The sequence below is a fragment of the Tenrec ecaudatus genome, chromosome 14 (genome assembly GCF_050624435.1).
Source record: "Tenrec ecaudatus isolate mTenEca1 chromosome 14, mTenEca1.hap1, whole genome shotgun sequence".
NCBI classification, from domain to species: Eukaryota; Metazoa; Chordata; class Mammalia; order Afrosoricida; family Tenrecidae; genus Tenrec; species Tenrec ecaudatus.
This window is the reverse complement of record NC_134543.1, coordinates 86,153,191-86,295,591: the sequence shown is the minus strand read 5'-3', so window position 1 is coordinate 86,295,591 and position 142,401 is coordinate 86,153,191. Positions and strand designations below refer to the sequence as shown.

Here is a 142,401-nt window from a genome sequence, read left to right as displayed (position 1 = left end):
TCAGAAGCAAGAATAGGGATCTCACTACCATGAAGAAAGAAGATCCAGGAGTGGGACATATCCTTTGGACCCCAATATCCCTGCGTGCTGATCTCTTTGATCCAGGAGACCGAGAGCTATGACACCAACAAGATAGCAGAGGAACAGCAGCTGTAGAACCACAAGTTCAAGACAGAGCTCTTGCCACAAAGTGAGTAAAGCTGAGTGCCTTCAGAGAGGAGGCTTGCTTCTGGAGTGGGGTGCTTACAGGCACGTGGCTGGGGGGTCTAGGCTTGCCGACCCACGGGGCAAGAGCTGAGAACTTTCAGACTGAGACTTATGGTAGACTGGAGTGCGCTTTGGGCTTTATATGGGCAGCACTGAAAAACCTTTGTAACATTGTCCAGGCAAGGGAGAGGCCAGGGACAAAGTGGCTGAGAGGCCCAGGACCAGAGAAAGACATGCCTGTGGACACAGTTGGTTGAGAAGAGGCACTCCTGACTGAAGAACTGCATCCTGAACTTTTCTGATCCTAAACTGTAACCTGTTAACTGCCCTAATATACCCCATTATAGTGAATATTTTCTGAGTTCTGTGTGACCATTGCAATGAATTATTGAATCCAACAAAAAAGCAGAAATTGCCACAAGAGGAATGATTGGTGTCAGAACTGGTAGAGAAGGCTGGAGGGTGGAGACACGGCTCACCTCCCCCTCATAGGAACCTGCCTTGGGTTGATGTTGAGTTTGATTCTTCTTATCCCTGGTGAACTCAGAGACGGGCAGACTCCATCCCGTGCCATTGTTACAGCCCATCAATTATGCTCAGACATATTTAACAAATCATTTGAAAACTTTTGTCCAGTAAAAAAATGTCTCTACACAAAGATTTGTTGCTGCTTTATTCATAGTCACTAAAAGCTGGCAGCAACTAAGATATCCCTCCATAGTGGACCTGGTAAGCAAATGTGGCACACTCATGCAGTGGCATGTTATCCCACGATAAAAATGTATGCGCTGCTGAATCCTGTAACCACAGGGTTAATCTTGAAAGCATTCTAGAAAGTGAAAGAAGACACCAAAGACTACATATTGTATGATTCCCTCCATCTGACATAATGGGAAAAGCCAATCTATAGGAATGAACTTCCAGGAGATGGAGGGAAGGGGTGTAGTGGACTACAAAGGTAATGTGCAGGAGAATATTTAGGGTAAAAGAATTGTTCTGTGTGGTACCGGGGTAGCATACAGACATGGGAATCTACACATTTATCAAAACCTAGAGAACTGCTTATCACAAAAAATAAACCTCAAGGTATGCAAACGAAAATTTCACTTCAAAAAAGCAATAACCAGGATGTGAGGGAATCCCAAAATGGAATACAGACTGTGACCAATAAATGTATGTGTCTTATAACATGACAAAACTTCACTGAATGGCTAAGGAAGAAACGGCTCTTATCTAAGTAACCTAAGTAACATTGGAAAGTGAAATTCTGACTAGAAACTGGCCACCTAAATAAACTAGGTAAAAAAAATGCCAACACCCACATGAAAATCTATTAAGTACTGACCATGTGTCTGGATTCAAAGGAAAGACTGGATTTTTAAAAAGCAAGGTTAAAAGTAGCTCATTCGCAGTGTTTTGTTTGACTGAATGAATCCCAAGAAAGATGCATAAGGACTAGGAGAGCAACATCAATGCACGTTGAGGAAACTCTAAGTTCTTGATATAAGAAAGTTGTCTTTTCATGGATTTACATGAGAAAATGTAATTCTTTGGGCTTTCTAGCTTTAACAATCATAACCCCACAAAACAAGCAACAGGCTGGTATTGTGTCACAAAAACACCAGACTTGGTGTGAAAAGATCAAAACTTGGGTGCAGGTTTGCACCTTACAGACTGTGCACCCTGCTCCTCTGGCATCTCTCCCACTGACACAAGCGATCGCAGCATCAGAACTCAACCAGCTTTCCCAATTTAACAAGAGCTGGTCCTAGGGAGAACCCGTGCAGAGGGAAAAGAAGTTTGTCAACTTATGACCCACGGTAGCACCCAGTGCTATCTCCATACTCATTTCTCCCACCATTCCCTGGTCCCTCTGGGACACCTCGGCCAGATCCCTTCTCCTTCTCCACCCTTAGCTACCAGGGAAAAAAAGTACAGGTCAAGCGTGGTGCTTGGCAAAGTCAAGGAAAGCATGGCACCGTTCAAGCTGCCTCTGCCAAAGGAATGCCCAGAGGCTTCCAGTCCCCTAGGCCTACTCCAGTGGCCGAGTTGTTTTGAATGATTAACAAAGAATCTTGAAGAGCCAAAAGTCATAGCAGAAGAGCCTGGGGTCCCCAGGCGCCGGTGCGGGGCTCTCTGCAGGAACACTCTGCCTGAATTGATGAGCGGCAATCGGAAGCCCCTGAGAGCCAATTAGCGCACAAAGTCAGGGTGAGAAAGGGAGAACTGAGTCCAGCAACTGCCAATTAAAAGTGAGCGGCTCCCACAGCACCCACAGAGCCCAACTCAAGCGATTACATCAGCCCAGTTCCAGCGCCAACTCCCCAAACAGGAAAAGAGAGGCGTGAGGGAGAAGCAGAGGTGCCCCGCGCCCTGGCAAGTCGCCACGTCTTATCCCACAGGGGAGATCTTACACCTGGCAATTAAGAGCAAGCGGGAGCTGATTAACCAAGTGAAAACCCCCATGAGTTTGCCAGGAGAGGGAGCGCAGAATGAGGGCTAGAAAGCCTATTCAGTAGCTCAGCAGGGCGGCTCAGAGACCACCCTGCAACCCATGCAGAAGTGCTCCAGGCAAACCAGAGCGCGTGTGACTTGGTCCTCTCTGTGGGACAATGCTGCTGCCATCGCTATTCTGCCCTCCACTCCTAGCGATGAAATGCCTGCTGGGCTTCACGAACACCACCCTGATTGTCACAAATCCCTGTGGTGTTGACAAGCCTGGATTCGCAATCTCATTCTGAAAGTCGTGAAGCCAAGGTTGCGGTCCAAGCGTCTTGCCTATAATCGCAACGGCTGTACTGTGTCTTTTCCAACAGCACGCCCCTACGCTTCTACATACATAGACTCTCTGTAAAAATGAAAGAAACTCAAAATGGTGATCGCTCCAGGGAGGAGATGCCCTCAGTCTCCGGGTTACAAAAGGGTCCGTTCCTGAAGTGTGTCTTTAAGAATGTGTAGGTAACTCAGAGCGGTGCGCAGGGTTCGGATTTAGCTTTGCTTTAGTGAACAAGAAGAGGCCAGGTTGATGTAGTGGATTACGCATGAGGCTGCTAACCCACCAGGTCAGCGGTTTGACAGTCTTGGCCAGCCAGAGGCAATTCTACTCTGCTCTACATGGTCCCGATGAATTGGAATCGGCTCAAAGTCTGTGAGGGACTTTCATTTGCTTGTTTCAGTGTCAGAGAAAGGATCCCCGGGGGCTATGGGTTACATGTTGGGCACCTAACCACAAAGTCAGGGGTTCAAATCCCCAGCCCTTCCTCAGGAGAAAGAGGAAGCTGTCGTGGAGCTTCATAGTCTCGGACACCCTGTGCAAGCTCTCTCTGACTTGCTGGCTCTGGGATTGTTACTTTGGATTTCAGTGCAAGAAAAAGTTTGACGCTTTTCCGATGATGTAAATGCTGCATGTACAATGAGTGGGTGTGACTGGGGTAAGGGAAAGTTCGCATGACAGGGCAGGGCAAGTTGTAGGCGTCCAAATGTGGGATGTTCAGAACCCAGGAACTGCCTGGACTCTTTTTAAAATATTTTGTTGGCATGTGATTCAGATATTATACAATTTAATCATTCCATCATGTTAAGAAAATGTGTGCGATCACCACCACATCAATTTCAGAACATTTTCTCCTCGTACACATTGTAGTTAGCTCCCCATTTCTCCCAACCTCCCCTGCCACCGCCCTAGGTAATTATTAACCCATATACTGTCTCTATACATTTACCTATCCTGGATTTCATATAGAGAAAATCATACAAAATGTAAACAGGAAGGGAACCCAACACAACAACAATAACAATGGCTGTACAAAATATTAAAAACCTCAACAATAACAATGACTGTACAATATATTAAAAACCTCGAAAAGAAAGCAGAAAATTTAAAAACTGAAATGACTTTAAAATGGGTCAAAAAGAGATCAAATGATAAAGTATTACATTTTAACCTAGCTGTGTCTGCCACAATCAATTTTACAATGCTCTGTCTGATAGAAAGGTTGTTCGGATGCCCAGATTATGGTCAGGGGGGATTTGCCAGAGGTCAAATCCATGTGGGGACCCTGCCAATGAATTTGGGCTTCCCTCGTCATCAATAGCCTCTGAAAACCCCGTGCTCGTAATTTAAGCTCTGATATTGCTCACTTCTTCAGATTTGAATTTTATCGTTTACAATCCTTGGATCACATGAGCAGGTGGTCTTTTTCCACGTAGACTTAGTTGATGCCTCACTGAGATGGCTGCTTGTTTGAAGACAAGCCTCTAAGATGCCAGACACTATTCTTTGTGATAGCCTGGGACTATCTGGTGTCTTCTCCACAACTTAGCAATTGCACCCGTATCTTCAATGATCTCTTCATGAGGGTGAGTATCGAGTAAGGCTAGGTCATAAGTTGTTCAAGTGGCCAAGTCATGTTTATTCTTAGATTGAGGCTAAAATTAAGTACAAGCCCAAAATCAGTTAGGTGTCTCGAGTGGGTACCGACTCCGTTCTTGGCTTTGCATGCTGAAAGAATTCATGCCGAAGCACGTTTCATAATCCAAGTGAGTTTTTATGAAGGACAGGAAAAGTTCCAAGTTCTGAATCTCAAAAGGGTGCACACTATGTCTGAAAAGTGCGCCGGGCTGTATGGAAGCCACGCTGGGGTTCACAACTGGGTACCAAAGACCACATGGAAAAGAACACCCACACATGCAGAACCGGGGAGTCCCCGAGACCAGGAGCCAAGAGCTCCAAGAGCATGTAGGCCAAGAGCCGGCCTAGAGTGCATGTGCGCCCATGCACTCTGACCTGCCACAAGACAAGAGCGAAGAAGAGCTGGCCTCCTGCCAGCTGGAATAGCTAACACCTCGTAATGGGGAGGCATGATTGAAGGTATTGGTTGACCCCAGTGACTGAGTAAGGCCCAGCTATTTGATGCCATTTGCTGGTCTCTAAGGGGGGTGTGCCCAAGGTATTGGTTTTACTTGGGCCTAGGGTATCCTAGTCTGTGCATGCTCAGTTTGGGTTTCCCATAGGTGTCCAATTGCTGCCTGATTTATTTCCAACCCCTCTATGTGGGCCTTTGAAGGCATTGGGGAGACAACCCCACTTGTCCCTAAATCCATTCCTATATCCATGATTTATATATGTTTCTTTTCAGTTTATGATAAAGAACATTATAAATCATCCCTCAGGGAGAATTGTGCCCAGTCTGACCCCACCACACTGAGGCAAAACATGCAACAGAACAGCAAGAGGGATCAAAGCACTGAAGTCCCCAGGGAATACCAAAAATAGATTTGGGGGCCAGGGCATGGCACCCCATCAGATTCAACCAGAAAACACTCCTAAAGGTCAACAAACAGACCTGGAACTGTTTACAGGTTTTTCTTTGTTTTTGTCATAGGTTTTTTTGTTGTTGTTTTCTTTTCTTTTGTTGCTTTGTTTTGCTCTGTATTGTTTTTGTGCATATTATTATCTCTGCAGGTCTAGCTAGATAAGATAGGCATGATAAACAATCTGGAGGAGAAAACAATGGGACCAATGGTTCCAGGCGGGGAATGGGAGAGGGGGAAGCAGGGGAAAGGAAGTGGGTGTTAACAAACCCAGGGACAAGGGAACAACAAGTGATCCAAAATCGATGGCAAGGAAGATGTAGGAGACCTGGTCGGACTTGCTCAAGGGCAATGTAACCGAGAGGAATTACTGAAAATCAAATGAAGTCTGAACATGATCGTGGGATAAGAGGAAAGTAAAAGGAAATAGAGGGAAAAACCTAGGAGGCAAAGTGCATTTTTTTTTATTTTAACAATTTATTGGGGCTGATACAATTCTTTTCACAGTTCATACATATACATACATCAATTGTATAAAGCACATCTGTACAGTCTTTGCCCTAATCATTTTTTTCTCTTTTCTTCTTTTACATTTTATTAGGGACTCAAACAACTCTTACCACAATCCATACATATACATACATCAATTGTATAAAGCAGATCCATACATTCCCTGCCCCAATCATTCTCAAGGCATTTGCTCTCCACTTAAGCCCCTTGCATCAGGTCCTCTTTTCCCCCCCGGCAAAGTGCATTTATAGAGGTCTAAATACAGGCATGCAGATATTTATGTCTGACAATGTGTAAATATATCTATGTGCATATATTTATAGGTTTAGTATTAAGGTAACAGATGGACTTTGGGCCTCTACTCAAGTACTCCCTCAATGCAAGAACACTTTGTTCTATTAAACTGACATTCCATGATGCTCACCTTCCTGACACGATCGCTGAAGACAAAGCAGGTGCATAAGCAAATGTGGTGATGAAAACTGATGATGCCCAGCTATCAAAAGATATAGTGTCTGAGGTCTTAAAGGCTTGAAGATAAACAAGCGGCCTTCTAATTCAGAAGCAACAAAGCTCAAATGGAAGAAGCACACCGGCCTGTGTGATCACAAGGTGTTGATGGGATCAGGTGTCAGGCATCAAAGAACAAAAAATCATATCGTTGTGAATGAGGGGGAGTGCAAAATGGAGGCCCAAAGCCCATCTGTAGGCAACTGAGCATCCCCTTACAGAAGGGTCACAGGGAGGAGACAAACCATCCAGGGTGCAATATAGCAACAATGAAACATACAACTTTCCTCTAGCTCTTTAATGCTTCCTCTCCCCCCCACCCCCCACTATCATGATCCCAATTCTACCTTACAAATCTGGCTAGACCAGAGGATGTACACTGGTACAGACAGGAGCTGGAAACAGGGAATTCAGGACAGATGATCTCTTCAGGACCAGTGGTGAGAGTGGTGATACCAGGACTGTGGAGGGAAGGTAGGGTAGAAAGGGGGAACCAATCACAAGGATCTACATATAACCCTCTCCCAGGGGGACGGACAACAGAAAAGTGGGTGAAGAGAGACCTCGACAGTGTAAGACATGACAAAATAATAATAATTTATAAATTATCAAGGGTTCATGAGGGAGGTGGGGCAGGGAGGCAGAGGGAAAAATGAGCTGATACCAAGGACTCAAGTAGAAAGAAAATGTTTTGAGAATGATGATGGTAGCAAATGTGCTGGACACTGGATGGATGGATGGATGGATGGATGGATGGATGGATGGATGGGTTGTGATAAGAGTTGTACAAGCCCCCAATAAAATTATTTTTAAAAGAAAAAATAATCATCCCCCAAGGCATAGTGTTATTAGCTAGTTAATGGTTCAGAAAGAATTTAAAACACTGTTAAGAAAAGGAAATTATACATGTATAGGACAGCTTCAGACCACAGTACATGAATAACAGTTGACTTGTACAGGTTAAAGTCCTACATAAATAGTTTGCACTATTTATGCAAACAAGAGGGGTTGGTGATAGGGCAAACTTTCAGCAACACTCATTCACAAAGGCAGAATAATGCCTGGCAAACTAATATGTGCCATAATACATATCATAATAAAGCAAGAGGGGCATTAAAATAATAAATATGTGCTAGTCCCAGGCCCCTTTTCATTGAGCACCCACCAAAGCAAGAGATCCAAACCAACGTCCAATGACCTCTGATTCCATAAGCTTGGGACCGCGTCCTCTGCTTCTTCTCACATTAGGATGCTTCAGCCTTCAGTCCTAAGTGAGTGTGTCAGTTCCTTGAATCTGCTACATGTGACTTTGCGGTCAAGCCCAGTTGTTAAGGGGGACTTCCACACTGAACCTTGAAAAGATAGTCGAAAGTCCCAGATATCTAGCTTACATGACCTGGGTCGCCAAGGGCGGAATAAAAACTAGGTCAAAAGTATCCAACTAGGAATATCGCTGCCTGTACTCCTTTGTAGCTTTTCGGTGGCATATTATTTATATGAAGAAGAATGTGGCATCAGAGTTAGAGGAAGTCTTATCAACAGCCTTTGATATGCATGTCACACAACCTCGCTTGTTGAAAGTGAGGACGATTGAAGTATTTGCTGATAAAGATCAAGGACTGCAGCCTTCAGTATGGATTACAACCCAATCAAAAGAAGACCCAAATCCTCACAATTGGACCAATAGGTCACATTATGATAAATGGAGAAGAGGCTTAAATTGTCAAGGATTTCATCTTGCTTGGATCCACAGTCAATGCTCCTCAAAGCAGCTGTCAAGAGATCAAAAGATGAATTGTATTAGGTACACCTGCTGCACAAGAGTATTGAAAACAAGGATGTCCAGGAACCCACCGAGGATAATTCCACCATATCCTATAGGGTCACTATAAGTCAGAATTGACTCAGTGACGGTCTCGTCAGCCAGCTAGCAGAATTATCTATCACCGTTCCAACAATGAGCAGAACGCCAGCACTAACAGCATTTCCATCCACTCTAAAAATGTTGGCGGGCAATAAATGGTGGTGATTGGTGTAGGCACATGTAACTCATCATTTTTTCCACCATAATAAATATACTGTATAATAAAAAAAAATTTTAAGAAAAGCAAGGATGTTAATTGGAGGACTAAAGTGCACCTGACCCAGGCCATGGTATTTTTCAATTGCTTCATATGCATGTGAAAGTTAGACATTGAATAAAGCATAAATAATATGTTGCAAGAAATATGGCCAGGGTGCTCCTTAGAGGAAAGTATGGCAAGACTTTATCTTACACACTTTGGACATGTCATCAGAAGAGACCAGTCCATGGAGAAGGACATCATGTTTGATAAAAGGGAGGAGCAGAGAAAATGAAGGTGACCGTCGAGGAGCTGGATTGACACCGTGGCTGCAACAATGGGCTCAAGTATAGGGAAAATTGTGAGGATGGCCCAAGACGGGGTAGTGTTTAGTTCTGTCGTGCATAGAAGTCAGAACCGACTAAGGTACCTAAGGACAACAGCAACAGGAAGCAGAAAACCATAATCCAATTTTCTTCCCCCTGTACAAACCGAGAGACGTTTTCATTGTCTTGAATTTTCCCACGTAAGCCTCATTCTATCACCCCATCCATATAGCTATATGAGCGGCTTTCTGTGAGAATTTCCCCATAGTTGGATATTCCACGTACATCTGCCAGGACAGGAGTGTGCTGGAAACACACCGGGGATAGGGAAACGGAAAATGGGATTCTGGCTCATAGGCAGAAAAAAAACCCAACACTGTTTAGATCTGAAAACTTCAAAAAGCATGTTTGTTCAAATGGCTAAAAAGAAAAGAGATAACACTGAAATAAATGCTGCCATACCTGAAGTCCAGCACTGTGGTTTCTTCCCACTAAGCACTCACTGGGCCCCTTGATCACTGACAGAAGTAGAGGAAGTTTCTTTTCTGGATAGCATCAGGGGAAATTTCTTAACCTGAGCGAGAGGCAGACTCCCATAAGCAGAAAATGTGAAGGTATGGCAGTAGAGGAAATGCAGGTAGGCACATTAAGAGAGACATGTGTAAGAGTCATAGAAAAGAGAATTGGGAGAAACTGCCTCTCACGTCATGCTCCATGCTACAAGTCCAGACACATAGACGGTGAGTCAGTGAGAACAAAGGAAGACGCTAACAGAATCCAGACACTAAGAGGCAGTTATTACCATGGACAAAATCGTAGACTGCTCCTATGGAAATAACACAGATATTTTTGCAAGTTTCACTGATTAGTTTCATGTAAGTGTATTCAACTCTGTGTCAGGTACTGAATTAAGAGCTAGCCCTTCAAACGTGTGCCTTCTAAAAGCTCACAGCCTACAGGAAATGCAATGAATGATTTGAGGGCACAGACACATTAAAATTTACTTCAGGACCAGGGGGCGGGGTTTCATGAGGACCAGCAAACAGACCTGGACCTATGTAGTGTTTTGGAGGGTTTTGTTTTTTCGTTTTTCTTTTTCTTTCTCTCATCTTTTCCCTTTCCTTTTCTTTCTTCAACCATATGTTTTCTTATTGTTCAGACTAGGATATGGGTGGTTTGCCTAATTATATGGGTTGGACCGTGGGATGGAAGCCGGGGGAGAAGGCAATGGGGCCAATGGCCCTGGAAGGCAGAGTGGGGAAGGAGGTGGGGAGAAGGGTGTGGTAAGTGGACCGTGTCACGGACAAGGGAACAACTAGGGAAGCAGAACCAGGGTAGAGAGCCTGTGAGTATTAGAGTAACACCAAGCTAGTGGAGAGGAGGCACTAAGAGGTGGAAAATGGGGGAAAGTGAAGGTGGGGCAGGAGGAGGCAAAAGGAAACAGAGGCAAGCTCTGGGAAGCATAGGCACAGATAGGGAGTTTAACAGAGGTGTGCACCTAGCAAATACATTAATCCATAACAATAGTGGTATTGGCCTATGTATATATATTTATAAGGCAATACACTGAAGCTGCAGACAGACCTTGGGCCTCAGCTTATACCTTCCCTCAATACAAGAACACTTTGTTCTAACAAATTGGCATTCTGTGATGCTCACATACACACCCAACATGATCGCTGAAGACAAAATGGATACATAAGCAGATGTGGTGAAGACAGAGGATGGTGCCCGGCTATTAAAAATTGTAGTGTTTTGGGTCTTAAAAGCTTGAAGTTAAACAAGCGGCCATGCAACAGTGAAGCAACATGCCCACATCGAAGAAGCTCACCAGCCAGTGAGATCGTGAGGTGTTTTTGAGACTGGGCAACAGGCATCAGAAGATTCACAACAGACAGCAAACAAACAAAAATGCATTGGTGAGAATGGAGGGGGGTTGGAGCGGAGACCCAAAGCTCATCTATGGATAATAGAACATCTCCCCATGGAGGGGTCGCAAGGAGGGAGGGAGTCAATCAGGGTGCAATAGAGCACTAATGGGTCATGCAATTTACCTCTGTTCCCTGGAGGCCTCTTCACCCACCCACCCACCGCTATCACGGCCCTATTGCTGCCTCCCAATCTAGACTAGGCAGGAGCATGTATATAGGTATAGGCAAAAATTAAAACTCACAACACGTGGAACCCAGGAACAGGAATGGGAATAGAGATACCAAAAGGGTAGGGGGAATGGGAGGGAAGTTGGCGGGGGAAGGGGACACCAATTGCAATGAATGGCGCATAACCACACACCCTACCCAGCCGGAAGAACAACAGAAACCAGAGGGGGAGGGAGACAGCAGTCAGTGTGAGATTTGAAGACAATTAACAAGCTACAATCTGTCAGGAGGCCATGAGGGTTGGGGGGAGGGAAAAAAGAGGAGCTTATCCCAAGGGCTTAATGGAAAGCAAATGTCTAGAAAAGAATGAAGGAATATATGTATGAATATGCCAGAGACAAATAATGTATGTTTTGTAACAAAAGTTGTAAGAGCCCCCAATAAAATGATTTTTTTTTAAAGACCAACAGGTGCCAGGCCTCAACTACCTCCCCTCAGCAGGGAAAGTTGAGAAACTTGAGGGCAATGGCAACAATAAATAATTTAACAAGCTAAAAAAAATTTACTTCAGGTATGCTCAGGAAAGTCTTGCAAAAGAGTTCGTGGTAATGTTCAAATGGAATCTTGAAGGAAAACTCAAGAGTTCTCCGGGATTGGGAAAAACACATTTCAAGCAAGAGGAACCACATGTGCAAAAGATCTGGGAACTGGAATGGCATGGACATCTCCAAATGGTAAAGTGGGCTGGAAGTGCCTTGCAGTGGAATTACACAAGGAAGTGGGCAGAAAGTAAGTTGCACAGATGGGCATACCAAAACATTAAAGCTCTGGGCCATGTGAAGGATTACCTAATGGTACTGTGGAACTAGAATTACGTAGTAAGATTATATTTGCATTGGAGAAAGATGAAACTGTTTGGCAGCTTGCCCAACTTCTGGGACCGAAGAGCAAATTTGCAAACTGGTTAAGAGTGCACACTCTAGAGGCAGGATGTCGTAGTTCAAATTCTGGTTCTCATGCTAAATAATAACAATAGAGCTTGCTGTCTGCTCGTCCTGTGCCGTATGTTGACATGTTTGTTCCCTCAATCCTCCCAACAGTCCTACAGGTAGGTAGTATTATTACCCCACTTTACAGATGATGAAGCTGGATCTCAGGTAAGAAACTTGCTCAGAGCCTGTGAAATAGAATACCTGTACAAAAAGGACTACATTTCCCAGAAGTGCCCTTCCTGGTCAGTTGCTGAGATCTGAAAAGTAGCAGAGTCGGTTGCTGTTGCTCTGAGGGTCACGGTGGTGTTCGATGGTTAGACGCCACTAGTCAGATCTCATGTGGAGCAACATCTATGTATCAAAATGTGGCCCAATCCCGTGCCACACTCAGAACTGTTGCTGTGTTTGAGCCCATTGTTGCAGCCAGTGGGCTAACCCCCACTGTGTCATTGTAGGGAGAGGTGGGAGAGACAGACAAAGGGACCTGTGACACTTCTGCACCCTAACTTCCCTAGTACCTCGGACAATTCTTGTATAAGGTTTGATTTGTATAATAAAGTCCTTATCCCATCACTCACTGGTTCTGAACCAACCACAACTGATACATTTCATCACCCTACTGCCTAATTCTAACCTCTAGCCCCCATTTTCTGATGGAAAATAACCTATTTCTCATGGTCCCTCTGGAAAGCGAGACTTAGAGAGGAGGCAATGCCAAGAGGCCAGGAGCAGAAGCCCTGTTGTACAGGCTCTTCAAACCAATAAAGGTTCAAAGTCACTACAACTTTGCATGCAAGGTGTCAATATTCTCTGTATATCCCGTTTACCAAACCTACCATCTATCCAGTCTTTTTTTTAAATCATTAGATATCAAGGATTCACTTATTTTTAATTTACATTTTACAGTTTTTCTGACATATAATTCATATACCATACAATTCATTTGAATATACTTAAAAGAGTTATGCAATCACCAGCACAATCAATTTTAGAACATTTTCTTTATTTTTGTATTTATTATTAGCTCCCCACTTCCCCCCTGCCATAACTCTAAGGAATTATTATTCTAGTTACTATCTCAATAGAGTTACCTATTTGGACTTCATATAAAGAAAATCATAACAAAAATAAATAAATAAGACACAGAAAAGCTTCAGTCCAAAACAAAGCAGAAAAATCTAAATTAAAAGTGGATCAAAATGGAAAACAAATGATAACACGTCAAAAGTTCACTAACTATATCTACTTTAATTCACCTTCTGATGCACACTGTCTGAAGACAAGGATATACCTATATACTCGAGTACACGCCAACCTGAATATAAGCTGAAACACCTCATTTTACCACAAAAACTAGGAAAACTTATTGACTCAAATATAAACCTAGGGTGGGAAATGCAGCAGCTACTAGTAAATTTCAAAATAAAAATAGGTAATAAAATTACATTGATTGAGGCATCAGTAGGTTAAATGTTTTTGAATACTTATTTCAAAGAAAAAGAGTACACTAGCTCTGTAAGTGGAAAAGAGGGTCAGCAAAAACAATAAGGTATCAACAATAACTTTAAAAGCACAAAAACCTTAGCTCAATCAGCAACCAAGGGAGCTGACAGTAATTCAAGGTTTGGAGAGTTTGGTGTGATGATATTCCAGAATGTGATAACATGACTGTTTCTTTGCATACAGCAGCCTGTGTTGGGGCTCATAATATACATGCTGCATTGTGTGCACACTGTGTTATTGCATGTGCTGCATTACTGAACATGCAGCGTTACTGCATATGCATGGGAAGTGCTAACACAACACATGCAGTAACACGGAGCTTACACAAGGCAGTGTGTATATTATGAGCCCTAACACAGATTGCTCTGTGGAAGCATAGTCTACACCGGGCCTAGATAGGAGTTAATGAGAAAATTAAAATAAAATATAGCAGACTAAGTACTGTAAATAAACATACTGTATATCCAAGACCAGAGATATTCCGGTATTCATATACTTGTATTCAGCAATGCTTGGGCAGAGAAATGGGGTGTGACCAAGCACGAGTAAGTCTGTAAAGGCTACATCATTGGTCACAGCCCTGGGGAAGAGCTGGAGAAGAAGAGTGGCCACATCCAACATTCATCTGTCAAGGATGCGATGCACCCAGGTACCAGCACACAGAAGCGGGCAGGTTCCTGTTCAGTACAGCACTGACAACACAGAAGCTGCCAGTGTGCAGGAGAAAAGAAAAGCGGTGATATCAGCAGTCATCAGACCACCCACAGAGGCTGCAGGTGCCCGTAGATGAGCGGGAGAGACTGGAGAACACCTGCACTGAACCAGAAAAGAGGTAAGTGGGACCCACCCCCCACTCCAGTATAAGCTGGGGGGGGGGGGGCTTTTTCAGCATAAAAAATGTGTTGAAAAACTCAGCTTATACACAAGTATATATGGTAGGCTTCTACAAACTGGCTGCTCAGAATTTAATTATCTAATACAATTCCATCCTCTGATCTTGGATTTTATTATTTACAATCCTTGGATCACACAGGCTGGTGTGCTTCTTCTGTGTGGACTTGCCTGGAACCTTACTTATATTGCTACCTATTTTTGGTTTTCTTTTGTTTAAGTGATTTCCCCCCCTAACCATTTTATTAATATATTTGCATGTCATAGTTCTGTGTTTGATCATATCAATAAGAGTTGTATAATCACTCACTGTCTCACTCACTGTCTCACTCACTCACTGTCTCACTCACTCACTGTCTCACTCACTCACTGTCTCACTCGCTCACTCACTGTCTCATTCACTGTCACATTCACTCACTGTCTCACTCTCATTCACTGTCTCACTCGCTCACTCACTGTCTCACTCTCACTCACTGTCTCACTCGCTCACTCACTGTCTCACTCGCTCACTCACTGTCTCACTCTCACTCACTGTCTCACTTGCTCACTCACTGTCTCACTCACTGTCTCACTCGCTCACTCACTGTCTCACTCGCTCACTCACTGTCTCACTCACTGTCACACTCACTCACTCACTGTCTCACTCACTGTCACACTTGCTCACTCACTGTCTCACTCACTCACTGTCACACTCACTCACTGTCTCACTCGCTCACTCACTGTCACACTCACTCACTGTCACACTCACTCACCGTCTCACTCACTCACTAAAAAAAAAAAAAAAGAGTTATATAATCACCACAATCAGTTTTAGAACATTTTCTCCATTCTTGTGCTCACAGTTATTATCTCCTCCCTTCATGAGGAAAAGTATCAAGCAGGGTTGCAACACAAGATCTGATTGTTCCTAGATTAGGGCTTGTGGTTAAGTGTGAGCTCAAAATCCATTCATACATCTAAAAATATATATATATACCAATGATGTAGCCTTTACAGACTTACTTGTGCTTGGTCACACTCCATTTCTCTGCCCAAGCATTGCTGAATACAAGCGTGTGTATATATATATATATATATAAGCGTGTGTATATATATATATATATATATATATATACAAGCGTGTGTATATATATATATATATATATATATATATATATATCCCCGTTCCCCTTTAGTGGCAGCATTTTCAGCTTTTTGAGAGATAATATAAGTAACCTTCATAGGGCCTACGGTAATTCTAGCAATAATATCATTAAACTATCTAATGGTATCAGATTTAAAATACTATTGAGATAAGGGAGATATTCATATGTGGGGAAACCTCTTAGACTAAAATACATGGGATATTCCCTAATACACATTTAAAAACTTAAGTTGCTGGCTGATTCAAGAAATCAATGAGCATTAGACAAAGGGCACCGCATTCAACAATACTCATTTGCTGTGGCAGAACTCTGGCTGAAGAACTGACATGTCTTTAAAAGGTTTGAAAATATGAAGTTAGGGGCTTAAGTGGAGAGCAAATGCCTTGAGAATGATTGGGACAGGGAATGTATGGGTGTGCTTTATACAATTGATGTATGTATATGTATGGATTGTGGTAAGAGTTGTTGGAGTCCCTAATAAAATGTAAAAGAAGAAAAGAGAAAAAAATGATTAGGGCAAAGACTGTACAGATGTGCTTTATACAATTGATGTATGTATATGTATGAACTGTGAAAAGAATTGTATCAGCCCCAATAAATTGTTAAAAAAAAATATATGAAGTTGGCAAATATATGGTGGTCTTAATTTATCTATGATTGTGTAGCCTCAAAAGCAACAGGCTTAACCAGGGATGTGAATCCTTGTTACCATGCAGAATGCATTGGAAAGTGGATTATCGCAGAGATTAAAATTCACCACCCCGTTATTCGATCTCCCTTATGAGCCATTCTAATTTGTTCTAGTTTTTTTTAACAGTTTCTGCTTTCTCTTTTGGTTGAGGTTTATTATGTTTTAATCTGTTATTCTTGCTAGTTTTTGTTTGTATGTTCTTCTGTCTATGAAATCCAGGATAGGGAAATCTCTAGACCCTGGATGAATGGTTCCTTGGGAGTATGGCAGGAAAGGCTGGGGGAAATGGGGAGCTAATTATGATGAGTATAAGAATGAAGAAAATATTCTTATACTGATTGTGATGATGACTGTACAACTCTTCTGGATGTGACTGAACTCTTGATGTGCTTGAAGTGCATGGTATATGAATTAGGTTCCAATAAAACTAGTAGGAAAACAGATTTGAACCAAAATGCAATGACTACGAAATCCATGACCTTGGGATAGCAGTCATCTGCTTCTCTCACTAGGTATACAGCTGGGAGGAACCCTGTCCCTTTCATCTGCAACAGGTGTGTTTAAAGTAAAGCCTGTCTCGCTGAGGGAGTTTTCTGACTCAGATCCTTCCGATGCGACCAATGTAGTGTGCTGTATACACCAAGAAGACACAGTCTAAGGTCCAGGGAGCCGGTAGTATGTAAATGGGGTCTGTCTCTCCAAGAACAGAAAAAACACTTAAAAATAAGTGAGTAGCCATACAGTACAGAGTAGATTCTCCCTTTCCTGGGGGTTCATAAAAGTAACATCAAATATTTTCCCCAAGGAGCAAGCTGCTTTTACCCCCTCCGTTACCCACCAGCAGAAGTGAGGTCATCTTAGAGGTAGACACATTGCTCCTCGTCTTGCAGCCACTGTGTCAATCCATGTTGCCAGTCTTCCTCTTTTTCACCGAACCGTTACTGTACCAAGCATGATGTCCTTCTCCAGGGGCTGTTGTCTCCTGACATGTCCAAAGTACTCAAGATCACCCTCGCCTCTAAGCATTCTGGTTGTACTTCTTTCAAGACAGATGTGTGTTCTTTTCACAGTTCAAGGCACTTTGGCTGTTCTTCTCCGGCACCGCAATTGATATACACTGATTAGTCATCAGCCTTCCTCATTCAATGTCCAACTCCCACGTGCATGGGAGGCTATTGAAAATATGGCTTGACAAGCGGCCATCTAGCTCAGAAGCAACAAAGTCCACATGGAAGAACACACCAGCCTGTGTGATCGAGTGGTCCCAAAGGGATCAGTTACCAGGCATCAAAGAACAAAAAATCATATCATTGACTGCACACCTCCATGATAGGATCGCTGAAGACAAATGGGTGCACAAGCAAATGTGGTGAAGAAAGCTGATGGTGCCCGGCTATCAAAAGAGATAGTGTCTGGGGTCTTAAAGGCTTGAAGGTGAACAAGCGGCCATCTCGCTCAGAAGCAAATAAGCCCACATGGAAGAAGCACACCGGCCAGTGCGATCACGAGGTGCCCAAGGGACCAGATATAAGGCATCATGCAAAAAAAAAAAAAAAAAGATATGTGTGTGTATGTATGTGTATATATGTGTATATGTATATATGTATGTGTATATATATATTATATTAAATGAAGGGGGAAGTGCAGAGTGGAGACCCAAGGCCCAAGTGTCGGCCAATGGAGATCCCCTCATAGAGGGGCTTAGGAGAGGAGATGGGTTAATTAGGGTGTGAGGTAGTATCGATGAAGAACACAGCTTTCCCCCAGATCCTGGATGCTTCCTCCCCCCAACTACCATGATCCGAATTCTACCTTGCAGGGCTGGATAGGACAGAGGCTGTACACTGGTACATATGAGGGTTGGAGGTACAGGGAATCCAGGATGGATGATACCTTCAGGACCAAGGGCGTGAGGGACGATGCTGGGAGAGTGGAGGGTGAGTGGGTTGGAAAGGGGGAACTGATTACAAGGAGCCACATGTGACCTCTTCCCTGGGAGAGGGACAGCAGAGAAGGGGGGAAGGGAGACCCCGAATAGGGCAAGATATGACAAAATAACGAGGTATAAATTACCAAGGGCATATGAGGGAGGGGGGAAAGGGGAGGGAGGGGGGTAAAAAAAAGAGGACCTGAAGCAAGGGGCTTAAGTGGAGAGCAAATGCCTTGAGAATGATTGGGGCAGGGAATGTATGGATGTGCTTTACACAATTTATGTATGTATATGTATGGATTGTGGTAAGAGTTGTTGGAGTCCCTAATAAAATGTAAAAGAAGAAAAGAGAAAAAAATGATTAGGGCAAAGACTGTACAGATGTGCTTTATACAATTGATGTATGTATATGTATGAACTGTGAAAAGAATTGTATCAGCCCCAATAAATTGTTAAAAAAAAAAAATAATAAATAAACAAAAGATAGGAAGCATAAAAAAAATGATTAGGGCAAAGAATGTACAGATGTGCTTTATACAATTGATGTGTGTATATGTATGGATTATGACAAGAGTTGTAGGAGTCCCTAATAAATTTAAAATATATATATATATATATATGGCTTGACAAATGTGGCGAAGAAAGCTGATGGTGCCCGGCTATAAAAAGATATAGCATCTGGGGGTCTTAAGCGCTTGAAGGTAAACAAGCAGCCATGTAGCTCAGAAACAATAAAGCCCACATGGAAGCAGCACACCAACCTGTGCGATCACCAGACGTCAAAGGGATCAGGTTTCAGGCATCATCAGAACAAAAAATTTTATCATTGTGAATGAGGGGGATAGTGCAGAGTGAACACCCAAAGCCCATTTGTAGGCCACTGGACATCCTCTTACAGAAGGGTCTCAGGGAGATGAGCCAGTCAGGGTGTGATGTAGCAACGATGAAACACACAACTTTCCTCTAGTTTCTAAATGCTTCCTCACTCCCCCCCCCCAACTATCATGATCCCAATTCTACCTTACAAATATGGCTAGACCAGAGGATGTACTCTGATATAGATAGGAACTGGAAACACAAGGAATCCAGGACAGATGATCCCTGAACCAGTGGTGTGAGTGAAAATACTGGGAGGGTAGCGGGAGGGTGGGTTGGAAATGGGGAACCGATTACAAGGATCTACATGTGACCTCCTCCCTGGGGGATGACAACAGAATAGTGGGTGAGGGGAGACGGTGGACAGGGCAAGATATGACAAAAAATAATTTATAAGTTATCAAGGGTTCATGAGGGCTGGGGGAGTGGGGAGGAAGAGGGGGAAATGAGCTGAATCCAGGGGCTTAGGTGGACAGTAAATGTTTTGAGGATGGGGTACAAATTTTCTTTGCATAATTGTATGTATGGATTGTGATGAGTTGTATGAGCCCCTAGTAAAACTATTTAAAAAAATACATATGGTTTGATCTGAAGGGTGGGCCCCTCCCCCTCCCCCTCCCCCTCCCCCTCCCCCAGAAAAATGTACTTCAGAGGACAGCACTGAAGCTGCAGCTGAGGGAGGGACATGTCTGATCAGAGGACACGGGAGCAAATGAGGGGGGAGGAAGAGAGAGTGGACCACATCCTGGTCCACCAAGACTTGACGATGATAATCCTGGTCAGAGCAGCCAATCCACAGAGACCATATGGCTGGCCCCACTGTGAGACATGACATCCCTCACTGACCCATAACCCTACAGAGGACAACACTGGAGACACAGTATTGGAATTGTAACTGATCTGATCCTACCACACTGAGGCAAAACACTAAGGGCATGGAACAGAAGTGCAAGGGGAACAGAGCAACAAAGTCCCCAGGGAATACCAAAAAATAGACTTTGGGGCCAGGGCTTGGCACCCCATCAGACTCGACTATAAAACACTCCTAAAGGCCAATAGTCCTTGAACTAACTACAAACTTTTCTTTTTTGTTGTTGTTATGTGGGGTTTGGGGGTTTTTTGTCATCGGTTTTTTGTTTTCTTTTGTTGCTCGGTTTTGCTCTGTCTTGTTTTTGTGCGTGTTATTATCTCCACAGGTCTGTCTAAATAAGATAAGCTGGATGAAAAATCTAGAGGAGAAAACAATGGGACTGGCAGTTCCAGGGGGACATGAGAGAGGGGAAGGTGGGAGGAAAGGTAGTAGTGTTAACAAACCCAGGGACAAGGGAACAAAAGTGATCCAAAATCGGTGGTGAGGAGGGTGTAGGAGGCCTGGTAGGGTGTGATCAAGGATAATGTAACCGAGAGGAATTACTGTCACCCAAATGAAGGCTGAGCATGATAGTGGGACAAGAGGAAAGTAAAAGGAAATAGAGGAAAGAGCTAGGAAGCAAAGGTCTAAATTAAAGGCATGTACTTATGTAAATATATTTAGATATGAGGATGGAGAAATAGCTCTATGTGCATATATTTATAGGTTTAGTATTATGGTAGCAAATAGACATTGGGCCTCCACTCAAGTACTCCCTCAATGCAAGAATACTTTGTTCTATTAAACTGACATTCCATGATGCTCACCTTCATTACACGATTGCTGAAGACAAAGAGGGTACATAAGCAAATGTGAAGAAAGCTGATGGAACCCAGCTATCAAAAGATATAGCACCTAGGGTCTTAAAGACTTGAAAGTAAACAAGTGGCCATCTAGCTCAGAAGCAACAAAATCCACATGGAAGAAGCACACCAGCCTGTGTGATCACGAGGTGCTGAAGGGATCAGTTATTAAGCATTAAAGAACAAAAAAATCATGTCATTGTGTGCTCATCTCCCTGGTCCGATCGCTGAAGACAAATGGGTGCATAAGCAAATGTGGTGAAGAAAGCTGATGGAGCCTGGCTATCAAAAGATATAGCATCTGGGATCTTAAAGGCTTGAAGGTAAACAAGTGGCCATCTAGCTCAAAAGCAACAAAGCCCACATGGAAGAAGCACACCAGCCTGTGTGATCACGAGGTGTCAAAGGGATCAGGTATTCAGGCATCACAGAACAAAAAGTCATTTCATTGTGAATGAGGGGGGAGTGCAGAGTGCGAACTCAAAGCCCATCTGTAGGCAATTGGACATCCCCTTACAGAAGGGTCTTGGGGAGATGAGCCAGTCAGGGTGCAATGTAGCAACGAGCAAACATACAACTTTCCTCTAGCTCTTTAATGTTTCCTTCCCCCACCCCACCCCCCATCATGATTCCAATTCTGCCTTACAAATCTGGCTGGCCCAGAGGATGTGCACTGGTAGATAGGAACTGGAAACACAGGGAATCCAGGAGGGATAATCCCTTCAGGGCCAGTGGTGAGTCATGATGATGGAGGGAAGATGGAGTGGAAAGGGGCAACCGATTATAAGGATCTACATAGAACCTCTTCCCTGCAGGACGGACAACAGAAAAGTGGGTGAAGAGAGACGTCGGACAGTGTAAGATATGACAAAATATTAATTTACATATTATCAAGGGTTCATGGGAAAGGGGGCAACAGGGAGGGCTGGGGAAAAAATGACGAGCTGATGCCAGGGGTTTACATGGAGGGCAGGTGTTTTGAGAATGAGGGTAACGAATGTACAAATGTGCTTTATACAATTGATGTATGTATGGATTGTGATAAGAGTTGTATGAGTCCCCAATAAAATGATTAAAAAAGAAAGAAAATATGACTTGAGCCAAGTATACCTTAGTCTTCAAAAACACCCTTGCTTTTCAACACTCTAAAGAGTGTGACAGCAGATTCACCCGATGCAACGTGTTGTCCGATCTTGTCTACTGCTGCCAGTAGCAGACCATGGATCCAACCAAAGGACACCCGTGGCAAGTTCAACCTTACCTTCACCTATCATGATACAGGGCACTTAACATGATAAACAACAGTTCAGCTTACCCAAGTGTGCTTACTCTTAGAATAGGATGGCTTTCATTGTTAGTTTGCCTATCAAGTCGGCTGCAACTCATAGCGACCCAGTGTATGGGAAGAAAACACTGCCCGGCCTTGGACCATCCTCACAATTGCTGTTTGAGCCCGATGTTGCAGCCAGAGTTGATCCAGCTCATCTGATGGTCTTCCTCGTTTTCCCTGCACCTCTACCGAGCAGGTCCTTGTCCAGGGACCAGTGCCTCCTGATAACATGCCATGAATACATTAGACGCAGCCTCACTTCTGAGGAGTAATCTGGCTATACTTGCAAGACAGACCTACTGGTTCTGCTGGCAGTCCTTCATGCTTTCAGTCGGCTTTGCCAACACCTCAGTGTAAGTGCATGGATTCTGTGATTTCCTTATTCGTCGTCCAACTTGCACACGCAAGGAGGCAACGGAAAAGATCCGAGCTCGGGCCGTGCGGCACGCCTTCGTACACAGACATCCTTCCTCTCCAACACAACCAAGAGTTTTGTGCAGCAGATTTTAAGGTCTATATGGGATCAAATTGTCAAGAGCAACTTGAAAAATTAGGCAGGACGCTTAAGACAGTGAATTTATATGACTAGGGGAGGAAATGGGAAGGTGAGAATTACATAACTCAAATAAACAATGTCCCTAAGGGGTACATGTAGAAACTAGAGTGAATTGGTGTGTTTTGCTGTGTAGAGCCTCAAAAAAATAAATCTTTTTTTAAAAGAAACATTACCCCACCTGTTAGCTTCCCTACTGAGCCCCATAATTGTTGAGTATTATTTGTGAATTCTGTGTGGACATTTCAACAAATTACCAAACCTAGTAGACAAGTAGGGTGATGTGGGAGGGATGGGTGGTGCCAACGTATGACAGAATGAAGGTGGCAGGTCTGACCTCTGCTCACAGATTCATCCCCTGGGCAGATGTGGAGATGACTTCTCCTCCTTTGTGTAACCAGAGGTGGTCAGAGGTGGCCTCCGGGCCATTTCCCTCAGACTCTTAGCAGCATTACTATTCCTCAAACCAAGAATCCAAGCCTGGAGAAAATGAAGCAGACTAACTACGGGGTTTGCTTCTGTCCAAATGATTTTAATCCTATCTATTCCAATCCCTAAAGAGGGAAAATAAAAAATTAAAAGTAACAAATTATTCAAAAACCAAGTCATTAAAAAAAATTACACGCCCTCCCTTAGCAATAAATACTGAACTGATATGTACACAGGAGGCTCAGGAAGGAGGTAAGAACAGGAACCTTGGGGACTCCGTCCCAGCACTGGGAGAGTGAGAGCCCAACAGGTCTGCCAATTCCGTGCTCTCTACATAACGCAGGGAGCAGTGAGAGGCGCAGGAGCAGCACATCCATCGGGGGGAGCATTCGGCCCTGGAGGGGGCTCACGTAGGGCAGAGCGAGGTACAGATGGGAGGGACACAGCGCACAGGTAGGGGAAGTCTTCATCCAAAACTTCATCAACCCCACCCTGGCTGAGTCACTGCCCCTGAGCTGCGCTTGTGGCCTCTTCTCCCCCTTTAGCTTGTGAGTCAGGGAAGGTCATTCGCACTGTGGTCGGGAGGCGACCATGGCCGCAGCCTGGCTGCTGGAGCCCGGAGGCTTCCCATTCACCACTAGCAGGAGGGGTGTCTCCACACGAACACTGCGAAAGGAGTAGTCCTGGAGAGACAGACAAAGATGTTCAATACAGATCCTCAGACGGAAGAAACTCCACCTGCAACTGCCTTCCACTCCCACTACTTCCCGAAGTTTTCAATCTTCAGAAGGAAAATCTGGGGCAGGTGTGGGACCAGCAGTGTCCCAGAGAGACGGTGATCCGACTTGGAAAGAAAGGCTCCTGGCATGAATAAAGGATGCCTCCTGCTCTCAGACAACCTGCCCATCCCACGGGGGGGTTGGGGGGTGGGGGTGTTGCTAATGAACTGGATCCACAACGCAGCTATGCCACACTGTTCTCGGATGTCATACCAGTTAGGGACTGTTATCACCCTGTAGTGTTTTCGACTCTGAGTGGAAACCTTTGAAAAAGGTCCCTGTTACTGTGTACGAAAGATAAGGTATGAACACCGATTTAATATATTTTGGAGGATGCCATTTGGCAACATGCTTTGTAATTTAAATTCCAACTGGCAAATGAATGTACATAATTTCTGTAAGGAGAAAAACGTATCACTCATTTTACTTTTTCCTGCTGATATAATAGAAGTAACTTTATCTTATATTTGGTAGATTAATTGGGGGCCTGACACACATGGGTCAGTTCAAACCAATGTTGTGGGATACAGACACTCACAAAAGAACGCTCATCGACATCTATAGACACTATCCATGGAGTTAAAATCTGCATGTGACAACATGTGTATCTGTCTGTGAAATGGGAAAACACCAGGGTTATACACACAAAGCTGCTAACACCTGAGTGTTTCCATCTGCTTGCTTTAGTTCTTGTTCCTTACCACTGCTATCCACTGTTGGTAATAAAACAGCCTAACTGTCTGCACACACGCACACACACTCTTACGCCTGTCTTTTCAGAGCAGTGCAAGGGGTCCTGCTTCCAGAGCCTGGGGAGGAGAGCACCCTAGGCATTGCTTACCTTTCCCTTGTGCTGAATTCGGTGCAGCCGGAGGCTGGGCTCAGGAATGGCCACAGAGTCCCCAATGAGCACGCCCCAGCTCTGCACCATATTATACACCATTACGGCAAAGCAAGGTCCATCGGAATCCACCAGGCCAAACGTACTGCCGGGTTGAATGTAATACGAAAAAGAAGACAAAAGGAGAGAGAGAAAGAAGAACAAGGGCAAGAGAGAAGCACATAAAATAGTGTGAGCGCTTTTCAGCTGTTAATTTAGAAAATGGACATGGTTCCCCACCACCGACATCGCCCACGCTGTATGGCTGGGTCACGATTGATTTCAGTTTTAATATGTCCCTGGAGAATAAACAGAATCATCGATTCACTTTGCTTTAAAACACGAACACAACACACACACACACACACACACGGAGGCCGCGCAATGATTAATATAGTCATCTAAAATTTTGCAGCTGAAATACGATTCCTGGCCTATCAATTTAACTAACACATGGGTCACCAAACCTTCAATGTCAATCAATTTCATTTAATGCCACAAACTGTCACTGAATAGTGTGCTAAGCATTGTGCTTAGCAATGAGATACCGATCCCGCTGTGAGTGAGTTTATAATCCAGCAGAGTGCTCTCTCTCTCAATCCTTTCTTTCCCCCTCCCCCTCTCTCCCCTCTTTCTCCTCTCCTCTCCTCTCTTCTCTTTCTCTTCTCTTCTCTATCACCTTCTCTCCCTAATAAAAACCCATTTGGATCACCAAAAAAATAAATAAATAGTCCAGCAGAGTTCGACAATTTCGCTGACAGCGCAGTGATAGGGGTTGGAGTATCACTTTCTCTGTGCTGAATTCAGGGAAGCTAAGGGTGGGTTGTCAGAGCCCAGAAGAGAAATGTCTACCTTCAAAATGGGAAATGAGAGGTGGGTTCCCAGAGGACGTGACCCGTAAAGGGAATCTTAAAGAACCACCACCACAAAAAAAAAAAAAAGCTGAATTCAAACAGGAAAACTAATCCTCTGCAGACATTTTTCTTTTTAAACCTCTGGAGCGATGGGACAGAGAGGACTGGACCAGAAGGAGGAAGAAGAGAACTTCCGGGAACGACAAGACGGCTCTGCAGCTTGATGGGGTTTCGGTGGCCCAGGTGCATGCCAGTTGTCCCAGCCCAATCACCGGGCACTGAAGACTTGTGCCTTCCATTGCATGAAAATTTTGACTCAAAAGAAAAATCTAGAATAAAACACTAATTTCTAGTTAATGATTACATGCTGAAGTATTTAGGGGAAAAAGACCGCAATCTGCTTTAAAATGTACCCTAAATAGGGCAAATTAATGAATAACGAGCTAGGTAGATGTGTGATAAACCTAGTATGCCATGAATAGTGAAATCTGAGCGGTCAGTGTGACATGAATGTTCGTTATAAAGTTCTTTCGCCTTTAATGTATATTTAAATTTTTCTGATATTAGGGGAGGGGGAAGCTAGCTAGGTCAAGAAGGCAGCAAAAACATGTTCAGAAAGCATGGCTGGAACAGAAGACACACGTGGAAAAGTGGCAGAAGATGAAGCAAAGACGTAGCCAAGGAGTAAATCAGGAAGGGCCGGGAGCACTAAGCTGTGGTCAGGAGATCAAGCTTTATCCCCGAAATGACCAAGTGCCAGTAAGGGAATTTCCATTGGAAAGGAGCATGTCAGACTTGCGCCGTGGGCAGAGTTCGGGGCAGCACCGTGGAAGAGAGAGAACAGAGACTGCGTGGGAACTGATCGGTGACGTGATGTGGGGCTGCCTTAAGGAAGGAGGGACCAAACTGGTTCCAGCTGCCACTGAGCGAAGTCCAACTCATGAGAGCCCCACGTGTGTCAGAAGAGAACTGTCCTCTATTGTTTCCAAGAGCTCCATTTTGGGACGTTAACTGTCAGGCCTTTCCTCGGTGGACTCAAACTCCAACTTGTGGATAAACAACCCAGTGCATCAGCCACTTGCACCATTCAGACAGAAAAGCGGGTACAAAGAACATGAATTGACAGGTCATGGGGCGAACCTCCAAGTGGGAGGGTGGGAAAGTTCAGTCCGGTTTCCACAAGTCTCCATCAAGTGACTGAGTAGAGGTGATGTCATGCACTGACGGCAAATACAGGAGGGAGCTTCAGGTTTCCATGACAAGATGGCAGGCTCAGTTCTGGACACAGTGAGGGGGAGATTTCTGGCTGGAGCCCAAAGGCAGCCTAGGTTAAGAGGAGGTCAACGCTTGGAAGCGAGGTTTGGGCTGGAGATACACCTGTGAGCACCCCAGAGGCAGCCAAAGCCCCGTCTAGGTCCACAGGGAATAACCGAGGGGGTGATCAACTGATGAGACAGCCAAGAATTGGCCTTCAATGTATCCTATGAGACACAGATGCATTCACAGCAAACATCGCCACCTAGCGTAGACTCGGGAGGAATCCCACCAAAGCCTCAGCACTGCCTGCACCAGGTATGCCCAGCAACCAACTGGGCAAAAGAGTCACTTATTTGCCATTGCAGTGTAGAGCAAAGAGGACAGGGGCAAAAACAAGAAGCTGGGAAGTTGGGGGGTGAGCATTAGAACTGATTGTGGTGATGTATATACAACTCTCTGTTAAAGTGATTTAATCGTGGAAGTGCATGGTGTGCAAATATTGTATCAAGAAAACGACTTTAAAAAAAAAAGAAACCAAATGTGACCACTGGTTACCATGGGTGAAGGAGAAAGAGTGGTTGCTTAGGGGACACTGAGTTTATGCTCATGGCAGAGAATTATCCATGTAGAAGTTGTGGAATTGGAGAATGTTTTGTTGTGTATATTTTGGCCACATCTAGGGGAAAAAATTACATGAATAACATTGAGTACAAGGAATCGAATGTGGTGATAATTGTACAACTCTTCTTGATCGATTGAATTGTTGAATTGTATAACGTGGATTAAGTGCTGATAAAAGTGTTAAAAAAAGAATCTAGGAAGCTAATGTCTAGAAAACAGGCACAAAAACAGAAACCAAGGAGTGGGAAAATATTTATCGTCCCTACAACACATGGCACAGAGAGCAGATGCCCAAGAAATATTTGGTGAGTGACACCTGAGACAACCACGCTAACGAGACCTTAAATCTCCCATCGAAGAAGCTCTCCGACCAAACTGCGTACACACACCCAAATCCAAGCAGGTCGAAGGACGCCTCCTCCTTCAACTCCTAGGATCATGAAAACACAAAGGGGCCAAAGAATTTCGTCTCCCATTTGTCTTTTTAAAAGTGTAGCTTATCAAATCTTATCTCTGGATGGAGGAATCCACAAAGCACCAGGCTCAGGTCAAGGAAGAAAATGGGCCATGCAAGAATCTGTCAAGACCTTGGACCAAGACTATTCCACATCACCTAGACCCCCAGAGTCCCGGGGGTGCAACCAGGTAACAAGCTCAGCTTCTAACGAAAAGGTGATGGTTCATGTCCACCCAGTGGTGCCGTGGAAGAAAGGTCTGGTGACCTGCTTCCCCTGACTCAGCTGGGTAGACAATACCTGCCCCTGGGAGAGCTACTGAGGGAAGAAGAGCCCACTAGTCTGTGGCCCGAGCAATCTCCTCGGTGGCTAACGAGAGGCCAGGACGTGAAGGCAGTTCGTTCAGAAGCGAGTGAAAGAGGAACTCACAAGGGGACTTTCTCCTCGGTGGTGAGGCTGAACACCACCTTCCCCAGGACCACCACGCCACCGTTCACACCAGGCTGCAGGGCACTCAGTGGCTTGAGTTCCAGGTGCACCTTCTGCCCAGAGGCTGACTGGTAGCGCCCATCACCACAAGGGCCGAGATGCGCTGGTCGCAAGCTTCCCAGCATGCTCTGCAACTTTTTGGTCTTCATCTTTCCCTGAAGAAGAAAAGCAAAAAGATAAGAAGCTGGAAATTAAGTCACTCTCAACCAGTCTAGTCCTTCTTCCCAAACCACCCACTTCTGTCACATCACCGCCACTTCAGCCTCTTCTAATTTTACGACCTCTGCCTGACACAGAAGAGGAGGGGCCAGTCCTGCAGGCTTCCTTACCTTGCTCTCAAGGAGGCTGGTTAATCTCTCCAGGAATTCCAGGAGCTGCTGTTCTCGTTGCTGGGGCTCTGGCCAGCCGGGGTCCAGTGCTGCCGCACGAGAGAAGCCATCCAGGGCCTCCCCGTAACTCTCCTCATATTTATGTAACTGCACAAGGAGCAACCGAAAACCTCCCAGTTACAGGTGTTATTTCAGGCAAACTCTGCCAGGGAAGTGGAAGCCCAGAGGCGAAGAATCTAGAGAACGAACCCTTCTCCTTCCCAGTTCCCCAGGCACAGCCAGGAAGTGGCCAGCAGCCAACAGCCTTCCTTCCTGGTCCTGGACATCACTACCAAGGGTCACTTTATTTTCACACTGAAACTGAACACTGCAGCCAAGGTTCTCTAACAGTCCCCCTGTCCTCTACCGACTCTCCCACCTCCTCAGTCCCTTCTCCTTTCCCTTCATGACTCTACCAGACTCCTACGGTAAAGTGAGCTACCTTCTTCCTAGAAGTCATTTGGCTTTCTGCTGGCAGCTTGTATCCAACCTAGTATCCAACTTGTCTTCACAGGCTAAGGCCTAGCTGTCTCATCTGTCTGACCTTGAGGACCAACCCCCTCAGGTCTTACCGTTGCCCTGTTCAGATGAAGGTCAGGATTGGTGGAAGCTGTGCTGTCAACCCTCTCCTACAGTAGGAAGAAAAGATTGTCAGTGGGTCCTGTCTGGGTCGCGAGGACCCAGTGTGGCCAATAGGCCCTAGGTCTCCACTCCCTAGGAAAAAAATGTTACTGTTTCTTTCTGGTCAAAATTCGGCCTGTACACACACTGGTGCACAGCAACTGCTCATGTGATCTACAGTTATCAACAGATGTGACACAAAACATCACCCCAAACCGTTAAGTCTCTAAAACTTCACAATATATGGGACATTTCTGTGCGATTTTAAAATGTGATTCCAATTTACCCATACAATATGAGAAAGATAGAATAAAAAGCATGTTAAAAACATTCTGATTTTTAAAATATGTATTTACTTTAAATAACGAGATGCTGACACCCTGAGTAAAGCTTGGCAAAAATGATGTTAACTTAAAGCGTTTCCTCTGCCTGTGAGTTTGACTCTAGACATGCGTAGAACCATGTTTCCAGCCCAGCTCCTCTAGGCCACACTGGAAGTGACACTGATTCTCTACTTAGAGTGTGCTCGGGCAGGACCTGTCCACAAACCAAGAGGCAGTCGTTCAAACAGAACAGGGGGAGCATCGTGTGGCTTATCAAGGCTGTATCCTGTCACCCTACGTATTCAATCTGCACGCTGAGCGAATTGCCAGAGAAGCCGGACTGTATGGAGAATGTGGCATCGGGACTGGGGAACAGTTCAATAGCAGCCAGTGGCATGCAGGGGACACAACCTGCCTTGCTGAAAGCGAGGACAGCGGGCACTTGGTGATGGCGATCAAAGGAAACAGCCTTCCGTATGGATTATATTAACAGGCGGAAATCAAAAATCCTCACACAGCGACCAGGAGACATCACGAGAACAGAGAGAAGATTGAAGTTGCCCAGGATTTCATTCTACCTGGAAGCAGCAGTCAGAAATCCAACAACACGCTGCACCTGGCCAATCTGCTCCACAAAACCGCGCAGCAGTGTTAGAGAGAGAGGATGTCACTCCAAGGACCAAGGTGCGCCTGAGCCAATCACTGGCACGTTCAACCTGGGCACGGAATCAAGAACACTACAGAAGGACTGGCGGTCTTCAATTATAGTGTCGGCGAAGAATGGAGAACAAGCAAATCTGTTTTAGAGCAAGCTGAGGCAGGATAATCCTAAAAGAAAGGACGGTGAGACTTCAGCTCAGATGCTCTGGACACGCTGTCAGGAGAGACCACACCCTGGGGAAGGACACCCTGCTCCGTGAAACAGAGGCTCGGTGAAAAAGAAAAAGGCCCTCACACCTGTCATAACACAGTGGCTGCACCAACCATCTAAAACTAACAGTCACGAGGATGGCAAAGGGCCAGGCGGTGTTTCGCTCTGCTGTTCACAGGGTTGTCTTACGTGCGAAGCAGCACCAGGGCACTAACAACCATTAAAATGGCTGGCCCCAAGCACAGGGCAGAACCAACAAATGCGCTGTGCAGAAAACTCTCTTCTTCTTCTCCTTCAATTCTAGGCATGCCTGCTGCACTGCCAAAGAGGAATAAGAGGAACTAAAATGGTTTAAAACGGTTGGGTCAAATGTGTTTCAAAGGTATGGTTGAATAATTGAAGAGCTGAACTCTGGGAGGTGGAGGGGAAATGAAGAGCTCATAAGGAACACACGAATGAAGAAAAAGTTCTAAAATGGATTGGGGTGATGATTTCACAACTCTTATCGATGTGACTGAACTACTGAACTGTATTATATGGGAATTATATGCCAATAAAACGGTTGAAAAGTAAAATTAAAAGATAAAACAGGATAAAAAAAGGGTTGAACTAGTCAGTAGAAATCGACTCATAAAACCATAAAACAGCACACCATATTCTTTAAATGTAAATATTTGTCAAATTAAGAAACTTGAGTAAAATGTACTTTCTCTCCCTAAAAGTTTCTGGACTGAAAGAGCGGACGCGAAACTGCTTGCCTGACTATGTGGTAACTGCATTTCTTATTATGCCACACAGAGCCACCCAGTAATGGCAAAGAAGAGAAATGACGACGTCCTGATACCTGCTATCTGGGGATGACCCATGACAACATACTGAGTAAGATTAGTCAAAATGGGCAAATAGTATATTATTCCACTTATATGAACTATCTGGACTAGACAAATATACAGACTTATTTATGAGTAGCGCCCAGGGGCAGGCAGGACTGAAGGGATGAGGGGGAGTGACTGCTCAGAGGACACCAAGCTCCCAGTTAGCGTGACGGAAAATGGTGGAACAAGGAGCAGCGACCGCTGCACAACACGATGAACACATGTCACGGAATTTTATCAGTGAGGAACATTCAAGAGGCAAATGTTTTATTACCAACACAGTTGCTACGATAAAAAATGTTAGATTTTACAGGTAAGAGAGTAGGTCTTTTAAGAGTGGAATTGTTTGGGGTTTCATTTTTACAAAAATGAAGTTTCCTGAAACATTGTAAAATGCCCCGGGCAAATGAAGCAGCAGCTCTGTCTGTCACGGGAAGCAAGAAAGCAGAGAGCAAAGAAGGGCGGCCGTGAGGGTTACAGGGCGTGTGCACTCTATGTTACATCGACGGACACCGGGCCTGTGGCTATCAACAGAAAGGGGTCTGACACAGAGCAGAAGTTCCAGCGAATGAATCCCTGGGAAATGAAACCAAAGGGGCAACACGCTGTGAGCATTGGGGTCTCCGGGAAATCTAGAGCCACCACCACAGCTAACGGTGTGGCTCATTTGGGTGTAGCCTCTAATTTGCAAGGTCAGTGCCCCTCAAGTGTGGCCACCACTGCCAGGTCAGGGGAGACTCGCACGTGGCCGTAACTGAACAGGCGTTAGCGGAGGAGGAGGGGAGGGGAGGAGGGGAGGGGAGGAAGAAGAGGAGGAGGAGGAGGAGGAAGAAGAGGAGAAGGCCTGGCCTCTGCTTCTGAAGAGCCAACCAGTAAAGCCACTTTGGATCGTAACATGCAGATGCCCTGGGCATGGAGATGGCGGTACCAGCCTGGGCGGCATTTCGTTCTATTCCACACAGGAAACCGGAGTCTGGGCTGACTGACGGCGCCGACAGACAACCAATGAGAGGCGTTTTCCCTTTCGTTTAAAAATGTACACCAAATATATGAATGATGAAGGGTTCATGAAGTAGGGGGGAGTGGGGAGGGAAGGGGAAAAAGAGCAGCAGATATTAAAGGCTCAAGTAGAAGGCAAATGTTTTGAGGAGGATGATGGCAACAAATGTACATATGTGCTTGACACAATGGACGGATGTATGGATTGTGATAAAAGTTGTAAACGAGCCCCCAATAAAATTATTTAAATAAATAAATGGGTAAGTAAATAGGTAGGTAGGTAGGTAGGTAGGTAGGTAGGTAGGTAGGTAGGTAGGTAGGTAGGTAAATAAATAGATAGAAATGTACATCGATGTGGAAAAGTATTCTTTTCAGATTTTTCCCCCCCATTAAAAATGATGTGCTTCCTGAAATAGGTTTTGTGATTTGGTTATGCACACCATGAGAGAAACTGAGAGTCCTCGATGGAGAAGACCCTCAAGTTACAAGAGAGTAATTCTCCTGTGCTGACAGCACTTAGCAAACGCACGGGTGCCCGCACACACTGCCCAGATTCCTGGCTAATGGGACACAGGGAAACGAAGCAATGGCTCTGGCGTCCGTTGCTGCCTCTACTCATGTGGCCTGGTGGACGTACTTACTGCTTGTGCATAGGCACTGAGGGCCTGCTGGGAGATCTTAGGGCTCTGGCCGGTATTGAAGTAAAGAGAAAGGTATGCGTTCCCCAGGATATCTGGAAGAGAAATGAAGAGGTGGGTCACCTCTGAGCCCAAGTTCAAGACATGACCTATTGTGGTCATCCTCAAAAGTCCACCGGACAGATCTCATATTGGACACAAACCAGTGATAGTTATTTTAAAAATAAACCATTCAAACCCACTGCCATCAAGTCAATTCCAACACATAGCAACCCTACAAAGGGTTTCCAAGACTGTAAACCTTTCCAGCAGCAGAAAGCCTCGTCTTGCTTCCACCAAGCGGCTGGTGGATTTGAACTGCCAATCTTGAAGAAAGTAGCAGCGCAATGCCTAAACCGCAGTGCCACTAAGACTCCTTATCACAACCCGTTTAGTATACCCAAAACGCTCCAGAGAGTGATAAACAGACCCCATGAAGAAACCTCAACAGACTGCACAAAGCTCTACCTTGCTTACAGGGAAACACAAGCCTCTTCTCTTGGATCAAAAGGTCTAAGCGTTCCTAGAATAGTAATTCAGCAATATACTCGTGGGCCTTCTTCAAAACGAGATGCCCGGGCTTCAACCTTCGAGATGAAGTTAACAGATGGGCTCCGGATGATTCTGTCTGGCAGTCACGGCTGGAAAAGCCCTGCGCTAGCAATGTCTAGTGACCTCGGGGAGCACTCACACCAAGAACGGCCATCGTGGACATCCATCTGCACAGCCAACTTGGCCTGGAGGACACTGTCCATGACATGGCGAGAGTGTTCGTCCCCAGTATCAGTCCGCAGCTGGCGAAGCACCATGGACAGGTTTTGCAGGGAGACTTTGTTCTTGCACTGCAAATGGAGAAGAGGCTTCTTCAACTTGACTCATTGTGAGTGCCCTTTCCAGACCTCTTCTGACCTCAGGCCTCGCCTACATCGAATTCTTGCTGCCACCTGCATCTCAGACCCCCATCTACAAGGCCCAGTTTGCTTGTTACCTTTTCTTCACTTCCCATCTGCCCTGAACCTGATCCTGTCACCTTCAGGCTTTCTCGGCCCCCTGTCCGGATCAGCTCCCCCATGCTTCTTCCCCTCTGCCTCTGTTCTCCTGGCTCCAACCCTACGCTACCCTGGTATTCATCCTAGAGCACTCCACAGACCAGAGAAATCCAATCCTTCACATATGTGCTTTCTAAGGGGGCAGCAGGCAGCTCACATGCGTGAGGGCTCCTGAGAAGCAGGTGTGGGCAGCTGCAACATCCCCTTTCTTCCAGTACACCTCACCCAGCTGGTTCCAGGCTTCCACCAGCTCAGGCTCCAGCTTCACCGCCTTTGACAGAAGCTCCTCAGCCCTACGGCTATAGTCAGGAGTCACATTCAGTGCTTTTCCGGTTAGCATCAGAACCTGGGCCTTGCCCTGGACAGAACCTAGGAGGAGAAGTCAAGGAGAGAGGATGAAGTCTCCTAGGTTAGAAATGCTGCAAAGAAAGAAGGAGAGGCAGAGAAATGCATGTGACATGTTCATGGGAGACAGAACAGGGCAAACTGGAAGAAACAAGAGCTTCCCCCATATAGAGTCAGGGACGAGGTTAGGAAAAGGGAGATGATAAAAAGGGGGTGGGGGCCTTGAATGCCAGGTTAAGGGGTTCAGACTTCTGCCGGTCAATAGGACAAGCATTCAGAAGCAGAGAAGTCGGTAAGATTAAATGAATAGGGTGGCGTTGAAAAGATAACTCGTGTCACGGTAACTGTATACATTAATTTGGAAATCGGAGAAAGGAGAAGCAGGAAAGTCAGCTACGAGCAATCCTACAGCAGTTCCAGCAGAAAGCCGCTCGTTGATCCCATGCCGTTGATCATCATCAAACTTCAGAACAAGGAAAAAAAGAGAGGTCACCAGCCTGCAGGAGGGCCCTTAGAGGAAGTATTGTGACACTACCCCACAGCCAGCCGAGAGAAGGCCTCTCTGTCGGAGTGAGCAGAGAAGGCAGCTCTCTGTCGGAGTGAGGAGACGAGCAAAGAGAGGGTGCATGCCCGCGGCACTCATACCCATGAGTTCCTCCATCTGCCGCAGGGTCGTCTCCATCGCCTCCCGCACGTCCTGGTGCTTTCTCCCGGCATCCTCAACACTATGCGTGTCGAAATAGTGGTCTCGAAATGAATAGAGCTGATCCACCAGTTCCTAAAAAGTATAAGGACTTTAGCCTGAAGCAGAAAGGACACCAGAAAAGGAAATTCGAGGTGGCCTACAAATACTAATTCCCTACCTCATCTAGCAATGGCTCAGGAGGTAGGTGGCCGGGCCTATACAATACCACAAAGCATGCACAGAAGTAGCCAGCGACCCAGACCCAGACCCAGTACCAGGCAGTTCCTGACAATCTATACACCACGATGATAGTTCTCCTCCCCCAGGCCTAGCTGGACTCCCAAAATGATTCAAGTACTTCACTGACTAGGTAGGGGGAGGCAAACACTTTACATACCTGCCATAAACCAAAAATTAAAGACATCATCCTGTGTGGCTCTGGTCCCCAAAGAATAAAACTTTGAACCGCATCTTAAACATGGTCCTCCTAAGAAAAACAACTTTATCCCTGATTTTTCCTATGCTGATGTCTGAAAACACACCAAGCTTTTGTGAATACTGTAAACATGAGAGAACGGTAATGTTTTCCACCAAAACAGATCGATTTAAAATTGGTCGGCTCGTTAAGTTGTAGAATTTTAAATATCTATTTGTGCTTGTGCTGCTGGGATTTAGTTTTGTTCCATTTGGTATGGCATCTTCTGGTCCTCTTGCATGCTTCACAAGTAATCCCTTTCCTCACTTCAATGCTTTATCCCTAAGTCTCTGTGGACCACCAGGCAAAGCTTTCCCTAAACCAGAGTAGCAGCAGAAATATACCATCCAGTCCTATGAGGTCTTTTATTTTTTTAATCCTTTTATTTTAATCATTTAAAATCGTTTATTGACTTCATCATTTAATCAATCAGTTGTTAAGACCTATGAGGTCTTATCATCTACTTCCACACCCCAAGTCCACCCTGCTAGACCACCCTGCTAGACCACCCTTGCCTAAATCAGTATCCTTGCTTGCCTAGGCTATTCTGGTAGCTGTCTCACTCGATATCTTGCGTCTCTCTCTCCCATTCTTGCTGTGACTCTGTAAGAGCGTGCATCCTATCACAAACCTTCCAAGTTGTCTATTATCGTGAGAGTAAATCCAACTTCTCTCCATGGTCTAGAGCAGTGGTTCTCAATCTTCCTAATGCCATAGACCTTTTATACAGGTCATGTGGTGGTGACCCCCAACCATGAAATTACTGTCATTGCTACCTCATCACTGTAATTTTGCTACTGTTATGAATCATGTCAATACCTGATATGCAGGATGTATTTTCATTGTGACAAATTGAACATAATTAAAGCATAGTGATTAATCACAAAAACAATATGTAATTATATATTGTGAAATATTTATTTCTAATGACAAATAAATGAAATTTTGTCGTGTAGCATGGGTAACAGTCTTCATGCCGGAACTCGTAGGTGGGTGTATCTGCATGTGGCGGACCCACCCGGAGACAGAGGAGCAGTGTTTTGGTTCCTAAGACCATCAGAAATATGTGTTTCAGATCATCTTGGGCTACCCCTGTGAAAGCGTTGTTTGACCCCCAAAGGGGTCACGACCCACAGGCTGAGAACCACTGGTCTAGAAGGTCCTGTATCATCCAACACTCTACTAGGCCCCTGCCAGCAAACTTGACTTCTTACCCAACTCTCCTTCCCACAACACTCCAACCACCCTGACCCTGACTCAGTTCCTCAACTGCACCAAGTGACATCCCACTTTGGGGCCTTTCTCAGGCTCTTCCCTCCCCCTGGAACATCGCAGCTCACATGCCAATTTCCCACAGAGGCTTTCCCTGTTTATCCGATCAGAGGTAACTTTTCTCCTTTCCTTCACAATTAAATCATGCTCATTTTTTTCTGCATGGTATGTATGTTCCTTACTTGGAAGTATATGATGTATTCACTTAGTTGTCTATTGTCTGTCTGTCACTAGAATGTCTACGCTCTACGGCAGGAGGGACCTTGCCCGTTGCATTACAACTCTCTGAGCACTAGAACAGGGCTTGGGACATGATGGCTTCTCAATACACAGGTTGAGTGAATTCACTAATGAATCACCCTAGTCTCTATACTATGCTTAATTCAAAAAGCTACTGGAATGGACCAAAACTCTCTAATAGTAATGCTTTCAACTCTTATTATTTGAGATTTTTCTAGTCTCCAGACTACAGAAATTGTTTTTACCAAGTTTAGCAGGACTTGAAATTATGCATTTTTAGCTAGCAATCTTATGAAAATGGCCTGTAAAACATTTTGAGAAATATCTTTCTATCCTAAAAAGTCTATAACAACTAAATCAGTTTGCCACCTTTCCCACGTATAGAAGCATCACTACCCGAACCTTCTCCTCTTCCTCTCTCCTACTCTCATATTCAATTCTTGAACCCCAATTATCTACACATACACACACAGGCTGCTATAGGTCTCTACCACAAAAGAGTCCAAGAGACAGTTCTCAGAAAAATTACAGCCCACTTCCTTTAGTCCTGAAATCAGTATTGTTGCAAACTGTGAGTTTGAGAGAGGGTTTCAGTGTTTGTCTATTTGTTTTGTTTTCATCGTTAAATCAAGCAAGAGAAGCATTCTTTGGTAGTGGTGCTTTGTTTTGCTAGAGTGAATATTTTTTAAAGCATCGGTATATATAAGCTGCTAAAATTCAAATCGATTATATGTACCATCCCAAACAACTCTGTGGTCTATATTTTTGTACATGTTCTACGTATTTTCAAACATTTATACATAGTGATTCCTATGTGGCGCCTGGGTTGAGAAAGTGTGACTTCACACTAGAAAATATATATAATGAAGTTAACCCAACTCGGTTGTACGGGAAATAAATCCCACACTCCAAAGAAGTATTATAAATGTGTTATAGAAACAAGGACATTTTATGAATGTTTAACTGTGTGCGTTAGAAGCTTTCACGCGAGTGTACAAGCCTGCCACAGAGCCAATGTTTCCATCCCAAGCCGTGTTCCTGCGTTCACACACAAAGGCGTTTGTTAATAGGAACATTTTGGATGTTTAAAAGCAACGAGTTCTCGCCACCTACCCAGCCTAAAAGACGAGTCCCACTTTCAAACACAAGCAAATGTGAGCTGGGGGCGGTGAGGGGTACGTCTGCATCTCTTTGCAGCAAAGCTCAAACCGGGATTAGTGTTAAAATAAAGAAAATCAAAATGTTCACCCCTAGGGAAAGCACCGGCAGAGGTGCGGTCCGGATCCCTAGCAGGGTCGGTGCCCATCTCAAAGCAGAGGAACGTAGCCGGTACGGTCTGTGCGGGTGAAGGTGGCACGAGATGAGTGCCCTCGTGGAGACCGATCCTTCGACTCCGAGCGAAGCGAAAGGGGGAAGGGAAGCTGCCACTCGAAGGGCGACACTAAGAAAGTCAGAGGCAGCAAGCCCTCTTCCACACAGGGCAGAAGTCACACGCGGGAAGGCAGCAGCAGGAGGCTCCGAGCGTCGGGCAGCGCCCGCCCGGCCCGCGCCTGGCCCCGCCGCGGCCGTCTCTCCGGGGCCCCGCGCACGGCAGCTCGCGCGCGCCCCGGAGTCGCCGGCATTGCCCAAGCCGCGCTCCCGGCTTCTCCCCGGGTAACCAAAGCGCCCCCCGATTCCGACCTACGGCCCCACCTGCAGTTTCCGCACGGTCGGCTGGACTTCTTCCTCTTCATCAGCCATCGTTCCCAGCCACTCTCGAGTCTCCGCCCCCAACTTTGGAACCACCGAGACACACGCCCACCCCACTTCGAGGAGTCACAGCGACATCTAGCGGTCTGGAGGTTGACGTGGAGAGAAGCAACATGCTTCCGTGTCCCAAATCCTGAACAAAATGTTATCAGAGTGCATGTATGCTTTTGTTTCCTAGTTTTCTACTTATTGCTCAAAGGGTTACAGAACCTAGAAAATAAGCAGGTTAAGGCAGTGGAAGCATATTATAAATTTGAATTGTCGAATGGATGTGTTAAGGGGGCACACTTGAGGTCAGATTTCTTTCCAAATTCCAGTGACATTCTTTGCATGAGGAATCTTGTTGTTTTAAAATTTATACTGTGCCCATAAATCTACACCTTGAATGCTATTTCAAAAGCCATCATGATGTACCCTCATAATGCTTCTTTATTCCGACTCTCTAGAAACACTGTCTCTGCAAGAAGCAATTATTTGTCACTGTGTACTCATGTTCTCTTGAATTTTTCATGGTTTACATGTGTGAAGAGGCTTCACAATTTTTGTGGGAAAAATCCATTATCTTTTCATTGCATTTTTCTAGGAACTTTTTGAAATTAAACACAATTTTTTAATTAAAAAATGTTTGCCTCCATACAGAGTATCTCTGGAAAAGACACAAGTTGGCCCTGGTCATTGTTTCCAGAGAGGAGAGTGAGTGGCAGGGGCACATGGGTGGGAGCTTTTTTCCTTTTGTGCCTTTCTATACCTTTTCAATATGTACAGAATGGTAAAATACTAACCTAGTCAATAAATATGTATTTTTTAAGTAGCAGGTAATGTTCTTTCCTTCTGATTGTAGCTAATTTGTGCTTCAGTTTGGTCCTGCGAACCTTTAAAAAAATGAAGGCAAAATCATGAATCTATGTAAAATAATTTCCTCAGCTCTTTCTTAAAACTTTAAACTACACAAGCTCAATAAAAATCAAACTCACTGCCATCAAGTCGATGCCCCTTTGAGTTCCCAAGACAATAACTCTTTACAGGAATGGAAAGCCCTGTCTTTCTCCCACAAGCGACACATGAAGGAAAACACTAATATTTTCTAAATATGTAACATATATTTGATTAGCTATGTAATAGGAGTTAATTTTTAACTTTTTTTGAATTTTTTAAATCCTTTTATTGGGGGCTCGTACAATTCTTTTTTTTTAACAATGTATTAGGGGCTCATACAACTCTTATCACAGTTCATACATATACATACATCAATTGTATAAAGCACATCTGTACATTCTTTGCCCTAATCATTTTTTTTCAATTTTTAACTTTTAAAGTACATAAATTTTTTCATCTTCTTTGGAATACAGTTAAAATACAAATTGAAGAAATTCTGTATTTTATACCCTGGCCTACGAGTCCTGGTGGTGCAGTGGGAGACACGTTGGGCTGCAAACCACAAGGTAAGCAGTGTGAAATCACCAGCCACCCCAGAGGAGAAAGATGAGGCTTTCTGCTTACATAGTCTCAGAAGCCCAGAGAAGCAGTCTGCCCAGTGCTAAAGCATCTCTAGGAGTCAGAATTGCCTCACTATGGCAGGGAGTTTGAGTTTTTGATACACTGGTGACATAGTGGGGGCTAAGTACTGGGTGCCAACCACAAGCTTCTGGTTCAGGACCCAAGAGAAGAGGCTGTGTGTTCCAGTAAAGGTTTCGTCTCAGATACCCAATGGATTGCTGTTTTGTCATATAGAGGTTTACTATAAGTTCAAAACTGACTCCGTGGCGTAGAGTTTGATCTGAGTTTATTCCTAAAAGAAAAAAAAGTTCCGAAGAAGAGTTTATTCGTGAAGTATAATTACTTGTTTGTTTTTAATTTATCTAAAACAGGGATATATTCACCTCCCTTTCTGTAATGACTTAAGATAAAATATAATCAAATGATTTTGGTATAATTTTGTTACCTAAAAATCAATAGGATTGGCATTTAATTTCATTGTCATTTATCCTGAAGTAATAGGAACTAATCAAATAATGTAAGAACTAGAAAAGGCAGTACGGGTCATCTAGTGCAAATCATTGTACAGATATAGAAACTAAAGCCCAAAAGTTTACATTTAAACTCACTCAGACACTGTATATAAAAGACATACCAGCATGCTTCCTACCAACTAGCAGCACCAGAAAATATCCTTCAAATGTCTTTCTTGGCTCTACATTTTCATAAATAATCTGTGATAGTAGTTAGAAACACTATTTTATAAAGGAAAACAAAGAACAAATTTTTAAAACTTATTTTAATGTGATCACTTTAAACCAATCACATTTTAGTAAAGTTTCAGCTGACAAGTATATTCCTAAATACGTAAACATAAGGTTACATCTGGCAAGAAGATAAAAAGATGTTTCTCTTAAATGCCCCCAAATGTGCTGAAGAAATTAGATGGTGTCCCACTACCAGGTAGGCTGGGGTCTTAAAGGCTTGTCTCCAAGCAAGCTACTATCTAAGTGAGGTGTCAACCAAGTCCACATGGAAGAAGCACGAGAGGTCTGGGGGCCGGCCCCAACACCAACTACTAAGTGGACACCTGCCCCTCCCCTCAGAAGAATTTATTTCAAAGGACGGCACTGAATCTGCAGCTTGGGAAGAGGGACATATCTGAGCACATGGGAGCAGATGAAGGGGGAGGAGGAGAGAGTGGAGCATATCATGGCCCACCAGGCCAGGAGGTCGATGTTCCCAATTAGAGCAGCCAGTCGACAGAGAGGACCACATGGCCAGCCCCACTATGAGACATGACGTCCCTCACTGACCCATAGCCCTACAGGGGACAACACCGAAGACACAGTATGGGAATTCCACCCGATCGGACCCTGCCACACGGAGGCAAAACATTAAGGGGGTGCAACAAAACAGCAAAGGAACAGAGTGGCAAGGTCCCCAGGGAAGGCTGGAGGTGGACTTTGGGGCCAGGGTGTGGTGCCCCAACAGACTGGACTGGAAAACACCCCTAAAAGCCAACAAACAATCCTTGAACTAACTACAAGTTTTTCTTTCTTGTGTTTTGTTTTGCTTTGTGTTTTGTTTTTGGTTCGTTGTTGTTTTGTTGTATATTGTTTCTTGGTTGTGCTCTGTCTTGTTTTTGTGCATGTTATTATCTCTGCAGGTCTGTCTAAATAAGACAGGCTAGATGAACAATTGGAGGCAAAAACAACGGGACTGAAGTTCCAGGGGGACATGGGAGGGGGAAGCGGGGGGAAAGGTAGTGGTGTTAATAAACCCAGGGACAAGGGAACAACAAGCGATCCAAATCGGTGGTGAGGAGGGTGTGGGAGGCCTGGTTGGGCATCATCAAGGGTAATGTAAATAAGAGGAATTGCTGAAACCCTGGTGGGACTGAGCATGATAGTGGGACAGGAGGGAAGTCAACGGAAATAGAGGAAATAGCTGGGAGACAGAAGGCATTTATAGAGGTCTAGATAAAGACATGTACATATGCAAATATATTTATACATGAGGATGGGAAACTAGATCTGTGTGCATATATTTATAGGGTTAGTATTAAGGTAGCAGAGGGACATTGGACCTCCACTCGAGCGCTCCCTCAATGCAAGAATACTTTCTTCTATTAAATTGGCATTCTATGATGCTCACCTTCCTGACACAACCACTGAAGACAAAGTGGGTGAACAACTAAATGTGGTGAAGAAAGCTGATGGTGCCCGGCTATCAATAGAGATCGTGCCTGGGGTCTTAAAGGCTTGAAGGTAAACAAGCGGCCATCTGGCTCAGAAGCAATAAAGCCTACATGGAAGAAGCACACTAGCCTGTGACCATGAGGTGCTGAAGGGATCAGTTATCAGGCATCAAAGAACAAAAGAAATCATATCATTGTGTGCTCACCTCCCTGATACGACCGCTGGAGACAAATGGGTGCATAAGCAAATGTGGCGGAGAAAGTTCATGGTGCCCAGCTGTAAAAAGATATAGTGTCTGGGGTCTTAAAGGTTTGAAGGTTAATAAGCAGGCATCTAGCTCAGAAGCAACAAAGCCCACGTGGAAGAAACACACCAGCCTGTGCGATCACAAGGTGTCAAGGGATCAGGTATCAGGCATCATCAGAACAAAAAAATCTTACCATAGTGAATGAGCGGGGGAGTGCGGAGTGGAGACCCAAAGCCCATTTGTAGGCCACTGGACATCCCCTTACAGAAGGGTCTTGTGGAGGAAACGAGACAGTCAGGGTGCGATGTAGCAACAATGAAAAATACAACTTTCCTCTCGTTCCTAAATGCTTCCTTCCTTCCCCCACCCCCGCCCCACTGTCATAATCCAAATCCTACCTTGCAAGTCTGAATAGACCAGAGGTTGTACACTGGTACAGATGGGAACTGGAAACACAGGGAATCCAGGGCAGATGATCCCCTCAGGACCAATGGTGTGAATGGCGATACTGGGAAGGTAATGGGAGGTTGGGTTGGAAAGGGGGAACCGATTTCAAGGATCTACATGTGACCTCCTCCCTGGGGGACATACAACCGAAAAGTGGGGGGAGGGAGACGTGGGACAGAGCAAGTATGACAAAATAATAACTTATAAATTATCAAGGGTTCATGAGGGAGAGGGTTGTGGGAAGGAGAAAAAATGAAGACCTGATGCCAGGAGCTTGGGTAGAGAGAAAATGTTTTGAGAATGATGAGGGCAACAAATGTACAAATGTGCTTTACACAATTGATGTTATGTATGGATTGTGATAGGAGTTGTATGAGCCCCTAATAAAATGATTTTTTTTTAAAGCACGCCATTGTAAATCATATAATCTGAAGTCGAAGGAGCGATTACTATCAGAGCCTAAATTGTGAGAATCCAGTTTGCAGAAGGCTATGGATCAGTGAGAGCAGATACATTTGTGGGAGTTACACAGGAAATAAGCCTCCAGTAGTGTCCCTCTATCCAAATCGAGGCATTGGAGGAAGTGGTTAGTAAACAGTGCTTGGTAGAGATGAATACAAAAGATCAGTGAGAAACCTGACTCAAGCAGTTAAACCTTTGTCAGTTGATTCCCATTCCGATGCATGCTGGACCTGATCTAGTTTTCAACATTTTCTGTATTTTGGGGTTTTTTGTTCATTTGTTCATATTAGGGTTTATCTCAGAAGTGTTATGTCGCTGGAGGGGGAGGTGCCACCCTCTTGAAGTTGTGTTACATGTTTTTCTGTTGTTCAGTATCTGGAACCCAGAACTGATGAACCTACAGGGTCAGCAAGTAGCATGAGGGTTTCGAGGTAGTGGGTTGGGAGCAGGGGGGGGGAGGTAAAGGAAAACGATCTCAAGGAGTCCAGGAAGGAAAAGGATGTTTGAAAACTGTGTATGGTAACAATTGTACGATATTTCTTGATGAGATTGAACTATGGAATGATATATGTATTAACTCTCAATTCATAATACATTTTTAAAATAGAGTTGAAAACCAAAAAAATAAAACAAAATATCCCAGAAATCAACTTTTCAAAACTATAACTTTATCCATATGAAATATTTTTATTCAAAAATATAAACTTGACATATATGTATTCTCATTTACATAAATATACTTCTAAACAAATTAATACAGGGACCAATATATATGAAAATAAATCTAAAATATGTAAATGAAATGAAATAAGCCATATGCTCATCCCTACTTTCCAAGACAAAAATTTTTACATATGCATATAAGCAAATATAAAAAATGCATGTAATAAATGCACACATGTATGTAGGTACACACAAATACCAGAACCCAAAGTCACAAAGAGACATATAATACAAGAACTTATGCCTAAATATACAGCTCATTCAGAAAGTCATTATGGAATACTCAATGTCAATCTATGCCATGGCTACTCGTGGAAACTCAATAGTTCACAATGAAACTTATATGCTCTAATAATGAGCATGCTTGAAGTAATCAAAAATGAGCACAAGAAACTAGACTCTAAAATTAGTTTCTTCAAAGTTGAAAATGTGAAGACAACTTCAAAGACTTAATAGCACCATGAAATTGGCAACTTCTGTCTAGAATAAAGATTACCTGCTAAGTGAAGTTATTAAATATGGACACAAAAACATATTGCTTTTTTTTTCTCCTCTTTTCTTTTTTTACATTTTATTAGGGACTCATACAACTCTTATCACCATCCATACATATACATACATCAATTGTATAAAGCACATCCATACATTCCCTGCCCCAATCATTCTCAAAGCATTTGCTCTCCACTTAAGCCCCTTACATCAGGTCCTCCCTCCCTGCTCCCCTCCCTCCCCTTTCCCCCCTCCCTCAACAAAAACATATTGTAAAGTAATCTAAATTCTCTTTATTTTGAAGGCTCTACTGGAGATTTGCTGTTTGTCTACTTCATGACTTGGAGAGACAAAACTGAAAAAGCTGGTGCTGGGTTCGGGCGCTGTGGGGGAACCCACAAAAAATGGTTTGAATTGAAAATCTCCATCTCCACCGCCCCGACTTCTAACTGGCGTATTGTCCAAAGGAAACTTGGGGTGGCTCCCTGCAGGAAAAAAAATAAGGGAAGAACATAAGTATGTATTTCCTGACAAATTCCAAGGAACAAAAAAAAAAGCCATTCAATGAATATTTTTAACAGACCTTGACTCCTATGAGAATTATAAAATATACACCATTCTTGTTGTGAGGTGCTGTTGTGTATGAGTTCCAACTATTGTCGCCCTATGTACAACAGAAAAAAATACTGTCCCATCCTCCCAACCATTGCCATGTCGGACCTCATGCTGTGTACAGAAAGACTAGGATGACAATTATCTCTGCCTCCAACCACGGTCTATTCTAGACTTTCTTCCAGTGATAGCCATGACCTCATCACCCGAAGTACTCACACATTGAGATGTGTGTTTAGAACAACTAGAATTGGCAGTATTTTAATTTTATTCATTTGTTAACTATTTAATATATTTCAAATGAAACATCTGAAATTATATATACAAGGGGGCTTCAGAAATTCTGTGGGAAAGTTCCACTGTTAATTCCTTTTTTCTGAGAACTTTGAAAAGCCCCATGTAAGTCAAAAAGTATCGCTACTACGTTCCAGTTCATACATGCACGAGCTTATTCAAAACAAAAGGCATTTAAACATGCCGCGCAATCTGTGGATGGCTGTGGACCAATTCTCTCGATACTGCATTTGTCTTGGTCACGTTATGGTGCTTTCAAAGCAAAGGTCCAATCAGAACAGTGGCTTCCAAAGGGATCTGCGAGGCCAGTTAAATTCAAGGAAGAGAGGTCAGCTCAGAGGTTGTGGTTACTGAGGAATCTTGATAAAAGTTGGGTGATATTGATCAATTTTCTCAAGGAACACAGATGAAGTTATAAGAAAACTGAATGATGCATTGGTGAGAAAAAGACCAGGAAAGCTGTACCAAAATATGTGCTCCCATCACAAGGCACTTTACTCATGCTTCAAGGGCAGTGAGGTCTGTCCTATGAAAATCTCAGTGGGAAGCCTTACTCCATCCACATTACAACACTGATCTTGCCCCTTCCAACTTCTGTTCTCAAAACTAAAAAAATTGCAAAGGAGCACAATTTGAATACCTCCAGGATGCCAAAAGCAGTTTTGAGGTGATGTAAACTAAAGCGCGCACAGTTCATCAGGGAGGGCTAGAGAAATGAGAGTACTGCACTAGATGTGTACACAGCTATATTGGTGTTTCCCAAAGTGGGCAACCTACCCCGCCGGCTCTAGAGCAATCCAAGGGGCCACAGAAGCAGGTAGGTGCCTACTCTTTATCCTAGATTGTGGGCTAGTGTAAGGGCCGTGGTCGCACAATGGTTACGGGTTACCTGCAAAGTCGACAGTCCTGCTCTGCCAAAGAGAAAGATGGGCTTCTGCTACAGTAAAAATGTACAATCTTGGAAACTCAGGAGCAGTTCTACCCTGACCTATAGTCACTGTGAGTCAGCAGTAAGTTAGTGGTGGTAGAGTTGTTTGGGGGAGGAAGGGAGAAGAGGGGCAGGTTGAAATAGACTATCATTAAACTTTTTAATTGCCAGGGGGGTTGCTGAGTAAATTTTTTTCTGAAAATGGGAGCCTATGATGTAGATGGAGGATATGTCAAGAAACAATAGCTTTGTATTTTATTATTTTTGTTTAATAAAGGTTTCTATTTCTACAATTTTGTAACAATACTTTTTCATGTACTCTCATATGTGTATCACCTAGTATATATACATATATATAAGTTGTTTCATGCTCTATAAAATAATTTCTAAAATATTATAATAAGCACTACAGAAAATATGAAAATTTTGAAAATTCAACATACTGAAGACTCACAAACATCTTGAGTGAAGAAAGCAATTGTGGAGAAGTGAAATGCTTATATATGAATCTTCTATATATTTGTCTATAGTTCCCACCCACTGATTGATGAGACCATCCAAGTAAGGTATCGTTCACTGTCATCAAGTCAATTCTGACTCATAGCAGCCCTACAGAAAAGGACAGAACTGTCCCTGTGGGTTTCCAAGGCTGTAACCCTGTATGAGTATAAGACCTCATCTTTCTTCTAAACAAGGTCTAGAGGACTATAACTCAAAGATTGGTCAGTTTTCCATTCCTCTGTATGTAAGTGAGCACCTGAGAAGCAGGAAGAGAGAATCCTGGGACCATCACAGCCACCAGAAGAGTAGTTCAAGATCTCTGCCTAAAATGGTGGAGGCCAAGACCAGAGGCATCAGAGGCCGCTGCACAAGGACCAGGACAGGGCAGAGGAGTCAGACTGAGACAAGCAGAGGAACCGCACCTGAGGGGCTACACCCCTGGGGCCAGGAACCAGTGAGATAGACTAGCATGCAGACTTCCTGGCCCGCAAAGGCAGAGGTCAAGTGAATCACATGACTGGGAAACCGAGAAGCAGCAATGCAATAGCAGCAAACAACTGAGCCTGCAATTCATTTTTGCATCTTTAAAACAGGCATAGTTTAAAAAAAAAGGCATAGTAATAATACCTACCTCAGAGTTTTGCAAAAAACAGATACATGTAAAATATGAATAAAAATGCTTGCTACTTAGTATGCTGTCAGTAAACATCAGTTAATATTACTATTATTGCAACTAAGAGCTTTTAAAGTAGCAATTTATAATCTTTTATCATACACAATAATTCTCTGCTGAAATTAAAAAGTTGGATATAGACAAATGCAATAGAGAAAAGCGATATGTACAGATTAAGATATGGATGAAAAACTCTGAGTCTACCACCATCCAAGAACCTTGGAGGCTTCACTGTCTGCTTAGAGCTTGACCGAGCACAATGTGAAAATCACTGATTTAAATAATAGATATTGTTTATCACATTCTTTCTTACCTAATGGGATGCCAAAAACACCAGACTGGGCAATCATAGATGGTTCAAGAGTGCCTTCTTGGTTAGCAATAGTGATATTTCGTAGCCTAAGGCTGTCATAGAGGCCCTGGAGTTTCTGATATTGCCGATTGCGTTCCATGAGCTTCTCAGAGATGTCACTAAACTTTTTCTTGTATTCCTCTAGGACTTTCTTCATGGAAGTGACCTCTCCTTTCATAGAGGTCAATTCTACATCCTTGCTCTGTATTTGCTGAGTATAGATCTTCTCCATCTGTTTCAAGTGACCCTCAGCCTTGCTGAAATTGTATTCTTGATAGAGTCGTTCCTGATGTACCTATACCAAGACAGAAAAGATTAAGATAATGATTATAACATACACTATAAAACTAACATTTACCACCAGGTTAAGAAATACTGAGTATGACAGTAAAATCATAAAAGAATTTCTGGAACAATACTCTTTAACCACGACCATTATACCACCAAAAAAAATAAGTGATGACTTACTTACCTTAACCTCATTACCTAAGTGATGAGTTCCAAAGGTTTTTAAGAAACACCATTCTAATTTTCAAGTAATCTATAGTACTGAGAATAGATTCTAATGTAGCACCCAATTATCCTTGCCTCCTGGTCCTACCACCCCTTGGGTGTGGGCAGCAAATGTGACTAGAATACAGGTGATGGAATGTCACTTCAAGATTGTGTTACATAAGACTGTAAGATCTGTCTTACTAGACAGATAACCCTTCCTGCCTTTGAACAAGCAAGTAGCCACTCCCCAAGTAGTTGAGGGGCCTCTTAAGAATCAGCAATACGAACCTGGGGGCCTCAGTCTGACAGTGCATTAGGCAGTGAATGCTGCTAACCACCATGTGCATGCTGGGGTCACCAGGTTGTTTGCAGCTTTAACGCTGACTAAGCTGCAGCTTCCTTCACACTTACCTGCTGCTTCATTAGTGCATACGCCAAACCTCGGCAGCTCTTGAAATAAAAGTATTTGCTAGCGCTCAAAAACAAATGTTAAGTGTATAAGTGGGGCAAAGGCAGTAAAGGAAGAAAAAAAAATCATGTCTAGCTACCTTTACTCATTTCCACCCTATCTGAAAAGAAGAAAACAACAATGTTGGTGAGCAATATTACTCCAAATAGGAATATACTTTAAGATCCCCCTTCTAATTGTTCAGGCAATAAGGATGCAGTTAAACTTAACAAGGTACCCTAGTAGCACAATAGTTAAGCACTTGGCTCCTAGTCTAAAGGTTAGGAGTCTTGGGGAAAGTACCTGGGGATCTGCTCCAACAACCAAGACCAGTAATCCTGGTGCTCACCGACGCCGTGATGGTCAGAAGAACTAGCCCTACAGACCTCTGCTAACTGGACACGGACAAGTACGCAGCTAGCTGTAATGCAGCATGAATAAGCATAAAATATAGAAGCATATAAGAGGGACACCTTACCCAGAAATATGATTAAAGTGTTCATTTAAAAGATGATAAATATGTACAACTATCAAGAAGCATTACTGGGGGGAGCAGGGAGGGAGGGAGAGAGGAGAAAAATGATGCCAGGGGTGTAGGTGGAGGACAAATGTTTTGAGAATGATGAAGGCAATGAATGTACAAATGTGCTTTACACAATTGATGTATGAGGCCCTAATAAAATGATTAAAATTTAAAAAGAAGTATTACTATAATCCATAGAGACAGTAACTAGATTAATAGTTTATTTTGAGTTTATTGCAGGGCAGGTTAGGGGGAAGTACAGAATAAAAGTGAGTGCAAAAATGAAGAAAATGTTCTAAAATTGATTGTGATGATTACACATCTATTAATATATTTAAACCATTGAACTGTATGCTATGTGATTATATCAATGAAACTTAAATTCTGAATATATGAACATTTTAAACTTTTTTACTATCAATGTATTTTATTTATTTACATTTTATTAGGGACTCTTACAACTCTTATCACAATCCAGAGATACATCAATTATGTAAAGCACATCTGTATATTCTTTGCCCTCATCATTTTCAAAGCATTTGCTCTCCACTTAAGTCCTTTGCATCAGGTCCTCTTTTTTTTCCCCTTCTCTCCCTACTACCCCCTCCCTCATGAGCCCTTGATAATTTATAAATTATTATTTTGTCATATCTTGCCTGTCTCATGTCTCCCTTCACCCCCTTTTCTGTTGTCTGTCCCCATCTTAAACTTCTGTATGTCAAAAAAGTCAACAAAGACTAATGACAGAATCACTGAAAAACAAATCTCTTGCAACATTTGAATTACTTATACATACAAAAAAATTCTTACAAATTAGTAGAATACAGGAATTGAAACACAACAAATTGAATCCGACATTGATTGAAAATAAAAGAAACCATGTTCATCCTACAAGTCATCAGACAAACTTAAAGAGCAGTAAGATTATATCTATCAAATTTGTGAGCAGGAGTTGAGAACCAAGCACTATTAGAGGTTTTTGAGAGCACAAGTTAATTGATACAGACTTATTAAAAGACAATTTGAAAATACTGTAATTCTTTTTAAGACTCAAAAAATGCATTTATCCTCTTTAGGAATTTAATCTTACCAAATAATTAAGGATATGAATTTGACGCAGAATTTAATGCAGCATTTTTATAACTTAGAAATAAATTATGATACAATATAACCATTAAAATGAAGATCCAGAATATTTATCTCAAAATGTTAATAACGCAGTCATAATGTTTTAACTCTAACTGTCCATAAAAGTAGTATATGTGGTACTATTCTATTTTTGAACAGAAATATATTCATTTATAGAAAAAGTCTAGTAAAATAGAAAACACACTCCCAGGGAAACAAACAACAGAAAAGTGGGTGAAGGGAGACAGCAGTCGATGTAAGAGATGAAAAAACTAAAAATGTATAAATTATCAAGAATTCATGAGGGAGGGAGAGGAATAAAATGAGCTGCTACCAAGGGCTCAAGTAGAAAGAAAATGTTTTGAAGATGATGATGCCAACACATGTATGTGCTTGAATGGATGGATGTACAGATTGTGATAAGAGCTGTAAGAGCCCCCAATAAAATGGTTTTTTTAAAGCGAAAACAACTTAGTAGAGAGAACGTTTTCATACATTCATAAAACATTGAAGGACCAACACTGGAAGCTTCCACATTACTCAAATCATGCTTTGCAGCGAAACTAATTCAAGTACTAACCTGGTAGGTCCAGAAGGCCAGTGCTCGGGAACTAATGTCCAACACAATCTCTGGTCGCAGTCCTGCCAACACCATAGCTTTGTATTCCTCTGATGGGCTGAGTTCTGTGCGGACAATATCTAGCTTTCCAGAAAGGGTGCTGTTGCAGGCAGGGCAGATGGCTGGTGAGCGACTAAATTCACCACTGCCGTGCTGATCACAGAAGATGTGAGAGCAGGCAGTTACCCAAGCGTAACCAGAGAGTTTAACACGACACTTTCGATAATTACAAAGCAGCATGTCTTCACACATAGACATAATGGAAGACTATGGAAGTCTCCAGCTGCTTAAAAGAATCCTAACAGAGGGGGAAAAAAAGGTAAAGAAAATCAAATTACAATTAAAATGAAAGGAGCTAGTCCATGAACTTTAAAAACTGAGATATCCATGGTAAAATTATTCACTGCATTTGGATTTTATTATAATCAACGTGGATTTAAGTAACTCGGTGCTAATCGTGTTTTTTTTGTGCAAACATGAAAAAAAAATTAAAAGATAGATGAGTTCTAATCTGCTAAAGTCAAAAACATGTACATGAAAAGAAAAGATTGAGGAGCATTTGTTGTTGGTACAAAAGAGGAAAAACTAAATAGTGGTATTTAGACTTCTCCAATATGTAAACAAAAATTCAAATTTATTCTCTGTGTATGGTTTGCTAGAATGTTTTCTTTCCACATCTCACACCTGGATGAGGTAAAAGTCTAGGCACTGAAGGGCCTCCTAAGATCAACTACTACTGCCTCTCACCAGCCAGAGCAGTGAGGAAGATCAAAGGCGCAAGGACTCAACTAGTCTAAAGGCTTAGTGGGCTCTTTCAGCATCAGGGACATCAATGTGCACCATGCTGGGTCCAGAGTGGGTGGTGCCAGCTACTCAGGGGGTGGGCTCTGAAAGAGGTCGGGCAGGGAGTCCTGGATAGCATAGGAGAAAAAAGAGGAACAAAATTCAATTTTTAAAAAAAAATGTTAAGTCCAGGATTACTGATCTGATAGACATTAGTAGGTCCCTGAGACTATGGCCCTTTATTTAAAAAGTCACCGCCATCTAGTTAATTCTGATTCAGTGATCCTGTCAGGTTCCCAAAGATATACATCTTCAGGAGAGCAGTCTCCTCTTGTTCCCAGGAGAAAGCTGGTGGGTCCAAACTGCGGAACTTGCTGTTAGCAGCCCCAGAGTTAACGCCCTGTACCATCAGGCCTCCGTTATTGGCCCATAAGGCTTAGCCACCCATTGACCTTGTAAAAGGTCACCCCGGGGCTAGTGCAATCGTAGTTTTGCTTCCCTCCGCCAGGAGAGCCAACCGCAGGTTCCACCAGGTATGACCATCAGAGGCAGGCAGGGACAGGAAGGAAGGAAGGACAGGTGGGAAGGACGCGGCTATATTGTGGGGGCGCAATCCACGTAGCAGCAGAAGTAGAAAACATTTGCTCTGTAACATTTCACCCAAATCACAAAAGCTTTGGGGGGGAGGGGGAGTCCTGGGGGGCAGGGCCACCTAGCCAACGAGTGGGCCCTTCTTTCGTGCAAGTCTCTTGGACTGCATTTTCGGGGTTCCATCCGTGCCCTGAGAGCAGGCCGTCTCCGGGACCGCCCGCTAGACGTGGACGGAAACGGACCAAAGGCGCCCCGGGAAAAGCCTGGAGCTTTCATCCTCACCTCGCACCTCTGAATACGAATAGTGTCCATGGTTCCGGTTCCGCGTGAAGCAGGTCTAAACACAGGTTCTGTGTGTTACCTTTCCATCCAAGATGACGGGAATGGCGCGAACCCGATTGCGACCCGGCACAAAGCGGCCACGGGCCGTATTAAAACCTCCGGGGCGGGGATATGCTAACTGTGTATTAAAGTCTATCACACCTGGAATGAGTAATTTCTTAAGAATTACAGGTCTAGGATAGAAAACAACAAATGTTATGCAAAACAATGTACCGCTTTGGGTAAAAAATTACCTAATTAGACCGCCAGGGAGGTTGATTAAATAACCAGAGAACGCACTTAGGACAAGAGGAAGGCGGGACGCCTGACATTCTCAGTCGCTCCGAGGGGTGAAGCAGAAACGCTGGGGGCAGTTTTGAAGCGGAGTTCGGTCAAGTAACGGACACGCAGCGCCAGGGGTGCCGCTCATGCCCAGTGTCCCCCCAAAGCGAAGTCCACTCAATGGGCGGTCCAAGTTACCTCAGGCGCAAGTTTGGGGGTCCACAGAAACTTCACTCCCGGGTGCTTAGCCTGCTTTATTGCGCTCAGCCGGACAAACAAAACATGACGACGACACTGGCAATAATAATACACAGAAAAACATTTCACCTGAAGCGCCCAGAAAAAGCGCGGGAAAACACCGTTGCCTCAACTCCAGGGCGAGCGAGGCCGTCTCCGTTCGCCGACAGACGCCGCCCAAGTGCGCATGCGCGAGGCGCTTCCAGGACTCCGGCCGCTCAGGATGCTGGGACCCACCAGCAGGGGGCGCCCGCCCGAGCTACTAGCCACGCCCCTTTCGGGTGCGCGACTGCGCCTGCGCCTCACCGGGACTTCCCACTCCCGCAGGCGTGCCAGCCAGTGGGGAAGAACCCCTGGAGTGGCACGTGTAGTGCCCTCGGGTACCACGCAGCTAGCATTCGAGATGAAAACCTTCTGAGCCGAGAATACAGGGTTGAGAGCAGGTAGGGGAGAGCTACAGGCCAGGTGCACGCAGGTGGTTTGTCCTGGCAATTCCTGATTCCAGACCCAGATTTTCTAACTTTTCAAGGAGAAATCCCCAAGACCTATGATGGAGCAGCTGTAGCCCCCATATTGAAAAAGATTCTGCCATTTCATTTTTATCCAGGTTAGAAATGTTTCCAGGTTTTGTACATTTTCTAAATGCAATCCTATTTTTTTTAAGTTTCAATGGTATAGACTTCCCACATCATACAATGTCTTCAATGATATTAAGCTTTATACAATCACAATTTCATCAGTTTCTTCTCTTGCCGTCTGTTCTCCATTTCCCCCCACCCTCTCTGCCATGCCCTTGGCAATTATCAATCCAGTTACATCCTGGATGTCATAGACCATCATGAAGATTAAATGCTCAGCTTCAATATGAACAAGCTACAAGTTGGAACCTATCAGGGGCTCCAAGGCCTAGGGAGATGCCCCCTAAAAATTCCAGTCTAGGGTTCCCTTAGAGGTAGTTGTACTGTCAGATAGGGTCACTATAAAACTCCACAGTGGAGATAATTATACCACTCAGTAAGATTGAACTATTGAATTATATGTGAATTACATGTCGAAAAAAATGTTTTAAAATATCATTTACAATTTCCCTTGATTTTTGTAGTATGAGCATTCACTTCAGCATGTGTCAGTTTTAAAGGTGAGATACCCGTCTGCACTGCTGAACCATTTAAATGTTTGCACCTATTTTACCTCTCATCTATGTGCCTGGTGCTTTCCTGTAGCGACTCTTATTGTCTACTTATTCTACGCGGGCCTGTTAAATTTTTACAAACTCAAGCTGAGCAGGGCATTTGAAGGATCCCTCAGTTTCCAATTTCCATCCCAACTCACTGCGGGCCTTTAAACTTATGTAATTCTCAGTTTCCTGGTTTTCAGTTAAAAAAGTCAGGGAGAGTAATGGATTACAAAGTCTTAACATGTCTTCCAATGACCTTAACTATCTGGAACTGACCCAACCTGCTTCCTAATGGTATGTGCCCCCAATCTCTCAGGGCAAAACTTGTCACTGGATCTGCTCTAGAGGGTCCTGGAGATTAAAAGCCAGAGACCAACCAAGGATGGGATTTAGGGACTTCCCAAGCAGTAAAAAAGAGCTCACAGTTGCACGCTGTTCTCTGAAATTGGCCAAATTTGCTTTTATGAAGACATTCAGTGACCAGAGAACGTTCCCAGGCAATGCCATTGGGTGCACTAACTCAGAGGGAGTTTCTCGATGCTTGCCTAGCAGGGGCAAAAAGATCTGCTCTGCCCAGCACAACTTGTTGGGGGGGCGGGTATCCCCTCATAATTCAGCCAAACAATTGAGGATATTCCAGTATTAAACGCGAAGTATAAATACTGAATTTAATTAAGGAATACGTCTACAGAGGCTAACTAAAATGTTTATAATTTTCTGTTAAACCCTTTACATGGTGATTTCCTAGATGAAATCTTTAGGGGAGCAGAAAGTCTCATCTTTCTCTGAGTGGCTGATGAGTTTGAACGGTCAACCTTGACGTTAGCTGCCCATTTAAGCCCCCTTATTCCATTCTAAATGTCCAAGAAACTATTAAGATCATTGCCACTTGTTGACTTTTTTTTAAGTAAGAACAATTTCCACTCATTTCACTTTAAATATTATTTTAATTTGTCTGTTGGTTAAGCTTTCATGGAGTTTTATAATCTACCAATTTTAAACATAAAAGAAACAATATTTTGTTTTCCTTGGCTGCATCTTACACAATTGCAAAGTGATTGATTCTGTAGGATCGTTTCTGGTGTGAAGTCCGCTTCCATCTTTCATTTGAAGAATCATCTGCCTTCGTGCTGCAAAGAGAAAGTGTGTGAACAGCCACATTGTACACATTGGGGGTGGGGCTGGAAAATGAAGTAACCACTTAAAGATGAATGACTTCACAGTAAAACATTTCCGTAACCACTAGAATCTACTTAGTACAACCCTTTCAGAGTCCTAAGTCCAAGCTATTGAAATACTATGACGTCCTACTAACTATATCCCTACATTATAAAATTAACTTACCTTCGTTCCAAATCATAGGCACATTCTGTGCATCTGATGTCATTGTCTGCTTTACAATTGTTTGACTCCGCAAAAATCGGAAGCACAACTGGACGGCCAACCCATCCTATGATGCCCCGAGTGAAGACAAGTCAGGTTTGCTGTTTGATGGACTAAAATCTCATTGCCTAAGGCTCCAGGCAGCAAGAGGAACAGCCATCAAAACACATTTCCTACCACAGTACTTTAAGGAACACAGCCAAGAATGAAAACATCGATAAACTGGTAAGCAGCATTCCAACCTAAACTTGTAAAACTTATTGGGATGATGATATACAAGTATTCACCCCATTAACATCCTTTCGGGTAACCACATACAAGGAGGGGCTTCAAAAAGTTTATAGGAACATTCAACTATCTTTCACTCCATTTTCCAATAAACTTCTTAAATCCCCTCAATATGCCATGTCATTTCAACTTGGATTTTCTTACCATAAGTAGGGAAACAAGCAAGTGGTCATCCGTGAATCTGGGACTTACAGCCCTCACAAGTTTCAGACTGGAAAGGGGAGATTCCAATCTAGTTTCAGACTCTTGGAATTTCCTTTCTGCAAAAGAGAGCCAAAAGCTAAAAAATTATTTCAAGCACCAATTTTACCTTGTGTTATTTTTATTACCTGTGTGGGTGTTATTCTGATCTGATTATAAAATTTTCAGAATTTCCTTCATATATGCCTACATTTCTTGCTAAGAATGTAGGAAGAGGTGAAAACAAGATGGTAAAAAAAAAAAACTGTCCTGTTTATGCTTTGCTTTTAATTATACAACACATGTATGTAAAGTTAGAAAATATAGGTTGGTAAAATAACAGTGTCACCCACAAAAAGTAGGTTTTTTTATATCCTACTTTGGTGAGTAGCAACTTGGGTCTTAAAAGTTCCTGGATGGCCATCTATGGTCTCAGCCTGTCTGGAGCACAAACGCAATTCGTCCAGTGGACTGGCAGACCACAGGAATATTGGCCCACAGCCGAGATCGGAACGACCGCTCTGCCCCTGTTCTGAACAGGATCACACTAGAAGGTGCAAGTTAGGATGAAACGTGTGGAACAAAACCAAATAAATAAGATGCTACTGGTTGGGAAAAGGCTGATGGGATCCATAGGACTGTGGTCATGACCCTTAGCCATTCTTCAGGTCTGGAAGGGAACTCAATTATCAACCTATAACACCAGAGCAGTCTGTACTCCTTTGGAAATCAAAAGGAGAGTATTTGCCCAACATAAGTTCAGGAAGGTTAAGGTAGAATATGAATGGAAAACACAGGAAGTGGGATAAGTGATGCTACATTGAGGGGATTGCGATCAACAAACACAATGTGTAGAAACTATTGAATGGATCTGCTCTATAAAGCTTGTGCAATTCACAATAAAAACAAGTCACTCACAGAACACAGTTCCAAAGGAAAAAAACATAGTATTTGAATATCTTTTCAGGTGAATTCAAGCAAGCACAAAGGTACATAAAAAAAGCTTAAGCAGAAAATAGAAATGCTTCTTTAATATGCTTTAGTATATCACGAATACCCATTTCAAAAAACATAAACCTTTATATGAGTACTTTCAAATGGCTTGTCTAATGTTACATTATATACCCAACAAAATTGATTTAATGAGCTCTGGGATACTTATAATCATATCTTATAATCATATATTAAGAATAAAAGAGTGGTAAGTGGGAAAAACTGCCAACTTGGTAAACTTATACCTGGCACCAGTTTATTTATTTATTTAGTTTATTTATTTTCTGTTGTGTATGAATTTTTGGATTAAAGATTCCTGATCCTGGTTCGGTTTACCTCAGACAAATTACAAATTAAAGATAAGACAGAACAAGGTGGTATCAGATTAACTATCTAGAATCAAAGACTCAAACCCAGTAAGAATTCCAAGAGAAACTCGGTTCCAGGTGTTTGCCCCTAGCTTTAGTCTGCTCAGAGCATGTGTTTAATCAGGTGATCAGCTGAAACACGGACTTAACATGCATTTCATCATGGCAAACTATCGATAATTGATGAAGCAAACCACCTAATACCAAATGCAACTTCACTTAAGGCTAAAATTAAAACTTTGCAACTACTAAATTTAGTCCACTAATTTTCGTCCACAGCCTCAACTTCTGCTATGGGAGGTAGGGCGGGTTTTTGGGTTTTGTTTCCTTATACTTACCAGGAGATAAATCCAATGTCTAGGAATCACATTGAACTATACCATCTGTCATCAGCTACCCATCATCATCTCTAGAAAATATAAATCTACAGGTTAGGATTGTATTCTTTGAATAATTATCAGCCAGCTCCATACTTGTTACACCCATATGCCAAAACTAAACCCATTGCCATCAAGCCGACCAGGACTCACAGACTCTATTTAGGATTGAGGCAGCGCAGACAGCCTCAGCTTTCTCCAGTGGAGTGGCTGGGTGGCTTGAACCACCAACCATGAGGTTAGCAGTCCTGACAATAAGATCAATGGGCTCCTTTCCATACCCCTAGAGCCTCAAATAAAATTATAGTTTACTGTTCATTTTAATTTTAATTCCTCATTCAATAATGCGAATCATTAAGCCATGGAGCATGTCAAATGCCCAACCTCAGTATCAAATTAAGGCAGGATTCCTGCACTGACTCAGCTTTGTTTAGATCAGTGGTTCTCAACCTTCCTAATGCTGCACCCTTTAATACAGTTTCATGTTGTGGTGACCCCCCAACCGTAGAATTATTTTCATGCTACTTCATCACTGTCATTTTGCTACTGTTATGATTCGGGAAGCCCCTGTGAAAGGGTTGTTCGACCCCCAGAGGGGTCACAACCCATAGATTGAGAATCGCTGATTTTGAAAGCTCAAACTAACCAATAAGGTTAACCGAACACAGGTATTCCAAGGAGCCAAGACTCTTCAGACTCAGATGAGTGAGAAATACGCCAAAACAGCTTTTGTTCTAAGCATGCTCCAATGTCAAAAAGCCAATTACAACTATGTGTGATCTTTACGCTTTGGAACCTTTCAGTTAACTAGGGAAAACCTTCCCTGGACATGAAAAAATCAGATCGCATAATTAGGGACACCACTCAGCCACAAGATGGCACTGTAAGAAAGCTTCAATTTTCTCTTCCAGAGCTAACAACACAGCATCTGAACTTTGAGGTGAACTTGAGGTGAAACTGGATAGTCCTCTCAATTACGACAGGCAACCCGATGAGTATTTCCTGAAATAGAATTCTCTGCCTAATCACAAGCTAGAAAAATACAAGAGTTAACAGTCTTCTAAAGCATCTCATTTTAAAATATTACAAGGAGACTTTATAGGTGCCTGCCAACAATGAGTTCTAACACAGCAGGGATGGAGCAAAACCAACTGTGTTTCAGTCTGCTGTAGACACTCACCGTGAGTCAAAACCAGCTCACAGCAACCTGAAGATACAATCGAGCCAGAAAGGCAAGGCTACTGAAAATTTATGTCCAAGGTACTAAGTTGTAGGAAGAGCAAACAATGAACGTAAGGGGAAAAAATGGACCATGAGCCGAGTCTTAAAATTGCTTAGGTAGCCACTCACAGGCTGCCATGTAAACTCATTCAAATTTAAATAAGTCACATTTTAATAATGAAATAGGGCAGCACAAATGCATACTCCCATCACCGCAGAAAGTCCTGTTGGACAGCACTGCCTTAAGGACAGATGTCTAAAATAAATGAACAGGAAGCAGGTAGCTATCATTTTTAAAAATTGATACCATCTAGGCGGGGTAAGGGGAGCTGATATCAAGAACAGAATGTTTTGAAATTGCGGTAGCAAGTGTACAGTACTTCTTGATCTTGAACTATGAATGGAATGGTACATCTGTATTAGCTCCCAATAAAATGGTTTTGGAAAACAGAAGAATTCCTATCATCTGCCCAGCACTATACAAATTTTACTCAGTATTTAGTCATATGCTTACACGTTGGCAGTAGGTGAAAGCATTGTTCAAATACAGGACAGGGTCACTGTTAAAGAACACCGATTATATTTGTCATGCTTAAAACACTCATTGCTTTCTGCCCCCCCTTGATCCAGTATGTCATTGTCATGGCACACTAATACAAACCATGTTCTACTGCCTGCTTATTGCATGTAGGAAGTGGCCTGGTGAAGTCAAAAGGATGGAACTGTGACAGAACTGGTTAAGTCTTGCTTCTATCCCTTACTGTTCTTACCTAACTAAAGACCAAGCTCAGTGCCATCCAGTCAATTCTGATGCACAGGGACCCCATGGAGGGCAGAGTGGAACCGCCCCTGTGGGCGTGACAAGAAATCTTTACATGAATAGAAAGCACCTTTTTTCCCCATGACAAACCACAAAGACATCAGAAGTTCTAACGCTTTACTCACAGGTAATGTCAGGTGTTTTCAGGTCAGCAGCATACAAGATAAGAGAATCTAACATGCGGACCATTATAAACGAAAACAAATTCAATGAAGTCATTGCCGAAGTTATAGCAAGACTGCCGCTTTTATGTGGGTACAGTATATAACATTACACATTAATATAGAAAATGTGTTATCAGTAAGGCTTCCAGTCAACAGTAGGCTATCAGGAGCTAAGTTTGGGGGTGTTAAAAGTTATAGCTAGATTTTCAACTGTGTGAAGGGGGGTGTCAGCACCCCTTTGCCCCTAGATTACGCAAGGGTCAACTACATTTCCTACAGGATTATAGGCTGAAAGGCACTTCTCTGGCCTTGCCAGTATGATATCCTTGGTGCATTACAGCACAAAGCCTAACACACAAATCCAGATATTAATATATGATGTGATTTGGACAGTATTCTACTCCTGCTTCAACACATCATTCTACCACACGAAGGCCATTCCATATTTCCTGCCTGAGTATTTAGGGGGCTGAACTAAATATAAATACTCTGTATGCTTACCTACATATTATTGCCAGTGGGCAGTTAGGTGCAAATGGACCAAAGATGTAATTTTATACATGTGACTAGTTGCTTCATGAAGGCCTGATTTAGACTGCAGATTGATAACGCTGAATCAGGCAATACTTCCCACTGGAGCTGCTAACCTCATGGCCTGCAGTTCAAAACCACCATCAGTTTTGTGGGAGAAAGATGGAGCTTTCTACACCTGTAAACAAGTCTTGAAACTCAACGGTGCATTTCTACCCTGTCCTAGGGTCACTATGAGTCATCATCGCCTCGATGGCTATGAGTTTAGGGTTTGGTTTATTGTCTCCCTAGTATTGTGGAAGACAATGGCAACTCAAGAACCTCTAATCTTCTTAAAGGACAAATACATGTGCCACAAAACACCTAATTTAAACTCATCTTCATCCGCATACGAGAACTTGACGTTACAGTCCTATCAGCCATGAAACGTACATTGATCCTGAGAATGTCCAAATCCAAGTCCACTTGATTTTGTGGGGTGGCTCCACAGCAGATGTTACCCAGGTTTCACAGTGACGCACCTGTCCTGACAGGCAGGCTACTAAAGAACCAGGCCTTCTTCCCTCGGTGGATTCCATTGTCAACCTAAAGAAAAATACAAAATGGATCGCTTAATGTGGGTCCCCTTAGAGAAAACTCTATAAAACACCATCAGGAATATATATATATATAGTTCTTTATTTTAATTCAGAATTCTGATCATTTTCATCTTTAAAGTACAGGAGAAAACCATTCAGAACAAATACAAAAGAAAAGTGGTCAGGCCAGGGTTTCCTCACTGCCCATTGCTTCACCTAGCACTGTTACAGGATGAAAACACAGGAGTTGGCTCAAGAAAGCAAGAAATAACTTTAAATTGATGTGAGTTCAAATAAATGACAGCCACTTTCACGTCTTGATAATTTAGAAATCTTTTATTCAGTTGTAAGCAGACTGCTAGAATCTAAAAGCGATTCTTTGATTGCAGTTCCTAGTACACATTTCAGTCCATCTTTAAAGGCAAAGACTCATTTATCATGTCTAGGACTTAAGCAAGCATGGACAGAAACAGAAAGCAAAAGAAGGTTACTATTCCTTAGAGTGAGCGTTACAGGGTACAACATTGATTAGAACCTGGTTCCTGGATACAACATCAAAAGGAACATTTTTCATTACAGTGGTCTGATCTTGAGAACACATTCTAAAATCAATCACTAGTGGGACTTTCCGAGATTGGGGGGAGGGGGAGAGGAGGATGCAGGTCATTCAGCAGCTAACACAAATGGAGTTTCTTTTGCTTGTCCACCTCAAAATGAGGGCATTAGGAGCAGTAAAATCATACAATTCTACAGTGTAATTTCCATACATTGCCTCACTGTGCACCTACTGTTTTATCTTCATTTATCAAGCAAACACAATTTAGAGACTAAATGGCAGACAACGACAGACACAATTTAGAGAGTAAATGGCAGCTTGGTAGTTAAAACCTACTGCCACCAGGTCAATTCCACCTCATGGCAATCGTAGGTGCTTTGGGGTGCAAAAGAGATGTCAAAGTACAAATATAATTAAAGGAGAACAGCTGGACAAAGACACAATAAACATATATCCAAGTAAGAGAAACTATTAACAAAGGGTCATAATGTCTTTCAAGGACTTATAACCACGTGACTAGTAAACAGGCCTGGGACACTCAGGCAAAAACACATCACCTACAGCTGAGACTACAGAAGCAGGAAGGGACCAGGGGCCAGAGCAACTTACAAGACTGGTCAAGGGCCTTCCAGTCAAAGGAAAACCCAAGACAATGCATGGATCCCAAGTGATCTCCACCAAGGACACCACCAGGAAAGCCCCTACGGGAGACTGCACCTCCCTGGACTGGCTGGAGATGGGTGGAGGGAATTCCACTTCCCTGTGCACTCTGCCTGAGGACAAGACTACTCACATTTGGGTTGATGGAAGGAATTCAGTGGAGGCTTGAACAGGTATGGGCTCTGCAAATGTATCTTGGGCTTTCACTATCAAGCTGCGCCTTCAGCAAATAGGATGCTTAGCTCTAATTTCAGCTCTAATACATAAGGCAGAGTAAAATTCCTCCTTGGAGTTGTTCTAGAAGAGACCCCAGATTCAAATGTAATTTATAAGCACAATTACTCCATTTTAAACAGGGGAAAGATGAGACAAAGATGCATCATCCAGATAAGGAAGACCATCAGCACAAAGATGCACAGAAACTGAAATATAGAATACAAAGGACAAAATCGTGCTTGACTGCAGACCTGTGCATTGCGGTTGCAGGCAGGATTAAGCAGACGTGGGGCAGTGACTGTAACTGGAATATGTACGCCCTGCAAAACAGGAAAACCTACAAGATTGGTTCAGGACCCACTGACCAAGTCAGTCAAGACTTATGACTACATCACCTCGTGCCCCCCCCACCCCAAAATTCCATCAAGGGTGCACTGTGAAGTCTCTAAAGGCTAGGCTGCCCCTCCCTAAGCCAGCCAGGGGAGGGGCAGCAGTCATTCAAACACATTCGACTGAGGACAAAATTTTTTCACAAAGTTGGTTCGCCTGAGTGAATCCAACAGAGCCAAATCTTAGTGGAAATTCAATAATTGATTTAGGGGTCTCACAGTAAACCCAAAAAACCAGAACCCCACTGCCATTGACTCAATTCCAGCTCATAGTGACTCCAAAGGACAAGGGAGGAACTACCCCTGTATGTTTCTCTTTTTTTTATGCCCGCGACCCCCGGCCGGCCCCTCCCTGTATGTCTCTGAGCCACATCCTTCTCCAACACACCTTAAAGCCACACTGGTGGCTTCAAGCTGAGGTCCTTTGGTTAAGCAGCCCACCAGGGCTCCTTCTGTAAACCCTAAGCTCATGTTCAAACTTTCAGCTCTAATAGAGTTTCTAAGACTAAATCTATCTCACAAGCAACTGGTGAGTCGCAGAGCTGAGCCTACTACACTAGACAGAAATGGACTTGAATCCTGGGTCAATAGGTGAGCCCAGTTGCCCTGCTCTAAAACGGGCAATACTACCTTACCACTTAGGACAGGATGTTTGAAGATAAAACAAGGTTAATCAAAATTACTTGTACAGTAATGGGCACGCAATTAAGCGTTTAATATATTGTTTCTCTTTTTAAATGTCCACACTTAACCAGCTAGTCCTTTGGCAAGGAGATACTCTGCCAAATGTTACACCTCTCACAGTAACTTCACTCGAGCTTATTCGCTTGGCATAACTTTTCCGGAGAGATTCAACACACATTTTACTAAGGACACAGACCGGCATGCTCCTACCCTGAGAATTACAAAGACCACGTGGTGGTCTCGCCAGTTCACTGCGGTAATCATTGCTCAGGAGATAAAACTAAACCCGGAGCGCTGGTGGCGCAGTGGCTATGTGTGGAGTCGGCAGCAGTTCGAAACCACCAGCTCCTCAGAAGACAACGCTTCCTATTCCCATAGAGGTAGTCTTGAGAACCCATGGGGCAGTTCTGTCCTACAGGGTCCCTGTGAGAATCCACGGCAGTTTTGACTTAAACCTAGGTAAGTAGAGACATAAAAACCACCCACCAGTATGGTTGTGCCTTTGGTAGAAAACCCTTTATCGCCCCATCAAGGCTACCCACCCTAAGGTGGTAGATTATAATCAATTGTTTTATCACCATGTGTATAAAACAAACAACAGGAAGGACTACATAATTAAACAGATCTTGCAGACAGCTAATAGCAACAAATACCTGAAATGCGATATATATCATAGAATTTTGGTATAAGTTAATTATTCATAGCAGCATTTGAGGTTAAAGGATTTGTTCTAAGACCCTACCTAAGGATCCCTGAGAGCATGGTGAGTTAAGCACTGCGCTAACCACAAGGGGTTGGCTCACACACGAGGCCCTCCACAGGGAAAACACATGGCTCTCTGTGCCTGTAAAGATTTATTTAGTCTTGGTGATGTGGATAAGCTAAAGGGCCTTGGGACTTTCCCCAAAAATATCGCATTTAATAAATTTACTCTTTCTGTTCAAACTTTAAAATAAAAATTTTTTAATTTAGTCTTTGGAAACCCTTTATACATAGACTGAAACCCTTTATACATAGACTGAATCGAAATCAACTGAATGGCAGTATGTTTCGGAAAGCCATGCATTAAAGCATCCTGTAGTCAGTATAAAAAATGAAGTTCTTATTTACCCACGTGAATAGAGAATGCCTCGATATACAGATATACATGTGCTGAGCAAGATACACCAGAAACTGTGAAGAGGGAATCGAATGGCTCTGGGATTAGAGACTGGATTCCTTTACAATTCTGAACCACAAAAAATGCTTGAACTATTCAAAAAATTCGACAATAAAACTTTGGAATTATGATTATAGGAGACTTACAAAGGACTATACATTCCATCAACTACTTATTTGTCTTTTTCACTAAATTACGCTCAAGGCCACTGGGCAACTGTTTCCAAGACAACAAAAAATCCGAAATTAATTGACTGCTTACATCTAGACATATTAACATAAGCCTACTGGTGCCTGCCTTTACATATTTTATCTGATCCTCCCTAAATGAGCCTCAGAATGCTCACTGCCCGGCTCAAGGTCACGGAGCGCTGTGGCGCTGGAATTCGAAACGGGGCTCCCACTCTGCTAAGGCCTCTGACCTTTCTCTGGGTTTGTCTGGATTTCCAGGCCACCCTCGTCACTGCGGTGGCAATAAATTTTGGGGCACCCCACCAAGGTCACTAAAACCATTCTGTTCGCTGCCCAGGCTCCCCTAGAACGCACAGCGGGCGCTGCAGCCGGGGCGCGGCGACGCTCCCGCCGTCACCCGAGAAGGAACACGTGCGGCCCGAGCTCCTTCCCAAGACAGTCCCTTCCCCAAGCCGGCGAAACGCAGCCCCCTCGCAGCCGTGCACCGCTCCGGGCCCGCGGGGAGCCCCGCAGAGCCCACGTGCAAGAGCCGGCCGGCAGCTCACGCGCCACCGCCGCCTCCGGGACACCGACCCGGACCCCGTACCCGCGCCCCGTGCAGGCTCCGGATCCCGTACCCGCGCCCCGTGCAGGCTCCGGATCCCGTACCCACGGCTCCGTGCAGGCTCCGGATCCCCGTACCCGCGCCCCGTGCAGGCTCCGGATCCCGTACCCGCGCCCCGTGCAGGCTCCGGATCCCGTACCCCACGCCCCGTGCAGGCTCCGGATCCCGTACCCACGGCTCCGTACAGGCTCCGGATCCCGTACCCACGCCCCGTGCAGGCTCCGGATCCCGTACCCGCGCCCCGTGCAGGCTCCGGATCCCGTACCCCACGCCCCGTGCAGGCTCCGGATCCCGTACCCGCGCCCCGTGCAGGCTCCGGATCCCCGTACCCCACGCCCCGTGCAGGCTCCGGATCCCCGTACCCCACGCCCCGTGCAGGCTCCGGATCCCCGTACCCCACGCCCCGTGCAGGCTCCGGATCCCGTACCCGCGCCCCGTGCAGGCTCCGGATCCCGTACCCCACGCCCCGTGCAGGCTCCGGATCCCGTACCCACGGCTCCGTACAGGCTCCGGATCCCGTACCCGCGCCCCGTGCAGGCTCCGGATCCCGTACCCCACGCCCCGTGCAGGCTCCGGATCCCGTACCCACGCCCCGTGCAGGCTCCGGATCCCGTACCCCACGCCCCGTGCAGGCTCCGGATCCCGTACCCGCGCCCCGTGCAGGCTCCGGATCCCGTACCCGCGCCCCGTGCAGGCTCCGGATCCCGTACCCCACGCCCCGTGCAGGCTCCGGATCCCGTACCCACGCCCCGTGCAGGCTCCGGATCCCGTACCCCACGCCCCGTGCAGGCTCCGGATCCCGTACCCCACGCCCCGTGCAGGCTCCGGATCCCGTACCCGCGCCCCGTGCAGGCTCCGGATCCCGTACCCGCGCCCCGTGCAGGCTCCGGATCCCGTACCCGCGCCCCGTGCAGGCTCCGGAGAGCGGCTGCCGCGAAGGCAGAGGTTAAGACCGAGCGAAGCAGCATGCACACTCACCAGCCCCGCAGATGCGAAAGAGAGAGGCAGCAGCCAGACAGGAAGTGGCCTTGGGAAGCGACCTCAGGAACTGATTGGCTAATGAGTTAAAGGCGGGTTCCCGCCTCTACCTTAAAACTAAAAAAGCAAGCCGGTTGCCAAGGGAGCGGTTTCAGAATCAGCCATCCTGTACCTTATAGGACAAAGCAGAACTGCCTCCTGCGGTCGCCTTAAAACGTGCTTGCATGACGCAACCTCCTCTTTCACTGAACCTGCTTTTTCATAGATAAGGGGTGCTTCTAACCCCGCCTTTAGAATGGACTCTTAAAATCAAAATTAGGGGGGCCTAATGTACTGAACATAAGCTCACGAGTTCATTCAAGTTATTTATATATCCTCTAGTTAAGATCCTTTAGGATCACTTCTGTCCTCTGTTACTTCAACATTAGCCATTTCTGTAAGGTGACAGGATCTTTTACAAAAAGTGTAGATCCACTCATACTAGAATGTGCCTTCAGGCAGTATGGAAACTAACTGGTTTGGCAGCTAAAACCTGGGTGGTTAAGGCTTTGAGATAAAATTTTAGCTACTTTTGAATCTGCCACTGACTTGTCTTTTAGACTGTGGGTTCTGACTTTTAGAAGGCAGCATTGCTTGGGTTCATGGCTGCAGCCATTGTGTCAATCTATCTCCTTGAGAAGAATCTCCCTTTTTTTTGTTTTTGCTTTTTCTTCCATGGGCAAGTGTGGTGAAGAAAGCTGATGGTGCCTGGCTATCAAAAGATACAGCGTATGGGGTCTTAAAGGCTGGAAGATAAACAAGCGGCCATCTAGCTCAGAGGCAACAAAGCCCACATGGAAGAAGCACACCAGCCTGCGTGTCACTGGGTGTGTCACTGGGATCAGGTATCAGGCATCTAAGACCCAGAATAAAATCATGCCCAAGGTGAATGGGGCGGGGGAGGCATGGAGTGGAGACCCAATACCCATCTGTAGACAATTGGATATCCCCTCACAGAGGAGTCACCAGGAAGAGATGAGCCAGTCAGGGTGCAGTATAGCACCAATGAAACATACAACTTTCCTCTATTTCTTTGGTGCTTCCTTCACCCCACTATCATGACATCAATTCTACCTTAGAAATCTGATTAGACCAGAACATGCACACCGCTACACATAGGAACCCAAAACACTGGGAATCCAGGATACATAAACCCCTCAGGGCCACCAAGGAGAGTAGAGATACCAGGAGGATTGGAGGAAAAGCAGGGGAAGAAAGAGAATCGATCACAAAGATTAATCTAGAACACCCTCCCAGAGGGAAGAATAAAGTAAAAAGGGGGTGAGGGGTGATGGAGGATGATGTAAGATATGGAAAAAATAGTCTTTATCAAGGGTTTGTGAGGGAGGACGGGGGAGGGGGAGGGAAGGAGGGAAGATGGGGGGGAGGGAGGGAAATGGGGAACTAATATCAGGGACTCAAGTAGAAAGAGAAGGCTTTGAAAATAATGATGGCGGCATATGTGCAGATGTGCTTGACACATTGGAGGAATGAATGTATGGACTGTGATAAGAGATGTAAGAGACCCCAACAAAAATATTTTTAAAATAATTTTATTGGGGGCTCCTACAACTATTATCACAAGCCATATATACTTCCATTTGTACGTTTGTTTCCATTATCATTCTCAAAACATTTGCTTTCTACTTGAACCCTCGGTATCAGTTCATTTTTCCCCTCCCTCCCTGCCCCCCCTCAAGAACCCTTGATAATTTATAAATTATTATTATTTTGTCATGTCTTAAATTGTTCGACGTCTCCTTCACCCACTTTTCTGTTGTCTGTCCCCCAGGAAGGGGGTTATATGCAGATCCTTGTAATTGGTTCCCCTTTTCTACCCCACCTTCCCGCCACCCTTGCGGTATCTCCACTGTCACCACTGGTCCTGAAGGGTTCATCTTATCTGTATCCATGTACAACCTCTGGTCTAGCTGGATTTGTAAGGCAGACTTGGGAGCATGATAGTGGGGTGGAGGAAGTATTAAAGAACTAGAGGAAAGTTGTATGTTTCATCATTGCTACCCTGCACCCTGCCTGGCTTATTTCCTTTTTTTGACGCTCAACGTCAATGAAAAGAAGTCTGTCACTCGCACAGATCTAAACCTCAGCTTCCTCAATTATAAAAAGAAAACACATGTCTATCTCTAATGAGGCACATTTTAATAGCGTTAATATATATGAGGAGACTGTCACATGAAATGCCGATATTTTACGCTGAAGTCTCACAGCTAATTTATTCCAAGTTAGAGGAAGCACGTTGAGTTAGATGGTGGGAGGAGATCGCAGCAACACAGGCTGCCTCTGTGGTGTCCCATGTGAAATCACAATAGAGAATATAAACCTTTCACTTTGGAATTTATACTTTTGGGAGTCACATATAGATGTTTTATATTCATCAGAGTTCAGGGTAACCATGGCAAACAACTCTGGACAATGAGTAATCAAGGAGAGCAGTAATGTTCTTCAAGGCTCAGGTCAATCTCAAGATGTCTTGTTGATCAACCTGACTGCAAGCCCTCGCTTGTCATCACTAATGGGTAAATGAGAGAAGACACTCCGCGCTATCTGGCACGGCTAGAAGACATCTGAATCCAACCTGCTTGGGCAATTTATAAAAACCCCATAAACACTACATTAAGTAGAGCACTTTAAGCTACCTGCATTTGGTTAGAGGGACTTTTTTCTTCTTCTTTTAATTACATTAAGTCAAATAACATAGGTTATAAGGCTTCAAAATGTTGGGTTTTTTTAGGGTGGGGGGGTGAAATTAAATGTACAACCATTGTGAAAAGCAATATGGCTTCCCATATAGAAAAACCATACAACTCAACAACACCATTGCTGAGCCTATACCTCAACGAAATAAGAGACAGAACACGAACAGATGTACGCTCTCCCATGTTCACTGCAGCACAATTCAAAACAACAAGAAGCCAGAAACAGGTCAAATGCCCATCAGAAGAATGGATAAAGAAACTCCGGTACATACATATGGGGGAAAGGAGGGCCCCCAACAAATCATCACTGGTCCAGTAGGTGAAATTATACAACGATAATAAGATTACAGTAAAGTCATAGAGAGCATGAGAGATAAAGGAGAGACTGAAGTAATGGAGTCAGACATAATTCATAGTAGCATGCTCACCTCAGCCCTGCTTGGTGGTCCTCGTGGGGAGACCTGGAGACCCAAACTTTATTGCTAACCAAGGGTTATAACTACTTAGAGGAGTGTGATTGCAGGTAACCATAGGTCACAGGAAGGGGTAGTACAGTAGGCATACACATCATAGGAAGGAGACGTATGATAGGCATGGCAGCATGTATGATAGTGTAACAGGAAGGGGATGAGCTAGGGGTGTGCCCATAGGAATGGGAGGGACTAGAGGTATACATGTGACAAGATGGGTGGACCCTTGATTCAAGATGGTGGCCTTACCTTGGTCACCCTTGGGTGGGCTTGATCTCTCTGGGGTATCCTAAAAGGAAAGTCAACTACTATCCTTATCAGAAGGGAGTGGGACCTACTTGTTGTGGGATAAACAGTGCTGACTGCTTGCTCTGGATGGCTCATAACCCTTAGGGAGAATAACCCCTGACCTACTTCTGTTGACCTCCAAGTGTACAGTCATTCGCCATGTGTAGCAAGCAGCTACATAAGTTTGGCATATATTTGGGGGAGACAACTTAGTAGAAATACTTCTGTTTCCCACACATACACACAATAGAATACTATGCATCCCGAAAAAAACTGATGAAATTAAAAGAACACTTCAGGATAATGGATCAGCCTGGATACCATTATGCTAAGTGAAGTTATAACCAAAACTCACTGCCATTGAGTCAATGCCAACTCATAGCAACTCTGTAGGACTGGGTAAAACTGCCCCTGTGAGTTTCTGAGACTACAACTCTTTATTGGAGTAGAAAGTCATGCTGTAGTCTACTACAAAAGTAGTAGTCAGTCAGTCATAAAAGGGCGAGGTCAAAAATAAATAAAATAAAAGGATGAGGTCACATATTGTATGAGATCACATCAATAACACCACTATAAGAATCACAACGATGAGAATAATGGCAGGCTTCTGTTCTCAGGTAAAGTAATTGTCTACTCTGGTCTCCCAAGCAACAAAGTTATGAGCCTGCCTGGTGCTGATGAGCCATGTACCACCTGCTTATTTGTGTATCCGAAAATCCACTTCAACCAAGGAGGCCTCATCGTCGTCCAGGTCAGTTTATTAAGATGGGGAGAGGAGAAGACCAATCAGTTCCTGCCCCTCTAACATTGTCCTATGTTATTATTGCTGTTGTTGTTATGTGTCAAGTCACTTCTGACTCATAGTGACCTTATGCACAACATGCGCAACAGAACAAGACACTGCCGGGTCTTGTGACAACCTCACAACTGGTCCTATTCTTGAACCCACAGTTGCAGTCACTGTGTCCGTCTATCTCCTTGAGAACCTTTCCTCCTTCACTGTCCCACTACTTTACAGAGCATGATGTCATTCTCCAGGGACTGGTCTCTCCTGACATGTCCAGAGTATGTGACTCAGTCCTACTATTCTTGCCTCTAAGGAGCACTCTGATTGTACTTCTTCAGATTGTCTTTTTAGCAGCCCATGGTACTTGCAATACTCCTCTCCAGCACCACAATTCAAATGCACCAATTCTTCAGTCTTCTTTCGTCAATGTTCCAACTTTCACATGCATACAAGACAATGGAAGACACCATGATTTTGGTCAGATACACCTTAGTCCTCAAAGTAACATCCTTGCCTTTCCACACTCCAAAGTGGTCTTGTGCAGCAGATTTACCCAATGTAACTCATCTTTTGATCTCTTGACTACTGGCTCCAGCAACCCTACAGGACAGTGGTTCTCAACCTGTGGGTCTCCACCCCTTTGAGGGTCCAACGACCTTTTCACAGGGCCACCTAATACATCCTGCAAATCAGATATTTACAGCTCATAACAGAAGCAAACTGACAGCTATGAAGTAGCAACGAAAATAATGTTATGGTTGGGGTCACCACCACATGAGGAACTGTATCAAGGGGTAGCGGCATTAGCATCAGGAAAGTTGAGAACAACTGCTATAGGACAATGGAAAACTCTTGATAGAAGTAGATAATCTCTTCTTTCTTTCTCCCAAAGAGCTAATGGGGTTGACTCCGTGCTTGTAAGTCCAATATTTAAACCACAACACCACCAGGTACCCTCACTTTCATGTAAAACCAAACCCAACTCACTGCCAGGGAGTCAGTCCCAACCCACAGTGACCCTACAGGACAGAGAAGACCAGCCCCTTAGGGTTTCCGACTCCTGCCCTGCATAAGGGCTGGTGTGTTAGTCCAGGTTGATTAGAGAAACAAATCCAGAGACACTCATCAGTGTGTGAGAGAGCTTTATATCAAAGAGTAATTTTATATTAAGAAAATATTCCAGTCCAGTCCAGATCAAGTCCAATACTAGCCCATAAGTTCCTTTTAGGCTCACGCAGCACATGCAATGATGCCAAATGCAGAAAGATCACAGGCCAGTGGGTGAAAACTCTTGTGGATCCAATGGCAGTGGAAGCATCTCCAGGGCTCTGGCTGCCATCAGCGTAGCTCCTTGTGGCTTGTTAACAAGGATGTGAAGTAGAGAGTGCATCCAGTCTCGGGGAAGAAGAGAGGAAGTTCCCAGAATCTTCATGAGAAGGCCACGCCCACACAGAGGAATCATTGGCTATGACCTGACTGACAGACTAGACTCCATCCCTTCACTCAGAATACCCTCAAGTTGACACGAAATTAAGTAACTAACCAGGTGTGTTGGGACCCTGAGCCACTGACCTATCTGTGAGCATCTCATGACACCACCAGGACTAGTTCCTATGGTCACTGGTCATTCTTTATTTATAACAGTAGCAGAGGGAGCAATATGTATTTTCGTTTCCCACGAGAGAGGTGCAACCAATCCTTTTGGAACCTCAGAAGGATGAGTACAGGGCTCTCTTGAATCACTAAGGGAGAAAAACATTCATAAAGAGCTTTGACTACCAACATACATCATATAAAAACATAGGTGCACAAATTCTATGTATTTTGACATTTGAAAAGGAAGAGCTCACCAGAGTATTTCTGAAAAGATACATGATGGAAATCATTAGATCCTGGGTCCATTGAGGTCTGGATGTTGAAATCTGCAGAGTCCTCAATGCCGATTGAGTGAAATGAAAAATCTGGAGCCTGAGTGGCTCGGAGAGGAATATTTCGAGCCACACTTAGCACGAAACAGCCAGAGCCTGGAATGTTGATCGCCACTTGCACCGGGCTAAGAGTCGAGTTTACCCTCCAGCCTTCTCTGTCATTCTGTACAGTTGACAAGGAATAATCCGTTGAAAATGTAATGTCAAAGTAGTAGTCTATAGAGTCCTTCTGAAACATTTGGTGCCTGGTGTCTCTTGTGTGACCTACCCTTTATGATCTGAATTGTAGCCCATCTGCATGTAACCTGTCATTGGTATTTATAGAGAAAACTAGAAGAAAATGCTATTTGTGGAGAAAAGTACACATTATCTTGTGGCAATTGTAGGAGCTTGAGCACCCACCAACAGTCAAGTTGGTGGACAGCTGCTCTGAGGCTAGCCTCTAATGAGAATTTCATTAGTCTCTCTGTTCCCCTTTAGAATTATTGTGATCTATCCAGGACAAAGGCCCAATATTTATGAGTAACACTATCAAACAACTTTTGCTAATTCAATGTTTTTCAAGTGTAAACTTCCTGACAGCTATCACAATAAGCAGCTGTGCATCCGCAACCCACTCTTAATGCAACTTTTCCATCACCGTTAACTCCTTTTTCCTCATTTCTCCTGCCCCTGGTAACCACTAATCAGCTTCATTCTCCATGTATTGGCCTTAACTTGTCTTTTGATATAAGTAAATTTATATGCCTATTGCCCTTTTTGTGGACAATCTTTGCCTTTTGTGATTGATTTATTTCACTCAATTTAATGACTTCTAGATTCTTCCATTCTGTGGCGTATATCAAGACTTCATTTTTCCTACTGGCTGAGTCATATTTCATTGAATGCCTGTATCACTTTTTGTTTCTCTGTTGATGGACATTTAGGTGGCTTCCGTCATTTGCCTATTATGAATAGTGCTGCAGTGCATATTGCTGCACACGTCTCTGAGTCTCTACTTTCAAGACATTTTAGTTTATGTCTAAGGGTGAAATTGCTGGGTCATGTGGTAGTTCTTTTCTGTCAGGTTGTCGTATTGTTGTGACCTGTATGTTGCTGTGATTCTGGATGCTAGGTCACTAGTATTTCAAATGCCAGCAGGTATCTGGAGAGTTTCCAGATTATGAACTGTGTCAGTTTCGGTTGACTAGAGAAACAACTCCAGAAACACTCATGTGCATATATGAAAGAACTTTATATCAAGAGTAATTGTATATTAAGAGAGCATCCTAGCCCAGTCCAGTTCAAGACCCTAAGTCTGATATTAGCCCATATGTCCGATACCAGTCTATAAATTCCTCTTCAGACTCACGCAACACATGCAATGATGCCGAATACAGGAAGATCACAGGCCAGTGGTGGAAAGTCTTGTGGAACCAGTGGCGGTTCTCAGCATAGGCATGGATCTCCACGTGGCTCCTCTAGCTCCAGGGGGCCTCAAGTCCAAGGGTGGCGATGTTAGCTTTCTCTGGTGGGAAATAACTCGACTTTGCAGAAGGAATTCACGCCGAGGCCTGGTTATTGATCCAAATGAGTTTTTATAAAGGACAGAAGAAGTTTCAGGTTTTATAGTCACTGAACACCGGCAACCCCAAGGGACTCACACCCACACGTGGTAGCCTGAGGCCAGAGAGAAGGCAACACCTGGCACAGCGGGGTAGGGAGGCGTGGTCAAAGGTATTGGTTGACCCCATTGGCTGAATTAAGCCCACCTGGGCCTAGTTTGGGCGCCCAGTTAGTCTTTATGGCTGGCTCAGGGCTCACCTGATTTTCTTCCAACCTCCTGTAGGGGGCCTTTAGGCATGGACAGGGACAAACCCCTGTCCCTGTCCTGCTGCCTAACAGGCTTACCTGATGCTTTTTTGGCATCCAGAGAAATGATTGTTTTTCCTTTATTCTAATGATGTGAAGAGCCCTGATAGCATAGTGGGTATATGCTGCTAACCATGAGGTCAGCAGTTCAAAACCATCAGCCTCTCTGTGGGAGAAAGTTGAGGCTTTCTACTCCTATAAAATAGTCTGAGAAACCCACAGGAATAGTTCTACTCTGTCCTATAGGGTCATTATAGTCAGAATAGATTTGATGGCAGTGAGTAATTGATGTAGTGTATTATATAGATGCATTTACTAATGTTGAACCAACCCATTATATTGTTAGATTATGTTAGTGTTCTTTTGTTAGTATGCTGTTGCATCCACATTTTTGCATCCACATTTTTTTCCTTTTTTACATTTTATTAGGGGCTCATACAACTCTTATCACAATCCACACATATACATACATCAATTGTATAAAGCACATCCGTACATTCTTTGCCCTAATCGCTCTCAAAGCATTTGCTCTCCACTTAAGCCCTCTGCATCAGGTCCTCTTTTTTTTTCCCCCCTCCCTCCTTGCATCCACATTTATACGTAATGTTGGCTTGTAATTTTCTTTTCTTGAAATATCTTTGACTGGTTCAGGCAAAGTTATGTTTGCTTTATATGTTTGAATAGGAGAATATTCTTTCTTTCTTTGCTTTCAGAAAGATTATGGCAGATTGGTAAAATTTCTTCTCCCCTGAACTAACTACAAGCTTTTCTCTTGTGAACTGTTTTGTTCTGTTCTTTGTCAGTGGTTTGTTTTTGTTGTTTTGTTGTCTGGTTGTATACTGTTGCTTTGTTTTCCTCTGTCTTGTTTTCGTGCATGTTAGTGACTCCACAGGTCTGTCTGAATAGGACAGGCTGGATGAACTATCTGGAGGAAAAACAACGGGACCGACAGTTCTGGGGGGACTTGGGGTGGGGGGGTTGGGGGGGTAAGGAAGTGGTGTTAACAAACCCAGGGACAAGGGAAAAACATGGGACCCCAAATGGTAGAGAAGGGGGAGTGGCAGACCTGGTGGGAAATGATCAAGGGTAAGGTTGCTTAGAGAAGAGGTATACTCTAGCCCAGGTGGCGATGAAGCATGGTAGTAGGGCAGGAGGAAAGTCAAGGGAGATGGAGGAAAGAGCTAGGAGTCAAAGGGCATTCATGGAGGTCTAGACAAAGACATGTACATGCAAATATATATAGGAGGATGGGGAAATAGATCTATGTGTCTATATTTATAGGTCAAGTATTAAGGTGGCGGAAGGACCTTGGGCCTCTACTCAAACACTCCCTCAATGCATGAATACCTTCTTTTATTAAATTGGAACTCTATGATGCTCACTCTCCCGACACAACGGCTGGCGCCAAAGTGGGTGAACAAGTAAATGTGGTGAAGAAAGCTGATGGTGCCCGGCTATCAAAAGAGATAGTGACTGGGGTCTTAAAGGCTTGAAGATAAACAAGCGGCCATCTAGCTCAGAAGCAACAAAGTCCACATGGAAGAACACACCAGCCTGTGTGATCGAGTGGTCCCAAAGGGATCAGTTACCAGGCATCAAAGAACAAAAAATCATATCATTGACTGCACACCTCCATGATAGGATCGCTGAAGACAAATGGGTGCATAAGCAAATGTGGTGAAGAAAGCTGATGGTGCCCGGCTATCAAAAGAGATAGTGTCTGGGGTCTTAAAGGCTTGAAGGTGAACAAGCGGCCATCTAGCTCAGAAGCAAATAAGCCCACATGGAAGAAGCACACCGGCCAGTGCGATCACGAGGTGCCCAAGGGACCAGGTATAAGGCATCATGCAAAAAAAAAAGATATAAGTGTGTGTATGTGTATATATGTGTATATGTATATATGTATGTATGTATATGTATATGTATATATATATATCATATTAAATGAAGGGGGAAGTGCAGAGTGGAGACCCAAGGCCCAAGTGTCGGCCAATGGAGATCCCCTCATAGAGGGGTTTAGGAGAGGAGATGGGTTAATTAGGGTGCGAGGTAGTACCGATGAAGAACACAGCTTTCCCCCAGATCCTGGATGCTTCCTCCCCCCAACTACCATGATCCAAATTCTACCTTGCAGGGCTGGATAGGACAGAGGCTGTACACTGGTACATATGAGGGTTGGAGGTACAGGGAATCCAGAGTGGATGATACCTTCAGGACCAAGGGTGTGAGGGACGATGCTGGGAGAGTGGAGGGTGAGTGGGTTGGAAAGGGGGAACTGATTACAAGGATCCACATGTGACCTCTTCCCTGGGAGAGGGACAGCAGAGAAGGGGGGAAGGGAGACTCCGGATAGGGCAAGATATGACAACATAACGATGTATAAATTACCAAGGGCATATGAGGGAGGGGGGAATGGGGAGGGAGGGGGAAAAAAAAAAGAGGACCTGATGCAAGGGGCTTAAGTGGAGAGCAAATGCCTTGAGAATGATTGGGGCAGGGAATGTATGGATGTGCTTTACACAATTTATGTATGTATATGTATGGATTGTGGTAAGAGTTGTATGAGTCCCTAATAAAATGTAAAAGAAGAAAAGAGAAAAAAATGATTAGGGCAAAGACTGTACAGATGTGTTTTATACAATTGATGTATGTATATGTATGAACTGTGAAAAGAATTGTATGAGCCCCAATAAATTGTTAAAATAAATTAAAAAAAAATATTTATAACCCCCCCCCCAAAAAAAAAATTTCTTCTCTAAATGCCTGGTAAAATTCCCCACTGAAGCTGAATTATTGTCTGTCCTCAATTGGACTATAAGCTCCAGGGAGACATGAACTATGTCTATTTTGAATAAATGATTATATTTCTAGCAAAAGTGTCCAATAAACTTGATGAAGTAATGAATTTACTAATTTTGAACCGTCTTTCTTTACTTGGAGTAAAATCTTCCTGTTTCTATTACATGATTTTAATGTGTTGCTTGCTGGGTTTTAGTTGATAATATTTAATTTAGAAGGTGCTGTGTCTAGGTGGGCGCTAGATTATTTAGAAAGTAAAGGAACCACTTAGAAAGGCCTTGTCATAGATGCGAGAATGCAATCCTCATTTCTTCTGGGTTGTCTGAAGGCCAAGTTACCCGCTGGGCTGATTAAAAAAATGTAGAACGACAGTCAGTGTCCGATCAGGAATGACAAGTGCACCGACCCCCTACTTCTTACGATCAGTAAGCACCCCAAACACTTCAGAACTCTTGACCTAAAATTAATGTTCTTCAAGTATTCCCTGTCATTAATTGGCATAGCATGCTTCAGTGTCTCGACTAGTAACTCGATTTTTCTCATTCCCTCCCAATAAAATCGTAGGGGCAGTTGTAGTCAGAATTAAGGAGTTAAAAAGAGGACGGGGGAGAGTAGTCTGAATTGGGTTATGGGGCCCCGGCGCGGGTGCCCCACCTCAGCCATTGAACTCACTTGGCCGGCCGTGAGTCTGTTCCAAGCTCCGGCGAAGGAGGCATCCGCCGGGCCCCTCCCGAGGGCGGGGTCCCCGGCTTCTCCTGCCCAGTCCGCCCCCGCGCGGAGCCCCGTTCTCTGGGAACTCACCTCCCCGCGGCTCAGGGAGGGCCCTGTTAGGGCCGCTGCTGGCCCTAGTCTCAGACCTTCCCAAGGGACAGGGGTAGAGTGACGGAGCACTCAGCGCGTGGCCCCACCGATGAGCTTCCCTCCGCCCTACAGGCTAAGAGATTGGCACTGCGCGCTTATAAGAATCCAGGAAGCAACTACATTTCAAGGTCAGGGTGACTTCCCACACTGCACAGCGACATGCAAATAGGACGGAACTTCCCGGAGACGTGCCTTTACGTCTTGGGGGAGGGAGAGAGGAACTCTGCCCAGCGCGCACGCGCACTGTTTTCCCGCCCGCTGTCTGGGCGGGTGGCTCCTGAGGGCGGCTTGGCGGCGTCAGCTCTCCGGCTTCATGGCGGCTCGGCGGCGCGGGACCCGCGGGAGCGCCCCGCGAGGTTGGGAGCTCCTTGTGGGGCGACGCCGTGGCGGGAGCGGGGCGGGCTTGAGGAAAGGCACGGGGCTGTCGGCTTCCACCGTACCCCGTTAAGGCGCCCCTGACCCGCCTTCACGGACTGGCAGATGAATTTTGACGGCGCCCTGGAAGCTACTGTGCGGTTTTTAGGCTTTGGGGATCGCAGGAACGTGGACAAGGTCGTGTGGGCCTGCAGCAAGCACTAAGTACCGTAGTCATCCATGGAATAAACTCAGGCGCGCCCGAGGTCAGGACGAGGACTCACTTCGTTGCCGGCTTATTATGTGACCCGCTTACCCATAGATTATGTAGTTCTGTGTGTTCGCTGTATATGACGTGTATGCCTTTTAAAAGCCCTGTAAGCCCCGTTATTTATTCCCATTGGGAAATGCATGCACTCTTTTGGTCCTGTGCCCCGCTGTCTGTCTATCTGTCTTCTTTTTTCAATAGCCAAGTGGCTCCTAAGAACCCATTTGACTGTTGGGGCTCGGGTACCCCGACGCTTATTGTAAGATGCATGCTAACTTCAGAGGTGTTATAACTCTTAGAATATAATGCCCTCCTTGGATTGTGTCCTGCGTTGCACAGGTCCACCCTATGTGTGTACTATTTTCACCATCCTCTGGACGTTAGGTGGGAGTAACTGAGGTGCAAAGAGATCAAATTACTTGTTTCGACTTCTCCGGGTCGAAAAAGGCAAACCTGGGCTGTAAAACAGATGGAAACCACAGGGTCACGTGTGTTGGTTGGTTGCTTGCTTGGTTATCCCATACAGACAAGTAGTTGGGGTATGACCGCTAGATGCTTGTCACGGGGGACACAGTATGCTGAAAAGATAAGCAGACTGTACTGAAAACTGAATCTGGCATGAATGTATGGGTTGTGATACGAGATTTAAGAGCCCCCAATAAAAGTATTTAATAGAAAAGAAAACTAAATCCAGAGCCATATTGACTTTAATATTGGGTTGGCTCTGGTGATACCTTCAGGTCTGCAAAGGCATGTTTGTTACACCTGATCTTTGCCAAAAGGCCGAGAAGCAATAGGCATGTTTGTTTCTATGTTTGAAGGCACAGGATGGTGAACTGAAAGGCCTGCGGCTCCTTTTCATTTCATTTCTTACTGAGTTTCCCCACATTGGAGCAGGGGTGTGGCAAGGATCATTTCTTTCTCTAGGAACTTTTGCAAAACCATCTTAAACCACTTCTTTAAAAGATGATGTTTTAGAGTGCTTGGGAGAGGAGTACAGAAAATCAAAGGCATAAATCTGACCTGAACCATTAAAACTTTGTCGGCAGATCCCCCTGTAATGAGGGCTAGATCTGATCTGGTTTCCAAGATTTTCTTTATTTTCAGTGTACCCTGTTTTCTTCGGTTTTTGTTTGTTCATATTAGAGTGTGTCTCAGAAGTGTTGTTCTGTTTATAGAGGTCAGCCTCTTGAAGCTGTGTTACAGACGTTTCCGGTTTTCAGTAGGAAACCCAGGATCGATGACCCTAGAGGGACAGCAAGAAGCATAAAGAGTTCAGCAGGAGGGGGTACAGTGGTGGCGGTGGGGTAAAAGAGACCATGTCAAGGAGGCATGTAGAAAGAGAATGCGTGGAAACTGATGGTGGTAGCAATTGTGCATTCTTGTCGTGATTGAAATTTGGAATGATGTGATACATGTATTCAATCCCAACTAAGTAATAAAAAAAAGACAATGGTTTTTGAAAGTAGGATCCTACTCAGTGTGCACTTTGACTCCTTTGCCCCTTCTTCTTTCGTCAGCTTCTGCGGCAGTAAATGGAACTAGGAGAGTTAATAATGGCAACACAGCTTCGGAGGACTCGCCTTCTGCCAAGAAAACTCGAAGAGGCCTGGAGCAAGGGGTGAAAAAGGAGGCTGAGGCCAAAGGAGAGGCTACCAGTTTTGACCGGACAGAAGACACGCAAGGTCAGCTTCCCATCTAGGCCGGGGGGACAAGGACCAGCAAGAGAGTTTCCGGGGAAGGAGAGTATATGTTGTTCTTTCAACTCATATGTTTTGAGGATATAATTAATTTCTCCTATTTCATTTTTCTGAGAAGGATTGGTAACCTTGGGAGACCATCAGGATTGCTTGTGTTGGGCATAATTGATTATTGACAGACCTCTAGCTAATGAGGAGTGCACTCTGGGTGGTGCAAATGGTTAATGTGGCCAGCTACTAACAAAGTGGCTTTTTAAGTTTGAGTTCAAATGTGCCTCAGAAGAAAGGCTTGGTGGTCTCCTTCAGAAAAAATCAACCACTGAAAACCCTGTAGGGGTTGACAGGAATCAGAATCTGGTTTTTATTTTTCCTGTTTAACCCTGTCAGCCACACTTGATTCCCTTCCAAGTGGCTACAGTACATACCTGTGTTTCCTCAGACTCGGTGAAGACCTTGCTGTTAAAAGGAAAAGCTCCCGTAGACCCGGAGTGCACAGTCAAGGTGGGGAAGGTGAGTGACGGTAGAGCTGTTCCTGGTTCCTTTGATCTCTCAGTGCACAGGCATCTTTTGTCACGGGTTCTTATCTGGGTCATTGCGAGTCTTCATTTTAGTCATTGTCCTCTACGAAAATATCCCCAGTGGTGCATTTTCTCCGAGGCCTGGGGGGATGGGAGTGTCACGGCTTCCACGTAGACTTGTGTTCAGCCTTCTACACCTCATTCTCTTAGAAGATACTACCTATCACTCCTCAAGGAGAATGTGTCTCTTTGTTTCCTGCAACGAGGTGCATCCCTGAGGAAGGGAAGGGACTTGAACACAGAAGGAAGGCTGCCTCTGAGTCAGGATCCTTTGCACTTCAGTAATTAGAAAGAGCCGCATGGTTCCGTACTTGTTAGAGTTAGGTCTCCAAGTACATGTGTGTGATTTCGCTCTCGGGAGAGGGTATGGGTGCCTACTGGTGGTTCTGAGGCAGAAGGAAATTCAGAGCCCCTCTTAGGATCGGGGACTGGGGCTGTACTGTCTTTTTTTCTCCTCTCTGCAGGCCCATGTATACTGTGAAGGGAATGATGTCTATGATGTCATGCTGAATCAGGTAAGGGGGGGAGCTGTGCTAGTTATAGGACTTGCTTTTCTATAATTATTGTTGATAATTCAAGACCAATACCCAGGTTTTTAATGCTGAAGCCCCTTATCACCGCGAGTGGTTACCATTCCATTTCTCAGCCCTAGAACCTGCTCCCTGATAGTGGATTCTTCTTTGAGAGTAGATCTCTTTAAAGGTGTCATGTCTTTGGAAAACCATGGAAGCCCTTTTGTGCATTTCCTAATAGATCGTTTTGGTCCTTTTCATACTTATTTTAAGACACTATATCTAATGTGGAGAGTATACTTTTGTTTGTTATCTGAATTGCTAATATTTTCCAAATGTGAATTTTGTCCTTATTGCAGTTTCATATTTTGCTGCTTAATTTCTCCATTTCTTTTTAAGAAACCCTTTTCTCTTTATTGAATTTTGTTTTCAGTAGATAAAATCTTTGCCCTCATTAATGTGTTTCCTGGATATTCTTCATATTTTATTTCTTGTTTTTTCTAACACATTGTAATTTTTTTTCTTTCTTTTTTTATATTTTATTAGGGGCTCATACAACTCTTATCACAATCCACACATATACATACATCAATTGTATAAAGCACATCCGTACTTTCTTTGTCCTAATCACTCTCAAAGCATTTGCACTCCCCTTAAGCCCTTTGCAATCAGGTCCTCTTTTTTTTCCCCCTCCCTCCCCAAACACATTGTAATTTAATGATTAAATTTTAACAGTTCCTTAATGTTCCTTTCTATGTTTCTTACCCCTAAATTATCATGAGTGGAAAAAATATACATATGTGTGTATATAAAAATGTATACATATATTTGCATATGTGTACATAATGAACTGATTGAAAGGCTCTTATGGCCCCGTGTTTTGTTCTAAAACCCTATGACTATTATCATGTGAACACCAGAGGACTGGCCAGGGCCCCCAGAGCCCATCACGATGTGCAGGGGCTTAATTGTGCATACCTACTCATCACCAGGTGAAATTATCCACCACAGATTAGTAAATAAGACCAATTAAACTCAAGCATTCTGTGCTTACTGTTAACCTACTACTGGGCTTGATCTTGTCCTAGACTTCTACTCTTCACTTTGAGTTCTTGTTAACCTCTTTATGGATACTGGTCCCATTCACTTTGTTTTAATAAAAACTTTATTACGGATTAGGTGGGGTCTGTCACATTCCTTTTGTCTCCAGTCAGGTCAGGTTAGGTAGGGGATAAAGGTGTGTGTCCGTGGTCCCTTCCCTACCCCGAGTCCCCTCCTAACCCAGTGTTGCTCTCAGCTCATTGTCAGATTGCTACAGCTAACAAACCAGAATGAGGAGTAGACTTGTCAAAGAGAAAGTCATCGAAATACAGGTATGATTGTCATGGACCTCTGGGCATCAAAATTGTTTTCCATTAGGAAATGATCGCTGGGAGTGAACTGGGAGCTAGAGAATACAGATGCCTAGGAGATGTCAATGGAGGAAGCTAAGGCAAAAATATGAAAACAGGAGCAGCCACTTCAAGATATTTGAGTCTGAGAGAGGGTCTTAGGAGGCTTCCTGACTCCCACTTAAATTTTTTTTAATATAAATCATTTTATTGGGGGCTCATACAATCCATACATCCATCCATTGTGTCAAGCACATATGTACATTTGTTGCCATCATCATTCTCAAAACATTTGCCGTCTACTTGAGCCCTTCGGCTGCTCTTTCCCCCCCCTCCCTCCCTCCCCACTTAAATGTTTAGGAGCCCAAAGTCTAACCTATAAATTCTGTTTCTGCCTTAAAGAACCCTGGTGGTGCAGGGTTAAGTACTTAGATGCCAACCACAAGGTTAGCAGTTTGAGCCTGCCAGCAGTCTGGCCCAGTGAAGACTCTAGCCTGGAAACCCTACAGGGCCGAGGATGCCAGAGGCTCGATGTCAGCCGGAAGCCACTCGATAGCAGTGGGTTTGGCCGTAGTGGCTTTGACTCCTTCTTTAGATCTTCTCCCTTGAAGGAAATCTACTTTTCTCGCCTGTGCTTTTTTCTTTACAGAAATGACTGGCCCCCTGACCAAGGAGCAATCTGTGTAGGTGGCTGCCATTTGCATGCCTCTCCCCTTTTTATGTTTACTTCTCTCTCTCATCTTAGACCAATCTCCAGTTCAACAACAACAAATATTATCTGATTCAGCTGTTGGAAGATGATGCCCAGAAAAACTTCAGTGTTTGGATGAGATGGGGCCGAGGTACTGCCTTTTGTATTGGATTTCATGAGTTGTTCTTCAGAAAGCCAAAGGCGGCCTAGAGAGGCCAAAGGATCCATGGGTTTCCGTTGGTTACATGGAGGCTCTGCATCTGGGATGGGACTTAAAAATCAGGTTGAGCTTCTGAAAATTGGGAGATGGCAGGCGTCCTCATTAGGAAGTTTGGGAACTTGGAGATTGGGAACTCTCCGGAGACTGGTCTGCTAGTGCTGTTGAAAGAGCACAGCAATTAGTGGACAATTTGCATCAACGTTCATTCCCTTTCCTGCCCATTAGTCAGATGCTAAGCAGAAAGACCTTAAGAGAACTGTCTTGCTAACATACAGGAACCCTGTCGGGGCTGAGGTCAGAACCATCTGATGCATGTTCTTCTTTTTTTTTTGATGCATGTTCTTCTTTGCAGTTGGGAAAACTGGGCAGCACAGCTTGGTGGCTTGTTCAGGGGACCTCACCAAGGCCAAGGAAATCTTTCAGAAAAAGTGAGTGCTAAGTAATTATTACCAAAAAACGCCCTTTACAAATATATCTTCTAGATTGAAAACTCTCAAATAAATGTGATTTGGGCTAAATGGTAGTGTCTTACAACCTTGTTGACTGGAATACCAAACTTGGATCAACCCAGAACCCTGAACTTGACTCGAAACTGAAAACTCTTAACATATTCAACAGATGACCGAGAAATTTAGGAAAAGCAGAGACCACTGTGGGGTGGCGAATATCTAGTTAGAGTTTTTAAACTCTGTTACTGTACTATGGATAAAGAACTTAATGGAATCTCTGGAAATATGTTTGTTTGTTTTTCCTTCATAGAACAGGATTGGATAAGGATCTTTTGCCCTAAATCTCAGCAATGTAGTGGTTTTATGTCTTAGGGAGGCCAATGGTCCTTTTATCTCTTTTAGTTCCTCAGCGACCTTGGTCTCCAGAGGTTTCTATTTATGGCCCCCAGTTGAGAAGCCAAACATTTTAGAAAGTTCACGTGTAAAGAAACTCTGTTGTGGGAAATAAAAAGTCAAGGGTGCCGGGAGGAAATAGTTGTAAGTAATGCTTTCTTTGTAAACTTTTCGTACCATGTTGGACCCTACAGATTCCTTGACAAAACAAAAAATAATTGGGAGGACCGCGCAAAGTTTGAGAAGGTACCTGGAAAATACGACATGCTACAGATGGACTATGCCGCCAGTACTCAGGTAAACAACTGTATCCTTGGGGAGGGTGGGCTGGGGCCGGGGAGCTCAGTTCCCTTGGCCAGGGGGCAGCCAAGCGGAATGGCTCAGCTCAGATCAGGTCCTAGAGCGGAATGGAGCAGAATACTGAGTCATCGCTGTTTCTTCCCTAAGAAAAGGAGCTTTACGGTCTTGAAGGGAGTGTAAGAACAAGGGGGGTAAAGGTGGCTCTCCAGTCCTTACTGTTTCCTACAGTTCGCCAAAATCTTAGATCCTATTTCTACATGTTTAATACTGTGAATCGAAAAAGGAGCAAGCAAACAAAGCATCGTTGATGTCGAGTACATTTTGACTCATGGCAACCCCGTGAGTGTGAAACTGTGCTCCAGAGATCGAAAGGGGAATAGTAAGTTTTCAAACTTTGTTTAACGTTGTCTTCGCTTCTGATTATTTACCACCGCAAAAAGATAAATAAATAAAAGTGAATTTTCATTGAGACGCCACCAGCGGATGATGAAAACAATCGTAAAAACTCACAAAAAATATGGAGAAATCCTAGCTTTTTCAGTTGCGAAGATTTGAGATCCAACAGCTGTGTACTTAAAGAGCTGTAGTCTTAGGAGAACAATTTTAGACAGTGTTGTGAGTTTTTAATTCGTAGAAGGCGGAACTGGAACAGAGAGTGGAAGTGCCTGAGTGCCTGCAAGCATGTTAATAGTACTCATCTTAGAGAGCCAGTCCTTACAAGGAGCTTGTAGTAGATCATTTCCAATCTATTTATTATTGGCATTAGGGTGAAGAGGAAACAAAAGAAGATAACTCTCTTAAACCTCGCTTGAAGCCAGAGTCTCAGCTAGATCTCCGGGTACAGGAGCTGATAAAGTTGATCTGTAATGTCCAGGCCATGGAAGAGATGATGATAGAGATGAAGTATGATATCAAGAAAGCCCCACTTGGTAGGACTTCAGATTCTGCCCTGCATTCTTCTGTTTCCTGGGTCCTTTCATGGGCTAGTCCATTGCCTGCAGGACTGTACTGGATTGAGGAAAGGGGGCTGGGGGAGAAAGGTTGTGGGAGAGGGAGAGGTTCTGTTTTGAAAGTCTTGTATTGGGCAGGCATAGAAGTGCACTTTCCAGGACAGGATCTTATTTGAAGTCTGATCTCTGGCTGGGCCTGCAGGAAAGCTGACAGTAGCACAAATCAAGGCCGGCTACCGGTCTCTAAAGAAGATTGAGGACTGTATTCACACTGGCCGGCTGGGGCGAGCTCTCACTGAAGCATGCAACGAGTTCTACACCAGGATCCCACATGACTTTGGGTAAGACCTGAGCTGCCCTGTCAATCACTTTGTACCACACCTTCCCATCTCCTAAGTCAACCAGCAACAACTATACTCCTTAAATATTTCCATTCCTTAGGAAATTATTTTCTCGAGTAGAGTAATTTATAGAGATCCTGTTTAATCAGCTAGCAAATATGAGAGGCACTCTCGTGGCCTGATTACAGCCATATCCCCTGACCACGTGGAAGTTACTGACTCTGGAGAGAACAATCTAATACCTGGTAGTCAAGCATATTGACGCGTTGCCTTTTCCTCAAGGTTAACTGTGACCACCTTGACACCATTTCTGTGAACTCATAACATGGAATACGCTTTACCTTGGTTGGTTATCTATATGGAGTTTCAGTCTTTCTTTTTAAACCTCCTGACTTTTATGACGGTCCCAAATCTACCTCTGCTTCTAGACAGGACTACATCAAAAATTTTCCTCGTTGATGGCAATATGCCTTTTTACAAAAGGATTCCTTGAAAAAAGAAAATCTATCCTCGTCCCAGATGTCAAAGTCTGTTTGGGTTGTCTGACCTCACTTGGAGTACACACAGACTGTCAGTTCCTGTGGGTGGAACTTAAAGTCTGCTTATAGACCTCTCTCCTACCAATGAAAGACCCAGGTTCTCACGACTATTCCAGAGGACTTGTTTTCAGTCTGTTGCTTTTAGTCACGTGCCCTTTGGCCACACACGTGAGAGCTCACGGGTTATTCCTTCGTCCTCAGACTCCGGACCCCTCCACTAATCCGAACAGAGAAAGAACTGTCGGAAAAGGTGCAACTACTAGAGGTGAGAAGGGAGTGGGTTGGGGGTGTGAGGTCCCCTGCCCTAGGCTCCTCCCACATTGAGTCTGCGTGCCACCTTTTCAGGCTTTGGGCGACATTGAAATAGCCATTAAGCTGGTGAAAACAGAGCTGCAAAGTCCAGAACACCCACTGGACCAACACTACAGAAACCTGCGCTGTGACTTGCGCCCTCTAGACCATGCAAGTTCTGAGTTCAAAGTAAGCAAACATGATCCTTTTTGTCACACCTATTGGTATTCCCTCTCCCACCCCACTGCTCTGACTGCTGATCAACAGCAAACTATGGACTAGGCCTCCTACTCCCACAAAACGTTAGTCTCGGAAACTCACAGGGGCAGTCCTACCCTGTCCTATAGGGTCGCGGTGTCGAAGTTTGTTTGTGTGTTATGGATAGGACACTTATTCACTAGGAATTCGGGTCCTCCTGCTCGTTCTAAGTGCCTGGTAAAACCATTTGGGAACAGAAAGCTCTGCCAAGTCATGCCAGAAGCCCTGGTGCGTCTCAGCTCAGCCTGGTCTCTCTCGGAATCCGGCAGCTGCGCCTTCCATGCTTTGCACAGGTGATTTCCCAGTACCTACAGTCCACGCACGCGCCCACACACAGCGACTATACCATGACCTTGCTGGACGTTTTTGAAGTAGAGAAGGAGGGGGAGAAGGAAGCCTTCCGAGAGGAGCTCGACAACAGGTCTGCCCCAGACTCTGGGTTCCAAAGGCCTCCCTGTCTTCCCTGTTCTCCGGGGCTGCAGTGCCGCCGTGGAAATTATCTAGGAGGGGGGCCAGGCAGCTGCTGGCTCCCGTAGGCTCCTGGCCTTTGCTTGCAGGAGGGCCGCAGCGCACAGACTGACTGGAATGGCTTTCCCTTAGGATGCTGCTGTGGCATGGCTCCAGGCTGAGTAACTGGGTGGGAATCCTGAGCCATGGGCTTCGAATTGCCCCACCAGAGGCTCCCATCACAGGCTATATGGTGAGTACGAGTTGAACCATGGAAGGAGACCTATGGAAAGGGCTTAGTTACCGCCCTCCTCCTGCCCCCCCCCCTTACTCTCTTTAAGTTAAGATTAGGTGATGCCCCTTTCCAAGAATTAATCCATCTCACTGGTGCCTGCCATTTCTTAGCACGTCCTGTTTTCTCTAATTCCCTAAGCATAACCTCGTCTCCCCAGAAAAAAATCCACAGATGGTTTTTTCCCTCTGCAACAGAATTCGGGGAGCAGAGAGGACCTGGGGAGGGTCTGTTGCGGGAATGGAAACAGAGTCGGGCAAGCATGAGGCTGCCTCCTAGCACACTGGGCTGGGCAGCAGATCTTGATGTTTATTTTCTTTGTGTATTTCAGTTTGGAAAAGGCATCTACTTTGCTGATATGTCTTCCAAGAGTGCCAATTACTGCTTTGCCTCCCGCCTAAAAGACACAGGGCTGCTGCTCCTATCAGAGGTGGGTTCTAGTTTATTCTGCGCACCTGTTTCTCCAAAGAAAGGGAGTCGGGAGGGGAGAGCCTGACAGGACCCAGCGCAAAGCCCATCGCATTGCTCCTCGGCTGCAGTGGGCAAAGACCTGCTGGTGGGCTTTTCCTGTTGGCTTTGGTGCCCTCCTTCCACTCTTGGGAGGACATGGACATTCACTGAGCTTTTGCTTTCCAGGTTGCTCTGGGTCAGTGTAATGAGCTACTGGGAGCCAATCCTGAGGCAGAAGGATTACTTCAAGGCAAACACAGCACCAAGGGGCTGGGCAAGATAGCGCCCAGTCCGTCAGGCTTTATCACCCTGTAAGTACTTAGGGCCGGGACCCCCCGTGGACTCTGTTTGAACATATAGGCCTGTCCTGTGGATCCAGCTTGTGCACAGGGTCTGCCGTTCACACGCCTTTTCCCTTTGACAGGAATGGGAGTACAGTGCCCTTGGGACCAGCTGGGAACACAGGAGTTCTGAATCCAGAGGGCTACACCCTCAACTACAATGAATTCATTGTCTATAACCCCAACCAGGTCCGTATGCGATACCTTCTGAAGGTTCGATTTAATTTTCTACAGCTCTGGTGAATGTGTGTATTAAATAAACCAGAGAGCATATGCTCTTCAATCAAGAAAATAAGCAGTATTTTACTTGGGAATTTTCTAATACTTTTTATAATAAACTGGTACTACAAATCACTGGCTCCTTTGGGCTTTCCTTCTCTAAGCACATATTTCTTCTGAAATTTGACGTGAAAGCAAAACTCATTATCCCTCAAATCCCTACATCCTCAGCGCCTGATTGTAGAATCAGTGCTGTGGATTTCCCTATGAGAGCCCTATCAACCCAGATGACAGTTCCTGTACTAGACATGGTTTGTCTCCTAAAAATACACAGACTGGCTGCCGTCGAATCAGTGCTGACTCAGGGTAGAACTACCCCGTGAGTTTACGAGACTCTGACTCGATGGAGTTAGAAAGCCCCGTCTTTCTCCCTCGGAGCAGCTGGTGGTTTCGAGCTGTTGACCTGGCAGTTAGCAGCCCAATATGCTACCTCTCCACCACTAGGGCCCCTCTTGGTTTGTCTATTACAATTCCTTAAAGTTTTGGACATACATTTTCTTCCTCGGTCCTTAGAATGAAAGGGTATCAAGAAACTTCCCCTCCAACAGAATACACTCGTAGGAAGATAAAAAGGTTCTAGAACTTTTGCTCAAGAGGATCCAAAGTCTATATTAAATCCATTGGTCCGATTATACCACTTTCAAATCAAGTTTTAATCTTAGAGAAAGATACTTGGGTGGCCTCTCTCAAGAATGGCAATTACTACACTGGACTGATGATGCCCTGTAGGGTTGAGGGCCAGAGACTAATGTTCTACCAGTGCCCTGGCTTCTTATGTTACTTCTGGGCAGTCCGTTCTGGGAAGATGCGACTTTCGGTGAGAGGAGATGACTGGAGTGGTCCAGTCCTGCCCAGCTTTTCTAAACGACTCACTCACCCTTGTCGTCGGTTGTATTTGGCCAAGGAGATGCTCTTAGCTCTCTATTGTAGTGTTGGCCACCATCACTGTCGTGCCTCTCCTGGGAGGAACGGCATCCAGGGCCATGGGGCAAACAAGTGAACAAGAATTTTAAAGACTGCAATGATACAAACCACTCTCCTCTAGTTCTTTAATGCTTCCTCTTCCCACTACCATGACCCCAATTCTACCTTACAAATCCAGCTAGACCAGAGGATGTACAGTGGTACAGATAAGAGCTGGAAACACAGGGAATCCAAGAGAGAAACCCTCAGGACCGGTAATGTGAGTACTGATACCAGGAGGGGAGGGGAAAGTGGGGAGAAAGGAGGAACTGATCACAATAATCTACATGTCACTTCCTCCCTGGGTGATGGACAACAGAAAAGTGGGTGAATCGAGACACCAGACAGTGTAAGATATGTCAAAATAATTATAAATTATTAAGGGTTCATGGAGGGAGTGAAAAAAATGAGCTGATACCCAGGGCTCAAGTAGAAAGAAAATGTTTTGAGAATGATGAGGGCAACAAATGTACAAATGTGCTTGACACATGGATGTATGTACGGGTTGTGCTAAGAGTTGTACGAGCCCCCAATAAAATGATTTTTAAAAAAAAGACTTAAAGCCTGGTTTCAAAGAGTACTTATTAAATCCTTGGTTTACTTTCTTGGGGTTCTAGAAAGGATTAATGTTAATGAAGAAGCATTAGACCATCCATATTCTTTCTTGGCCCCAATCCACATAAGAACACAGACAGAACTTCTCTTGAAGTTTCCTGGCACTTTTATTTTATCATCTTCAGCAAGTGCTGGTGTCTTCGGGCTTTGTGTCTCTAGCACGCGAGGCATCATTTGAGTAGCAGCATCACTCCCAGGAGAGAAAGTAGACATTGCCCTGTGCATCTCCCACGGCGAGCTGCAGGGTAGAATTAGGACCCAGCCAAGGTTCCAGGCAGCTCACCGCTCCTTCACAGTGGAACAGGCCGAGCTAAGATGGAAACAGAAAAGAGGAAGGTGAGACTGACAAACCTAGGCCCTCTATCCACTTGGCTCCCTCACAGTGATGCCGTTTATTTAGAGACAGATTAGTAGAACATCCCTGAAAGAAGAAACAGACTCTTCATCTTGCCTTTTCTTATTCCCGTGTGACGTCCCCCCTGCACCACCCCCTGGCACACACTTACCAGCTGCATGCTGGGTCTCTCCCACAGCTTCACATCTCTGTCCCTTGACGCTGTCACCAACAAGTTGGGCAGCACATGGAGGGCTGTGACGAAGCCCGAATGGATCTCAGTGAAGAAAGGGAGAGAAGTATGGTGAGTTTTCAGTTGAGAAAACACCGAAGCCAGCTATGTCGGCCCCTTCCTCCACACTCACCTTTCTACACTGACGTGCCCTTAAACGTGGGTTCCTTGGCCAGGAGTCCAAGCTGCCACTGGCTTCCGAGCATGAAGACGAGTCTGTTTCTTTCTTCTGAGTTTGGGGTTCTTCCCAGATGTTGCCTGAGGCCCATTCTCCTTCAGGGGTACACTTGGCCATGCTCCACAGCATCCCTTCTGAGCTGGCGCACAGAAATGAGGACTCTGCCAGAAGGATCGGGGTCAGGACAGGCCATGGGTCTAAACGTACCCACCATTCTCCCAGAGGCCATCCCCTGGCTCCTTGGGTCTTCCCATCACCACTCACCGGATTCTGGCTTTGCCTGAGTCAACTGTATTGAGGATCCACTAGGATTTTCAAAGTCAAGATCAAAGTCCAGGCTCTCTCCAAACTTTCCCGATTCCTTTTGCTTCTGTGAGAGGATAGATGCTTTTTTTCAACCTACTCAGCAGCACTGAGTCCTACCCAGACAGAGTACCAGTTTTCTGCCTCGACTGTCAGGATTGTTTTCCTTTCTCCCCCAGTTAACATAGATGCAACAAGTGCACAGATACTCCGTGTGTGTCTCAATGAGTCAGTGTCCACGTGAAACCCATGCGATTACCTCCCAGATCAAGAGGAACACTTCCATCATTCTAGACGTTCTCATGCCCTTCCCACTGATTTCCCCAAAGCTAGGGGCTATTCTGAGTGCTGTCACTATTTATTAGTTTTGTCCATTTTTAGATTTCATTTAAGGGGTATCATGGGATACGTGCTTTTTGTAGCTGGCGTCTTCACGCAACATAATGTCTATGAGCTCTGTCTAGAATAGTGGTTCTCAACCTGTGGGTTGCGACCCCTTTGGGGGTCAAACGACCCTTTTACAGGGGTCGCTTGATTCATAACTAGCAAAATGACAGTTATGAAGTAGCAAAGAAAATAATTTTGTGGTTGGGGGTCACCACAACATGAACTGTATTAAAGGTTCATGGCAATAGGCAGGTTGAGAAACCACTGGTCTAGAATGTTCCGTTCATCAGTCTTCAATGTCATGTCCTTTTTCTTTTGCCATTTAGTATTCCCTTGTATAAGCAGACCACAGATGATTTCTGACTCTCCTGCTTGTAGGCATCGAGCTGCTGGGAACCTCCTTGCCCCTTCTATGTGGAGGGCGTATGGACTTGTTCTTTGGGGCATGTATCTAAGTGTGGGCTTGCTGAGTAAAGACTAGTTAGTAAAGTTAGGTCAGGAGTGGATAGCCTTTTCAGGGAAAACGAACATCTTGCCTCTTCCAGGTGACTGAGTCGATTCTGACCACACTTCATAGGGTTCTCAATGGCTGGTAATTTTTAAGTAGGTGGCTCCTAAGAACCTAGACTTGGCATGATTAGCCAGCTCTGGCCACACCCAGATCAACAAATGTGTGTCTAGAAGGTAAAGGCCATGTGTAAGGGCAGGGACCAGGAGCAACCCTTCACCTCCAGTTGCTGATATTCATGGTGCCAAATAAAGGCAGACATGAGACAGGTAATAGCTCAGTCAAGACAATTCCTAGGTTATGGGTTCATGGCAGAATCCATTTTTGTACCAGTGAAATCTGACAGGGAACCCGGACCTATAAAGCTCTTAAGTAGCACAGGTCCAGTTGAAGAAGGAGAAGGACCTTTGCCGCCAACTGGCTTCTCATTGTCCTCCATGATGGACCCCCAGGCTTAAAGACATTGGTCCCAGACAAGTGTTTGCTTTAACACACACCCAACCAGGACTTACCAAAAAAGAAAGCATGTCAGGGCCCATCGATTGCAGGGCAAACACACCATACTCCTTGTGGGTGGACATCATTGTAAGACCCTTTGTGCAATAGCTGCTCCTAGTTCATAAGAGAGAGAAAGGCTAAGTTCAGGGACCTCTCTCTGTAGACCCAACAACCTCTAGCCTACTTTTTCCCCCTCTTTTTCCAACTTGGGAGGAAGCAGCATTTTGGATCTTACCAGATTTCCGAGGGATCGTCCCCTGGCATCATGAGTAGCAATTCCAAACTTGCCTTGGCCAGGATGAGAGAGTGACCATCAGGGGCCAGGCCCACCCCTGACAGGACCCCCATGTTCTCCTGCAGAACTCGGTTCAGGCGAAGGCTGTAGCTCGAAGCAAGTGAAAGAACAAACAGACAGCCCACTTTAGTCCACTTCTCTCAGACACCTCAGGTCTCCATGACGTCCCCAGGCATGGAATAATGAACGTGTGACCTTCCGTGCAGACCCTGCTACTTGGTCTTTCTCCCAGCAGCGCTCATCATCACCACCTCCATGAGCTCAACCCAGGGACCCCTAACATTCCTGAAGTCTCCTTCCCTCCCTTCGATGATCATTAAGCCCCACGGACTCAATACACAATGCTTGCTTGCATCTGTTATCTCTTCTCATCCCCACCGTCTATCTTTCCTGGACTCCAGCAACAACTGGAAAAGCAGTCTTCCTACCATTAGTATCTTTCCTACTAACTACACATCCCCCAGACTGTCACCGTGTGCATCCTCAAACTCAGAATAAAACCCAAAGTTCCTGGCATTGTGTCCTCCAAAGCCTGGCTCCACTCTATCTTCCCAACCCACTTTCAGCCCAAGCACCCGGCTGCCCCTGGAACACAGCACACACCTCCATGCCGCCACTCCTTTTGTGGGGGCCACGCCCTCTCCCTTCCTCAAGCATTCTTCCTGCCCCTGACTGCCCTGGAAAACTCCTCCTCATCTTGAATCCTGACTTCCAGGGTTCCTCTTTCCTGCACTTTCTCCAAGTCTGAAGCTCCAGGAACTTTGTATGTGCCTCCCCATAGTGTGAATTATTCTCGGTGATGCTGGCAGCTGACTCGTGCGCACATCCCTTTACTATGAGCTTCCTCGGTCCAGGTAACAGTCTCCTTTGTCTCTGGTTCACGCTGCCTGGCCCAGCGCTGGCCATAAAGTAGAAACTTGATAACTTCTCCTGTAGGGTGGGGAGCAGAAAGCAGTTCCCCAGGAAATGTGTTTCCCCTTTTCAAGAATGAGTATCCTATGTCCTGGTTCAGAAGCAGAGAGGGTGTGTGGTGTGAGTAACACCCTAGGTATGAGGAGATCATTATCCCCCACGGTATTTCCCCAGCTGCCTCCATTCACCTGAAGGGTCTAGGTGTTGAGCCTGTCGGCAGTTCCACTTGCCACTCGCTGAGTTTCTCATCAGCACTCAGAACGAAGAAGGTGTGTGCCGAGTACCAGATGAGGGCACTGACGCGGCCCGAAGCCTGGTGTACACAACATGTTAGAGTTAGTATTCCAGAGGAGCTGGGGCTTGACCTCCTTTCTCCTCCCAGACATCTCCATGCAACTTCCAGCTTTGACCTGGGGCAGAACTCAGAGCAAAGGACTGAGACTCCCCCACTCACCTGTGCGGTGGCCACAGTCTTTGCTGCCTGCCACAGGGTGAGTTCCCCCGCTTCATTCCCAGACACTGCCAGAAGGCCATCCGGGGCCCAGGCCACAGCACTGATGGCTACAGGACTCTTTAGTCTGTGCGTGTCATCTGGAGAGGAGAGAAGGTTCTTTGTTTGACGCCGGGCCAGTGCTGGGGCCCAAGAGGAGATAGCAGGCCATCTCAGTCCCATGCCTCTCTCTTACACGTTCTCGCCCTCCGCTTCACTCACCTGCTTCCTCAGGTACCTGCCAGAGCCGTACAGAGCCATCCTCTGAGGCCGTCAGCAGGAGACCTGAGGCTTCGGAGACAGCAGCCGCACTGACTGGACCACTGTGTCCCAGGAGGGTGTGTGTTTGAAACACCTAGGAGGCAGGGAAAGGAATCTTGGGGGGTGGAGTGGTTATGCAGTGCTCAGGTTGGGCTGCTACCCTCAGGATCAGTAGTTCAGAACCACCAGCTGCTCTCTGGGAGAAACATGAGGCTTTCTAACTCTCCTAAAGAGTTACAGTCTCGGAGACCCACAGGGGCAGTTCTACCCCATCCTGTAGGGTCGCCGTGAGTCGGCATCAAATGAGTGGCAGTGAGTTTCTTTCTCTTTTTTTGAGAGGGAAGGTTTGGAGACGGGCAGTAGGGGGCTTGACACATGAAAACCTGCCCCAGAGGCTTTACTACCCCCCCACCCCCACCCCCACACCAGTCCTTGTAGGGAGCTCACCAAGAGAGGATGCCACAACCTGGTGGTTCCATCCAGTCCAACAGTCACCACCAGAAGCTCTGACCCGGGCTGACCATCTGCTAAGACATGGCAATGGAGTGAAGAGGAAAGACATAGGGAGGAAAATGGGAGAGAGGTGAGGGGTTCGGGGCTAGGAGGGAAGGTTGCTGGTGGGTGTTCCATCACCTGCACGTGGCTCCTGGGCAGCTGCGCACTGACTGATGGGTCCTGAGTGTGCGGGGATGCTTGTCAGCTCCACGCCCTGATGATCCCACACTTTCAGGGTCCCGTCCCGGCCCACAGAGACCACATGTTCCTCCTGCACCCAGAACACAACATCAGACCAAGGGAACTCTGAGCAGGACGGTTCCCACGACAGAAGTGACCAGGACCGGGCACTAGGTAGGGTTTAGCCCCAAACAACCCACAGCCATCAAGTCAATTCCGATCCATGTCCAACTCACCCGTGTGTTACTCGGATGGCCTGAGCTCCAACCTGGTCTTTACAGACTGCAGAGCTGTCTACTGACTGGGACTTAGACCATGCCAATGGGGAGGCCCTCGGCAGTGGGCTTGGAGGGCTCAGATGGGCAAGCCCGCTAAGGAGGTTGTGATCCCAAGATGCCATGTCTTCACGTTCCCCATGCTTCCCGCACACCAACCCTCCACCTCAATACCCCAATCCTGCCCCCAGAGTCCCCAGCATCCAGGTCTGATATTTCTTCCACCATTAGAATTAGATGCACAATGCATCAGTCTCCCCCAGGCCCCTGGACCCGCCCCGAGAGCCCCGTGAACGACCCACTGTCTGCTCACCATGGCTGCCACTGCGCTCACGGCATGCTGATGACCCAGGAACTGGCCAAGCCGCTGGCCCGACCCAGGGTCCCACAGCCCCACAGAGCCATCACTGGAACAGGAGACCTGCAGCGTCAGAGGGGAGAGGCGTGGGATTCTCAGCATCCCCCCACCCCAGCAGTTCTTGTAGGTCGAGCAAGTGATTCCGAGCAGGGGCTCTCCTGGGTTCCAAGTCTAGCACCGCCCTTCATTCTGTGGTCTAGAACAAGCGCCCCTCTGAGCGGGGCGTTTCTCATCTCTTCAGCGAGGAGGTGGACAGAGAACCTGTCTGAGAGGGAGGTGTGGGGCTGAGCACGCCCAGACACAGGACCACGTGTGCACACTGTCTGGCACAGAGGGAGCACACAGGAAACAGTCAGTAGCTATTGTCCTTAACGTAGTGTCAGTTGGCATGCCCCGAGAAGGGTGGAAAGGTGTCCATGCCCAAGATCTGGCTCCCTAGAAGCTAGAGCGATAGACTGAGACCAAGTGGATGCACACGATCTATAAGCAAGTCCATGCCCTCCTCTGTCAGGCCTTTCAAGAGCAATGTGAGGCTTCTACCTGGGTGGAAGCAATCACAGTAATGCCCTTGGGGAGCCAGTGCTGTGTTCTTGCTAAGAACACCGGGTTGCTTAGCAGAACCTTTCCTGGCTCCACGACATCACGTAAAGGCCTTGGACGAGTGCTCTCACCTCTCTGACTCAGTTTCTCTGTCAGTCAAACGGAGATCGTGGTGGCGTGTACTTTATAGGGTTGGCGAGTGAGATTGTTACCTGCCAAGAGCCAAGTGCCAAGCGCAATGCCTGACACCTAGTAGGTTCTCTGTAAATGTTAGCAGTGACTATTCTTGACTGAAGGACGTCAGGGAAAGGTTAAGTGGGTGCCCCCAACTCTGCTGAGCTTTGCCCTCCCCCACCCCCCACCTTTCACTCACCAGCAGGTTGTCTTTGGTCCAGGCACAGCCAGTGACCCAATCACGGTGGCAGGCAGAGAAGGAGCGAATCAGAACGGGTGCCCCAGGGGCCCTCACGTCCCAGCATAGGAGGTTCTGGATGGGTCAAAGGGGAGGAAGTAATCGGGTCATAGAGGGACAGGGGACATCAGGGCTATTTCAGGGAGGAAGTTTCAGGGAAGGAGGGGTGGGGTGCAGGGAAGGAGGCTGGACAGACTAGGCACGGAAGGTGTGGACTGGCAAGGAGCAGCCAGGAACTGGGGTGTTAAGGAGCCTAGGAAGAGGAAGCCTAGAGGCTGTGCCGACCAGGAAGATGAAGCCGGGGGAGGAAGAGGGCAAGGCAGAGGTGTGGCTCACCCGATCTCTGCCCCCAGTGGCCAGGCTGCTTCCATCTGCGCTGAAGCTACAGCAGGTTACAGGACCCTCGTGTCCTCGGAGTTCAGCGGCACCAGGAAATCCGTCTGCCTTTGGTGGCTGGGTCAGGCGTTCCCTGGGCCACAGCCGCACGGTGAAATCCTCTGCATTGAACATGGGGAGAGAGGGAAGCTCCCTGAGAGAGGCTACAAGACGGGTCCCTGAGGCCAGAGACAAAAGAAGTCCTCCACTCAAGTACACCCTCAACACAGAAACACTTTGTTCTATTAACCTGGCATTGCATGGTGCTCACCTTCCTGACACGATCGCTGAAGACAAAGTGGGTGCATAAGCAAATGTGGTGAAGAAAGCTGATGGTGCCTGACTATCACAAGATATAGCATCTGGGGTCTTAAAGGCTTGAAGATAAGCAAGCGGTCATCTAGCTCAGAAGCAACAAAGCCCACATGGAAGAAGCACACCAGCCTGCATGATCAAGGTGTTGATAGTATCAGGCATAAAAGACCCAGAACAAAAAAAAAATCATATCATTGTGAATGAGGGGGAGTGCGGAGTGGAGACCCGAAGCCCATCTGTAGACAATTGTACACCCCCTTACAGAAGGGTGGTGGGGAGGAGATGAGTCAGTCAGGGTGCAGTATAGCACTGATGAAACATACGACTTTCCTCTAGTTCTTTAATGCTTCCTCCCCACCACTATCATGACCCCAATTCTACCTTACAAATCTGGCTAGACTAGAACATGTACACATGTACAGTTAAGATCTGGAAACACAGGGAATCCAGGACAGATAAATCCCTCAGGACCAATATTGAGAGTAGCCATACCAGGAGGGGAAGGGGAAGGGGAAGGTAGGGGGAGAAAGGGGGAACCTCTAACCTCCTCTCAGGGGACGAACAACGGAAAAGTGGATGAAGGGAGCCATCGGTCAGTATAAGACATAAAAAAATAATAATTTATAAATTATCAAGGGTTCATGAGGGAGGGAGGGTGGGGCAGGGAGGGGAAAAAGATGAGAAGCTGATGCCAAGGGCTCAAGTAGAAAGAAAATGTTTTGGAAATGATGATGGCAATAAATGTACAAATGTGCTTGACACACTAGATGGATGTATGGATTAAGAGAAGAGTTGTACAAGCCTCCAATCAAATGATTTAAAAAGAAAAGAAGCAAAGACTACAAAGTGACCAGACAAAGAAAACAGACGTCCTCAGGGCGAAGGGCGCTATCTCAGGGCACCGCTCCAAGGGAGGCACAGCTGTGTGGTAGCAAGTCTGTGGAAAGGCAAGGCCCTGGGCAAGGGTCAGGCGGCACGTCACAGGTGCACCTGGACTCGCTCCTTGTCCCTCTAACCCCCTCCTGCTCCGCTTACAGCAGCTGTTCCAGACCCCGCCTCTTCTCCAGGGCCCTGTCCCTCTGCCCCACTATCAGTGATGGCCACGCCTCCCCAGAGAGAGGACTTAGGCCGCCCTGCACTTCTACCTCAACATCTCTCTCTCCTCCGAAGGGACACCAGACCCTGTACACAGCAACACATTCTTCCTGGCAGGAACTCAAAGGGTTATTGGGATTCACAAAGACGTCCCAAGGGGAGCAGAGTTTACACTGACCATTGCAGAGAGAGGCAGTTAAAAACAGCTCGTATACAATGCGTTTAAACACGTCTCTGCAATCATCTCTACATTTGTCTTAAAGGTGTCTTAAAAAAACGGTCCCATGAAACACTGTGGTTTCCCCAGGGATCTGCTGGGCCACTTACATTCCAGGCAGGCAGGCCATCTCAGAAGGTCACAGTGACTGTTTTGGGGGGATCCCAGAAAGGATCATCTTCATAGAGTTTCTCAAAGGACACAGTACAGTCACAGAGGCTTATTATTAAGAAGTTGTAAGTAAAGGAAGAGCGGCGTTGGTGAGGGAAAAAGCCAGGAGTGTCGCACTGCAGAATTCTTCTTCCCTCCCAAGGACGCCCTTGCTCCGCTTCAGGGGCTGTCCTAGAATGTCCTTGGGAAACCTTGCTCCATTCACCCCGCAGCTCCGATCTTGCCTCTCTAGCCTTCTATTTGCCCCCCAAGCCCAAAGAGCACTTCAAAGGGACATGACCTGCTGTTTTGACTCGGTGTAAATGGAAGAGCCCAGACTTCTCCAGGGGAACTATCACAGAGCTAGAAACTGCTCTCGGAAGTACAGGAGACGTCAAGGAACAAAGAGTTGCACATTCTGATGTATGCATTTCCGAAAGCTCTTTATGATTCTGCAGCTTGGAAAAACAACTTAATTGGCAATCATTTATGCATGAGTGCGTAGCTTTTATACTTACTTTTCTGTGTGTGTGTGTGTGTGTGCGTGCGTGTATGAAGGAACTCTCTGAAGTCCCCATCACATATTCATGTGTGTGTGTGAAGGAATCCTCTGAAGCCCCATCATCACATATTCATGTTACACAGATGCAAGGAGCCCTCACAGCGCAGTGGCTAAGCGTCAGGCTGCTAATCCAAAGGTTGAACCTGCCAGTTATTCTGGAGAAGTTAAAGATCCTATGGGGCAGTTCAACACTGTCCCATACAGACACTAGGAGTCAGAAGTGATTGATGGGTTTGATAGACATACACATATAAATTTACATACATGTGCAATTAGAAGGGATTGGCATATTTATAAGGAACAATGCTTTGGTGACCCTAACCCTTGCCTAGCAGTACCTGAGACAGACGCCAAGAGGTCTTGGGAAGTGGCCAGGCCCAGCACAGGCTTCTGGTGTGTGGACAGGAGCCAGAGCTGCTGGAGGGAGCTGCTCCTGAGAGCCCAGCCCTGCAGGGAGCCATCTTCAGCGCCACTCACCAGAACCTCACAGCTGAGCCAGGCCAGCGCAGACACCGCCACGCGGAGTGCTTGACACTGGACTTGCTGGGGGCCTAGAGAAGCAAAGAAAGCAAAAGAGTAGAACACGTGGAAAGGGGGCAGCGATTGGGGGGAGCGGGGTGGGTGGGTGTCCTCTTCCCAAACACTCAAACACCCCTTTCCTCTCCACTTCTGTACCTGAAGCGATTCTGTAGATCTTAATGCCATCTGCTCGGTACCCAACAGCCACCCGATTGCCATCTGGGCTGAGAGCCACAGCGAGGGCAGGAGAGAGCGAAGGGGAGCCCAGGCACCCACGGGGCCTGCCCAGAGACCCTGACCACACCTGGACCTGGGGGGGGGGGCAAGAGAAAGACTTGAAGAGACCCCTCCTTCACCACCTGATTCTTCACCCTGAGTTTCCCACCCAGATAAAGACTTCCTTCTTCTGAGAGCCACCGGGTGTGTGTGTGTGTGTGTACACACACACACACACACACACACACTCCACCCCCATCCTCCCTGTCACTCTCAAAGTCAGGCTTCCTCCTGAGTCTCAGCAAAGACACCACCCGCACGGAACATTCCCTCAGCCTTGGTGACTCCGGCCTCATGGCCCGCCAGACCCACTAGAACCTCACCTTGCCATCCTCTCCGGCCGTCACTAACTGGCTCCCGCCACGCAGGAAAAGAGCGCCAGCAACAGAGCCTTGGTGGGCAGGGAAGGCAGCCAGTCGGGCCCCCTCTTGCCAGGCCCACAGCTCCACCATCCTATCCAGCCGGCCTACAGCCACAACCTGCCCGGACACGTTGAAGGCCAGGGTACGGACAGAGGCTCCCGGGGCCCCTAGTTCCTACACAGGGAGTTAAAACGGAACATCAGGACCCGGCTCTTAAACAAGCCTCCAGTGATACAGACGGCTGATATCCATCGACCCCTAGCTCCCATCCTCCAGGGCTTCCTCCCCCAGGGGGCACAGGGGCAGGGTTTCTGACCTTGGTGACTTTGAGCCCATCTGCTTTGAAAAACCTGCAGCTGCCAGCCCAGCTGCCTGTGGCAATCAAGTGCCCATCGGGGTGGAAGGCAATGCAGTTGAGGGGCTTAGGGCAGGTGTGCTGGGAGGCCAGCTGCCCTCGGACTGTGTCCCACAGCTGGAGAAGACAGAAGGGGGGTCAGGATGCTGCACACAGACCTCTGAGTGCCCAGACCTAGCACTCCAAGGCTCATCTTGTCTAGTCCCCTGCCCTCAGAAGGGCAAACTTCCTCCAGACAAGCCATCAGCAGCCTCTGCCACCTGCCTGGACAGAGACCCCTCGGGAGCCCACCCATAGTGTAGAGCCCTGGGGCCCCTGCGCATTACCTTGAGGCACCCTCCCAAGCACACCGTGGCGAACAGCCGGCGGTCCGGACTCAGGCAGCAGCCCGTGATTTGGTGCTGGTGAGCCTTGGTCTGGAGCACCCTGTCCCAGGAAGTTCAAGTCAGGCCCTGGGGGATCCTCTGGCCACATGCAACCCTCTGTATTGCCCTCGCCTGAGCTTCTTAGAAGACACAAGGCTCTATGCAAGGCCTGCAGGCGGGGCCCCCTTACCGACTCCCGTGCTGCAGGTCCCAGAGCTCCAGGAGCCCGTCAAAGGCAGTGAGAAAGATGGAGGTGTCCGAGAGGAACAAGCAGGATGAAATCCCGTCACAGCCACTCACCACCGCCTTCTCCTCCTGCGAGGGTGGGCAAGCTCGGCTCAGGCCACCGCCTCAACCCCCACAGCCCCTCATTCTAAGCCCCAACCAAAAAGGTGCCAAGGCCAGAGCGGTGGGGGGACTTGTGCCCTTGGCTGGCTATAGCCCCAGGCCACGTTCAAGTTCAAATTGGAGCCATTCCTCCCAGGCCCCAGGGCCCCGACATCTTTCACAAGTCAGAGGGAGATTTTGGCAATGCGCCTCTGGAAAAACCAGCCACTGGGAAACCCTATGGAGCGCAGTGGTACTCCGACACGCACGGTACATATCCCAGGGGCCGGCATCTACTTCCCGGCAGCTGGCTTGGGTCTGCTGTGTGCAGACATGTGTGTTGGGGTGATACGCATGGGAAGAGGAGCAGAGTGACACTGTGGGTCCCCTCTGCAGCCTAACCAACCGCTAACCTCCCAAATGCACACTCTGCTGAAATCACTCCCAGCAAGCATCCTCCCCTCCGCGCCTCTGCTCAGGCTCCTCATTCAACCAGGAGACCTGCCCTTCTCCATCCACTATCCTCCTGAACACTGCAGCTCACTCGCCTGCACCAGGCTCCTATGTTTTGTGCCCCCCCAGCTTTATTTTAACCTCCTATGTCTTATCTATCAACAAAACGGACCGCTGGGTGGGCAAATACACTGTCCCAGGCCCTGTGAATGAAGGTGTGCAGCGAATGTTTGCTGTGATTGATTTTTTAAGAAGGAGCTCTCTGGATCGCACATGAGGGGCTGGATTGAGAGCAGATGGGTTTGGCTCCCCTAGGGCTTCAGGGCAGGCAGGGGGACCCCACCCTGCCTTGAGTGCCATACCTGCCAGGAGTTCAGGTCCAACAGGTAAACAGTCCCATTGGCAGTACCCACAGCTGCTCTTCGCCCACTCGGGGAGAAGGCCACGGCTGTAGGGGACGAGGAAAGTGACAGAGACAGCCCAGGGCTGGGGAGAGAGCGGAAATGAGGAGAAGGAGATGAATGTACACCCCTGTGGCCACCTTTCCCTGCTCCAATTCCCGCCCACCCACACCCATCCCCTGTCTCCATGGTGATCCCAGTCTGCCCTTCAGTCTCCCGTTTCAGACAGGGCTGCAGCCTGTTTCTTGATGGGCTTTCCAGGGTCCAGGGTTGAGTGTCTTACCTTTGCTGGCCGCCCATGATCTGAGGCTTATTAAGCCACCGCAGTGCCTGGGGGAGCTGCCATCGCTGGGAGAGCTGCGGGGCTTGCCGACAGAGAGGTGAGTCGGGAGGCTGGTTGGCTGCCTGCTGGTACAGGAGGAGTGGGTACTGGCTGAGGACCGGGGCCTGCTGCCTCAGGAAGGTACGAAACACACCAACGTCAGCATCAGGGAGCTCCTGTTCTCCTTCCGGGGCAGACGAAACTGTAAAAGAAGGAGCATGTGCCACTGGGGAGCCACCCTGGGCCTGAACCCCAGCTCCTAGGAACCAAGAACACCTGTTAAAGGGACAAAGCTTTGGGCCCCACTCCAGACCTAAACCTCCCCAAGTCATGTTCTCTGGAGCCAACTAAGACTCATAGCGCCCCCCATCTGTGATGTGATAGAGCAGAGGTGCCCGTCAGGTTTTCAAGAAGGAAATCACCAGGCCTTTCTTCCGAGGCACCTGCACAGTGGACTCGAACGTCACCCTTTGGGTTAGCAGCCAGCCAATTTGCCCCTTTCAGGGGTTCCCACTCCAAACCTAGGAAATCAGAACCTGGGGGCCCAGGGATCTGCTATTTGGGTAAGTTTCCCAGCTTGTGCCGATGACCTTTTATGCCCATTAGATCCAGCTGAAGACACATTGGTCTAAGCATTTAGATCACAGACCTCCTGAGAACCACTTATATATTCTCCTCTTGGCTTGTTCAACCTGGAAGGAAAATCTGACTGCTCTTCCCATTGCCCCTCCTGTGGTGCAGCCCTTCCCCGCCCCTCTCTCCCAGAGGAAACCATCTCACCATAGAGGGCATGCGCCTCCAGGAGCCGTGAGACCAGACCCAGCTCCAGGTGTGCGGCCACCACGTGGAGGTTGGTGAGGAACTTTGCAAGAAGGCCACGGTTCCCGCTCTGGAGCTGGGAGGGGTCAGATTGGACCGATTAAGGATGGAAAGAGGCTGGTGAGGTGAGAGAGGGTCTTCGACCCTGCCAGTGCAGCTGGACTGAGTCCCGGGAGCTGGGACAAAGGTCTGAAGAAGGGAGTTGGGGAGGGGGCAATGGTGATGGTAGGGTGACAGTCAAAGCGGAAGCTGGGGAAAGGGGTCGGAGGTGTGGCCACTCACCAGGTGGTGAGGCAGATCTCCCAGAGCCTCAGGAGGGCAACTTCGGAAGGTGCCCGAAGCATTGTGGTCACAGGCCTTCCAGAGCTGAGCTGCAGTGGGGTCAGGGAACGGATGCTGAGAGGGGCTGGGGCCTGCAGCAGCTCTGGGACCACACCCCTCAGGCTACAGCCAGAGTCCACCCCTGTCCCACCACCCCCAATTGGGGAAGCAGGTGAGGGAGAGGTGGTGCGGTGGAGAACGCCACGGGCTTCCTGCCCCCCAGGCCCAGCCCCTCACTCAGGGCTGTGATCACCTGCAATGAGGAGGTGTGCTGTGCTCTCCAGTCCCGCCCTCTTCCCATAGCGACGTTTCGCTGCTGTCCTCAGGGGCCCATCAAGGAGGCAGAGCCGGGCACCGGAACGCTCCAGGGGACCCTCCCCTAGCAAGCTGTCCTCATGAGAGGGAGGGGGAGAAGGAAGGAGAGGGAGGGGGAGAAGGAAGGAGAGGGAGGGAGGAGGCCTGTCAGACTACAGCCAGGCACAGGTGTGGCCCTCGTTCATGCCCCAATTGTTGGTCTCTTGAGTGGCGGCTCCCTCTGGGCCTGGGAGGCAGGTGTCAGGGCTAGACCGAGGGACGTGGGGGAGGAAGAAGGCATCACCAAGGCCCAGCTCACCAATGGGAAGGCACACTGAGGTCAGGAGGGAACTCAGCTGGGGGCACCCATACCTTCGCAGACCCTGGACGAGGTAGGCAAACGAGCCCATGGGGTAGGGGTCCCCACTGTTGCTGGCAGCCATTGCTTCTTGCCAGGCCATGCCCTCCTTGGGCAGTGTCCTCCATGCACTCAGCACGCCATGCAGCTGGTCCACAGTCAGACCTGAAAAGCCAAGCTCTCAGCATCCCCGTCAGCCATGACACCTAAACTTCTTGGCATCATTGACTGAGGCCTGGGGGGCGGTGCGGGGAGGTATCACTCAACCTCCAAGCCCTCGGGCCCCCAGCACTGACCACTGCGTGTGACCTCCAGGGCGGCCAAGGCTCGAGGAAGGACTTCAGGGCCATGCTCCTGCTCCAGGGTGTTCAGGATGTGCTGCAGCAGCAGGGGGACAGTGGCGGGCAATGTCCGGAGTCTCTCAGACACCTGAGCGAGAAAGAAGACGGGATTTAGCGGGGCATGGGAGTGGGGGTGGGGCAGTTTGGGCTACAGGTTTAGTCACAGGGGAGGAAAGGGGGCTGGATGAGAAATGGATGGTGGAGAAGGATGAGCAAGAAATGAGAAACATGTGGGAGAGAAATGGGCGTGGGGCGAGGTCAGGATTGGGAGCCGATGACACCAGATGGCAACGAGTAAGGCTAGGGACCACGAGAGGTGATGGAATGGGGTAAGGAGGCGAAGAAGCTGAATGGAGGAGGGGCAGTGGGGTTAGGATGGGAGGAGGCGTATGGAGAATGGGCAGTGGGGTTCAGGTCGGAGGACGAGGCTGGAGAATGGGTAGTGGGGTTAGGATGGAGGAGGCGGCGCATGGCCTCCCACCCTAACTGACCTGCTCATAGAGTGTGAAGAGCCTCAGGTGATCGGTGACCAAGCGCAGGTAGAGTGGCAGGGCGGACCCCCGCTTCACCAACAGCAGGCGCATCTGACGAGACTCAGAGAGTCAATGGGGGGACCAGGGAGACACAGCGCTGCTCACACCAGGCCCACTGCCAGACAGCTCCTCCCATCAGGCTCCCCCAAAGGGAGGCCCACGGCGTGAGTCACCTCAGGACCCAGGCCTCCCTGCCCCACAGCGTTCTGCACAGCCAGCCTTTTCCAGAATCTCTCACAGCTCAGCCTGCCCCACCACATCAACACAGCTGTACTGGTCTCCCCTCACCCAGGCAGAGGTTATAGATGTCAGACACTAGGGAGAAATAGCAGTGTGGGGGGAATCTAGTATAGTGAGCACAGTTATGCTAAATAAAGCTTCCTCCTGGCCCCGAATTAACTGAGGAAAACAAAGGAGCAGGTCCGAGGAACAACTGGAAGCTCTGGAACCCCTGGATCCTCACAGCTCCTGAATTCACCCCCACCCATCCCCACCCAGCTGCCCAGCCCAGGTCCAACCTGGTTGTTGAAAGCTGATTCCTCCAGCCGCTTCCCATAGAGAGCCAGCTCTTCTCTCACCATCCGGCTCCGGGCCAACGGTTCCAGGGGCCCCAGAGCTACCACCTGGGCACCTTGGCTCTGCTCCAGGCTCTCCCCCAGGCTGGTGTCACTAGACACGCTCAGCACCAGGTGGACCCTCTGCAGTATTCAGGTGGAAGGGAGAGGGAGACAGAAGGCAAGGAGGAGACCAGCGTTGACAAGGTCCCTCTCACCAACCTTCCAACACCCACCTAGTCCTCACGCTCACCCGAGGCAGGGACTTTGGGATCCAGTCTGAGATCAGCTGCCTGTTCTGGTCCACCAGCCTATCAGCCCCATCGATGATCAGCACGAGGCTCTGGCCAGTGTGCAGGAACTGAGCGCACTTGGGAAGCAGCCTCTGCTGTAGCTCCCAGACCAGCCCTCTAAGTCGAGAAGAAGGCCGGGCTCAGAGGGAGAGGGGCACCCAGGGGGGTGTCCCAAGGCATGGGCCCGGCTGGGCTAAGGGAGTGACACACACCGGTAGGTACTGGGGAGGGCACTGGAATCTTGCAGATGGCTATGCAGATAGGTGCAGAGACGTCTGAGCAGGGTCAGAGCAAGACACTGGTCAGGGCGGGCACCTGAAAAGTGGAAGAAGACCAGGGGGGCTACTCTGGTCCCATCAGGATTCCGCAGGGCTGACACAAGGGATGCCTGTGTGGGAGGGGAGCAGAAGACATGGTCACATTGTACACCCCACTTCCTTTGCCCACCAGCCCCGCCCCGCCCCAAGCCTCTGAAGCTCCGTACCAAGAATGCGGTCTTGCCCTGCCCTGGCTGCCCGAGCACCAGGCTTAGCTTTCCCCGGTGCTGCATCAACTGCTGCACTGTGTCCTGAAGCAGGTGTGGCCGGGCAGAACTGGGTGGGCTCTGCAGCTGCTGGAAGGTGGCCTGGACCGAGTCGTCATCGGGGGTGGACACTGACTGCTCCAGTTGGGACCCCGGCTGAGGGCACATGGGACCATGGCTACCATGCTCCTGCCCCACCCCCTGCCAGGCCAAACTCACAGAGCACCCACCAAGCTACTTCCCCAGCCAGGACTACCAGACCATCCTAACACCCCACCCCAACCCCACTGGTTTCCAGCCCACCTGCTGACCTGTAGGTAAAGCTCCTGAATCACATTCCACACATCCTGTAGAACCAGCTTCCCAAACTCCTCGAGTCCCCCAACATAGGGTCGGCCAGCTGCCACACCCCCCCACTCACAAGAGTATCTGTGGGCAAAGCAAGTACACCTCTGGTCAGAGCAGGCCTGGCTCCCTTTGCGGTGTCCCTCGCCCTCCTCCCCACCCCCCCGACCCCCCGCCACACCTCCCTGCAGGTGCACCACCTCCCCAACTCACCTGCGGCAGGTGACCTCACTCTGTTTGCTCAGGTAGCTCTTCAGTTTTGTGATCCGATGTGCAGCCTCTTTAGACTCAGGGACAAAGTCGGATTTCCAGGTTTCTGGCACAGACCTGACCCCAACAGTAAGGCTGACTCAGAGCTCGTCCCCCTACCACCCTGCTGGCTGAGATGCCCTGAAACTCATTCTCAAAAGCAGGCCTGTGACTTCAGATCCAAGGCTGCACCAGGGTGGCAGAGGCAAGCTCTCTGCAGCCTGCCTGTCTCCCCCAGGGCCCCAGGCCTGCTGAGAAGGTGATTCATCTAATGCAGATCAAAGGGCTAAGCATTTGTAAATGCTGACCACCAAGGTCTTTGGCTTCTTTCACTGTTAGTGCTAAACCAGACCCAAGAGCCTCATTGCCTTGTCTCTGTTGGATGAGGCTCTTGTGTTGCTATTTCCCATGTGTCTAGCCACAGGATGACCCAAGAAGTTTACACCTAGCCCCTGAATAAAGGGGAGACGAGACATGATCACTGCCTGGCCTTCGCTAGAGACTGGCCCTGGAGGTAAGTGGGGGTGGGGTGGGGTGTACCTGAGGAAGCTGGGGTCCCGGAAGTAGATGAGCGCTGGGGCAGAGGTCTGGTGGTGGAGGCTTCGGTTCAGGAACTGCATCACTTCCATCTCCGTCACCGAGCGTCCTGGTGGGTACTGCTGGGCCTGCAGGGAGCAGGCGGAGGACAGACACAGCTCAGCCTAGCCCTGGACACTAACCTCTCCTCCAGCCCTGCCTGGGCCCCCAGGTTCCTTCATCTCCATATGGTTCGTCCCTCTTTCCAGACACAAGGCAAGAAAACAGAACTAACTGCTGCGTTTATGGATTATGTGGGCCAAGCGTTTTTAGAGGTTAACTTTAACATCAGTGTGAATCTGCAGTATCGATGTCATCGGTTCCCTCTACTCTAGGGGAAAATCACGAGGTTAAGCTAAGCAGCTTTCCACAAAGCCCACAGGATGTACGTGACAGAAGGGAGAACAGAACCAACAGACTCCGTACTTGCCTTTCCAATCCCAGAGGAACCTCTCCAAGCACTGCCCCCCTCTCCTAGGGCGGGGCCACCCACAGAGGGCCTGGCTGTCATGCCAAGTCCAGTCCCAAGGTTCCTGACAAAGGGCTGTCTGCCCCCCTGGGCCCCGCCCCAGCTCTGGCTGCCTTACCCACTGGAAGTGCGGCTGGTCAGGCAGGCTGTAGCTGGGGGGGATGTAGCCGTAGCGGGAGCCCAGCACCCCCACGAACAGCTGCGAGTTCTCCACCTCCCCGAGGCACACTTCCAGCTGTCTGTGGGTACAGACGAGGGGACATGCAGGAGTCCCGTCACCGAGACATACAGGTGCGACCGGGGAAACAGGACACCCGACTTACAAGGGGGCAGAAAGAACGCCCGAGGGTGAGTCTCCCCCTAACCACCCACCCCTGCCCAGTCCCCCAAGCCCTCACGCCGGCCCAGGCCCGGGCCCTGCCTCTACGGCCCCACACCTGTTCCTCCGGGTCTCCTCCTCGGTGACGCCCCAGCGCAGGTCGATGGCGTGCAGACTGAGGCGGTGGGGGGCTGCGCGGGCCTGCAGGGCGGGCAGCACCATCCTCAGCAGCAGGTCGCGCTCCCCGTGCATGTCCCGGAAAGTGGACGAGATGAAAAGGCGGATGTTGCGCCATCTGGGGGGTGAGCAGAGAGGGCTGGGCTCAGCCGGGGGCGCCCACCCAGTGTCTAGTTCCACCGGCACCCGTGGATCACCCTGTAGCTCTGAGCTGGAGCCCGGTCGGCAGACAGCAAGCAGAGAGCTCAGACGGGGCTCCCCACCCCCCATCCCCCCTAACAGCATGCTGGTGGCCTTGATGGCAGCGCCCCGGGGCTGGAACTCCACCTGTCACTCCTCCTGCACCCCTCTATGTGTCGGCAGGTACGTCTCTCCTCACGGCATGCTCGTGACCACGCTGGTTAGCATGGTCAGCGGTCAGTATGGCCGCTAGCCTCCTCTTAGCTCAGCAAGCTTCAGCTTGAAGCAACTATGCAACCAGCCGCCCCAAGGGGCTGTCGCTGTCGTTCCTGGTGGCTCTCAGGTGCCGGAGCCGAACTCTGCTCCACAGGCTTCCTAAGCTTGTGACCTCCGGGAGCCGGTCACCAGCCCAGCTAAGGGGCTGCTGGGGCGTTCCGGCCACCGGTCTGGCTGGTCATAGAGCACGTCACCATCCAGGGACTGGCCTCACCCCGAGTCCAAGTTACTGCTTGGAAAAGCCAAGAAGTCAGAGCCGACTCTCCTAAGCCCCTGCTGCGTGGTCACGGTACCGTTGCCATCCCTGCCTTCCGACGTCCTCTCCCCGTTAGAGAATGGGGCACATTGCCCGTCTGACGGCTATGAGAGGGGTTCAGAACCCCTGCCTGGCAGAGAAGCAGCAGCCCCGCTCTGCAAACTGACCCAACAGCATCACACCCGGCAGCGTTTTCCTCTAGGATTCCCCTGCAGCGCCTCCCAAGTCACAGAAGCTCAGAAGCACAGACTGACCCGTGCTGGGAAACGGGAGCCACGGGGCTTGGAGTGTTCTCTTCCAGCGGCCTGAGAGGCAGGAGCCCTGCCTGTCCTGGGGGTGGGGGGATTTTGAAGATTCTGTCCATCTGGCCCACATGTTCTAGAAGACGGGAGGCTCCGCGCTGGGCAATGAACCTGAGGCAAACAGTAACAAACAGCAGCAGAATGCAAGAGGTCAGAATCGGGCAGAGGGGGGTGAGGGGGGTGAAGGCAGGGCGAGGGTAGGTCACCCAGTTACCTGGAGTTCCTTAACAAAGTCATCACAAACCGTGACTGCAGACTTGAAACACTCCTAGTGAGTCTCGATAGGGCAGGGCAGGGCAGAGCTGCCCCTGTGAGTTTCCGAGTAAAAAACAGCCAGTGGTTTCCAACTGTGGACCTGGCAGATCACAACCCATCTCACACCCACCACACTACCAGCGTTCCACTGCAGAGTCATAGGGCTGAAGAGACTCGGTTCTCCAGCTTTGCGGGATTATAATCAAGGCTTTCCTGTTGCGTCAGCGGCAACTGGGCTGGGCAGGGTGGTCAAGATTAAGGCCCAGTCTGGGCTTGAGTTCCCTGGAGGAGGGATGTGTATGGGGCTTCCCAACAGGAAGTGGGGCCATAAGACATCCGGCAGAAAAGGCAGGGAGGGCAGAGAGAATATAGATAAAGTACAAGATTTCTTCAATTCTGCATCAATAATTGTGATTTTAAAATATGTATCACGAATAGAACAAAGGCTACAGAGTGAATAGAATTTAAAGTTGGTCACATCATTGAAAAGTAAACACTACTACCTCCTGTCTCCTATTGTTTCCCCTTACTGATGTAAGACACTTTTCTTCTCCCTTATGGATGGAACCAGAGCAGCCATCTTGAAGGATGAGGTCTCTGGCAGTTACATAAGTTCATGTCAACTTGATAAAGAAGTGTCGGGGTGGAGTCTAGCCTGTCAATCAGGTCACAGCCTGATGATGCTTCCTTGTGGACGTGGCCTGATCATGAGCATTCTGGGGACTTCCTCTCTCTCTCTCTCTCTCTCTCTCTCTCTCTCTCTCTCTCTCTCTCTCTCTCTCTCTCTCTGCTTCACCTTCCTGTTGAAGAGCCACACCTGGAGAGCTGGAGAAGCCTCGTGGAGACCCACACCAGCGTTGAAATGCTTCCACCACCACCACCACAGGATCCACAAAGCTTTTCGCCCACCAGCCGGGGATCTTCCTGCATTCAGCCATTGTATGTAGCTGTGAGTCTGAAGAAGGACGCGGGCTGGGCTTGGGGGTTTTCTCAATATACAATTGCTCTTTGACGGAAAGCTCTTTCTTACACCCATAGGAGTATCTCTGGAGTTGTTTCTCTAGGCAACCCAGCCCAACACAAGGTCGAAGCTGAAGAGAGTGAAGTAATAACTTAGAAACCTGTGTCCCTGTAATATTTTGGAGCTACGATCCCTGGGCAGCTGTAGAAGAGGAATAAGATTCTATTTTGCTTAAAAAACAAACAAACAAAAAATCTGAATGGAGTAGAGACCACAAGCAGTATCTAAAAGACATTCCACAAATCCCCAAAGCTGTCATGTACTCACTTCAGTATCCCATCAGTACAGCCTGTGAGGGTCACGTCGTTGGGGTTTGCATCTGGTAACCTGGCAAAATAAGAAGTAGCCGGTAAACCACCTGAAACCATGCCAGGAACTCGAGTAACTACCCGCTAGCATCTTGGAGTGGACACCTTTCTGTGCTGTGATTTTAATTGGGTTATGTACCGGGCTGGCGTAGATCCTCACAAAGGGATCCAGAGCTAGGTTGAAGACTGTTCAGAAGGTTCTTGCACTCACAGTGCATGAGAGGTAGGAAGGCAAGTGGGAGGAAGGGCCAGGAGAGAAACAGTGCTCCCAACATGGGCAGAGGTGGAAGGCCCTTCTGACTCAGGTGGGAGCATATGCATGCTTACCAGTATGGACGCCCACGCAGGTCAACACCGACAAAAAGGCACTTGGAATTCACGTGTCGCCAGATAAGCTGTTTAGCTGCATTTATCCATTTGTGGTTTGTATCTTCGCCAAAAACGATGACCCTGTCCACCTGTAGGATGAGAGGGAAAGCTGAGACCAGGGGGCAAAAGGAGAGAGCAGCCACTAACAGGGACAGGATATCAAGAGATGTCTCTAAAGAATGGGGAGCGGGGAGAAATTTGAGGGATGTGGGGACCTGCATCTCAGGGAGGTGGTGCGGAAGTTCCTAAGCTTTTAGGATGCGGGAAGGAGCCCTGGTGGTGTAGTGGTCATGCGATGGGCAGTGATCTTCGTGGATCGTTAGGAGAAAGATGGGGCTTTCTACTCCTATACGCCATTGGCTCTACTCCCATAAACAATTACAGCCTCGGAAACCCACAGGGGTCACTATGAGTCAGCACTGACTCCATGGCAGTGAGTTTGGTTTTTGACTTGGCGAGCCAGCATAAAACCCCCAGACCAAACTCAGGGAGACCCTATAGAAGAAAGTAGAACTATTTCCTCAGGTTTCCACTTTGTAAATTGTTATGGAGTCAGCCAGTATCATCTTCTGCCACAGAGCAGCTGATGGGTTTGAGCTGCTGACCTTGCGGTTAACATCCCAACTTCACCCACTGTGCTGCCATTTATTCCATTGCATTCAGACTTATGGTGACCCTGTGTAAAGAGTTGCCGAGGCTATCAATCTTTACAGGAACTGAGAGCCTCATTTTTCTCCTTATGGTTTTGAACTGCCAACCTTGCAATTAGCAGTCCACCACTTACTCGACCATACCACTAGGGCACATTGTTAAATATAGCAATTGTTAGACATTAAACTGCACTATAATTAATAAAGTATCTTAAAAACAAAAATAATAAATATTGAAAGGTCACCACTCCGTAACTATTTTACAACATGTGAGCGCTATCTACTCTCAAGCCCATTTGCAAGCATCTCTGAGTGGGGGCCATGCTAAATAAGGGTCAACTCCTAAATATCTGTTACAGACTCCCTCCAGTGAGCGCAGGTTGACAGCTGGAAATTGGCCATGGTGACTGGCAACTGCTGTTAAACTATCGGGGGAGCTGAATACACCTTAGCAGGGTATTTGCTTTTGCGTGATCAAGAAATAAGAACCATGCATTCTGGAGGAAAATGAAGGGTGGGCAAGTTTCCTAGAGGGCTGGGCGGTACTCACAGGGACCCTTTGGACAGCCATCGACAGCAGGTACTTCCCCAAAGTGTCTACAGACCACTCCTCATTCTCTTCCAACTCCTGAAGGAAAGGCTCTGGTCATTTAGGTGGTTGGAAAGCAGGCACCGCATGGTCAGTAAGACGCAAACACCACAGCCTGCCGGGGAAACCTTTGGAACCGTGGACAGTCTTGACTTCAGTGACTGTTCAGGTCCTCCCCAGACTGATGGCCACTCAGATTTTTTTTAATGAAGGGGTCTAACTCTAACCTGAACTTGAGCCTGGAGCTCAATGGCAGTCTTCAGGATCCCTTGCTCGGCCTTCAGCACCGCTGTTTTCAAAGTGCCTTCTCCACACAGCAAGAGGTCTGCCTGCTCAGCCCTTGCGATCATCATCCCAATCAACAGCAGCACGTAGTTCACGGGGGGCTGAGTGAGCAAGCACCAAGGTGGAGCAGACTCCCCTGACTCGGAATCCACCCGTGCAGACCGAGCCCCTTGCTGGTGGGAGCAGGCGAGAGGGCTTCAACCACCCCGTGGGAGACGCCTGGGGCGGCCAAGAGGACCCAGGAGTCCCACTCAAAGTCAACCCCGAGATGGAGGGAAGGTGAGACGTCCTTTGGTGGCAGCAGTTTAGAGAGCAGGAAGCACTAGCCAAACATGAAATGTTAACTTTCTCATCCACGAACCGCCCCTGGGAGCCAGGGCCTGACCCTGGCAGTTCAATTCACGTCACCTAGCTCAGGTCTGAGGGCTTATTTGAGAGGACTAGTTCTGGGAAGTAGATCACTTCTTGGAGTACCCCAATACCAACCAGCACCCCGCTGCTTTTCTTGTTTACCCCTTCTGAGTTTCTCTTGGGGAAGAGTTTGTCTGCATTCGAATCTGTCAGGAAGATCAGGAGGGTGCGGCCTGGCAACGGGGGCAAGCTGTGCTGCACGGACAGGTTCACGGCTGTCTCCAGGGCCTGCTTGTACCGACCCAGAATCGCATCATCATATGTCCGCTGTCTGCAAGCGAGAAAGATGCAGAGGGCTTCAGGGGGGTTACCTGCCTGCTGCTCTGCGGCAAATAAGAAGATGAGAATGTGACCTTCAACTTCAGAGGACTCTCCTTCCCTCCCATGGCAAGCACTACCTCCCTTTTCCATAGTCTGCTTCTATTGCGGCACAGAACACCGTCTGAGCTCGCTTCTGTCGCCATCCAACAAGGACCCCGCTAACGCATTCTCGTGGCAGGAGACAGCCCATGCATCGGCAGATCTACACTGTGAAGCACTCAGCATGCTTAGACATTCACCCAGACCTCATGAGACAGTTTTACTGCTAAAAATACCCCCAAAGCAAACCCAGTGCCGTTAAGTCTACTCTGACTCACGGCGACCAGACAGGACAGAGTAGAATTAAGTTACTCCTGTGGGTTTCCAAGCCTGTCAATCTTTACAGGAGCAGAAAGCCTCCTCCTCTTGCTCTCTCGGAGTGCATGCTGGGTCCAAACTACTGGCCATGCGGTTAAGATGCCACTAGGGCCCAAGGGCTCAATAAAAAGTAAATGTCTAGAAAAGAATGAGGGCAACATATGTACAAATATGCTTGATGCACTTGATGTATGGATTGTTATCAGAGTTGTAAGAGGTCCCAATAAACTGATCTTTTAATTAAAAAAGTTAAGTAATTAAAAAACTAAAACAAAAGATACCAGCAGGACTCCACTTGTACTGGTGTGTGTGTGTGTGTGTGTGTGTGTGTGTGTGTGTACATACATAATTTTTTTCAGACTGCATTTTTTCTGTATATTTTTCAATTGTATTTTAAAGAACAAATATTAATACCTTGCCTCTGAAAACAGGCAATCAGAGGAAAAAGAATTAAATATTCAGCCTGCTTTTTCTTAACAAGGTCTACCACAGGGGGCTCGTGCTACGGTATCCCACGGGGTTGCTATGAGTTGAAATGATTCCAGGGCAGTGCATTTTTGAGTATGAGCTTGAAGAAGCCCTGGTGGCAATATTGGGAAAGTGTTGGATTATTAACGGAAAGGCCAGTGAGTCATACCCCCAGCCAATCTGTGGTAGGAAGATGAAACTGTCTACTCCCCTGAAGATCGACAGCCCTAGAAACCCTGTGTAGGTCTTCTACAAGTGGGAATGAGCATGGCGGCAGTGGATGGGTAAGTAGATTCAATCAATAAGGACAGTGCTTTGGGGATTCGAGCGAATACATTTTATGAAATGGTAGGAAACCTCACTTCCAACCACTATTGAAATAATTGACCCAGACAAAAATCAGCGACGAGTGAACTAACTCTGCCATGGGGAGATGAGGCTGTCACCACCTAAAAGCCCCATCCATCTTAACATCACTGAGTTTGGCTACCAGACTTTTGGGGCCTCCTAATCGAATGCTGAATAAGGTACCCTGGGTCACCTGTGAAAGGTCCTTTGTGGAGGTGGGAGGGGAGGATCCTTCAAAACCTTCAGAGCTAATGTACCTGGTGCTTGAACAGAGGTCACTCCGAAGACCCCTACCGCTAGCTTCGCAGCAAGTCATCAGCATGAAGATTATCAGAGATGGAAAAGACTTATCAAATGCAAGCGGGAGCAAAACTGGCCTTCCCACTCCCATAAACAGTTAGTCTAGGAACCCAGAGGGGCATACTGTCAGTTGGCACTGACTCGATGGCAGTGAGATCAAATGCAATCGGCACACCTTGTGTGGATCCTCCTTTGAGAAAAGCTGCAGAAAGGTGTTTGGTTTTTTAGCTAATAGGAAAAATTGAATGTGTATTGAATCCACAGAGGATATGATCCCAAGAATTATTTTCCATTTTGTCTAGTAATATCAATGGCATTTAATTACGCAAGAAAAGCCAGTGTTTTAAGAGACACGTGTAAGGTATGGGGATGAAGGGGTAAAATAAAATGCATCATATTTTGTAGCATTTATTTGAAGAACTTTCTCAGAGAAGAAAAAAATGGATTGATAAGGGAAGCATGGGCAAATCCAGATAATGGGTTTGTGTGGCTAACACTTTTAAAGGACTTCATTATACTCCTCTCATCACTTCAGTGCATGCTGAAATTTTTTTCATACTCTTTTTTTTAATCTAGACAATTCAGTAGTCTCTACCAAGACTGTCCAATAGGGTGAAATAAAAATGAAATGCAATTGAAATGAAACATGCATGTTTCATTTGATAGTTTTTAGAAACTATATATATGTGTGTGTGTTTGCTTCCTTTTTAAAGGAAGCAAACCAAACTCACTGGCATCCAGTCAAGACTGACTCAGAGTGACGCGATAGGACAGGGTAGAACTGCCTCTTGTGGATTTCTGAGACTGTAACTCTTTTTTTCCCCACTCTTAAATTACAAATCTGTTACTTGACCTCTTTTTTAATTGACTTTGCAAAGGCATTTGACCGTGTAGATCATAACAGACTCTGGATGACCTTGAGAGGTACGGGAAATTCCAGAACACTTCATCTACATGTCATACAATTCAAAAATTCAGTCAGCTCAAGGAGAGTTGTACAATTATCACCACAGTCACAGAGAATGTCTTGGAATTGACTGTGGTGAAATGCGTAACTCTGTACAGGAGTAAAAAGCCTCGTTTTTCTTCCAAGGAGCAGCTCATGGTTTCGAACAGCTGATCGTTTTAAAAAATCATTTTCTCGGGGGCTCATACAACTTCTATCACTATTAACTGCTCATCCTGAGCTCAGCAGCTCAATGCATAACCACCACGCCACCTTGGCTCCTCAAAAAAGGAACAGATGAAATTAATTTAATATTACATTTTATTTCACCTAATATCTACAAAATATTTTCAATTCAAGATAGTTATTAATTTTTAAACTGCTTTTAGATTATTTTTGGTCAGTCTTCAAACTCCAGCAAACCTCCATTCAGACTAACCATATTTCAAATGCTTAAGAGCCACATGTGGCTAGTGGTTACCATGCAAAGAACAGCAAACAAAGGCAAACTCACTGCCATGAAGTCAATTCCAACCCTCAGTGCCCCGATCGGACAGAGCAGACCCACACGGGTGGCTTTCTGAGGCTGTAAATCTTTACAGGAGCAGAAACGCACATCTCTCATCCACAGACCTTGTGGTTCGCAGTCCAACACGTAGCTCACTGTGCCACCCGAGTCCCGTTGTGTCTCTTACATTGGTTGGCAAACGTGCCATCTCTTAAATGACCTGGTGCTCGGCCACTGAGTCAGAAGACCGCTTGAGTCTTGCTCCTTTATTGAGGAGAGTCCTGCACTCAACTTGAGGGAAACGAGTATAACATTGTCCAAGCACCCACAGCAGCGGTTCTCAACCTGTGGGTCACGACCCCTTTGGGGGTGTCAAACGACCCTTTCACAGGGGTCGCCCGATTCATAACAGTAGCAAAATGACAGCGATGAAAATAACTTTATGGTTGGGGGGGTCACCACAACATGAAGAATTGTACGAAAGGGGTCTCGGCCCTAGGAAGGTAGAAAACCACTGACCTAGAAGGTCTTAGGCCAACCTGTGGGACAGGCTGTGTGTTTGCTTTGAGCCTGCGTCATGATAACTATCTGGATGTAGGTTAAAAGAATTGGATGAGTCAGAAAATACAAACACAGATGTCGTCACAGTGAAGGAAAAGGAAATGGTGAACCTGGAGAAGCCACAAGGACCCTCGCATGCGCATGCACTGCGAGAGAGACAGATGCCACGTTGATTGTATGATTGAAAACACACACAAAAACCCAAGCCCACTGCTGTCGGGTTGATTCCCATCCATGGGGACTCCCGTGTGTGACAGAGCACAACTGTCCCACAGGGTTTTCTTGGCAAGAATCCTTATGGGATAGCCAGGTCTTTCTTCCTCGGTGCCACTGGATGAGTTCAAACCACAAAACCCTTAGGTGGCTAGACTAGGCACCCCATCAACACCACGCAGGGACTGCCCCGTCATCACCAGATAAATAAATTCATCACAGAGAATAGAGTGGAAGTATAGATTGTGCTTCATAACCTCTCCATGGAACGAGGCTAAAGATAACGTTTGCTATGCTGGAGACAACCGGAGCCAGGCAAGTCTGAGCACCGGGAGCACTGAAAAGTTTGTTTCTACAGAACAGCATCTGGGGCTCTCCACCAAGGGGCTTCCTGTAGCCCCCCTTCCCGCCCCCGACTCCCGGGTGGCACACGTACCTGACCTTGTGTAGTCTGACCTTCTCCCGCTTGAACTGCTCATATATCATAGGCACCATCATCGCTGTTCGAAGTTCCCGGCGTTTTAGGTTCATAAGCTTTCCCCGAGCAACATATGTGCGGGCACATTTTGAGATTTGAAGCATGATTTTTCTCATCAGTTGTGTGTTGGAAGGAAATGGCGATGCTGTGTAACAACAGGCAGTGATCTGAGTCAGGGGGCTGCTACACCCTCATCTTGTTCTCCCATCCAGACTGTCCTGAACCCCAGCCCCTGGAGCTGGCACGGCCATCTCTCTCTGCCCACCCCCAGTCCGGGACCGGGAGGCAAGAATCTACCAATGCCAGCAACACCGTCTCCAGCGTTCACAGACACGAGAGGATTTGGGAGAAGGGAAACAATACCTTTATTCCTGAGTTCCACCTCAAGTTTATAGATGGAATCGTGGGCATTAAGGAATCTGAATGGAAACTGCCGACTGTGGATCACTGATTTCTAGAAAGCAAAGAAGGGGTTGTGAGCGGACGACCCAGGCATGTGAGGGCCGCCTGGGACTCCAGAGGAGCGGGAGGAGGAGGGAAGCTTAGGTTCAAATGGTGGAAACACGAGGAGAGACAAAGTGGGTCTCAGAGTAGTTGTCTAGAGAAAGGAAACGGAAAGCCCTGCATTGAGAATGTAAGAAGGAGGAAGTGACAGAGGAGCTTTTTTATAAAAAAAATCTTTGATATCCCTATCAAGTCGGTTAGCTCACAGAGATTCCTCTTCAAGGCTAACTCTCTGACCTCAGGAAATAAAAATGAAGGTTCTTATATTCCACTGCAATCAAAGCATTAACTAATACCTTCCCCCCCCCCCCTTTCTATCAGTATCTCCCTGCCTATGGATGGTCCACATGGAAATAGTTGGAAGGCCACACCCCTGGGCAAATCTGGCCTCCATTGAAGCCACAGAATCTCCACACTCACCTAAGGTGCCAGGCCACCTAACCACGTGTCCCTCACACATACCGGGTGCTGGAGTCGCTGGAGAATGAGCTCGTGGTGTTGGGCGCTGATCCCAACGCGCAGCAGGCTGCAGAGGTTCCGCAGCATGGCCATGAAGGGAAGCTTCCCATTGTCTGCGGAAGGTCCGCGTAAAAGGAAACAAGGTGCAGAGATGTGAAAATGCACGTGCCTCCCATAGCTCAAACAGACAAAACAGAAAAGGCCAGTGATCTAAAGGAACACATGCCTCTCCGGTCTGATTCCTTTTTTCTTTTCAATCAATAGTCTAAATATGGAGTTCCACAGAAATTCCAGTATGCGATGATGTGAGAGTACTACTTTGTTTGGTGAGTGGCACAGATATTGATGCCAATGAAATCATAGAGAAGGCACCGATTTTATGATGTGTTGATGAAGGCCGGCGGTACCACCTAACTCCATCCGGAACATTGACCACCTGGTGATGATGCAGCAGTTCAGCACATGGCTGCTAACCCAAAGGATGGCCAATCTGAATCCAGCTAGTGGTTCTGGATATCTGCTTCCCCAGAGATGACAGCCAGATGCCTGATACAATTAATTGATGTATGGATTCTTATAAGAGCTGTAAGAGCCCCCAGTACAAAGATGACAGCTGACAAAGCCCTATTGGGTTGTGATTCCCAACAGTAGCAACGCGATGCCAACACCACTCGAAGCAGACAACACTGTCCCCGTCCCCACTGGTATGTGGACAAAGGCGGATCTTATACATTTAGTCATTTCTGCATTACAACTGCCAGGTATGTCCCAGAAACCTTCTGGTCAGCATATGAACTAAAGAAACATGAATGGAGAAGAGTGGACTGGAGTGTGACAGTCAAGGTCACCCACCGATGAGTTCTTCCCAGACAGAGGCCTTGTTCCCCCGCAGGCTCAGCTCTCGTTCCCAGGTCTCCGGCCGAGGGAGCTTCATCCGTTTCCCAGCTTTACTAGAATCCCATGGCCCAGGGAGGTGACTTTGAGAGAACAGCTGTATGTTGGAGGGGTATCTAGGACAGAGGGAAAACGGCTTTATGGGTTCAAAGCCAGCTGAAATTACACAGAGAAGATGTGAGTCAATCAAATGCGGTCAGTCATGTGTACACAACAAGCTAATTATGTTGCCAGGGGTGAGAACTGGGGCCACGGATGCTAAAATGTCATGGGGTTGCCCAGGTGCGCTGAATCTTCAGGGCAGACCTCCTCACCTGTAGCCCAGCAGCGCTTGGACATGCTGGGCAGGCTCCCGGATATGCAGTCTCTGTACCAGCTTCTTCAGGGTGAACCGTGGCTGGTCTTTCTCTGGCACTGCATTGTAGGCTGTCTCAAACTGTGGGGACATCCCCAACGCCCACAGGGTTCACTTGGCTCATGACCACAAAGAACTTTGTTCAGAAAGCAGAACCTAAAGCCAACCAATCGTGAAAGCTGTCTTCCCCAAAATAGATTTCGGCAAAGAGTAGGATGAGGTGGGAAAATCTCTGGCAACAAGAGCTCTTGTGATGAATCTTTGGGTGACTGGGTTTCATCCACACATGACGAGTGACTGCTGGAAGTCAAGGTGGGGAGGGAATGGCCAGAGAACAACCTTGCAAGGAAAAGCATCTCCTATTGGGATCAGAGGCTGAGGTAAACGGAGGCATCCATACACCGGACATGGTGAGGATGTTAAAAAATGAAAGATGTGGGTTTGTCAGCATTTTCCAAGCAGAAGCGCTAAATTCAGGCTAAAAAGACCAGATGACCACCAAGAGTGCATTTCTCCTTATAATACTAATAATATCTTTTCCCTAATCACCTATTTTGATAATGGTTTCAATGACAATTATCGCCACTTATTCAGCATATTATTAGAAATACATTAAAGCACTTGATCTAATCTGCACAACAAGCCAGAGAAGCAGTCAGCTTTACTTTACTTGTTTGTAAGGAAATTGGGACAAGAAGCCATTTGACTTCTGATGTTATAAGTCAGTGGTTCTAAACCTTCCTAATGCCGCAACCGTTTCATAAAGTTCCTCATGTTGTGGTGATGCCCAACCATAACATTTTTTTCGTTGCTACTTCATGATTGTCATTTTGCTACTGTGATGAATCAGGCGAGCCCTGTGAAAGGGTTGTTTGACACCCCCTACCCCCAAGGGTTATGACCCACAGGTTGAGAACCGCTGTTATAAGCGGTGGAGACAGGGTTCAAGCCCTGGTGGTCTGAATCCAGTTCCTATCCTCTTATCTTAACTGCTCTGGAGGCACTCGGGTAACTGCCAACCACCAGGTTAGTGGTTCCCACCCATGCTGATCCTCAAGAGAAAGATGAGATTTCACCCATAAAGATTTACAGCCTTGCATAAATGCTATATAATATCTACAGCCTTGGAAACGCTGTAGTAGGTCACTATGAGTCAGAAATGACTCCACAGCAGTGAGTTTAACCGCCATCAAAGTTGAACCATTTTGTTTGGAAAACTTCATACGGGACATAGGAGTCCTGGTAGTCTAATGGTTAGCCACGTGCCTGCTAAGTGAGAAGTTGTCGGTTTGTACCCGGCAACTGCTCTTGGGAGAAAGAGGTCCAGAGTCTAGAAACCTCTGTGGAGCAAGTCTACTCTGTCCTATACTGTCGCTGTGAGTCAAATAGCAGGCAATGGGTTGGGTTTGGGTTTGGTTGGATGGTTTGGTCTAGGAGGTAGCTATTTCATAATGTGTTTAACTTATCAGGCAGAATGTGCCCCCGATCTGTAAAATAAAATATCAAGGAGAGAGAGAGAGAGAGAGACCCTTTCCCAGTGGGCAGTAAGTTGGTATGCATGTATCACACCCACTATTACTATTTCTGACACAAATTAAATTCAGCTTCTAAATATTAACCCGGAAACGATCATTCAAGCACATACATAATCCCAGGACAAAGGACTCACCTTCTTCTGCTCATCTGTTAAAGGTCGAAGGAACCTTGGTAAACAGCAATGGGTCTCCGAAAATGGACGCCCAGACTTCTGCCGGGACAGGAGAGACAGTGTCCAAGAGAGGGCCGCGGCGGTTGTTTCAGGAGAGCCCCATTCGAATAGCCCAAAGACCCATCGCTAAGGAGCCCTGGCGGCATAGTGGCGACATGTTGGGCTGCTAACCTGAAGGTCAGCAGTTTGAAACCACAGACTACTCCTCAGGAGAAAAACGGGGATTCTACTCCCGTAGAGAATTCCAGTCTTGGAAACTCACAGGGGCAGTTCTGAGTCAGTGCTGACTCTGTGGCAGTTGAGTTTGGTTTCAGTAAAGACCCATTACTACCAAAAAGGAAGCCTTGTCCCGCTCTCTCTGACCCGAGCTCTCCCCCAGTTCCTCTCTGACCCCTTGTGCCTCCTGTTCTGAGGAGGACGTCAGTTCTATAGAATAAGGGTGCTGAGTGTGGGACTCTCGTGGGTCAGCCCCGGTCCCTCCACTCCCAGAGACAAGAGGCCAGAGTTGTAAATGGCTAGGGAAGAGACGGAGACTAACTGGAGGGCGTGGGGGCTTTGGGGGCCGCTTCTTGGCGCGGTGCTTCCGGGGGTTGTACTTGGCCAGCTGGTACTCGTCAAACTGGGCGAACTTGTCCGTCATTGCAGCACGCAGGCAGGCAGGCAGGGGCAACGGTCTGCCCTCCTGTTCCTCCGACAGTCTCTGTGGGACAGAGGGACCTTCGGCAGGCAGACCCAAACAAATCCACCGAAACAAAACGAGACGACTTCATGGAGCTATGTAAGCAAGATAAGGGAGCCGGCCCCTGGTCCCAACTTTATAATGACAATGTTGTGGCCCTGGGCAAATCGATGGACTACTGGGATTCTCATTTTCCTCATGGAAGACATGGGGTCCCAGAGAAGATCCATTTTTCTCAAATGCCAGTGCAGCCTTGCTCCATCACATCCAGCCTGCTAGGTAGCTCAGCCTGGCATGAGGAGAAGCTGTCTTGTCTGGGGTTAGCGGAAGAGAAGGCTCCTGGTCTAGGGATTTTCTTCATGGATACACAGAGTCAAGCAAGAGAAGCAAGAGGGGCCCACTGTGGGAAACAGAAAGGTTTCTCCCCAGGTTGTCACCTGCTTGCTAGCCGCATGGTGAGTTCAGCGGCTTAGAAGTGCTCTCCTTGGAGGCATCAGCCATTCAGAGCAATCAGACCAGTGTCTGATCCACACCCTACTAATAGGATCATGATTGTTTCGCTGGAGAGCTCAGAATAAGTCTTGCCAGCTCAAGGACAATCAAGGTTAGGCCGCCCACCTGCACAAATCTAGGATCCGCCTACCTTGTCACATATGTACCCTTAATCCCTCCTCCTCCTATTGCATGTACACCCCTAAATCATGCCCCTCCCATCGCTGTATTGCCTATGATACAACCCCTTCCTGTGACGTATGTGGTTACCTGTAATCAGGGGGCTTGTATGCCCCTAAGTATAGCTAAGCCTTGGTTAGAAATAAATCCTCCTCCCTCTCCCTCTCCCTCTCAAGCCTCCTCCTCATTCTGCACGGACCTGGCTGCTGAGATCATGACCATGCGGGAGGTGAGCATGCTACCGTGAAATGTATCTCACTCCTTTATTTTAGTATCTCTCCTATTCTCTATGACTTGACTATGATCTCTATATATTATCGCCACACAATTGCTCCTACGAACCCCGTGATATTGTCAGGGGCTGGTTTACCCTGACAGGCCACACATCACGAAAGGGTGGGGCATACCTGGTAGAACTCAGCCACCTGGATCCAGTCCGAAGGCAGCTGGACAACAGCACAGAAATATCTTCGCAGGTGGGGGCGACAGGCTGGCAAGAAGGCGGCAATGGCCAACAGCAGGTTGGCTGGATCCCGCATATTCAACTCCTGCCTGGTGTACAAAGCCGCCTAGGACACAGCGTAGGGAGAACAGACACCGCAGTCACACCTCCCCACAGGGCAGTGGTTCTCCACCTTCCTCATGCCGAGACCCTTTCATACAGTTCCTCATGTTGGGGTGACCCCCCAACCATAATATTGTCGTTGCTACTTCATAACTGTAATTTTGCTACTCTTCTGAATCATAATGTAAGTATCTGATATGCACAATGCATTTTCATTGTTACAAATTGAAAATAATTAAAGCATAGCGATTAATCACAAGACAGTATGTCATATATTGTGAAATATTTCTTTCTAATGACAAATCAATGACATTTTGTAAGCATGGTGTAGCATGGGTAACAGTCTTCACGCCGGGGACTCATAGGTGGGCATATCTGCATGTGGGTGGACCCACCTGGAGACAGAGAGGATCGGTGTCTCAGTTCCTAAGACCATTGGAAATATGTGTTTTCCGATGGTCTTAGGTGGCCGCTGTGAAAAGGTCATTCGACCCTCAAAGGGGTCTCGACCCACAGGTTGAGAACTGCTGCCACAGCGCCATCCCCTGAATTTATTTGTTCACCTGAACTGCATAAAACATTTCCTAAGCCCTAATGTTAGCTACACACGTACCACACACGTGCGCTTGCGCACTCACACACACACACAAACACACAAAACAAACCCAAAACCCAGCGTCCTTGCCTTGGCACTTGACATGCTTCATAACCCAACACCTGCCTACCTTTCTAGCATGTCTTCTCCTGAGCCGACCGCCTGCTTCCCAAGTCAACCAAGCCCCTCCTTTGGAAATCACCTCCCACATCCACCCTGACCAAAAAACTTGACATCAAAATGCTGCTTAAATTTGTCATCGTCCAAAGTCTCACAGGAAGCATTTCCCCCTCTCCTGGACTTCTTGGACATCCACTAGTCCACTGATGTCACGTCGATAAGTCGTGGGAAGGTACTTGACTTTCCCAACAACACAAAAGTTACCTAAGAAACCGATCCGGGTGGCACAGGCCTTTGGTATGCTCTTTCCGGCCTGGCATCAGTGTGCATACCCTGTGTTCTTAATACACAAGCGAAGCTGAAGACCCTCTTTCTCAACCCCTTCTGGGCCCATTCTGCACAGAACCCCAGGGACTAGGCCCCAGCCTCACTCAGATCGTACTCCTGTCCTAGGGGAGATTCCTTTGACCCCCCAGAGTGAGGTTCATCGCCACCCTTTTACACATACCTTAACCACATTCCCTATTTCCCAGTTCCCCATCCCATTCCCTCCTTCACTCCGCAATACCTTGAGGATAAACTCAGGTTCCAAGGGGGCAAGTTTCCTACAGATCTCAAGGAGAGAAGTCTGGAAAGAGTTATTTCCTGTTTTCACGGTTCCATTCGACACCAGACTACAACACAGGAAACTTATTAGCAGCATCTGGGAATCAGGAGCAGGAGAGAAGAAAGAAGGAGAGAGGCAGTAAGAACCACCTTAAGCATTCAGGCAGGCCAACTGACCAAATCAAGAACAGAAAAGAGACCCCAAATTTAGGAGACCTTTGTCCAAGGTCAGAACACGGTATCAGGAAGTGAGGAATAGTAGCTGACCTCTAGTACATGAGTTATGACCTGTCCTTCCCCTTCCATCTGGGGAAGGGGTGTGTTTCAGCTTTTTGTTACCACCCCTTCTGACCCTCTCCCTGTCCTCCCCCCCCCCCCACCAACCTCTCTCTGACTCTGGAACTTTTACCTTCTTCTCCTGAAGGGTCTGGTCTATGGGCTCAAGAGGAAGTTTGGAGTCTTCAGACGAGAGCTTCAGGGCCAGCTCCTTCCTCTCTGCCTCCTCTTCCAAGCTTAGACTGTAAACAGGCATTTGAGCCGCTTCTCCTTTTGTTGTCTCAGTCTTTCTCTCTTCTCCGGAAAGGGACCAATGACCCTAGGGACAGCGGTAGTTGTTAAGCACAGCCTGCACCCCTGGCCCCACACAGACAGATCTGAAGGCAGACTAGGAAACAGCAGGAAGAGGGCACACCTAACTTGGATTACCTCAAACCCTCTCCCTTCACACCCCTGTGTGCAGCCTCCTGGCCCCCCCTGACACATTGCCCTCCCAGTCACACACACTGCCTTCCTACTCAACCTTCTGTGCCCACCCAAATGCTCCATCATTTTGTATTTGCTTTCATCTTCTTAGCGATGCCATAGCCCCAGAGCCCCGGGCCAAGGCTTACCTTGGCTGCTGAAGCTCGATGAACCTCAGGTTCCTCATTCACTACCACCTACCTGATTGAGGGCATTGGAAAGTTACTGAAAATGGGGTAACATATGGATGACTCTTTGAAAATTGCTGAGCTCTGAATAAATGTAAGTTGGTAGTAGCTTTTAATTCTGACAACTCTGTAAGGTAAACACTCAATAGTCTATGTTTAAGTCAGAAATAAAGACTGCAAAAAGGATGAGTCTTGACCAAAGTTGTACAGTTTATCAGATAGACAGCTCAGATTCTCCTGTTCCTTCAGCTCATACCATGAGCCAAATTAGAATGGATGTCTCGGGAACTGATCGCAATGATCCATGTATAATCCCCACCACGACCCACCACCCCCTCCAGGGGGATGAACAACAGAAACATGGGGGAAGGAGACACTGGATGGTATAAGATATGAAAATAATAATAATTTATAACATATGAAGGGTTTATGAGGGTGGGAGGGGAGAGGAGGGAGGGGGGAAATAAGGAGCTGATACCAAGGGCTCAAATAGAAAGAAAATGTTTTGAAACTGATGATGGCAACATATGTACAAATGTGCTTGACACAATGGATGGATGTTGGGTTGTTATAAGAGCTGTAAGAGCCCCAATAAAATGACATATTAAAAATAATAATGGATGTCTATTTGTTCCCCAATGCTGACTTGCGTACTGAAAGCGGTTATGCAGCGGTGTACAACTGCACGCGCTTGCATGTGCATACACAAGCAGTGAGTGTGAATATAGCAGACAGAGCTCATGCCTGATGTAAGTTCCCAAAGCACCTGCTTGCCTTAGCTGCAGCAATATCATGCTGGCTGTCCTGAGCACAGACCCTCTAAGGACAGGGCCCGTTTCTGCTCTCGTCTCCAGAATCTTAGGACTAGGCAGGCAACAAGAGTAACGATGCTGATGAGGGCAACCCTCAGGTAAAGGGCACCTCAGGTCAGAGCTCTGCGGAGACGAGATCCCAGCACAGAGAGAAACGGAGACACGGAAATCTAGAGACAAGAGACAATACAAGTGCCTGAAGCTATTACCAAAGTTGCTTCCGGAGCACTCTTTGTGGCAGAGGTAGATTCCGGGGTCCTGGAGAAGGTCAGAAGCTCTTGTCCCGATGAGAGGCATTGGTCCCTCCAGGCCAAAGGCTCAGAGAACAGTTTACTGTCGACATTCAAGCTACACAGGTCAGTCCTCACCAGGTGAGGTATCTGGAGATTCTGGAGCAAGGGGCTGGCAGACATAGTGCTCTGGAGACTGGGGAGGAGGGCCAGGCACCGGTTCTCCAAGGAGAGGATGTCTGAATGGGCAGCCACATGCCCAGAGCACTTCTCCCTGGTGTTCACATCAGGAAGTGTGGCCAAGCACCGGTTCTCCAAGGAGAGGATAGCTGGGTTGGCAGAAAAATGCCCATGAAGTTTCTCCATGGTGGGGGCTCACGCAGCATATGCCTAGAAGGAGAAAAGACAGACAGGTGATGAGCGCCTGGCTACAACCGCGTGAGTGAGCACAGTCGTTCCCCCAGAGCCCGCCTGCTAATGCCAGTGACCTCCAGGCCGATTGCAACCAATGTGTTTCCCTTTCCCAGGAGTGATCTCACCTAGGGACTGTTCTCAGGGGATGAACTACCATCACCGGGGGGATGAGAGGGAAGGGGACAATTAGGCAGAAGGTTAAGAGCAAGAAACTTAACAATAAGGAGGAGAAAGAAACAGAGATGGCGATGGGAAAGGAACAGGAGCAGCAATGGGATGAAGAGAGAAGGGCTGTATCTTCTCACAACGGGGTTCAAGACATGCCCAGAACCATTGGTTTCATTCCAACATAGTAGAGGAGCCGAGTTAAGCACAAGGACTCTGCATTTCTAGCTCCCAAGAAGCGAACATGGGATCAGGTCGTCTGTATTCATCACATCAACTTCCTCAGCTCCTGCCCACTTTTCTGTTCTTTTTCACACACTTCATTGTGAATTGGGTGGAGGTTTGCGGATCACATCCATTTCCCATTCAGTCACTCATACACATTTTGTTTCTTGTCATTCATGGATTGCAATGTCCACAGTGTAAAATGCCTTATCCCCCTTCCTCCCTGTGTTGCCTGTTCCATTCTTTCTCCTTTCCGTATGCCCTTCTGAACTTTGTCCGTAGTCTACCTTTTTTTACCTCAATGGTTGATTATTCTAAGGAGTGTATTTTTCCATAGTACTATTGTTCCTTGTCGACTGGTCTGTTGTTTGGCTGAAAATGGAGCCAAAGGAGTGAGTTCATCTCTAGATCTGAAGGATAACTAAGGATCATAGTCTCAGGGCTCCTACCAGTCTCTCTAATCATTAAGCATTAGTCTTTTTAATGATTTTGAGTTTTGTTCCATGGTTTTGCTCCTACTGTATCCAGGACCACCTAATGTGATTCTTTTCAGGGCAGGGTGTAGTGGTAGCTTGGCCCCTTCTAACTCTGGCCTCAGGGTTGTAAAGGCTGGTGTTTATGTGGTCGAATAGTCCATTGGATGAATTTCTTCTATATGATTTCTATTTTCTCCACTCTTCTTTCCTCAGACAGGGAGAGACCAAGAGCTACACGGTAGACAGCCATTCACAAGCTTTTAAGACCCCAATGGTTACATTTCATGGTAAGATGTATGTGGTAGTTACATAATCTGGTATCAGTTTGAGACAATTAAGAGTGAAGGGTGGGGTTTAGCCTGTCAATCCTGTCGCAGCTTGATGACCTCATTTGGAGGCACTATGGAGATAAATTAGCTCACTGGAAGCCATACCCACTCTCTCTGCTTTGTTTTCCTGTTGACAAGACACGTGGGGCTAGACTGATGGACCAGAACCCTGTAGCTGGAGGAGCCACGTGGAGACCCATGCCAGTGCCAGTGCTGAGATGCTTCCACCGCCACTGGTTCCACAAGACTTTCCACCCACTGATCTTCCTGCATTAGGCATCATTACATGTGTTGCATGAGTCTGAGGAGAAATTTATAGAGTGGTATTGGACATATGGGCTTGGATTTAGACTTTGACTTATGGACTTGATCGGGACTGGGCTAGGATGTTTTCTTAATACACAAATACTCTTTGATATAAAGCTCTCTCTTATTCACATATGAATGTCTATGAATTTGTTTCTCTAGTCTACCCAAACTAACACAATGTAGAACACTGTCTTTGTGAATTGTGATAGTTACAGTCATGTGTCTACTTGGCTGAGCCAGGATTCTGTGGTTTGCATTTAAGATATAGTAGTCATCTCCCCTAATGGAATCTGATATGATGTAATCACTCCCATGAAGGGATCTGCTATGTTGTTGTTTTTATTAGGTGCTATCAAGTTAGTTCCACCCCATAGTGACCTTTTGCACAACAGAACGAAACACTGCCCAGTTCTGCACAACCTCACAATTGTTCCTGCGATTGAGACCATTGTTGCAGCCACTATGTCAATCCATCTCACGGAGCGCCTTCTTTTTTTGCTACCCCTCTATTTTACCAAGCATGATGTCCTTCTCTAGGGACTGGTCTCTCCTGACAGCATGTCCAAAGTATATAAGACAAAGTCTCACAGAGTTTCCTCTAAGGAGCATTCTGGCTGTACTTCTACCAAGACAGATTTGTTTGACCTTTTGGCAGTCCATAGTACTTTTAATATTCTTCTCTAGCACCCTAATTCAAATGCATAGATTCTCCAGGTGTATTTTTTTTTAATTCAATGTCTTTCACATGTATAAGAAGCAATTGAAAATATCATGGCTTGAGTCAGGCACACCTTAGCCCTCAAAGTAATATCCCTACTTTTCAGTACTCTAAAGAGGTCTTGTGAAGCAGATTTACCTAATGCACTGTGTCATTTGACATCTTGACTGCTGCTTCCATGAGCACTGATTGTGGTTCCAAGCAAGACAAAATCCTTGACAACTTCAACCTTTTCTCCATTTATCATGATGTCACTTATTGATCCAGTTGTGAGGCTTTGGGTCTTCTTTACATTTAGTCATAATCCATACTGAAGGCTGCAATCCTTGATCTTCATTAGAAAGTGCTTCAATTCCTCCTCACTGTCAACAAGCCAGATTGTGTCATCTGCATATCACAGTATAGAGAGTCATTGAGTTTTACTGGTGACTCTCTGGGATGCTTGGGGACACTGTGTAACCCGGAATGCTGGGACAATGGTCATATATTTTCCCACATTCTGAGATGTCCTGAGTACACTGAGAACACAGCTGCATTTGTTAAGATCAGTCCCAAGGAACTGTTTGCGCTTGGAGCAATTTTATCACGATGTTATTGTTGCACTGTACGCACTATAAACCCTTGCCTCATTAGATATAAAGCTGGACTTTGAAAACAAAATTTGCCTTTGGATCATCAGTCCACTGGCCACTCTTTATCTTCAGGTTGTCACTCACTGCAGGGCCATACTGCTGGATGTAGCAGCACAAGATGTTAACAAGCCTTCCTCCAATCCTGATGCTGCATTCTCCTTCATAGAATCCAGCTTGTTTGTTCAGCCAAGTATGGTGAAAGCATACAACCCTGATGCACACCTTTCTGATTTTAAACCATGCAGTATGACCTTGTTCCGTTCACACAATTGCCGCTTGATTTATGAACAAGTTCCACATGAGCACAATGTAGTGCTCTGGAATTCCCTTTCTTCTCAAGGATATCCAAAGTATGATCCACACAGTCAAATGCCTTGACATAGAAAATAAAACATAAGTAAATATCTTTCTGGTATTCTGAGCTTTGAGCCAAAACCCATCTGACATCAGTCATGTTATCTCTTGTTCCACATCTTCTTCTGAATCTGGTCTAAACCTCTGACAGCTCCCTTTCAACGCGCTGCTGCAACCATTGTTGGATGATCTTCAGCAAAAGTTTACTTGCATGTGATACTTATAATATTGTTCAAAAAATACTCTTTAATTTGTGCATTCTTTGGGGTCACCTTTCTTTGGAATGCATACAAATAAGGATCTCTTCCAGTCATTTGGCCAAGTGGCTGTTTTCCAAATTCCCTGGTATGGATGAGTAGGTCTTCCCAGAGCTTCATCGGCTTGTTGAAACATTTCAAATGGTATCTCATCAATTCATGGAGCTTTGTTTTTGGCTAATGCTTTCTTTGCAGCTGGAATTTTTTCCTTCAGCACCATTGGTTCTGGCTCATAAACTACCTCCTGAAATGGTGGAATATCGATACTATATTTTTGGTACAGTGACTCTGTATTTTTCTCATCTTCTTTCTTTCTTTCTTTCTCTCCATCTTCTTTTTGATGCTTCCTGCATCAATCACTATTTTGGCTGTAGATTCTTTCAATATTGCAAAAAGTTAGGCTTTTTTAAGTTCTGTCAGTTTAAAGTATGCATAGCATGTATTTAATTTTTGGATTTCTCATTCTAGGCCTTTGTACATTTCATGACAATATTTCATCTTCTTGAGCTGTCCTTGAACATTTTCTGGTCAGGTCTCTGACTTCATCATTTCTTCTATTTGTCTTAGCAACTGAACAATTAAGAACAAGTTTCAGAGTCTCTCTGACATCACTTGGATCTTTCCTTTCTGTCTTGTATTTTTAATGACCTTTTGCTTTCTTCATGAGTGATATTCTTTTTTAAATAACAGATCATTCTATTGGGGGCTCTTATAGCTTTTATAATAATCTGTACATCAATTGCATCAAGCATATTTGTACATATGTTGCCATCATTATTTTTAAACATTTACTTTCTATTGAGCCCTTGGTATCAGCTCCTCTTTTTTGGTCCCCCACCCCCATGACCTCTTGTGTAAATTATAATTATTTTTCATGTCTTACAAAACTGCTGTCTCCCTTCCCTCATGGTTTCTGTTGTTCATCCCCCTGGGGTGTGGGGTGTGGTTATGTGTCAATCATTGCGATTGGTTCCCTCTTACTCCCTCCTCTCCCTACTTTCCCCCTACCCTCCTGGTATAGCTAGCTACTCCATTCCTGTTCCTGGATTCCATGTGTCATACGCTCTTATGTCTTATCTTTACCTGTGCACATGCTTTGGTCTAGCCCACAGTGAAAGGCAGGATTGGGGTCATGATAGTGGGGGTGGTGGTGAGGAAGCCTCAAGGAACCACATGAATATTCTGTGTTTCATCAGTGCTATGCTGCACGCTGGTTGACTTATCCCTACTTTGTGACCCTTCTGTGAGGGGATGTCCCACTGTCTACAGATGGGTTTTCAGTCTCTGCTCCAACACCCCTCATTCTCAACAATAAAGGGTTTTTGGTTTTGTTTGTTTTGGGTCTTCTGATGCCTGTTATCCAATCCCATTGACACCTCATGATTTCACAGGTTGGTGTGCTTCATTTATGGGGGTTTGTTGCTTCTCTGCTAGATGGCTACTTGTTTAACTTCAAGCCTTTAAGACCCACTAAATCATTTGATAGCCGGGCACCATGCACTTTCTTTACCACGTTTGCTTAAGCACCCATTTTGTCTTCGGCGATTGTCAGGAGGGTGAGCATCACAAAATGCCAGGCTGTTTGAAAGAAGTTCTTGCATTGAGGAAGGGCATAAGCAGAGGCCCATGAATGATATTCTTTACGTTCTCCCATAACTCATCGGGTCTTCTGTTGTTAGTGTTCACTGCGGTAAATCTAATGTTGACATGTTCTTGTAATTCAGGTGGGATATACTCAAGGTCATATTTTCTCACTTATGGACTTATTTTACTTTTCTTCAGCTTTATCCTGAACATCTATATGAGCAATTGGTGGTATGATTCACATTCAGCCCTGACCTACTTTTAGCTGCTGATAGTGAGCTTCTCCAGAGATTGTCTCTTCCCATAGAGGTAGTCAGTTTGGTTTCTGTGTACTCCATCTGGCCAGTCCATGTGTACAGTCACTGTGTTGTTGAAAAGAGGTATTTTCTATTGAATAAGTCATTGGCCTTGCAAACTTCTATCAAGCAATCTCCACCTTCATTTCTATCACCAAGACCATATTGTCCAATGACTGTTCCTTCCTATTTGTTTCAAGCGTTTGCATTGCAATCACCAAGAATTATCAAGGTTGATCAATTTTGAACCAAAGATGTTGGTAGAATTCTTCATCACTTGCTTTGGTAGTTGGTACATACATTTGAATAATAGTGTATTGATTGGATTTCCTCGAAGGCAGGTAGATATAATCCTATCACATTGCACTGTACGTTAGGACAGATCTTGAAATATTCTTTTTGACAGTGAATACAATGCTATTACTCTTGATTGTGTCATTCCTGACAGTAAGTCAGATGATTTTCTGTGAAATGTCCAATAACAGTCCATTTCATCTCACTGGTGCCTAAGATATTTTGCCTAAGACTTTATGGGCTGCATTTTATTTTTGATGACTTCTAATTTTCTGAGATTCATACTTTGGTACATTCCGAGTTCTGATTATTAGATTTTTGAGCTATTTTTTTCCCACCGTGAGTTGTGCCCATCAGCAGATGAAGATCCGAAGGCTTTATTCCCACATGCTTTGTTCCATTCATGTCACCATGGCCAACTTTACTGTGAGAAGGTATCTCCTCTTCAGTCATATTTGCAGTGCTTTCTGACCCCAGGGCTCCTTACTGTGGCACTATCTCTATGTCCGTTTCCATTCATTAGGCCTTTAGTATTTGACAATGTTTCATTCTGTGCCTAAAGGTTTCAGGGGCTACTCCCTCTGAAGTGGGCAGTCTATTTCTTCCTCATAGTCTGTTCTTAGTCTGGAAGCTCCACCGAAACCTGTTCCCTTTGGGTGACCCTGATGGCATTTGAAATACCAGTGATAGAGCTTCCAGCATCACAGCCACACACAAGTCACCACAGTAGGACAAACTGACAGATGAGTGATGGAAATCTGCTATGAGCAGCCAATTAATTGAAAGGTATTTCCTCAGGGTTGTTTCCTGCTTCCAATATATGTGGATGCTCTGGCAAAGCTTGCTTGCTTTTTGCTGGATGTGGCTCCTGCATCTGACTTGTCTTCTGGTCTTCTGATCTCAGGCTCGTTGGAATTGAGACAGCAGCATGCTGTACTGTCTGCTGCCTCCATGAGGAACCAGCATTCTGCCATTTTACCAGCCTGCCTCAGATTCATTTGCCTCTGCAGTCAACACCCTGCAATCTGACCAGCTGGTCTTGAATTCATTAGACCCTGCAGCTATGTGAGTCAGGAGCTATCACTAGCCCAACATATGGCTTGTGGGCTTGGAAGTTCCTAGCTTCTACAATGATTTAAGTATTTTCCCTAAGATACATCTCTCTGTTTATAAACCTATGTGAGCTTCCCTGCTTTGCTTCTCTACAGAACCCAGCCTATGACATGGACTGTTACATGAACTGTAGTGTGCCCAAGCCTATGGTCCTCAGTCTGCGGGCCCAGTAACTCCTTCCCTCAAGCTGTTTGGTTATAGCTAAGAAGTTTCCGTTACTTTAACCCCTGGATGCTCCCTCAAATTCATGGATTTATTTACAGCATAAGTAAATACACATGCTCCTACTACTGCTTCAGCCAACTAATTGGGGATTCTGTCCCCACTATTCTATGAAGAATACTACATTATCCTGTGTTTTTTCCCTTTATCATGATTTTTTAAAATGTTATGTTTGTCTACTTGTACCCTGTTTCTTCTTACTAAAATAAAACTCTCTGAGGGCAGGGATTCCCCTGCTATGGTCACCTCCATCCTCAGTATCATGCATGACCTGGCTTTTAATCACCTTCCCGCCCCATACTATACATCTTATCTCACTGTAAGTACTCTACACTTCCACCATACAAACCTCCTTTTAGTTCATGGATCACTAAGGTATCTTATAGGCTCTGGATCTTTACACAGGCAGATGCCTGGGACCTGCTTCCTTCTCCAACCCCCCTCTGGCCTCACCTTTGTTAAGTGCTATTAAGTTTTCAGTCATAGTGACCCTTGGTTCAAAAGAAATCAAAACACTTCCCAGTTTTATATTTACATTCCAGATCTTTTCTATGCATGTTACTTTATAGGCGTATGCTCTTCTTCGTCGCTGTAAATAGAATCATTCTATCCTGCACTTGTTGGGTTTTTGAGATCTTGCTATTGAACGCTCGCCCCAGTCTTTTAGGAGGCTGTGTGACAGCCCCTCCTAGTTAAGCACAGCCCGGGTTTCGGGTTTCGGTTAGTACAATGGGCATCTCCTAGCTGGGGGCAGTTGCTCTCCCGGCCAAGGAGCAATCCAGCAGGGACGTCTGAGCCTCTCTCTCTTCCTCCTCTTGTGACCCCGCTATCCCAGTGCTTCCCTACCCCCATCTTTCTCCCAGTCCATTCTCCACCTCCTCTCTTACTTTCTCTTTCACATTCCACCTCTTCCCGAAGCTCCAAAGAGGGCCCAACAGAGACCCGCCCCGGTCGCACCCGATCTGCGGGTTAACTAGTCGGTCAAGGGCAGGCCCTTCTCACCCTGACTCAAGTTAGTGAGCCCAGCACCCGAGGACCCCGGGACAAGTTTGTACCTGAGCGCCCCAAAGCGGCTAGGGAGTAGAGAAGCAGGAATCTCACGTGGGATGCTGCCCAGCGGGAGGCAGAAGCCGGGCTCTCGGCTCGGCCAGCGGGAGCGTGGAGTCGGAGGAGAAGCTCGGGAGGACCGGCGCTGGGAGGCCCCGGGTCCCGGGACGCGCTCGCGCTGGACGCGGCGGAAGCTGCCCGGGAAGGGCCGCCTCGAGCGGGGCGGGGCGGGGCGCTCCTGCGTGACGTGACCGCCGAGCTCGGGGCTGGACTGCGCTCTGCTCGTGCGTGGAGGGTGCCAGCCTGCAGCCTCTTCTGTGGTCCCAGGTGGCTGTTTACCTTTATTGGGGTGAAAACAGACACTGCAAAGCATGCACCAATTCAACATTTTCTACACGGATCACTTGCTTTTCACGGGTGCACCCATTCTCACTTGTCTATTCTAATTATTCCACTTCTATTAACATAAACTCACTGCCCCCCCACACACACACATGGAAAAACCCCTTGCCCTCCCATCTCTGATAAGCAAACAAACAAACCGAAGTCTTGGAGTCGATGCCAACCCATAGCGATGCAACAGGACCGAGTGGAACTCCTGTAAGCAAATATTTACTAGCCTGGAAATCATCCTGTGGAGACAGGTCTACTCTGTCTAGGAATCGACTCGACAGGTTTATGTTTGTTTGATGTCTTCTCCATACACTAAGCCAGATCCCACCTCCCTTCTTCAGGAAAAATTTCAGCACCACCCACCACATCAATCTCAGCATCTCCTTTTTATAATAAATATTTACACCCGCTTTTACTACCCCAGGAGCCCTGGTGGTGTAGTGGTTATGCATTGGGCTGCAGTCTGCATAGTCAGCAGTTCGAAGCCACCAACAGCCCCACCAAAGATGGGGCTTTCTACTCCTGTAAGCAGTTACAGTTTCGGAAACCCACAGGGAGGATCGTTGTGAGTTAGCGTTGACCCGATGGCAAGGCAGGGAGTTTGGTTTGGGGTTGGTTTATTACCGTGAAATACAACGAGTAATAGTGTCAGCACTACGCTGTCCCCCTTGAGACTGTCAGAAGGAGAGTCAGCGGCTCGGGGAGTGAAAGGGGCCAGCAAGGTAGGGTCCTCACGAGGACTGGTATCATCTATCACCTGGTGCAGTTATAGTCACCCCTGATCCCCATCCCAGTCACCCGCCAGTCCGGGAGCGGATGGCAGACGGGCTGGGACGGCAGTCAAAGGGAGAAAGGGCCAGTCTTGGCCTCTGAGGGTAGGTAGCAGCTGCAGGGGCTGCGGAAGACGCGGTCAGGAGGGCCGGGCTCCGAGGCTCCGCCCACTGAGCCAAATTAGCCGGCCCAGGTGCTCTTTAGGTGCTACTAATACTAGCGGAATAAATGAGTGTGTGTGTAGAGAGGGGCGGGAGATGGTTAATAATCTAAGCGTTGGACCGCTCACAAGGTCGGAGGTTCAACCCTACCAACCTCTCTGTGGAAGAACCCGACGCTGTCTGCTCCCTTAAAGATTTACAACCCCCAAAACTCTGTAAGGGACCAGTAGGGCAGTTTTACCTTGTCCTATAGGGTCGTTATGAGTAGGTAGCAGTGAAATGAGTACGGATAGAATGTATGGCAGTGAGTGTGTGCTTGGGTTTGATAAGCATGAGCCATGAATTTGTGATTTGACTTGAAGTTAAGCTTGTAATGTTTGACCCATTTAAACGTCCTTGCAGTTAAAAAAAATGATGGGGAAACACTTGGATTAAGCCTCCGGTGAATTCCCTCCGACCATAGACCAAGGAGGTGAATAGCGCTCCTATCATGCAGAGCGCATTGGAAAGCGGATCATGGCAAATGCAGTTAGGTTAAAATGTAACACTTTTATCATTTGATGTCCCTATTGACCCATTTTAAAGTTGTTCTACTTTTGAAATATTTTCTTCTTTCGTTTCGATTGAGGTTTTTCTCTATTTTATTTCCTTATTGTTAGTTCTTTTGTTTTTGTATGTTTTGGGGGTATATGCAATCCAGGATGGGTGGATCTTTAGAAACTGCGACCGAATTAATGACTTATAGGGGCCATGACAGGGGAGGATGGGGAAATAAGAACCTAATAACAAGGAGTACAAGAAAGAGGAAAATGTTCTAAAACTGATTGCACAACTTGATATGATTGAAAGATTGAATTGTGTATGTGGGTTATGTCCCATTAAAACTTTTTTTTTTTTAGGAAAAAGTGAGGAGAGAAAAATAGATGGATTCTGACGTGTGATTCAGTTACAGAAATGTTCACCTGGCTTTGGAGGAGCCCATCTCTAGTTACACGGGCTGTTTAGATCCCCTCCCATGCCACCCCCAAACAAGCCTACAATCATGGAGTTGATTTCCACTCATCGGGTTTCCAAGGCTGTGTATCTAATTTTTTAAAAATCATTTTATTGGGAGCTCTTACAGATTCTATAGTTCAATCACATCAAGCAGTATTGCACAATTGCTACCACAATCAATTTGGAGACATTTTCTTTCTTCTTGAACTCTTTAATATCAGCTCCCTTTATCCCCTCCCTCCTTCACCCAGGGCTGTGTACCGGAGTAGAAAGCCCCGTTTTTTCTCCACCTCCGGAGCAACCGGTAGGTTTGAACTACTAACCTTTCCATTAGCATCCAATACTTCCAAAAACTCCAAGCTCACGGCTATTGGGTCTATGCAGACTCATAGCGACCCTATATGGCAGGGCATAATCGGGTCTGTGAGTTTTCAAGACTGTCACGACGTCCAGTTTTTCTCCTGGCGCCAAGTGGCTGGTGGCTTCAAACCACTGACCTGGCAGTTGGCAGACCAAAACTTAACCACAAGGGCTCCCTAGTCCAACGCTTAGAACTACATAAATCACGGATTATTTCCCTAACCTACCTGTCTCTGTCATTTCGTGTCCCTAAAATAGTTTCTTATTCCCAAGGAGCATCCAGTTAGATGACACTGGTCTCTCTCAAACCGTGTCACCTTCAGGTCAGCACGGTGGCCAGGGTGGACCCTGCTTTTCCTGCCCAGGAAGCGCCTCAGTTACAGGAGCACAACCTTTCGTGCTAACGTGTGCCATGTACGGTTTGGCATTTCCTTTTAGAATTTCTCAGGGCTTGTACACAAGCCGTGAAGAAGTTGCACCTAGAGGATTCGGGACTTTGGTCCCGACTTTTCCAGTCCACTGCACACACAGAGCTCCTTTCTGAAAACCTCAACACGCCCGCCCCGCCCCGCCCCGCCCCCTCAGGAATAGGGGCGGTGCTACAAGGATGGATGCCCCTAGGGCTGAAGGGTGGTCCAGGACCGGGAGGAAGAGGGACCTGGGCGAGGTTTGCAGCCCAGCCACAGGTGATTGAATCAGGGTGTGTCACCAGGGACACAGATCCGGCTCACGATTTCCGCTGTCATTGGCTGGGGATCCCTGGGCTGGAGATATAAGCCAAAGCCAAGTGACCTGTGCACTGACTGTGTTCACTGGACCCCAACAGCTGAGCGCAGCAGATCCAAGGCAGCGGAGACACGCGGGCTCATCCCGAGGGCATCGGCAGGACCATGGACAAAGAGTGAGTTGGGAAACAAGGCTGTGGGGCCCAAAAGCCCCTGGGGAGAGGACATGCCTGTCACCCAGACTTGGGAGGCCGGCACTCTGGTGCTTAAGGGGCGGACCGAGGGAGCGAGTGCCTGGGAGATGCGGAGAGGCCTGGCCTGGAGCCCAGCGTCTGGGATAAGGTGGCAGAGCGGCGTGGCAGCCCCCGCGGGTAGGGCGCGCACAAGAACCCAGCCGGGGTGTCGCCGCCAGAGCAGGAAGAGGGCACGTTAGTGCGGTGGGGGCTACTCGTAAAAAAGTGGCGAGGGAGACTGACCCGCCGGTCCCGCACCCCTACAAGGGGAAGAGATCTGCAGATCCCATCACAGATTCTAATGTGGGTCGAGGCAAAGTCGCGATGGGATGGATCTTGATGCTCCGATCAGTTTCCACCGTCTGAGAAAAGACTGGCGGAGGAATTAAGCAGCCGAGTCCGCGCACTCGCTGCTTTGCGCTGCGATTCCCAGTCCGCCCTTCCAGCCCTGGAGATCCCAGGGGGGGGACTTTTAGATGCTCAGGACCTAGGGTGCTCTTGAAGGATTGCCCGTGTGAAAGACCTTTGACCTGCTGGGTTATAGAACTTTCTATTCCTTGGCGGGGGGCTGTGGGGGTGTGGAGGGCACGACCTCACACGACTTTCATTTCTGGAGGGCTGGAGCCTGGGAAGCTTAGTGGATTATGCATTGAAATCACCAGCCGCTCTGCAGGGGGAGGGGGGCCGCTTTCTACTCCAGCAGGGGCAGTTCTACTGGGTCCTGCAAGGTCACTGAGTCAGAATCCCTGGATGGCAGTCAGGTGTGAGTTCTTGGGGTGGGGTTGGGGGGCTTTGGCATCAGAATGTCCCCCCATGGTCCTCTTCTAAGCCTTCCTTGCTTCTCTGTCAGGTGACTGCGACTCTGTTGCCCTGCTCCCTGCCTATTTCCCAGCTGCCTTCCTGCACATAATCTGTACAATAGATCAGCTGTACAATAGATTCATAGATTATTTCTGGGGCTCTCCTTTTGAAAAAAGAAAAATAATGTGCTTTTTTTCTTCTTTTACATTTTATTAGGGACTCAAACAACTCTTACCACAATCCATACATATACATACATCAATTGTATAAAGCACATCCATACATTCCCTGCCCCAATCATTCTCAAAGCATTTGCTCTCCACTTAAGCCCCTTGCATCAGGTCCTCTTTCCCCGCCCCCTCCCTCCCCATTCCCCCCTCCCTCATATGCCCTTGGT

At 46.6% G+C, this 142,401-nt stretch overlaps 4 protein-coding genes and 2 non-coding genes across 7 annotated transcripts; 1 reads left to right on the top strand and 5 right to left on the bottom strand.

The window, feature by feature from the left end:
- Window positions 1-22,788: 22,788 nt before the first annotated feature.
- TTC5 (tetratricopeptide repeat domain 5) lies at window positions 22,789-38,978 on the bottom strand. The gene is made up of 10 exons (XM_075531086.1): window positions 38,909-38,978; window positions 35,190-35,322; window positions 34,357-34,568; window positions 33,842-33,992; window positions 33,115-33,206; window positions 29,357-29,413; window positions 28,746-28,892; window positions 28,357-28,571; window positions 24,702-24,846; window positions 22,789-23,764 (listed from the first exon to the last, which is right to left on the bottom strand). The coding sequence occupies exons 1-10, from the start codon at window positions 38,954-38,956 to the stop codon at window positions 23,645-23,647; spliced, it is 1,320 nt and encodes a 439-aa protein (XP_075387201.1). The 5' UTR covers window positions 38,957-38,978; the 3' UTR covers window positions 22,789-23,644.
- Window positions 38,979-45,271: 6,293 nt separating this feature from the next.
- On the bottom strand, window positions 45,272-66,433 carry CCNB1IP1 (cyclin B1 interacting protein 1). 2 transcript variants are annotated; one of them, XM_075531401.1, is made up of 7 exons: window positions 61,732-66,433; window positions 58,525-58,595; window positions 56,790-56,905; window positions 56,018-56,104; window positions 51,545-53,854; window positions 48,332-48,665; window positions 45,272-45,495 (listed from the first exon to the last, which is right to left on the bottom strand). In XM_075531401.1, the coding sequence occupies exons 5-7, from the start codon at window positions 51,839-51,841 to the stop codon at window positions 45,293-45,295; spliced, it is 834 nt and encodes a 277-aa protein (XP_075387516.1). In that variant the 5' UTR covers window positions 51,842-53,854; window positions 56,018-56,104; window positions 56,790-56,905; window positions 58,525-58,595; window positions 61,732-66,433; the 3' UTR covers window positions 45,272-45,292. The 2 variants fall into 2 exon arrangements, with proteins under 2 accessions (XP_075387516.1, XP_075387517.1); XM_075531402.1 differs by having other exon boundaries at window positions 61,821-66,433.
- Window positions 56,374-56,519, bottom strand: LOC142427185 (small nucleolar RNA SNORA79). The gene has a single exon (XR_012779997.1). It is a non-coding gene; the product is annotated as a small nucleolar RNA SNORA79 (small nucleolar RNA).
- LOC142427190 (small nucleolar RNA SNORD126) lies at window positions 58,283-58,358 on the bottom strand. The gene has a single exon (XR_012780002.1). It is a non-coding gene; the product is annotated as a small nucleolar RNA SNORD126 (small nucleolar RNA).
- Window positions 66,434-79,265: 12,832 nt separating the features above from the next.
- On the top strand, window positions 79,266-90,161 carry PARP2 (poly(ADP-ribose) polymerase 2). Its single transcript, XM_075531479.1, has 16 exons — window positions 79,266-79,410; window positions 81,197-81,361; window positions 81,816-81,886; window positions 82,419-82,469; window positions 84,603-84,699; window positions 85,121-85,196; window positions 85,805-85,907; window positions 86,677-86,839; window positions 87,063-87,201; window positions 87,942-88,005; window positions 88,086-88,220; window positions 88,583-88,710; window positions 88,890-88,989; window positions 89,360-89,458; window positions 89,665-89,789; window positions 89,903-90,161. The coding sequence occupies exons 1-16, from the start codon at window positions 79,368-79,370 to the stop codon at window positions 90,060-90,062; spliced, it is 1,719 nt and encodes a 572-aa protein (XP_075387594.1). The 5' UTR covers window positions 79,266-79,367; the 3' UTR covers window positions 90,063-90,161.
- A 1,552-nt stretch (window positions 90,162-91,713) lies between these two features.
- On the bottom strand, window positions 91,714-137,770 carry TEP1 (telomerase associated protein 1). Its single transcript, XM_075530614.1, has 55 exons — window positions 137,573-137,770; window positions 129,109-129,519; window positions 127,568-127,753; window positions 127,121-127,255; window positions 125,680-125,841; window positions 124,460-124,621; window positions 123,883-123,960; window positions 122,173-122,294; window positions 121,817-121,974; window positions 120,968-121,077; window positions 120,365-120,455; window positions 119,960-120,146; window positions 115,604-115,772; window positions 115,033-115,191; window positions 114,767-114,844; window positions 113,525-113,655; window positions 113,157-113,216; window positions 111,566-111,724; window positions 110,541-110,717; window positions 110,222-110,342; window positions 109,599-109,723; window positions 109,023-109,136; window positions 108,776-108,893; window positions 108,426-108,620; window positions 108,154-108,329; window positions 107,902-108,058; window positions 107,613-107,792; window positions 107,053-107,145; window positions 106,517-106,649; window positions 106,235-106,385; window positions 105,822-105,955; window positions 105,530-105,618; window positions 105,209-105,323; window positions 104,390-104,630; window positions 104,068-104,191; window positions 103,116-103,240; window positions 102,887-102,986; window positions 102,522-102,677; window positions 102,167-102,379; window positions 101,724-101,877; window positions 101,387-101,599; window positions 98,671-98,831; window positions 98,296-98,409; window positions 97,338-97,445; window positions 96,708-96,840; window positions 96,522-96,598; window positions 96,036-96,168; window positions 95,778-95,914; window positions 95,512-95,636; window positions 94,352-94,495; window positions 94,131-94,230; window positions 92,685-92,790; window positions 92,376-92,581; window positions 92,183-92,287; window positions 91,714-91,986 (listed from the first exon to the last, which is right to left on the bottom strand). The coding sequence occupies exons 2-55, from the start codon at window positions 129,493-129,495 to the stop codon at window positions 91,864-91,866; spliced, it is 7,710 nt and encodes a 2,569-aa protein (XP_075386729.1). The 5' UTR covers window positions 129,496-129,519; window positions 137,573-137,770; the 3' UTR covers window positions 91,714-91,863.
- Window positions 137,771-142,401: the final 4,631 nt, after the last annotated feature.

Bases quoted from the DNA above. Each gene is read 5' to 3' on its own strand.
- TEP1 (XM_075530614.1), bottom strand. From the start codon at position 129,495: ATGGAGAAACTTCATGGGCATTTTTCTGCCAACCCAGCTATCCTCTCC. The intron at 107,793-107,901 runs GTGAGCGTGAGG...TGAATACTGCAG, and splicing joins TCCCAAAGTCCCTGCCTCGG to AGGGTCCACCTGGTGCTGAG. The intron at 106,650-107,052 runs GTCAGTTAGGGT...TTTCTCGCTCAG, and splicing joins TCTTCACACTCTATGAGCAG to GTGTCTGAGAGACTCCGGAC.
- CCNB1IP1 (XM_075531401.1), bottom strand. From the start codon at position 51,841: ATGTCTATGTGTGAAGACATGCTGCTTTGTAATTATCGAAAGTGTCGT. The intron at 48,666-51,544 runs GTTAGTACTTGA...GTCTTGGTATAG, and splicing joins TGGCCTTCTGGACCTACCAG to GTACATCAGGAACGACTCTA. The intron at 45,496-48,331 runs GTAAGAAAGAAT...TTTTTCCTGCAG, and splicing joins TGTTTTTGGCATCCCATTAG to GGAGCCACCCCAAGTTTCCT.
- TTC5 (XM_075531086.1), bottom strand. From the start codon at position 38,956: ATGGCTGATGAAGAGGAAGAAGTCCAGCCGACCGTGCGGAAACTGCAG. The intron at 35,323-38,908 runs GTGGGGCCGTAG...TATACTTTTTAG, and splicing joins CGACCGTGCGGAAACTGCAG to GAACTGGTGGATCAGCTCTA. The intron at 23,765-24,701 runs GTAAGCAATGCC...CTGTCTCTCCAG, and splicing joins GAATTCAGCACAAGGGAAAG to GACTACTCCTTTCGCAGTGT.
- PARP2 (XM_075531479.1), top strand. From the start codon at position 79,368: ATGGCGGCTCGGCGGCGCGGGACCCGCGGGAGCGCCCCGCGAG. The intron at 87,202-87,941 runs GTAAGACCTGAG...CTTCGTCCTCAG, and splicing joins AGGATCCCACATGACTTTGG to ACTCCGGACCCCTCCACTAA. The intron at 88,711-88,889 runs GTCTGCCCCAGA...GCTTTCCCTTAG, and splicing joins CGAGAGGAGCTCGACAACAG to GATGCTGCTGTGGCATGGCT.